The sequence below is a fragment of the Pungitius pungitius genome, chromosome 3 (genome assembly GCF_949316345.1).
Source record: "Pungitius pungitius chromosome 3, fPunPun2.1, whole genome shotgun sequence".
Classification (NCBI taxonomy): Eukaryota; Metazoa; Chordata; class Actinopteri; order Perciformes; family Gasterosteidae; genus Pungitius; species Pungitius pungitius.
In genome coordinates this window covers 7,263,228-7,407,406 of record NC_084902.1, presented here as the reverse complement: position 1 = coordinate 7,407,406, position 144,179 = coordinate 7,263,228, and the positions used below count along the sequence as shown (strand labels likewise).

At 41.3% G+C, this 144,179-nt stretch overlaps 1 protein-coding gene across 1 annotated transcript; it reads left to right on the top strand.

Moving 5' to 3' along the window:
* The first annotated feature begins 38,813 nt into the window (after positions 1-38,813).
* On the top strand, positions 38,814-141,243 carry zgc:172282 (leucine-rich repeat and fibronectin type III domain-containing protein 1-like protein). The gene is made up of 11 exons (XM_037462308.2): positions 38,814-39,710; positions 82,525-82,621; positions 93,213-93,429; positions 94,366-94,517; positions 94,691-94,944; positions 95,088-95,331; positions 95,421-95,578; positions 96,046-96,426; positions 127,738-128,387; positions 134,170-135,177; positions 140,359-141,243. The coding sequence occupies exons 3-10, from the start codon at positions 93,234-93,236 to the stop codon at positions 134,175-134,177; spliced, it is 2,043 nt and encodes a 680-aa protein (XP_037318205.2). The 5' UTR covers positions 38,814-39,710; positions 82,525-82,621; positions 93,213-93,233; the 3' UTR covers positions 134,178-135,177; positions 140,359-141,243.
* Positions 141,244-144,179: the final 2,936 nt, after the last annotated feature.

Sequence of the window (144,179 nt, the reverse complement as noted above, 5' to 3'; positions counted from 1 at the left end):
CTTTGCATTACATCCCCGCCTCCTTACTCATTTTTCTCTTCCCCTTTTCCCCCAAGGCTGGTACTGCAGTCAAAGAAATTGTAATAATTCAGCCCAAAATGACAAATTGTATGTTCCCCCTGGCCCAGAGGGTGTGATTCCTGCATTGTCTATGCATGTGTGAAACACTACATTATCAAATGGGTAGAGATAATGTTTATTGTAAAGACACAAAGAAAGTTGCTTCAAATTTTTACATAAGGCACGATGCAGGCATTACTTATTAAAGGTTTCTTAAGACAATAAAAGATCAGGGAAAATACTGTAAATGTCAAGAGGACAATTGGCAAAAGTAACGTCCGCTAAGCAAAATAGAAATATTTTATTTAATATTTTTTTAGTTTTATTTGTGACATAACATACAATTGCAAATAAATACATACTGTACAGACCAATGTGTAATAAAGATTATAAGAGCAAGTATAATAGCAAAATACAAAAATAATGTCAATAATAATAAATATATATTACAATAGCGATTTTATTGTCCCAGAAATCTGTCAATAACTCTCAAATATATGCAGCACCTAAAATTTAGAAATGGGAACACATTTGATCGATCTGGTTTTGTTGTCATTGTGTTCCAGTGAACCGCGGACAATTGCCCAAGAATCCACAGTCCCTGGAATCATTGAGCAACTCCAGCTCCCTGTCACATGGGTATACTTGTTGGGTTTCCTAATTGCAGATAAGAGCTTCACACAAAAAGAGCTAAACTATATTGAAATATTACCATTGAACTTTGGTCCAGGCTGTAGTTCTATTCATGGTGTCAATTGGGCCTCTCCTCTCTCTCTCCTCCAACCGCTCATTCGTCGAGTTTTTTAAACCTATTGAAAAAAACGTCATTGTCATCAATAGCTCACCTTTAAAGCGGCCATCACATTTCACGCTCCTCCACCTTCCAGCAGGGGAATCAAGCATCCTCACTGGGACAGTTTAGAAGACAGAGCACCTGACTGTGCTTAAACCCTAACTGCTGAGACGGCGCCAAAACTTCTCTCCATGTAATCATTTTGTGTTAAACTGAAGGGTGGCCTTCGGTTAAATGCTTTCTCAAGGAACAAGTTTAGTTCACTTCGAGAGCTAGGGGACCTATTTATCTTTATTTATTTTTCATTAAAGAAACGCATGGGGATTCATCTCGCATGTTAAACAGACAAAAAAGGAAAGGACATAAAATGATTCAGTTTGCAAGCAAAACATTCTGTTTTTCTTCATTTGATCTTTTGTAATGAGTCAACGTGACTCAACTGCGTCATAATCATCAGCTCAATTGGGAAGCACGGGAAGAGAGAGGCATGGAATGTAATTAAAGCCCTAAAATGACACAGACACAGCCGCCATATGACAGGTCTCGATTTATATGGGCACCAAGATAGGATAGGACCGAGATTGGACGCACATTCCGAGTCACTCTTATTTTTACACTAAAAAATGACTTGTTATTGACCAAAACTTCCTCTTTCACTCAAGCCAAGTAAATTCATTTTTGCGTCTTATATTAAATAACTAAATATTTTCATTTGTTTAACCTTGTCTGTGTTGTTGCTGCCGGTGTCATGTATACTGTCGTTCCTAAAGAGCACACAAAGTTTCTCACATGGATGTACTGTCTCTCTCGCTCTACTCTGACCTCTTTTCAGTGTCACACACAAACCACACACAGCAAAACGCCGGTGCCATTGTGTGGCATCACAAGGTTGATGCAGCCTCTGGAACATACATGCATGCATTTATTCATGTTTGGTCAACAGGCAAAGCATGTTCTATGAGTACTGCGTCTGCTCCGAGTCTTGTTCACTTAAGCTGTCATTCCACATTGTGGAATTGTTCTCATCATCACATGAGTTCAACAGCACAACAGCTCCAGCAGGGGACCCCGAACTTTCCTTTCTGTTCTATCTGATTTAAAAGAAAATAACTTACCAAATTAAAAGAAGAAATAGAGGCCAAGGTCTCAAGAGCGCGCTGCGTGGATTTGAAAAGAATCGGGATTGTTGGTTTGTGAGAATAATAATAATTCCTTGAAATACAATAGGTTCCTCTTCGACTAGTTGTAGCGAGGACCCTAATAAATGTATACTGTACATGTGCATTAACCCTAAGAACCAACTGCATAGGTATTAAAAATGAAGGTGACTTCCTTCCTGGCTCAGTGAAAACGACACTACGTCCTAACGGCAAGCGCTATGTTACTTGATGTATACAAACCACGTACTCATTAGCTGTGGTTTGAGATCAGACTGAAGATTTAACCACATGATCACTCAGGGAGTTGTTCTTGCTGCTTCGGACTTTTATATTTATCTGACTTTACAATTTAAACAGTAAACAGAAAACACATGTTTTTTTAATGTTATATTTACTTAAATGGGATACAATTTAACCAAAAGTTAGAAGGAAACTTTCAGAAGATCTTTCTCCTGCCAGTTGCAACTCTGTCCAGGTTTTTGTTGCACAATCCAATGGCATGGACTAATCTTTTCAACTTCACAGATCAGTAGTTTCTGTCACGTAGGCTGAGCTGGTGCAGGTAGGCACAGGGAGGACTCAGACGCAGTTTCCAGTTTCCAAAAAAAGGTGCTCTTTAATGAAACTGAAAATAATGCCAAAAGGACGTGCACCAACGACAGGCAGACTTGACAATGACACGCAGGCCCACAGGGCTTAAATACACGAGGGAGGTGCAGGTGGAGACAATCAGACAATCACAGGACAAGGCAGGAAGTGAAGCTAACCCAGGGACACAAGAGACATGAAACTACAAAATAAGACAGGAAGAGGACCCAAACCGTGACCGTTTCTTCCTCACTGTGGCCGCTTCAGAGTCCCAGGAATACCAGGTAAATAGTAAAAAGGTGTATTCTGCTCAATGCTCCACATTACAATGTCAATGCAGGCCAGTGAGGACACAGTGTCATGCAACTAATGCGATTTTTTCTTTAACTTGATGGACATGTCAAATATTAGGCTGACACCACTTTGGGTACAAGGGCCTGGACTTACATTATAGGTAAGATACAACTGGAAAGGTGGCAGAACCCGATGGTGGCAGTTTTACGGGGGCAAAGCCTGTACTCATCAAATCTGCAGTATCAAATTTACAATTGGAGTTCTTATTTAAAACATTTCCCTGAAGCAAAATGAATGGAAACGGTGAAGTTTCAAGTTTTCCTGATAGCTAAACAATGAGCAGAAACTCCTTATAAAAAATCTGTGTGCTAACGGGTGCCCATTACAGTAATAATATACTCCTAATTTGTTAGAATGAACTGTGCATTTTCTAAGTTGAGGTCACCATTGTTAAGTCCTTCTTGCTCTATGTTGAGTCATTTTGAGCCTCGGGGCTTGGGGCTTGCAGCACACCGTTGATTAACTAGCACAAAATAATAGGGATGTGACATTGTTTACTCCGAATTAGAGCTATCCAAGTAGCTGCCAGAGAGGGAATGTGATCTGGTGTGCCTGCGTGTCTGCAGCAGAGGCTCACAGCTGAATGACAGGGACGGGCTATTTTAGACAACAGCTCAGTCAACACAACTTCAAGATAAATATATCATCCCGGTTATTGTCTATGTAGACATAGATGTTTAGTTCATCTGTAAATGATGCAGCTAGCTGTGGAGCATCATAGCAACGTCATGCTGCAGTTTGAATCACATGGATCACAGTCAGCAAAGTGATGTTTCTGTCTCTGGTGCAAAAGAGCCCCTTTCAAATGTTTCTTTCCCTCTCATGATCTCATCTCATCTCATCTCATCTTCAGCCGCGTATCCGGGGTCGGGTCGCGGGGGCAACAGCTCCAGCAGGGGACTTTCCCGGGCCACATCTACCAGCTCTGACTGGGGGATCCCCAGGCGTTCCCAGGCCAGTGTAGAGAGTCCTGGGTCTTCCCCGGGGGCCTCTTCCCAGCTGGACGTGCCTGGAACACCTCCCAAGGGGAGGCGTGCAGGGGGCATCCTTACCAGATGCCCCAAACACCTCAACTGGCTCCTTTCAACGCAAATGATGCATGTTTTTATCTTTTGGACAACAACAGACTCTGAACCTGAATGGTATCACTTTAGCCTAAAGACAGAGCACCCTTGATACAGTTTTGCACTTTACCATGTTCCCTATTATCATTGGACCTCTCTGCCACCTCTCTGCATGGTCTGTGATAGAGGACAGGCTCTTTAGCTTTGGATGAGATAGGGTTTTTCACCCCTGGACGTGAACATTTCAGATTTGCACTTCAGATTGCCACCAAATTATGGCTCATAATTCATAATGAATCAATAAAAAGTATCTGGAAAATAGGGACCAAAGAACCTTTTGTGTATGTCTATTTCTGTTTGTATAAACAAGTGCAGGGATTATAAATAAATTGTCAAATAGTAGCTGTTTGCCTCTTTTGACTGTTGTCAAGCCATGTGTAGCCATTACAGAGAGAAGACAATTTCCCTGATAATAAAAGTTAGTAGTAAAATATAGTTCCATTTCACATGAACACATATACTTAACATCTAGACACAGTTTCATTGTTATTGAATATTTTCTGGAAATATTGACAAGCTAGATATTATCTTTGGATGGGATCAAAACCAGCTACAAGGCCATCTCGGGCTGGGAGCGTAATGTTTGGGGCCTACTTCCTTATGCTCTACTTCTGGCACCTTTGGCTAAGTCACATCGATCCTGGACTTTGGGCCTTCTTTTAATCTCAATTAAACTCCTCCAATCTTACTGGGGGCGCAAAGACGGGAAGGCCAATGGCCCAGTTACTGGTTGGAGTTGGTCCTCCAGTAGGTTTCTCCGGGACATGGTACATCACACACAGACTCAAAGGGTGATAATACTATTTTTCACTTTCACAGCTGGTTATTACAAAAATGTGCAGTTTTATAGAATTATAGAAAGTGTGACATTTTGCACTCATTAGGTTTTAGCCTATGTACTTAAATGTGCATTGATAATCAGTGATGTAGCAGTTATGACAAAGAGAATTAAGTAAATTGGTGCTTTTTACTATTTCTCAACATGAATAATATATTTCTTTAACGAGGCTCCAAATGATTCTGTCCCTTCAATTGTCATGTTTTAGCTGCATTGCTATAGTTAATTGCATTATTATTTTCCTGTCGTATTGTTTTGTCAGCCCGAACAAAGAATTACAACTTCAATATTAATGCAATTACATTGACAATAAGGATGTAATTAAATTAGAACCTGAATGATGTTGTTTGTAATGGAAGCGAGCATCACATCCCATCACAGAGTCTTAGTCATCCGGCTCTCCTGATTGGCTTGCTAATTATCTGGCTGGCCAACTGATTAATTAGTTGCCTGTAATTATTTTACTGAAGGCTGAAAAGTTCAATAATTTAATGAACATCACAACTACCATTCTGGATAAATCATTCTTTGCAAAAAAAAAAAAATAATCTTAGACTAAGTAACTGAAAGGGCATGATTGATAAAGTGACTTTCTGTCTTACACACAAAGTAACTGACTGACCAAGCGTCTGACGGGAAAAAAAATGATTTATTGCACACAGTTTGATATGTTTTCTTGTTTTGCGCAGTGATCCATCCTCATTCATATTATCTCGTACAATTACCGCTATGTTGCTAGGAGACATTTCATACCGGGTTGTTGTGGTCCTCAGGGTCTACAGCCAGCACACAGGTCTCTCCTGCATGCGTGTCTTTGTGTGATTATTACACCGGCAGTCACGACTGCCGCTGCACACAGACAAAGGCAGGATGAGCTGATTGGAAGTCTGAGCGCTCATCTTTATCTGTCTCTTATTGTATCTCTCCTCCTTCAACAGCCCATTCCTTCCTTGCTACTGTACTGTTTTTTTCCTCTCTGCTGCCATCCTCTCCCTAGAATATTTATCTTCCGATTTCTTTGCTCTTTTCTTTTGTTACATACAACATAGAATGTTGGTATATTTCTCTCAGTGTCCAACTCCTCAAACTTCTTTTCATCATTGGAAACATAATTTATATCACCTATTTACAAAATGACTTCCTGATTCCAAGTTTCTATACGTTTCTCACATATTTTTCCAAAACAGTTTGAATATTATAATTAAACATTAAATTTAAGTGCACTTAAAATCAAGTCAACCTATTAACTGTCGGCTTGTGATAGTCATGCACGTTAAAGAAAGCGAATGTGGGCGAGCACTCACAGCACGCCTTAACAAGTGTTAACAGTAGGCCTGAGTGTTGGAACAGTCGCTGAAATGTTGACGGGCCAGAAGCAAAAAAATAAATCTTAGACCGTATCCCCCCCTCCCCTCTGATATTTTCTCTCTCAATTTGTTTCTTCTTTCTGAGTTGTGTCATAAAAATGGTAATAAAATAACCTAAAAAGTTATTTTAAGTTTTGCTAAAAGTAACATTATTAATATGGTTTTAAGAAATCTGTTATCGTGTTCCATTCTAAAAACTTTACAGGTTTGGATGGGTTGAAACGTGTTGGATGTTGTGAGTGTTAATATGTTTTTGCAAGTATACCTTGATGTGTCATGAAATAGATTTGAAAGATTATATTCTTTTCATATGAACAGAATAGATGACAAAAACACACAGTTGATCCATTTCACCCTCTTGTTTCTGCCATATTGTTTGTACAGGAATTATAATATAACAGTATGTCCCGAGGCATCAGGCAACATTTTTCTATTTAGAACCGAGATCAAAACAGTTAAAGAAACTTTCATTCTTTATGTTGGCGGCAGCGTTGATTACAACATTGTAAACTTTGACATCTACTGCCTGGGGTTAGGAGGGGGCGTTAGGGGAGATGGAGAGATTTAAAATCAAGATAATAGGCTCAGCAGTTGTATGCATTACTCCGCTGCCCGACCCAATGTACCCACAGCAAGATCATTTCCATCCCCTGCCAATACAGCTCAGCGGATTGAGGCGGCAGAGGTCTAAATCAGAATGAGCATTCAACCTCCAGCATTAGCTGCCCCGCCAGGACTTCCTTGAAAAGCAGCAACTAGCAACTCAGAGGGGCATCTTTTTTTTGTGGCTGACTATTGATGTCGTAGTTATGTCTGTTGAAAGGACGTGCTGTAACGCAACAAAGCAAAGAGACGGGGGAACAAAGGCAAAACTGTCATCAGCCTGATGGAGAAAACTATCTCAGACTGTACAGAAGGCCGGTGATAAAAAGCATATTTTCTATAAGTCTGAATGTAATTGGACATTTTTTATATAAACAAAAGTGTGTTTTGGTTCTTTTGAAAAGCAGACGGATCAATAATCTCACTGATATTATCCGGTTTTCAGACGTTTTCCTTTTCAATACATTTTTCCGTCTGATGCTGTTTTTCCTTCTGCATTTCTTAATCGATTGCTGCTCTCTCGTATGTTGTTTGCCTGTCTCTCTTATATTGTCTCTCCTGTCTCACTCTTTCTTTTTCTGTCAGTTCCTCCTGTGGAGACATATCCTCTCTGCTTGATTGCTCTCTTCTGATTTATTCTCCTTGGGTGGTGTTTGTCAGGGGTGGGAGGGCTGCATGGGTGTTTGTTAGTGGGCGTCAAAACAAGTGGAACACTGTCTTTCAAGGCTTTTGACAGCTCACGAGTCGGCTGATTGTGTTTGTGCCTGAACATTCTCACCTGCTGTTTCTACAGTCTACCAGCCACCCGGACGGACCTCTCCAATAGAGGTTATACGATCCAAAATAACCTCAAACTTTCAAAATCAGGCTGATTGGGGTGATCCTGGACTTTAGGAAAGCTATAGTCTGTGAGTTATAATCACTAAACGTCCACTTGAATTCAAAATGGATTAGCTATTTAAATCACTAGTCCGGTATTCAGAAATCTGAAACCAAAAAAGGCAAATCTATGATTCTAAAATGACACAATTTAATCCAGTGTGAGTCGACAAATTGAAATGCTTTATTTCAATTTAGTCAATTAAATATTGCGTAAAGCAGTGGTGTGAGGGTTTTATTACAAGCAGAGGTGACAGTAACCTTTTACATAGAACAACAACCCCAGGTTTTAAACCACAACCATTTCATGATAAATATTTCCAAACGTGAATAATGCTTTTGTTCTGCAGCTTAGCTTGTTTACATCTTTTACAAGACTAAAAGTGCACAGAAAGGATTAAGTGGTATATTTATAATTAAAGATTTAAGATGTTGCTGTTTAGTCGGATCCTGTTGAATGTGAGTCTTGTTGGGTCTCCTTATGAAGTATTTAACTTTTTTTCCTTGATGTCATTCTCCACTATGCTCTTTCTTTTAACGCAACATCTAAAGGTAATCTTAAAAAGGAAAGAATGACGCATGTACAGCAACGAGCGAGTATACGGACTAGGTGGTGGGCAAGAAGAAGGGAGAGATGGAGGGCGGCGTGGTTTCATTATAAAGTAATCACCAAGAAGAAAGGTCAGCCAGCTGTTACAACATCTATAAACCACTGAAGAGACTGAGAATGACAGGAAGGCCGAGAGAGATAAAGAGAGAGAAGGGAGGACCATCAGCTGACGAGAAAGACAGAGAGGTGTAGGTGGGTTGGACTTAATAATATAGCCATAAAATACTGCCAGAAGAAAACCGTCTGCAAGGAGGTATTCTGAGGTAAAGTGGAGGGAAAGGGATGGAGATGGAATGGCCTTGATGCAGGGGCACTATAGCATGGCTCCTTTAAGGCTTTGACATTTAATGCTAATAAAATACCAGAAGAACCGCAAATCCCCACATGTAGCAGGAGAAGACAGATTTCTCACTCACCTGTTTGCAGAGTAAACACAAATGGCAGTCATGAATAAGGCAACAATTAAAGTCAGCACCACACATGTGATTATTAGGCTCACCTATTAAAGTTCTCCTCTCTCCTCAACTGCATTGGCCTCAGTGGGGCTACTTTTGGCTGGATGACACTGTGTTGCGAGACACTCCCACATCAGCATGCACTAGTCTGCAGCCTCTAATGTGAGAAATGTGCTGTGCATCTCAAACGCACCACGTAATTATGCGTGCTTGTGTGGTTGCCTTCATTTAATCTTGCAGCACGCCACGAGGCTCGATCTAAAAAGTACACAGCCCTCTGTCTCTTCTGCTAACCAATCTAGAAAGATGCACTTGGTAGAGTGCAGATCTCTGCCAGGTGTCTCTTTTAATGACCACCGGCGTGCCGCGGGGTTTCATGAAAACAAGCCACAATTGTTTTTTAACTTGCATGTTGCACACAACAGATGCACTTGGTGCAGTGTGTCTACTTGTGGTTCCGTTAGCTGCTGGTTGTTGGCCCATACACACCGGCCCAAAACAGCACAAGTGTGCAAACTTTTTCACCCCACTGTGTCTCTAGTCACAGTTTAAAATATTGTGCAACAGAATGTCCGATTAGCTGTGGACAAACACAGGGGCACACTCACTCACTCACTCACTCACTCACTGAATCACGGATGCACAGACTAACACAGTCACAGTTACTCACTGTCACGGACGCAAAACCGGGGACCAATCACATGAACCTTGTGGCAGAGGTGTTGGTTAGAGAACAGAAAGGGTCCTTAGTGTGTTTCCACAGCTCCCTCGGGTGCTGAAACACACATACATGGCTTCCACATCCATGCACACCGATTACAATGCAATGTCTACGTATTATTTAATCCTTTAGTTTTTAAATGCTGAACTGTGTTTATATGCTACGGAAATAAGCCACAGTATCCAAACATACAGGAGATTATTATAATCCAAACCATATTGTGTACATAGTGTACAGTGTTTGGCATTAGGATTCAATCACACTGAATTGTTGATAATTCCCTTCAGGTCTGTAGGGTTTGTGACAAAAGAGAGAAGAAAAAACAAATCAGTTAAAGTCTTTGTGTAGTAAATTCGAATCATATATCCGACAAAGGCAACAATGAGTAGCTTAACCAACAACATCTGGTCGGAAAGCTGTGCAGAAGTTAGGCGATCAACTCCAATCTTATTTCATTCACAGGAAGTGACGGTAAAAATGCGTTTGTGATTTTGGCCACAACACACTTTATGTGAGACTGTCTGCAGCATGTAAAAGAGACAGACAAAACCACCAGCTGGGACTTTCTTTACCTGTAGAAGCGTCGCTCCTACGCTGATGGATATCCTGATCATCTCCACATTCTTGTTTTCTGTGACAAAAAGACAAGGAGAGAATAAAGAGCACAGTGGAATGGCTGTATCATCATTCATGTAGAAATTATTTGTTGAAAATACGCTTTTCTTCCCAACGTTTCACTTCAGCAAGTGCAAACTTTCAGACAATAAAGAAAACACAAAAGAAGAAAGAAAATATGATTATGTTGTCAGGGAAACTACTTCGACAGCTATAGCTAATAATATATTACTATTTCATAAAGCTGTGGCAGTGAGACAGTGAGACAGAACCAACATAAGATATTTTGATGGGTCATTGTAGCTGAAGTATAGCAAAAATAAAAAATATATTGCCTGAATTCCTGCATTGTACACACTGACTCACTGTCACACTGTGTCACCAGAATAGAACAGAGTCGTCATATTACAATTTTATTACATTTGAAGTCCAAAGTGAAGTCCAAGCTTGAATACGCGCTTAAGAACCAAATCACAATTTTTCATCAATCCTCAAAAAGCTTGTTTTTCTTTTTCTGTATATTTTCTTCTCTTTTTTCTCTCTGTACTTTTGATCTGTCCTCTCTCTCTGTCTCTCTCTCTCTCTCTCTCTCTCTCAATAATGAGATATAAATATTTCAGGACTGTGATCGCCTTCGGCACTAGACCTGTGTGTCTCTTTCAGACAAAAGAAACACACAAAAACAGACACATGCCGCATAAACGTGACACACGGCAGATAGAAGGACATGAGCTCTGAGGTACACGCGGTGTAGTTCAGCACGAGTATCCCCCCCCCCCTGAATCTCGAGGAACTAATTAACCATTAAAGGACATGGGCAGAATAACAGTCTGTAGTTGTGAGGGATTGTGTGGAAGAAAAACAGTTGCGTGATGACAAGTGTGTAGGTGGTTGCAGGGAGAGATGGAGGGTTACAAAGGGGTTGCTTCACCAAATATGAACGTGGTGCTTCTAAGCTTTAGGGTCAGCAGTCACTGCTGTTTTCTACTGCAATATACAAACAACAAATCTGACACACCTAAAATGAGAAAAAGACATGTCTCTAAAGACATATGCGTCACTGATATACGTATACTACTACTATATTAATACTAGTGCTAATATATAAACTGTATATTCGTTAATTTTATATTATATGTTATGTAATGTATTACGATTCATATAAAACAAAAGTTTGATCTTTTACTTTATCACCACAAACAACAAAAAAAAGGTAAACTACATTATGTGGAGAAAAAAATGTACAACAAAGTTCATGACACACTGGTGAAATCAGTCAGAGAGGCGAAAAGGACAAGCAGAGAACGCAAAGTAAAAAAAAAAAAAGTCAGGGGTCAGAACAAGGAGGTCAGATACTAAGACAAGAAAACACTGTAAAGCTTAGCAGGAAACCACAAGAGAATGTGGCAGAGGATGCACGCCAGTCAGTGGACCTAAACAGTGAGGAACTCATGAGGGAATGGGCTGCAGGTGAGACGAGGCGTGAGTGGCAGGTGAGGGATGCGGGTGCTGATTGGAGGGTGAGTGGATGGATCTAGAATGACAAGAGAATTAGCCAACGGGCGAAAAACAAAGAATGAGTGTGTGACAATCGTGACAATCCAGCTCCTTTCATACACCACATTTAGCTCTTGTAATAATGTTTAGCTTTGTATATATAGGACCACATTATCGACGTCTTTGGTGTTGGAACATTCTCGTTAATCTTGTTAACCAAACACATTTGACAGGGCTGCATTCTGGTTGTTCCGATATCCGGACACCACTGTCTGACGCTGTCCAGTGTTCTGTTCTCTGAGAAGTAAGGCTAGATTCTGCAGCTATATCTGGCAAGGCGTGCCAAATTCTGTCAGATATAATGGTGTCATTTATTACAGCTCTAGCTGCATACAGCATAATATCTGACATCCACTTAGCATTTTTGTTTTATGTTGATTCGTGTGCAATGTGCTGTTCAAATGTGTGATGAGGAGGAGCATGAAGAAAGTCGTTCCTTGTTATTGTCATTGCCCGCTAAGACAGGCTGTTAGCGATTTAATGGGCGGTGCCTTCATTGTTTCCTTTATGCCGGGTCCACATTAGGCCCGACCTAGTAGTCCTATAGTAGGCGTTCTTCTGGGGTGATAGACACTGCTGATGCTCGATTATGTAATTGTGTATGTACGCTTCAAAATAGACCTTCCGTGTGTTTTTCATGTGTGACGTATTAGCATTAGTCCAACTTTTCCTTTTGAATTCTCCCTACGAGTCCTATTCATAACGGCTCTCAGCGCTCACCGCATTGTGGCCAATATATCATTCCAAACACCCATTAGCTCTATTCAATTCTGGGATGTTGCATTAGCCCGTAGCTGTACTTTCTATGTATAATCCTCCGTACTGGTAGACCTTTTCTTTCCAATATTTTGCCCGCTGCTCATATCAGGCCCTTTCACGCTGTGTGATGTTTTGTTAGTTCTTGGCGTTATTCTTCATGAGTAATGTGACATTTGTGTTTGGCCTACACTTTTCTAATGAGTGATGTTAGTGTTGGTGTTTGGCAGATTTTGTGTGTAATATTCCCTTGACATTTGGCTCGGGTACTTTTATAATGAGTGACAGTCCATTAGCAGTTGCACAATTTCCTCCTAATGGCCAGTGGTGCGTTGTGAGACATGTAATCAAATGCTCTTTACTATCTGCTGTTTGTGTGGGCTTATGTGTGACATGTCCTGTAGGCTTGCCAATCTGATAATGACAGCTCTAATATTCTGAACTGCAGCCTTTAAAGACTGTCAACGAGGCTAAACACATCTTCATAATCCCTTTAATGGACTCTGTGGGCTGGACAATATCGTTTCACATACACAAACACATCTGAGATGAGACACCCACTCGAACACACACAGAGCATAATAGATGGTCTGCTCACAAACCAAAGTTTCTTTTGCTCTCTCGTCTTGTGTCCTTGCCTTAAGGTGTGAAATAAATAACACTCACCATTCAACTTTGCTTTTGCTGACAGACAGAAAAGAATACAAACAAACATCAAAACGCCGGAGCTCCCGTGCAAAACACATGCAGATGCTGCAGAAAAAATATACTTGTATAGGAGCACACTTCGGCCCCATTTAAACCATGAATCTAAATAAAAATCAGCTATGTTTGGTCAAGTCTTTAAAAATCGTGATGAGCAAAAGAGGAAAATGTAGTTCCCTACCCATCTACTTACTGACAATGCTCTTGCGTGGATCACAATTATATTCATACTTGACATTAATTTGGAGCTAACCATGTGTGAACAATGCAGCGGTTTAGGCTAAACAACAAATGACATCGTGCGGACTACCACAGAGTAGATGCTCCGAGTCAAAATGATCCCGGGAATTGTTCATTTCCCTGCGCTAATCAATCCAAATTTGCATTGCTGTTGGAATTAATTCTTTTGAATTGCATTCCCAGGTCTTCGTTTGCTTTGTTCATATTTATTTGTGCAGAATTTTTAAAATTTATGTAAATATTCATTACCATTTTCAATTTTAGGTTTAATATAATTGCAAAATACTACATTTGACAAAAAACAACGCAGAGTAATATATAATCAAACCACAGGGGACACTGTTTGAAAACACATTTCACTGTAGCTACAATTCAAAATAATGACTTACAGAGAGAGACCATTTCTACAAATGGGTCCATGGCAACAGGATTTGTAGGTACTCTGATGAAGTAGTGGGCTGAGAACACAGTCATAGCACAGTGGTGTATGAACTATTATTGTACTATTTTAGAACTCCACTGATCTCTTCTTTTTCCTTTTTAGTTTTATTCCATTACAGGTTTTTTATTTTACAATTTTGCTCCATCCAGTTCATCCTCTGACCAATCACTCGGTCAGTCCCAAAGATCAAGGACGTTTTATGGTAATGAAGCAAAATCAAAGACAAAAATGATTGATGCCATGATTTCTTCTGTCAATGGAAACGATGGTACGCTGTGTGAAAGAATAACATTCACTCTCAACACCACTTTTCCTATTTAAGTTTTCCCCATCCTCCAGTTCTTGCTTCACCCCCCCCCCCCTCCCTCCCACACACACACAGGCTCTCTATTTTGGAGTACAATAGCCATGTCTTATTTAATGATTTAATGCTTGCTGCGATCTGCTTGGTAAATGAGTGCAGGCAGACTGGTGGGGAAGTTAAAGGTTGGTATTGTTACAGCTCCTGATTATTGGGCTCTCTTTGGAAAAGGATTACAAATTATACGTCCACACATCTAGAGTGTTTCAACTTGACAAGCCCAGGCAGGTAGGCCACAGCCGAGTCCTTTACAAGTCTCTAGTTGTGTGGGGGTAATCATAATGATTACGACAAACCTCAAACTCCAAGGGGACCTCTTCTCGACTTGCAGTTCTATCATGCTTATCATTACCTGCCAGATATTGATGGATAACTGCTGATGTATATTTGATTAAAATGTAATAAAAATATAATCTTTACTTCCATTTCCTTTATTAAGAAATCAAGATACGTGGCCCTGTCATTCACACGATTAAAGGATCATTTCCACTGCAGCCTAAGTGACCTGCTGGGACGTTTTGTGGACTCCATCAAGCACCTTCCCATTGGCTGTTGGGTGAACCACTGACTTGCAGCTAGATGTTAATGCTGAGGCCAGAATCATTACTTTGGGACATTTAGTGTAACTAGTGTGCCAATATAGCAGGATATAAATCAGTGCCAGTGCTTACACAAAGTAAGTTGTTTGGGACCGTTTCAGCAGAAGCCCCATGAGCTTAAACCAGGGGACGCCTGGTGGCCGCTGGCGGATCATCAGAGCTAAGCCCTTCAAACAGTTACCCAGCATGTCCGCATCCACCGCCAAGGTCACAAGAGGCAGACCTTGGTATTTGCGGACTTAAAATAATTTGAGTTTGGCACGACCAAGGTATTGTACGACGCCATCTGATTCACGCAACTGTTTGTGTCTGTGGTCGGCGATTCGTTACACACCAACTCTGAAATATGAGGGGACTGAGAGAGATAGAAAGGTTGATGGAGATGAGTGAAGAAGAGCAGGAACTGCCTACCGGACACAGGATAGGATTAGCATTTTCTCATGTGCTGTTCAACACAAACAATGCCCATATTTAGATTAAAAAATAAATCTTATTTGTGCTCGTTTTTTCTACCCTTGTAGTTGTAAAACGTACATACAGCCATGTGTCCAAATGCTGGGATGCTTCAATGGACTAGTGAGGACTCAGGGAGTGAGCAACTCTGTGATGGAAATGAGTTGTTCCAGACCTGTGTAGAAGAGACGCACACAGATTCATGTGTCCATCCGTGAAATCTGATTGTCCACTCCCCAAAAGACACAAAACAAACACAGAGTGATTCAAACCGGGATATTCTGATCACAGACAAGGCCGTTTTACATTTTCGATTCCATGCATCTTTAAACCTGAACTCTTGCAAAACCATTATGATTATCTATGGTTAATTAACTAGAAGGAAAGATGGAGGTGTGCATCGTCATTTTCCCTTTGTTTCCTTTCTCTCCCCACTTTCCTCCCACTCATGTATTTGAAATTATTGGCCACCAACTCATCAACTCACTATTTAAGTTCTCATGATGAAAACACACACACACTCACATTCTCTCACACACACACAGCACACACAGCACACTAGGCCCATTAGCCATCTTTCCGCCAGACATGATGATCCCAGCATGAAATAGGATACAGGAATAAATAGTTTGATTGGGCGAGGAGCAGCAAATGAGGACCTGATTAGCATTTTGATCAGAGCTTAAGAGCCTCTACTCAAAAACAGAGCTCCTGATAAGCATTTTGGCTTCAACACTGCTTCTTGACTGAAAAAATACGTGGGAAATCTTTTTATCTTGGTTTTCCGAAAACGGTTTTAACACAAAAGAGCTGTATTTCACATTTTTTATGTAGCAGCAAACAGCTATTTTTATGTGTAGATTTCTATTTAAAGGGTAATGTATAATTTAGCTCTATCAGTACTTTTGGAGTATTTTGCACTTTCTCGCTCTGTCAGCACAGTGTGTTGTGATTCGCCAGCCCGCCTTCAACATGTTAAGAGCAGCTGGGAAGCAATCAAAATGCTCACAATCTCTGAACCTTGCAGAGTGAAACACAACTGTGAGCATTGTTGACCTTGTGAAATGCAGTGTGGCTGTGTGGTGCTAAAAAGCATGCATTTTCTCAGTGTGATATTAAGCAAAACTGCTGCTTCAAATATTACCAAACAACAACAGTAATTCAAGGTAAATTAAATCGTCTTGGTTTTAAGGCTGTTGTATTGGCTTGCATTGCATTATATTAGACAGGTGAACATGGCATGGTGTCCAAAATGTTGTGCTCCATGTTTGAATCACAGTAGTTCAACCTCTATAAACTCATTAGGAATGTCATAGAAATATGGGAGTGCCTTATCATTCAATAGAATAAAAAGAGACCAAGAGCCCACCAATTAAGAATCCTAATTCGACTCTTCACTTAAAGCTTACGGTCTTGTGATGAATTGAACCATCAAAGGTAAAGGTGAAAAAAGGTGAAAATATACATTTCACGTGTTGCTGCTATGCTACTTCCTTGGTAAAGATAAACCCCCAAAATTGACTACTAATAAGTTGTGAGATTTCTTTATTGAGAAGCACATTTTTATCAATGAAGAGAAAACAAGATTTCCATTTTAAGGTTGAATGTGGCTTCGGTGAATGAATGAATGAATTTTGACTCCTGATAAGGCATCCAGAAATCATTCTTTTAAAGCAGATGGGACATTTAAAGTGGGGACACTTTACACTACATGAATGCTTCCCCAGTTCATTTCTGCTGCACTTGGATGGTGTGACAAATGCCAAAATATTTTAGAGATGAGACGTATGTTGTCCATCTCGAGACAACCTCATCCACCGGCCAGATTGCTCTGACAGCTCCAGTGTCACTCACTTCTATTTCCTCCGATCCATAAAGGGAGCTATCCGACCCTCCTTGTGGCTTATATGTATTTTGCATGAAGAACCCTGGGTCTCAAGTATATTGAATTATGTGAATAGAAGCTACTAACACCTGTTACTCCTATTTTCTTCCAAAGATTGATCAGCACATTGAACATTAAAGCACAGGTTAATTATTTCCGGGGTACAGCTCTGGTAAAGCATCACCTGAATGAAGGTACCTGGGCGTGGTGCGAAGCAGCAGTTGAAGGAGTAGCTGTGATGAGTTACATATCACACAGTACATGCTGTGAAGCACATGCTGGTTTTCTAAACTTCCCTTTATTATTATATCAATAGCCTGTATTCGGATTTAGTTAAACCCTCAGTCATTTGCGAGTGTTTTCACCACAGATGTACTATATAACTGGAAAAGTTTTCTTCTGTGGCATTTTCATCGAGTAAAATCCCCGCAGATCATAGAGCAGTCACCACTAGTCATTGTATAAGATACCCCGGTAAAACAGTTGAAATAACACCTCTACCTTTAGAAATGATCAATTATTACTCTTCTAACTTGTAGCAAACCCCTGTTGGACCATGGTGAAGTGTGCTGATGTTATCTGGGGCCTTTATTTTACTGTCCATTATATTGAACATATACTTTATACAATTAGCTACGTGTAATAAGAATAAAAATGTCAAACAACATCTCTTTGAATTGCTTTTTCTTTTGGCTTTGCTCTCCTCCCCTCCTTTCGAATGTCCCATCAAACCTTTCTCTGTCATGTCAATTTAAAAAGTATATAAGGTAATGAAGTTGTATATATATATATAAATGCAATGAATACCAGTTTGGAATTGGACTTCTTTCTCAAATTAAATGGGATAATCTAATGTTTTTCTCCACTGTTAAAAGGTTTCTGAATTTTTGAGATACAGGTTGAGGCCCTCAATTATTCTGAACATTTCTCAGGCGTATAATAACTCATAATTTGGAAAAATGTAATCAAATTATAGTTAACTTTGACAATAAGGCATGACACTGATCCTCGGGGTTGAATCCATTATAATTATTGATTAAACAGAGACGAAGAAAAATCCTTATATATATTATAATCAATGCAGCGACAAAGATATAACGGATGAAGCAGGGAAGACGAATCAATGCAAAGCTAATTTTTTTTGCTCACACGATTAAATATTTGCACATGAAACCAATATGAATTCTGAGTTTCCATTATAGGATATCCAGAAATACATTCACATTTATAAGAAAATTTAAATTTAAACTGTTTAAAGAAATCGTATTCCCAATTGCTAAAAGGCTCCCTCTGCTTTGCAAGGAAAATGGCTCATGGCTTTGAGCTCTAATTGTCATCTGCTCCTAATCAGTTCTCACCTCAATATACAGCTTTAATATGACACAGAAAATAAATGCATCGTGTTTTAGGACATCGTAAAATCTAATCTTGGCGAAAAGGACGAATATGAGACACGTTTCACTGCTCTGCTCCATCACCTTGATTTGGACACTTACTTCATTTCAATTTGTAATGGAATGACAGCAATGTGCCATGAGCCATCTGATTGCCTGTGGATATTCAGGTTCATCCCATCATTGTTAATGTGAATTTGTAATTTGAATGTCATCTCCTATTGGTCAGTGATCTCACATTTTTGTACAACAAAAATGTACTTTGCTACTTGAAACAGCACGATTACACTGGCTTTACTGTAACGCTGGCACACTCTGAAAAGCTTCCAAACTTCTAATTTGTTGTGCTAACACATTTAAAAAAAAAAGTTAAGTCAACAAATACCTTTGAAAAAAGTTGAACTAACTCAAAATGTCAACTAACAGTACGGAAACCTTTAAGTAGAGAAAACTTTGTATAGTTAATTGGAAATCTTTTGAAGTAACTGAGGCCAGTGGGCATGCGTATACGTTAGTAAACACATATATACATATGTATATTAAGACTGAAACAAGACATCCATTATACATAGTTGTATTAATAACTGTTGTTAAGAGTGGAACGAGTACTATTTCTTTATTGTGTAGGTTTGCACTCCACTAATCCATTCTTTTATTGATTAAAATCTACCCCAAAGGCTACTTTTACGTGCTATGATTTCTATTTCCTCCTGCCACTCTACTTTTTCCTCCAGTGTATCGTAATGCCTCTGTGGGTCGGTCGGTGTGTCTGTTAGCCTGTGCAATGAGAAAGACATGTTTCTTCAACCCCCCCCCAGGGAGGTGAAGGGGCTGCACTCTCTGCCCTGTCTGTCCGAGGAGCCCACACAGAGCCCCCAGCTTGAGCCGGGCACAGTGATGCTGCTGCTATTGACTTTTTCCATTGTCTTTCTAAGTTTTCATAGGTTTAGAGCAATAACCCAAAACCCTCCCCTCGTGTCGCTCATCCCTCACATGGATGTCTGGGCTCTCATTACTGGTGTGCTCTAGTGGAGGAGGTTAGAACTCCTGTACCTGAAACAGCACGTTCTATCCTGCATAACCGTTTTCCCACTGACGTCTGAAATACCTTGCTTGGTAGCAGGAAATCATTTCCTCCAGAGTAACATTGAAGATGAAGTTTACAGAGTTTCCTTGAGAGGACCATTCTTCATAAGAATGAATTGCACCGTAAAATTCAGGAAGTCATGCAGGATGTTTGCTCACTAACAGTTAAAATAACTGATCGATTCTTCAAAAACACATTCGGGGAAGAGGAGAAATCTGATTGCCAACAAAAGTCACATATCTGTGATGTCCACCCTGTAGTGACGTAAAATGTTATATTATCCTTTTGTCTCGAGGACAATCTTAAAAGAAACAGCTCAAAAGCAAAACAGAAACAAGAGATGAAATGCTTGTTGGTTCAAGCGATATCTGTGAAATTGCAGAGAAGAAATCACTTCATCGATATTGTGTCGAAGGATACATGTACGTGTTGTTTATTTGGACTTCCTTTTCCAGTACTGCTGAGCCTCTGGCATGACGAACGAGCTGTATGAAAAGTCACTGTGTCGATGAAGCGGGTACAGGCCTGTCTGTGTACACCGCAGCTAAACAACACCATGTTAAATTAGCTGTGGGGATATACACATTTGCGTTGGTTGTGGCTTTTTGTGCATGTGTGCGTGTGTGTGTGTGTGTCTACGACAGCATTGTTCAAGTTAAAAACATGTTGTTGAAACAATGTGCAACATGCTTTTAACATCATCTTCTCTTTTTTTTTGTGTGCACAGCATCATTCATCCGACAGCACATAGAATGCATCACACAGCATACACATAAATGATCTGCAACGGCGTAGTGGTAGAGATCCATCAATGTTCTCTGGGAATGGAAATGAGAAAGGGGAAGTCAGCAATCCTCAAGGTAATATAGCACCTTTTCCTCTGGGAGAGAACATTGTAATCGATGGAGGGACCCGGGGAAAGCGTCTGGCTCTTCCTGCTCTCTCTGTTGATTTCTACTGCGCGGCCTCGCTCTCTTTCTGAGACGCAACACAGTTTACAGCTTAAGGCACAAAACTATGTGTCATTCTGCGTCAAATCTATTTATTAAGTGTGAAAGAACACCAATCACATTATATGTATGTGCCTCGTCTTGATGGCTCCGCTTGAGTAACCAAAGTGAACTGCACTAGTCACATCCCTGCTGCTTCATGAGCCCAAGGAGCATGATTGTTGTTTTTTAATGTGATTTCTTGAACATTTGATCTCTTGCCTGTTGAGACTGTGTCTGGGTGAAGTGTGTTATTTGCACAGTGGGGAATCAGGTGTCATCAGGTTCTTGATTTATTAATACATCAATAATTACCAAACCAAACACGGCAGAGTGTGCCTCGGGCAGAAAATAATAGCAGAACACCGCCTGAGCTGTTAAGACAACTATTTCAGAGACACGCACAACCATTATCAATGCAACATTTTAATTAAATGATGCCAAAAGATATGAAAATCAGAGTGAGAGACTAATAGAACAAGTATTTTGTATGTTCAACTAAATAATCCCTACAACCCACATCTCAGACAAATCCTTTTCTCTACTTTGATGTAGTGGTGCTGTAAGAGTTTATCAGGTCCTACGTGTTTTTCTCAAACTGAAAATAATCAAGCACTTGGACAGATGTTACAGTAACGGTCTACAGTATTTTACAGAAATATTGGTCAACTTAACTTTGCATCCAATTGTTAGTAAAACAAAAATGTGGTGAGAAATGTTCAAAAGTTCCAAAGTCATCTTTTCTTGGCAGCCGGCCTTCCTGGTATTGTGAACACATTTGTAACTTCATGTTTAGGAGATTCTTGCATTGCTAATAATCATGCGTTTTCCAATTCCGGTCAGGATTTGCATATAAATAAATAAATTTGAGGTATGTGTCGTGTGTGTGTGTGTGTTTAGCGATTTATGTGTGTGTATATCTTAGTGGAGCGTTGGTGTCAAAAGTCATTCAAAACGTACATACGTGAATACTAGTGTGTGTGTGTGTGTGTGTGCGTGTGTGTGCGCTCCAGACACTGTATGTTTATCTACATACTTTACTGTCTCTCTGTCCATCTAACTCGTCTTGATGATTGAATGAGTCCAATTGGCAATACACCAATTCATCTTCACACAAACTGAATCTTGGTCTACATTGCCATTATACACACTTGAGGTAGATTGTAATAATTATAAGTAAACTCTGCAGTTCCTCTAAGATCTGAAGAGATTTGTTTTAAACTTTTAGCTGATTTCATTGTTTTTCTAAGTCATTATTTTGTAATTACTTTTTTTTGTATTCATTCCAAATGTTTACATCATTCTCATTAGCCTCAGACCAAAAAAAGCTAAATGGAGAGTTACTAATATTTGGCTTTGATTAATTTCAGAAACGATATGGTAAATTCATTGGTTTTACAATAATTGAAAAGCTCCATAACTTGCTTCCCTGTGGCTATGATCTGTAAGATAACATCCATCTAACAACACATTCACATTTGGAGACTTTGCTGTTCCTCAGTGAGAGTATTGAGCTCGGATGGAAGGAAACACTTTTTCCATTTTTCCATTTTCTAACTGGTACTTTGAACTTCCTTTATCTGCGCAGTTTTTGCGGATTATTCTATGGATGAAAAGGAAATTCATTTTTGTTCCCTCTCCCCCCCCCTTATGGCTCTCCCGTCCCTCTTCTCTTTCCATCCCTCTAATCCCATCGTGTCTCCCTCTCCTCTCTCTTCTGAATGTTCCTCTCCTCATTTCTCCTCTTCTCAATTACTGTCCCATCTAGACCTCTATTTTCCCCAATCCTCACCTTCCGTATCCCCATTTCTCCTTGACTCCCCTCCCTTCTCCCAACGCCCTCCCCCCATGATCTCCTCCTCTCCACTTCTCCCATGTTAGCTTTGATCCTCGTGCAATTCCTCTCCAGTCTTCACTCTTCATTCACTCCTCATATCTCCTCTCCTGCTCCATCCACTGCTCTTGCATCATTCTATGACTGTTAATACTTTCTGTATTTCTCTTTTGCTCCTCCTCTCTTTCCACCTCTTCTCCCCTCGCGACTTTTGACTCCTCAACTTTGTCACGAGACTCATTGAACAAAGAAATGAAAGCTTGACAAGGCCTGAAGGGACCTGCCCTGGCCGCCACTTCCATCTGATCATCTTTTTAATTTTGTTGCCACCCCCTATCCCTCCCTTTGACTTTGGTGTATATCTAACCCCTCTAAACCCCCATCTTGGTCACACACACACACATGCATGCATGCACATAGAGGCTCTGATTGCGACCTGACGGAGCGATAAATTACAGCCTCACCAACACTGTGCAATGGGGGAATTGCTGTGTGCTTTGCTTGCTGTCTCTTATCCTCTCACCCTCCCTCCTATTCCTCCCATCTTGTCTTCTATTGTTGCAGATCTTGCTCTCCACCCCCTTTCCCGTCTGTATCTCATGTTGTTTTCAACTTATTACCTATGAGTTATCTTTAAATCTTCTTTAATCGATGCGTTGCTTTCTCCATTTACCTTACATGCGGTGATGACAGGGGCATCCTCTTTAGTTCAGAACAGCTCTTCCTAAATCCTCTCCCCCCCCCCTCAAGGCTACCTCATGTTCCGGAGTAGCTGTTCTTCCTTTCTTTCCTTAAGCGTATCTCCTTATTTCTGCCCTATAATTCCCCTATCACTGTCTATTTCTTGCTTTTTTCCTGTTCTCCTCTCAAACTCCCCTCTCTCATCCCTCCCATCTCCCTCCCTTCTCGCTCCCAGCACTTATTACCATGTGTGTACGTCTGTGTCAGTTTTAATCCTGTCAGTGAAAGGTCAGCAGCGGGGATTTCCCTGGGCATCACAGCTAGCAGTGTTAGCGCTCTGCATCAATAGTCTTATGCTCTATATTAATAAAAATGCCACCAGCCTGCATGTTAGACAGCTAACACCTAGCCGCAAGCTAAAGTATCAAAAGCCTTGTAAAGTGTAGGTTATTTAGCCCTCATTGTCAACAGCTAACAGCTATTGCGTAGCTTAACAGAAACAGCCCTTTGCTGCAAGCAGCTGTGGAAAAGGGGTTAAGCACTGAGCTGTCATCGTTTGGCTTAGACGGCTCAGGGAGGTCACACAGCATTTAGGCTAACAATTTGATCCTTTAGATTTTCATGCTTTAAAGCACCAAAAAATGTTTAACATACAATATTTATTTCATGTCAAATTGATCACATATCATTTGTCCCTTTTCCCAATCATATATGTTTCAACTTATTCTGTACAATATGGAAATGAGTCCATTAGAAATTATAGTACTTTTTATTAGATGGCAATTAATTGCATTTATGCAACATATGGTTGATTCGTTACTGACCAAACTTCAGCAAAAAGGATTATTTTAAGGTGAGAAATAAGCAATGCAGGAACATAGTGTATATCTGTTTTGTACCAACGATGCCTTGTGTGACTTTGATCAGAGCTTTGTGGGCCTGCTGCCTTGCGATGGACGGACATAGAATTGAGGTCAGGTCATGATTATGCAAATTTGTAAAAGGCGAATGGTTAGTCTCCTGTTGAAAGTTTTTCTATTTCTATATCGTTCTCGTCTAGTAATTGAATCTACCTTGCCGAAACAAGATGGATTACCTCTCAAAAGCTATCCAAGACGTTTTTACAGAAACAGGCTGTGCCATTCTTTCTCACTTGCAACGGGCAGAAATGGTTTTTAAAATGTAAACCTCCAGGTGCCCTGGAACACAGAAGACTTCAGATAATTGTTGAATCTTTGCATCCTAAACCGGTGCTTTGCGAGCAAGACGTTACGTATTTCAATCACCCAGCAGTTAGCAGAATTAGTTTAGGCCCAGTGATTGGTTCACAACAGTCAATTTAAATGCTCTGACTTTGGGAGAGAAGTGGTAGAGAGTGATATGAAGCTACGCAAAGGTCCCCGCGCATCTTCTGCAGATGGGTGGACAGGTTGCTACGTGATTGAGTCATGATGGTCTTGCTTTATCTGGAAGTTACTCATCGGCACGGGATGGACATCACTCTGTAACGCTCCGTTGATCTTACAGCTCACCAAGCTTGTGCTCATTTACATCAATACAATTAGAAAATATAAAACAAAAGGAAATAGAGCTGAATAATTATTTCCATTTTCTCTTGCAAAGTTGCCACCAATCCAATTAAAAGACCCGGAGCAAAATGAATTTGGCTTAGGCTAACACTTTTTTTAGTCCAAACATTGTCTTAGCAAAACTAATGACAGTTCTCTCAAGATGAAATTAGTTTCCTGAGAAAGCATTGTTAGGTTAGATGGAAGGAATAGTAATTACTTTGATCTTCTCTTTACTACAATGGTTTGAGATAAGAAGTTAATGTCTTCCTAAATAGTCTTTTTAGTTGATATTTGATTTAGGGCTTGCTGTCCCCAGAGCCTCACGCGGGCGAGGTGCAACAGTAATCGATCACTCAGTGAATCAAAAGAGGATTATACCACCTTATGTGAAATTAATGTCTAACTAGGTACCGTATATGTGTCTAATTACTCAAAACATAACTGAGACACAACCATCAAGCGATCAAGCTAAAATGTTACCATCAAGTAACATTCAGTGCAAAAGAACTGCTTTTATTATTTTCATCTTAAAGTCGAATATTACTACATATATGTTGACAATTTCAAATGTTGGACTAACTTTGACTATTTTTGAAATTTGCACGACTTGTCTAAGATTAGAAGGTAAAGCACTTCATCCCCTCAAGGCAGAATTTGATTAAAACAGTATAATGAGGTCTTATGTGACTTGTATTTAAAAATAATTGAGAGCTGCTGCACATTACAACGAAGTTATCTGTTTATTCTCATATTTTAATATGTAATACATGTCTGAGGTCGGGGAGAGTTCAAAAAGCCAACATTCAAATGAGGTAATATGAGAGGGTGTTGCATATTCCTCTGCTACCTCCGCTTGTCAGCCTCAACTATCTCTGCACTTTTCATCAGGCTATTCATATATTGTCTGGTAGTCTAGGTTCACAACATTTGCATGTTTTACCACACACAACACACTTGATATATTAAATAGATATTATTACACTCTCCAATATTAGCTATATGAAATAACACCAGCAAGCAACAAACAAGCAGTTGACGGAGCCCTCTTCTAACTTTCACAGTTACTTGGGGGATTATGAATATGACCTGAGATGAACCTCATGGCATGTTGGCTTCATTAAGCCTCACCGGGCATCACATTCAAAGACAGATCTATCAATCATGGAGTTAAAAGCTACGTATATGAAGAGGATTAAAAAGTTAACAGGGCTGAGCTAAATTACAGAAAAGCGTGAGCGTATGTGAAGAAGAATATCCGCCCCTTTCTTGGGTTATGTAATGGCTGTGACATCTCCCGAAGAAACTATTTATCCATCATTATTCAGCCCGAACACATCAACCCGCTGGAATAAGGAGCAGCAATGTGTCTAACTTTTATTTGATCTTAAAAATGTCTGTTCAAGGGCCGTGAAAAGTATTTAATTAAATTACAATCTGGTCCATGAATTATAAATATGTTTTTTGGAACAACCGGGTGAGAGCAGGTTATACAATGCAGCGGTACCCACATCCATTTTTAATATAGGTTGCTGCCCATCCACATCCTTGGCTAATTTGTATTGGACTGTCGACCTGATCAAATTTAATAGGATACTTACAGAAATAAGGACTGACAATTTTGTTTTTGTAAGTACGTGTTTACGCACACACACACACACATCCACACACACACACACAGACACCTAAGGGTAAGTGATGTAAAGCAGAGGATTTGTATACATGAAAGGCGTTTCAGCTTGGACTTTTTGCATTTTATATGAGATTACATTTTCCTCTAACTTGTGATATTTTGATTAACCCAAATAATGTTTGTTTTGCCAGCAGATGGTTTGCGCCGTCACTATGGGCGTTACTACAGATTACCACATAGCCTGTTCGTGTTTGTTTGCATCTCTTTCATTTAATTGCTCGAACAAGCCTCCTATTATAAGAGTCCACACTCCTCCACAAACACACACTCAAACGCAGGAGGGTCCAGAGACAATGTGTCTAAGTACAGCAGGAAGCACAGAGACACGCACACACGCGGCACCAAAACCAACACACCTGTCCCCCCCCCTACACACACACACACAACTCTGCAGAACTGTAGAATTTCCCACACAAACGGCTTAGAATTGCTCATTTGTTTATTTCACAAAACATGATGCCATTCACGTGATCAACCCCTCTATTTGTGTCTGCTTGCATGGGGACCTTAGTGTGTGGGCAGTGTAGAGGTGTGGGTGTGAGTGGATGAATGCCTGTGAATGCCTTTGTTGACTTGTACTGCAGGACAGTAGCTGGGGAGTTGCTGTTATTTGTTTTCAAGGCCGACACTGAAAGCAACTATGAAGATTCTCTTCTCCAAGTGCAAAAATCCAAACCTCAAAAAAGAGACCTTTGCTTGAATAAAGATTGAAATTTAACCAAATACAAAGTATATATTTGATTTTAAACTTTCTGCGCGTGTTTTTGCCAGTGTGTGTTTACCTTATTAATATCGATTAAAGGTTAATAAAAGGTTAATATTATGTTATACTTTTGTATATTCATGTTTTGGCAAAATTGTTAGTTTATTTTGCTATCATGCTTAAGAAGCCCCATTGGAATTAATTAAACATAACTACGATGTTACTTTGCCGGTGACCGTGATCATCAGCCGGGAATATCCTGGGAAAGGACTAGCTGGGTTATCTTAGCTCTTCTTCCCTTTATTCCTGCAGCGCTCCCACAGCTCTTGGTGATTTCATTCAAGTGTTCTGACTCGGTGGTTTGCAAGATGTTGTGGGCAGCGATCGTCTCTAAGTCGGCTGCACTGAATCCGATTCCCCTGCTCTCTGTTCCTCGGTTGGTCAGCGTATTGCTGTTACCAGTTGTACATGTTTGTTAATAAAGGAGGGAAGGTAAGACATTGTCAGGGTTTTGGCAGAAGTATAGGACTCAGGTGCAAAACAATGTTTGAACAAAAAAACAATTTAATAAAGAAAAATGGCAGACTAAATGGTGCAATGACAAGAACAGATCTCACGGGGAATGGCGGCGAGACGGAGGATCACACGGAATAGTAGACGAGACAAGAGAAGACAAGACAAGTGGGAACAATTGGGGACAAGGCGGACAATCACAAGGGAAGGAAAAACACACCAGAGGAGGAAGTGAAGCTAACCCAGGGACACCAAATTGGAGCAAACACGTAGCTCACGTAGATCATGATCTGGTTTTATGAATGACATGTCCATCGGCTCGATGCAGCTTTAGATGAGTTATTTTTTCAGAGTGAGAAAAACATTATTGAGATTTTCAGCAGAAGATTCATTTTCACTCCAAAGCAACTTGATTTGAAGACTCTTACGCCTCTTTTTCTCTCTCTTCTATAGAATAGCTGTTACGTACTGGTTGAAGGCAGGGAAAGCCCTCAGGGACAACAGTACGTCTTTGTCACTGAGCTCATGCAAGAGACAGGAGACTCCGGAGCATCAGTGGATCAGTCGACAGCGTGTGAGGGGAGCCGGAGGGGACAAGAGGAACTACAGATGTGCTAATCTTGAAAAATTCACTCGGAAATCAATGTGTTTTCAGATTGAAACAGAGGGCTGACAGTCAGACGACAGAGATGTGATGTGTCTCATTTCTCCAAAACACGTACACTTGCAGTTTCATCAGCCGAGAAAGCAGTTTGGAGTGGAAGCTCTGAGCAGTGAACTGTTTTCTAATTTCCCTCTCCATCTGCTTTTCTAACTACAAATCTAATAAATCTAAGCTTCTCCACTTTCCTTGTCTTTCTTTATTGTTTCCATTTTCAGCTTTCGCACAGTCTCTATCTCTCAGTCAATTATTATATTTTTTCTTATGAATTCGGTGTGTGGGTGGGTGGGATCCCTGTTTCTGTCTCCTTCTCTCTCTCTCTCTCACACACACATATAGGAAGACAGGGTAGCGAAGCAGATGCAGTTGGCGTTCTGCACCAGCGAAGCATAACAGTGTAGTTAGCGTGCTTGGCATCAAGCAGGGCGCCTAAGCACGGAACACAACAGAGCACAGCAGGGCTGAGGGCCCTCTGGAGCAGCGGGGGGCATCTCACATACTTGTCACGTTGAGAGTTCAAGTCCAGAATTTCACCTGCTGTTGCACATTTTTACCACTTTTTGCACACTTTAGTTTAGTCTTTAATAATAATTTTTTTAAAAAGCTATCGCCACAAAGGGGTGCAGCTAACAGGATACAACTTTTGAATGGATTGTCCTAAACCTTTGTTGAGACAACCCTGATCCTCAGAGGACAAATCCCTGAGGACTGTGGTCATCACCTGACTTTTCCGTTAGTGCCACCAGCCCATCATTTTTTCCATTTAATCTTTATTATCTCAACACTTACATGATGTCTTGGCATTTTGTGAATATCACTATATATATATATATATATGTGTATAAATATATATTCAGTACAGTATATATAATTATTTACCTGCTGAACTCAAACTATTAAGCACAGTGAACATGCCCACAGTTACGCTGATTGCAGACTCTAGTTTATTTTTACTACACATCGGACTTGACAATGACCTGGTTTTAATGATTTATACTGGCCACAGACTGATCTTGTTCAGGGCCGGCGGCAAGCTGGAGACTATCCCAGCGTGGGCAGGGCAAGACCCCGGGTGTATTCCTAGTCTAGGGCCAACTCCCATACAACCCACCATCACACTCCCACTCAGTCCTGCGGGCAAAGGGACTTTTAGTTTTGTCGATACTCCCTTTTTTTCATTTGTCTTTGTGAAACCAATGTGATATGTTCAAGTCAATGTCTTTTGATGCCGGGCCAAGGTGTTAAATGATTTTCAAACAAAAGCGGAACGGCCCATTGATCTGTGCATTTGTCCTGCTTAATTATAAAGAGCAGCAAGCCTGTGCACTCTGCTGTTCTTTAATGCGTTACTGTCTTTCATTATTTGCTGTTTGCCATGTAGCGCCGCGCTATGCCTCTGCTGTCCTGTGTTGTTCCACGCCGCTCCCTAACAGAGAACTGATAACGGGGGCATTGCCGCGCTGCTCAGTTTTGGCATGCTTCAGTGATTGCAACTATAGAATTATTTGATGAGCATAATGGATCCACACCATTACCCTTTGAGAGTCCTTGAAACTTTTCAACAGCAACCACGGAATCAGAAATCAATGGCAAAGACCAGAGAAAGTTTATCTGTTTTAAAGTGTCCCCAAACATCTGCCACCGTCCTTCATGCCTTCTCAACAAACATACAAAAATATCGATCTGAAATTGATGAATCCATTGTTCATTCAAGGACCTTTTCTAAATGATTTAGTCCAAATATATATATGCATATATTTTGATAGGATTTCTTTTGCCTTTTATCTTCCTTATTGATTTGAGGAGAACAGCAAAGTACAGATCTGTTTTCATACAATCTTCCCTTTCTAATTTGGGAAGCAACCCATCTGCTTCTAATTAAGCAGACTAATTGAATCAAGGCTTTCTCTAGCACACAAACACTCACCCCGTGAGATTACTTTTACATGTCATTGGATGCTTAATGTGTAAAAACAATAACATTAGCAAAGACAAATTTGCATGTTCAATACTGATTATTAGCAGTATTGTTCATGTGCATCGACTCAAAATCCTCTACAAGATTTGCTTTGCAGTGGCTTATAAGTCTCATAGAACATAGCAGTTGTGGATTCATCATCAATTACAGTTGATTTTACATTTTATACAACCCCCCCCACACTTTTTCCACTTACGTACACTATCCTCCACATTGTAAACATATAGTATACATGATGGCTACAAGCACACACATACTTTACTATGTAAAGTAATGCTGCTGAGTACACCACTCTGCAGGCTGTGTGTCTATCTAACTCCCCGCCTAACAACCGGTGAGCCTGTCACAGGCGACACTTCTAAACGCCATGAAATAGCCTTCAAACCATGTTTTCAAATACAATAACTTACGGTGATGAAAAGTGTTGTCTCTGTCCGATGGTCTTTCTCGACCTTACACTCAGTCACGCTCTCTCTCTCTCTCTCTCTCTCTCTCTCTCTATTGACTTTCCCTCTGCTCCGTATCGTTTTTTCCCCCATCGCTCTTTCCCAGCCGGAGCCCGCAGGAGATAGACGCTCACCAACTCCATCCCTGCTCTCCAACTTCACTGATCTCCTCTGGCCTATCTCTACATCTAAGTCCCGCTCTGCCTCTCTGCCTCCCCACCCCCCTCCCTCCACTCCTCTTTCTAGAATAAAAAATCAGCATTGCTTAAAAACTGTAAAATGTTTGGTACAAGAGGAGAATGTTCCGTTCCCTTTTATTATTACTACTCCTGCACCTATTACTCTGTTGGGTGGAACCGCGCTCCCGCTCTCTCTCTCTGTCTCTCTATGCGTCATCGCTCTTTATACTTTCAGGAGTAATGGATGACCATGTTACGGCGGTGTCAGGGTCTCTAACACCCTCTGCGTCGCTCCACTCTCCCTCCCCCTTATCCACATCAGCGTGGTCATGGAGAGCCATATCTGGCAGTCTTTCTCTGTCTTTCTCCAAACTAATAGATGGCCACGGTGGGGTGAATGTGTTAGGAGAGGCTTTATCGTTGGCTCCATTAAACTGTAACCTTGGTACTCTGAAGGACGATACTTTCCCTCACTCTGATTCTCTGTTGGATACCCCGGGAGCTGGATTTACTGTGTTGCTACATTAAAGATTTAGTCAGAATGTCTCTTGATAATGGAAAAAGACAATAACTTACTCATTTGTGAGAAATTGAATCACTCTACTAATGAACATTGTTGCGGGTAAAGCATCTCTAGGTGATGTGTTAGATAGCTCAGATTTATTTTTTGTTGTAATGAGTAAGCTAACAATTTGCAATTCAAGTAATCGCTCATTTGGATCGGTTTCAAATATGCAGTGAAATGCTAATTATGTCTGGGGGAGCATCTGTCAGCTGCTAGGACGTCAACTTCAAACTTGAAAACACCCACGTGGACGCCGCTGCACAACGCTGGGCGGTGGCAAGGCACAGTGGGAGAACGGAGATGATGCTGCAGCTCCAAACTCAGGAGGGAATTGAAGGAGCTTGTGGCTGGTTATGTGGTTTGAGGAGATGCTGCCTACATTAAAAATGAATAAAGATATACATAGGTGAAATCTATTTTGATGCATACCATTGCAGGAATAGTCACACATTCATAGGTGTTAGACTCTCTACGCCCTCTGGACAGTGTAACAGGCATGTGCAAAGGATTACAAAGACATTTTCAATGTCAGTAACTCACAATCGCGCCAGTAAAGAAGAAACACAGGCGAGCTGATTCCTTTTCCCCACATTAACAGGGGGGCCTCCATCGAATGTCTTCACATTCAGACTAACTGCAGCCTCCATTGACGTCTCACCAGACAATCCTGCGTTGTGGATGGCATGAATTTTGGCAGCACTGTAGTTGGACAAAGCATCATTATCATGAGTCTCTGCTCAGCACTGTCCACATACATTACAGCAACATACATAATTAAGAGCTATTGAAGCAACAACTGCTCTATTACAAATTACAGCACGGAGCTCACTAAGCTCAAACCTTCCCAAAACCATGCAAACGTATCTCATTTACAGACTGCAGGTGTGGGATGCTCAGTTGAGTTGTTTCTCTTTCTTTATTTCTTCATGCATACATGATGTTGTCTCAGGCGTTGGTTCTCTGCCAGTGTTCTCTATTCCACTGATATATAACGGTTAAGACGTCAATGTGGTTAGGAGTTGGATCAAAACAAAAGTTAAACAATCGGACTCTAGCATCCATCCGCATCTTTCCAAAAAAGGGACTTGTAAGTGAAACATTCTTTGTATGAAATAAAAGTGAAGAGGCATTTGTTTTGATTGTGTTTTTTTTCGCGGTATTTGGCAATGAAAGAAGGACTGAACACCTGAGTTATTGTTAAACTCCCTCAGATGAACTTGAGTGTTGCCAAGGTGGAATGATTGATAGCAGTGGTCTATCTAAATCACAAAATAAAATTATTTATATACATTACGGTGAGGTTTCTTTTGTGAGAATCTCTCAAGCCTTCCATTTTAACACTTACTGGTTGATTTGTCTGTATTAACAAGCAGAACTCAATTCTACAATAGCAAATGGGAGTGTGTTGTGACATGACTAAATAACATAATGTGTTCACTTCACCATAAAGTCAAGGAACCGGCTTCTGTTGCAATATAAGAACCTCTTCCTTATCAGTGGAACAGACTTCTAAGCTTATTAATAAAACGCTTCCTGGGGCATTGACTAATCATTGTCAATCAGTCACTTGATCTGGCGATGGATCACCTGTCAGTCTGAGGCACTGATCTCATGATCAGCTGATTGATTGATTGGTTTATTGACTTGGGGGCCAATGTGAGGCGGGGATTGTGGAGGGTGTTGATGTAAAAATTCTCACTTAAAAATAACCGCCTGTTATTGCCTGACAGACATATGCACACAGACACACACACACACACACACGCTTAGATTGAACAAGATATGTATCCTTGTTCTCTAAAATCAAGTGTTCACAGACTTCAATACGTCTTTTTTTACCTCAAAGAGAGAAAAGTCAAAGTAAGTAAGAAAAACCGCCAATTGCTTACGTGGTTTTAGAAGCCACTTAGGAAATGCAAATTATAAAGTAGTGGCCAGGCAACAGGAGCTTTGCTGCATCTTCTTGCAAAATAGTGGCACAGCAACTTGGAATATCTATGAATAGATGTGCACGTCTCCAGGGTGTTCTGCAACCTGTCGTGTGACACAAGTAGACGGAGCAATGAGCACGGCTGTGACATTCTCATATCAATGCTTCACGTAAAGCAACTTGGTCAGTGGCACTAATGACAGCGTGTCAATGCACACCCGTTACATGCACAGCATCTTTTCCAAAATAGATTTGTAGCTTCACGGGAAGCTTTAGGCAACACTACCACTTGGGCAGGTTCATGAAAAATGTTATCTTACCTGTGTTCTTGAGTATAGCACGGAGGTCACATGGCTACCGACACCAATAACACCTGAGGGAACCAAAGGTCAAATTTTACAGTGTTTGTACTTTTGCAATGCTTTGTAGTTTTTCTCGCTCTTTAAACTGTGTCAGTTGCAGTGATCGTAAAAGAAAAGTAAAGAAACTTTAAGGAAACTGATTCTTTTACCTGTAGGAATGCAGAAAAACAGAAACACTTGTGAGAAATACCCCGTGGCAACCTTCTATATGCACAGCAAACGTTGCTCCTCGTATTGAAGGTCCAACAAGAGAGTAACATTAAGTTATGTAACATAACAATGAACCGATTACATAGCATGAACATTGGAATATTTTGGATTACGCTCCAAATGTACATACTCATAAGTTTGTCAAAGACATAAAATGCTGTTACTTTAAATTAACCGTATTAATTAACAGACAAAATGAAGTCATCTGATGATGTTGTTGTACATTTCTTATGAGCTATTTCGACAAGACAAAATCCCCTTCAACTATGGCGTTTTCCTTTGTTCTGTTTTCTTTTCTCCGTTTATCTCCATTTCACAGATTTCTTCTTTTCCTTTCACCTTTCCTCCCCGTCCGTTCCTTGCACTGCCCCCTCCACGGACCACACACAAAAGTCCTGCTCCACAAGTGTCTTCAACTCCCGCTCGACTCCCCCGAAAAGCACAGCTCACCGTGCTCAGTGACACGCGCACACACGCAGGCCAGACTGGTGACCAACTACTTTTTCATGCTGATCCACAAAGAGAGCAGTCACGCAGATAAATGATGGGAAACAACACTGTGGGATGTTCGGGAGGGTGGAAGGCAGGGGAAAGACAGCTAAGAGGCAGACTAAAGTGTGACAGAGAGAGAGAGAGAGAGAGAGATCAGAGCTGGTTGAGAAGAGCTTTTGGCTTTTCTGAGGATAAAGCTTGTTCCGGCCTTGTGCTGCTGAGACTTGCTGCAGCGGCGTCCACGATGCTGAATCGGCTGGAGGGTCTTCCGTGTCTCTTTATCTCCCTCGGTCCGTCCCCCTCTTACATTTTCTTGTCTTTAGCTCTTGTGCCGCCTCATGGTCTCTCCCACTCAACTTCACAGACGCTTTATGGTTATGAAGCACAGCATGTTGCCACGGCAATGACAACACTTTATTTCTTGAAATGACAGTCAAAGACCACAAGGCATAAACAACTATACATTGAATGTGCAATGGAACATATGACACATTTTCAATCAGAAAACATTCAATGTAATAAAAATATTTTGTGATAATGTTTTCTTTTTGTTTTTTTTGTACTGGATTGGATTGGAATTTTTTTCTCCGCAGGGCTAAATCATTTAAAAGGAAAAAGTTCCTCTCTGTATTAAAATGACAACACTGGCCATTTTTTTTCAAATGCCTATCCATAACGTGTTCACAATAATTTTACAAGGAACGCTTAACGGCTCTTGGGAACTCTTCAGTCTCAATGTTTCAAGGAAGCCATGGTATAAGTTGGTATAGCTTCACGCAACCTTTTAAGGAGAAAGGTCGGGTCACAGTGTCCCTATGTCATAACACACCAGTGTTACCAAATACAGTGTTTTTTTATTAACTACCATAGCCGTGTCCGATTAGAATGGTTCACATGAGTTGTTGAGAGTTAGTGACAAAGAAATACTTTTCTTTGGTTTTGGAATAATTAATTAACAGCATTTTCCTGAAGAATAAACATTTTATTTCACAGAATATCCGATATTATAAAAGAAATGCCCCATGGCATCACTCAAAAGCCCCAGGTGACCTTTTCAAATTGACAAACACAGTTAAATAATACAAAAGTATATTTACAATGACACAAAAGAGAAAAAATGTAATTACATCCCAAAACAAGTTAATAATGTAAGAATATATTATAACGTTGATTTTTCATTATAATGATAATTTGCAAGGACCATCTTTGAAGGGAAGCCTAAAAGAATTGCCGACTTTGATCAACAAATTAATTATGGGCCAAAGAGATATTAAGCTGCTGTGGCAAAATGCATTTTTATGGGGTTTTAGAAGAAAAAAAGCGTAGCCTTGATTAGTTGACGGAAACATCTTGCCGAAGGAAGTTCCCTTTCTTTGCTTCTTCTTTTTTTCTGATCACAGCTTCTTCTTTGTCCACATATATGTATTATGTAGTATTATTTTTTTCAACAGTTTCCTCCAGGTGTTATTAGTCACATCGTTCTGGTACTTTTACCATCATGTAGGCCCACTGTCTATTTAGGGAGGAATGTTTTTCTGGCTTGCGTAAGTGTCGTGTTCTTCTCTCGAAATCTTTTCATTCGTACTTTGGTTTGGAAAGATGTTATATGGCATAGTTTGATTATCCAACTGTAATGACACCGCTGCTGACTGATTAAAGCCTCTCTATGGGTTCTGCACCGTGGTGACAGTGAAAAGTGTTGTTTTTGAAACATTTTTTTTCTAAAATTTGATAGGATGTTCGATTGTTATTAGAAGATATTGAACAAAGACAAATATGCTGAACCTGCTGAATTTCGAGGGCAGTAAAGAAGTAATGCTTCATTTTGCAATCAACCCATGGCCTCTCCTCTCATCTTCCCCCTCCTCTTTCCACCCTTTTCTGTTTAGCGGGCTCATGAACTCAATGTGATAACTTAAAAATAGAGCCATTTACGATATTTATTTTATATTGACTAATATTAATACAGCTTGTATAACACCACTCAGCAGGATTCTTGGGCATCTTATTTGTCATTTCAGGATACCAAAATGAGCACATTAAGTTTCTCCTTGGGGGAACCAAATCTATTAAAATATTGCTATGGATAAGAATGCTCAGAAACAAGACTCTGACCCTTGTTTACAAAGAAACGCTCCTGCAGGCTTCTTAAAATCACATCACATTATGTCTTTGAATGCAAGAAGTGACTTTTTTTTGCAAGTTGTTTCCCGATAAAATCTTCCAATGCCTCCAATCGGTCGATCTCTCTCCCACATGCACCAATATTATTTTATTTGTTAATAGACTGACTTTTTGACTATGTAGCCCAGAGGTCCTCCCACTTAGCTCGGAGTTAGAGAAAATGAAGAGAAACGTCAATTTTCGTTGCTTTCATTTTCCTTGCCTCGCTCTGATCTCTGCCCATTCTTTTTATCTGTTTGTCTGGTTATTTCTGCCTTTCCCTGTTATTTTCGCTACCTTTTTATTACCCCCTGCCCTCCCAGGCGAACCCCCAATAACAACTGCAATCCTAAACTACTTTTTGTTCTACCTACAATGCACCATATAATTCATTTCTCCAGAACTGCTCACACAAACAACTCCACTCTTGATACTGCCCTTTCTTTGAGTTCTGCAATACACCTTCCAAGGCAGAGCTGCGTCACAAGACCGCTAACGGTCAGAAACAAAGGCACTATGCTTAATGGAAAAAAAAATAAGACTTTTCTGTTGTCACTTACTTGGTTACCCAAAATAAAAGCACACTTCGCCTAGATTTCTCATCATGTTGTACCCCAAATAATTTGCAAAAGGCTCCGAAGGCGGTTTTGCTGTTCCAACCACGAAACTGAACCCCCTTTTTGTATTAAAATTGTATTAATCTATTTCATTTTATTTATTTGATTATTTATTCATCTATTTTCTGATTGTTTGATTAGATTAAATTAATAATGAAACTTTGTGTGTATATGGAGTTATAGGTATGTGTACACTTGAGAAGAACTCTGTAGTAATATAAAATGATAATATTTTCATGATATTTTTTCATTTATTAATACGCAAATCTGCTCAATATCAGGGTGTGGGTTTGTATCCTGTTTAATTTTGTAGTTTCCTGCCTCTTTGCACCTGGGTTAGCTTCACTTCCTGCCCTGTAGGTTCATCCCCTGTGATTGTCTCCTGTGTCCCTGATTGTTTCCACCTGTGTCCAATCACCTGCACTGCCTCCCACTCTATTTAAACCGTGTGTGTCGCTTGTTTTTCGTCCGTCTATTGCATGTGTTTCCCATGTCGGTGTGTCCATGGGCTGCATTTTGCCTGTAGGCATTTTTGACTTTTGTAATTAAAGTTCAAGTCTGCGTTTGAGTCCTACTTCCGCCACCCCGATTTGACACTAAAAGCAACAACTCTACAAAGCGTGAGTGTTAATTTGCAAAATGTCAAACTGTTGCGTAGTAACCAATTCTGCCTAAATTGGCAACAAGGAATACAAATAAAAGTGGATTTAAAACTCAACATCAATTTGACAAACTACAGTGTTTTATTGTGGGCATATATATATATATATATATATATATATATATATATATATACCAAACGAATTAACTATAAATGTATTAATAATTCTATTTTGTGTCCTGTAAAAACCTTTTGTGTTCGATCCCAGAAAACATCGATTTTAATAATAAATGAACTTTGATGAAAAATAGAAACACGTGTTTGAGGTGGGGGTTGGGGGACAACTACCCTCCCGCTCCCCCTGGTTTCGGGCCACACCCAACCTCAAAATCAACACGTGTTAATCCCCCCCCCCCACCCACACACTTTTTGTGTTCTCGACGCCGCTTGCATCTCCGCGGCCCTTCCCAGGTCCCCTCCCCTCACGTTGGAAGCATCCGGTAGTGTCGGAATACCGGGTGCTTCTCGCAGGCAAATGCCCGCGCGGTAGCATTACGCGGAGCCGTCATAACGTATCCATCCGTTATCACCGGCTAATCCCGGGGCAGCGACTCTTCACCAGACCGAGCAACGCACGGAGTCACAAGGAAGGACACGCACGCGCTCGGGGTGGGACACCAAGACGCACCGTGTGAAAGTAAACTGCGGACTAGAGTGCTTTTTTTTTTTGGACGACAGGGGAGTCGGGGAGGGGGGCGGCGGAAAGGCAGGAATAATTCGAGGCTGGATTAATCATCTTTGTTGTGACCTATAACGCCTCCATCCATAGGCTGCCACCCACCGGGCGGTACGCAGCGCCCAGCCTCGGACACGTCGAGACGAGGAGAGAGGTCAAGACAAAGTCACTTCTGTGCTTCAGTTAGAGGGGGGTGGGTGGACGACCCATTGCCAGGATTCTTTTGATTCTGCAGGGGGGGGGGGTGTGGGGGTGGTGTTGGCGGCTTTCCGATCAACATTTTGTGCACATATTCATTTCACTTCCGACCTAAGGCGGATTAACAACCAGCCCACCAACGAGAATGCGCACTATCCTGTAACAAAGTGCAGATCGGATGCAAACAGCCGCGAGCAAGTGAGAGTGGATGCTGGTGCAGGAATGACAGCCTCCTGAAGGGGAGAGCGAATAGCGTGGACACGGGAGTTTTGCGTGGAGACCGGCCGAGTAGCACCCAGAACCATCCCCCGATTCCACAGAGCCTTCTCCTCGCATCTTCCCCGAGCCCCTTTCTGTCTTCTTCTCCGGACAACGATTCCACGAGTTTTTTTTTACTCCCAAACGGTTGCGGTGTTTCCTTAAAAAATACCCGGTCGCCGGAGTCTTAAACGACCACCCCGGACCTCATGTGGAGACCGAGCGGGCGCACAACGCGGCGGCGCGCCGATTTAACGGCGTTTCTATCCGCGCTCGCAGTTCTGTTCCAGTAGGTCGACGGCGGCGTGCACGGGATTCCTGTCGGATATTCGGCAGCCGACTGGGACGGCACGGGCCTACCCGCGATGGGCTTTTGATGCAAACTCAACTGGAACTAACTGAAACGCGTCGCTTGCCCCGCCGCCACCACTTCCAGGAGCCCCGCGGCGCCACCGGCGTTTCCCGGTGCAGGACCACAGGTTCATGAAAAAAAAGTGGATATGATTTCTTGTTTGGTTGGAACATTGTCTGACCGTGGAGAGGATTATTTAACGTAGATTATTATTATTATTTGTGTGGAGTTGTTCCCCTGGCTTCAACAAGAGGGGTCCCTAACTGGAGGAGAAACAGCTTGTACCTAAACGTGGAGGAGGAGAAGGAGAAGGAGGAGGAGAGGGATACGCGCAGGTATGACAGTCTCTTTAACTACTTTTCTCATTTTTTCCCCCCTCCTCTCGCTATCACCGTTTGCTCTGTGCGTCCTCTTGCTTGTTTGTGCCTCAACATTAGTGCCAGGTTCATTTGCAATTTTGAAGAAAGAGAGAAAAAAAACAAATAGCAAGGGAGAGAAGGAAGGAAAGGGGAGGTGAGGCAGATGGGGAGATAATGGCGCTGCTGTTATCTCTCATATGATTTGGATGGGGGGGGGGGGGGAAGATATCTCTTCCTCTACAAAAGACGGAAGAACTGGGAAGATGCTGAGTGGGAGGAGAGGGAGTGGGGGGGGGGAGAAATAGGTCTCAAACAGAACCGATATGAGCAGAAATGGGGATTAAATGGCTTGGGAGAGAGATGGGACGAAGATGAGTGTGAGAGTTTAGAGGAGACGCGGTGATGAAGGGGCCGGTGGCTATGGAAGAAAAACCCGAGGGGAGGAGATTGTTGCAACCTATTACGTTTGGGAGAAAGCAGACGGGCTAGTGGAGCAGCACTGGGAGAGCACAGATGGGAGAGGAGGCAGACAGCAGGGGGATTATAAGAGGCTGGTGGTGGAAGAGGCCAAAGGAGACGCTGCTGATATGGAATGCACAGAAGGAGGAGAGAGGAGGAGGAGATGGGCCGGGTGATAGGTGAGGTGTTTAGGGGGAGGAGGAGGAGGGGTGTGGTGGGGTTGGCGGACGGGGGGGGGGGCACAAAGGCAGGGGAGATGGGTGACTGCCAGAGTGAGTGAGTAAATAAAATAGGAGGACAAGACGAGGTGACGGAATGAAGTAGATGGGCCGTCGCTCTGGGGAGCGACCGCCAAGACGTCGGCGAGGATTTTGCAAAAGTGCAGGTGTTGCAGCTGGTATTAAAAAACGATCCCCTTAAGACAGGAACAGTAAAGTATGCTGGAGGCCAAGTGTAGAATACCCTGCAAGTGCATGATCTTGTCCAACAGACCGCTGCGTAATGGTCCTTGCTGCACCATGGAGACAGAAGGAGAGACACAGAAAGCTGCACACGACCAACAATGTTGCTTTGCCTGTCAGCTCACCACGTCTGCTTTGACTGGGAGATATTCTCGCATAAATGACATTTTGATGCAATGGCTATAAACGCCCGTAAAAAACACATGTAAATACATCGGAGTTTCAATTAGTTTGTGCACTCGTTCTGCCCTGCAGGTCCCTACGTTTGTTTACCAATGGATCAGCAGAAGCCTTGTTTCAATATTAAATCACTTTTTCCATTTTTCTCATTCTGTCTAAATGTAATGGGTTTTAACATTCGCAGGGACAGATTACGTTTTAAACGCATTTCAGATTACAATGTTAATGTATGTAATCATCATTTTTTTTGTCCTGCAATGGAGAGAGAGTGGTCTAAGTGAATAAGATCATAAAGAACCTGTGCATTCAGATTGTCTTTGATCATGACCTGATCATTTGATCCATTGCCATTTTTAACAAGACATTCACAGTAAAACTCTAACACTGACATAAGATTTTATTTTATTGAGTTAAGAGCCTCAAACTGGCACATCCAAAGGACATTGCAGGCTGACTTTTCTTCAAACCGACACAGAAATACATTTAAATAATGCTTGCGCGTAATTAGTAATAAATGCAGATGGGACTGTAATGGGCTCTGACTTGATTCTCTACATCACGGTGGTTACTGACATTTCTTTCAGTCCGCGTGCCGACATGCGCAGTATTCCGGGTTATAGCTGATGTTCTGCTCAAGGTCTTTTTTTGAGAGGCACTGCTCATGCATCTTTATACAGAATCCCACTCATGAATACCACTGTATATGAAAAAACAGAAAACTTTCACACTGCCATGGAAACAGACTTTACACCGGCAGTAAAAAAAGAATAATAAAATGTTTGAAGTGCCTCTGGGATACATTGTTAAATCCAGCATTCTTTTATTCATTTTCCCATTGTTTAATCCTAAATATTCCCTAAAATAATCCCTGCAAGCAAACACTAATAAACAACAGCCATGTTTTCAAAAGCAGTTCTGAGCAATTTTGGTGATGTTGTGGCCGAGTGAGATTTGAGATCGAACATACAATGTTTAATGATGTAAATGGCCACATGTTTGAAGTTGCTGAATCAATGAAAACAAAATATACATTAAACTAACCTATTTGACTTTAAAAAAAATGTAAATTGTGTGTTTTATCTTTACCCTTGTTTGCATGCTCATAGTCCACAGAGGAATACATCTAAATGAATTGAGATAGAATTCATGGATTAACATTCATGTATTCATCCTGTTTGTCATTACTGTGTGTTACAATTTGATAAGCATGTCAGTTACATATTGGACAAGCAGTTTAAATGTGCTGACTAGTCAAGGTCTGCCAAACTGTTTGGATCGTAAAGAAATATTGTCACTCTCGAAATACACTTATTTGTGTTTTCCGCTGAAAAATGCCAAGATTGAAGACGCTATTTTATTGTCTACATGATAAATATGAAGCGTCTCACAAGCACTGAATAACCTCATTATCTTACTGTTTGTTTTGTTTAAACACCTCATATTCACATAACACAGTAACATTTAAGGTAAAAATAAAATGTCACATGATGCTCAACACCTACAAAAACACAAACTGCAGATACAAGAATTCGAGAATGACAGGTTGCTGCATAATTAATGGCTAATGCACCCCGTCAAATAAACTCAATGACAAGAGCAAACGAACAAGAACCAGCCGCGTTTATTTACAACAAAGCATGACAAAACGATCCATCAAAACTCCGGCGCTAAAAGAGCACCGGCTTTCACATCACAGGCAACAATATCAACCCTATAATAAAAACAACACAATAGACGAATCAACACAAAAGCAGTTCGCTCACCAAATGCTGCTCACTATTTACAAACACAATTCAACCTGAACTCTACACAAAGATCTGCCAGCCAGCCTTCTGTTTACCAAAGTCACGCTGGCCCAATGACAGGTCCAGGTCAACGCGGTCCCTTGATGAATACGTACCTATGAGGCTACCTCGGTACTACTGGCACGTCTAACAATACGCCCAACATGACAAACTCTAGATCTGATTGGTTTGAAGACTACAAGATCGTCTCCGTATACTTTAATCTGCAAAGTCTACCCAGAGGGGGCTAGAGTCGGATTGAATAAAAGCTCTCTTTAAAACAAGCTGCGCTGTAAGCAGCGCTGCAGGCCCCGGGAGCAGAGAGCCGGAGATGCACAGGACATGTGCCATGAGAAAATCAGCTAATGGTAAAAATATTTATAATGCATGTATTGTATTTACAGTAGGCTTAGCTGGCTTAAGTGGCCCTGCCGGCCTCAGTGAGTGCAGCAGAGGTAGCCGATTGATGGCAAATGATTACTCCTGAACGAAGGATCAAAAAACAGAACAAATTGGAGTAAATGGGATCAGCAAAACTATACAACATCAGTTTGTGGACTCTTGCAGTGCAATCAAGGTGTCATTTATTCAGTAATATGCTCATAACCTACTAGTTACCATACTTGCTCGTGCACCTCTGCATCAACACTCACCCTTGTCTGTGAGAGTGCGGTTTTCTTTCTTTTGATACGGTTTTGTTGTTGTTGAACGCTGCCCACGTTTACTTCAATTCATCGAGACATTCCTCCGTTTTCTGAATCATCACTTTGCTGTGGGGGCTGCAAGAAATAACTTCAAGAATACATGGTCACTCAGAATGAGCAATTTGGTGAAAAAAATATATTATTTTGTGGGTTAAGTATTTCACCTCATACCTTTGCTAGGCTAAGCTAGCTGGAAGATTTGCTAGTTCAACCTATTAACAATATACATTAACAATCAAAGAACAATGTCTAAAATACACATGACTTTTTAAGTGATTACTCATTACATGTAAGATTTAATCTTTAGAAGAAAAACAAACATTCATTACAAACAACATTGTAACAACAACATTCATTAATTGCCATTAATTGAAATTCATGAATTAATTAGTTGACAGCCCTAGAAAACAATGCAATCACATGAGTGCATTTTTTTTCTTCCAAAACACTGCCTTTATTAATCAAGTTGTATGAGGAATAATAATGATGATCCCTGAGTGGAATGGGCTGTGATATTCATGTGGTTCTAACTCATCAATGGCCAAGATGATTCCTCCCAGTGTCTGAAACAACATCCCAGCACCTTCTTTTGGCACCGTCTCAAATACCTTTCATTCTGTCATGATCAGATTGAATCATGACGTCTAACGGAGGTGTAACTACGGCAGGGCTTTAGGTCTGACTGATTGATGTTGCTCGGTTTGAGCGAAGAGAGACAGCGCAGAAAATGAATGGAACGCACACGGAGAAACTCACTAAGTTTCAGAGAAGAAAAACATGGTTTCATATTTGTGGGTCAACGATGTACGGATGTCTGCATATAAAAGTGAGGCGCACGCTGGTGTGTTTCTGGCTGTCACTGTTTGTTTGTAGACATTGTTTTGGGTTAGTCGCTGCAGCACAGGACAGATGTTCGCAAGGGGCTAAAAGGTTGTGATGTTGAAGGGATGAAAGACAAGGGAAGACGGGCTGAAGAAATAGACTGATTGAAAGGAGGGAACGATTAATAAGGCAAAGGTTGGCTCTAGTACGAAGAAGGAACAACAGAACATGGGAGGCTTTTTATTGCAGTTATTGACCTCTGTTTAACAGGACGGGTCAATTAACAAACAAATTCTGTGTTTGGAGGAAGCCGAGAAGAGGGAAAAGCATGGAGCGGAGCCGAGACGGAGGACACCGAGAAGGAAAAGAAAAAGACATGACATTTTACGAGGGACTCGTTAAGGGACCGGAGAGGAAAAGAGGAAGCAGTCAGAAATGAGAGAAAAAAGAGAAGAGCATACGTTGTGGATACTTCATAGAGAAGCTCTAGGTGCTGTGATGTGGTAACACGCTGTTTTATAGCTTAAATGGCCAAAATATGTCATCCCGATTTACTCAGCACAGCAACGCGCCGTCCACTGCGGTGGAGCTTCAGATGTCTACACGTTTAGTGTGTCCTCCGTGTGTGCGTCCGTGTGCCTTTGCGTGGCAACAGCTGCTGTTTCAGTGGCGCAATCCCACCTCGCCAGGGAAGAGCGGCTGAGAGATGCTGCTGTAAGACGGAAGGGGGGGGGGGGGGCGAGAGGTGAGGGGGAGGAAGGGAGGAGGGGAGGCTGCAGCCAGGAGAACGAGAGGGGCATGCTGAATGCCAAGCAGCGTGGTATTAGAATGGGGGGGGGGGGGTTGTTGAGCAGGCAGATGGAGGAATATAGCACCAGTCAGCTTAACCGCAGCATCGCGTAAGATTCCAAACTTCATCCCAGAGAAATCAGAGTTTTATTACGTTATTTTTTTCCTTTTTCTTTATGTTAAAGCCTGAAGCAGATTTTAGAGATTTATTTTGACTATGTAATTAAAAAAAAGTACACTGTTTTAAATGTTAACTGACAATCTACATTTTAGTTATGACCAGCCGTTAGTAGCCTCAAATGTATCAAGATTGATACACAAACAAAGAAGAATTGGTTGGTTATATTTGGCCGCAGTTCACAAAATCACATTCAACTTGTGCTACATTTACTCATTTGGCAAACAATTTTGTCCAGTGCGACGATGAGGAACATATACAGTACATATGCCTCATTGATACCTTAATCTCAAATAGCCTTAAAAATGTGCCATGAGGGAGAAGTCAGCTTCAAATAGAGGATGGGAAAAGATGATTTCATAAGCCATGACTTTTAAAAACATGCCCCTTCTACAACTCTCCTGAAAGCATATCAGCACTTCTCTTCTAATTTAGGCATGTGAATAAAAGTATTGCATTTGACATTATGATCACGCAATTAAATGAGAATATTTTATGACCACAGTTGCCCACTAGTACTTTCCATTCATCATTTGTGTTACGGTTTTAAAAGGTTACTCCACTATTACTGCATATTTACTGCATAGGTGTAAATGATAATGTTTGTTATTGCAGTTTGAAGCAATGACTAATAGAAATGTCTAAATGTAGAAATGAGTGACTAACAGCAGTTACCTAGTTACACGTTTACCATTATTCATTTGTTGAGCGTCCCGAGGACTTGTGCAGTGGCTTTATAATGAAAGACTTAATCAATTATTGGCATGCAAATGGCATTGCAGTAGTTGGATTTTAATATTGCATAATATAAACATTTAAACATTCTCATTTGTTAGAAAAAATAATCAGCAACCTGCGATGACAGTATAACAGCCCTGATACAACAACCTTGTAGTGCATTAGTGACAATTTCCATTGTGATGAACATAATATTGAGTTTGTGTTCAAAACAGACTTAAAGAGCCACAAGTCTCTGACAGGCCGTACGCAATTTATTAACGAGCCATGGCAAGAATATTGTGTTTGGTTTGAAAACTAGCCCAACTCTAGTGAACAGGATCACTGTGTAGATGACACAGGCTTTTATTGTGAAAGGTAAGAACAGAAACAGTGAAGCTGTAATGTGTTGCCATTGATAACAGAAGTCAGCCCGCAATATAGCAATTAGTCATTGTTGTCAATTTGATTATTACACAACATTCAAGATAGGCCTGGTGGATGTCATTTTTTTTGGGGGGGGACTTTCCCAATGACTTTCAGCTCCCTGACTGTCTCCCTCCAGACGAAAGAATTACCCTTGATTACTGGTATTTAAAAACAAATTGAAATGGTCAAAAATAAAAATTTGGCAGGTACAAAGAAATAGACCATGCTTTATGCCCACTTTAGAAATGTTACCCACAATAGTTTGAGTACTGAATGTCTATGTTGTATAAACGCTGCAGCACTGTTAAGTAGTGATTGTTTCTCTAAGTATCCCCATACTGGGAGTTAATTAGTAACCAGTCATGAGGATAGGGCTCTTATTTTGTGGAGTGATACATCAGTGTGCAGTTAATGCTTCACTCTTCACTTCAGCAGCCGTTCGGTTTCTGAGTGAATTTTGTGTTTGTATTCATGTGTTTACGTCTAATCGACCCGTCCCCGCTGTAATTGTCTTGGTCCGGGGGTGACAGAGCAGACCTGACAAGCAGAGCCAGATAGTGCGTGGAGATAGATTGAAGAGGAGTGTCTGTTCTCTGCTCTCTCTCTCTCTCTCTCTCTCTCTCCTCATCTATTAATCTTGACAGAAGCAACGCTGTGTGACGGATGGGTGTCTCTCGCCATCCACTCGTCACTCCTTTATCTCAGTTTACCTTTCACACGCAATTTTTACTCCCATTGACTTCTCTTCATCTTCTTTCTGCTTGCTCCCTTCATTTTTTAGTAATTTGTCTTCATATTCTTTTAACAATGATCTGTCATTCTTCTGTTGTCTCTTTGGTTCTGTTACTCTTTTCAGGTTATTCACCATGTGCATGTCGAAGGCAGTGTGTGTTTCTAATATTGCATGTGTTGTAGGAATCTGGAGTTTGAATTACTTTGGCAGAGTAATCTATTATTCTCTGCTGTCGCTCACGCACGAGTGTCTGCTAAAATCCCGACACGTCATACTGCGGCCGTGTTAGCTTGACTTCTCGATTGTGAATGAACACACCAAAAGAAACCTGAATCAAAAATTCGGAGAGAAAATCCAGCGAGCAGAGCAATGTGGCTTTGTATTGTTCTGTCTATTTTGTGTTGTGTCCTACGTTAAAATGTACAGAAAGAGGAGGGCTGACCGTGACGTCTCTCTAAACCACCCACCACCGAAATGACTTGTCAAATCCCAGAGAGAGTGCAGCAGATCCGGTTGGATAAAAACAGCAAGAGCTTTATTGCTGAGTTGTGCATGACTGGGTGCACTGGAATACCTTGTACCAGTGGTTTGTGTGTGTGTGTGTGTGTGTTTGTCTGTGTGTGAAGTATTCCACTTTAAGCTCTCAACAGTCAAAAAAGAAAGACACACTGGAGAGACACAACATACTTTTATAATAAGGTAGGGGGATGAGTCCAATATGTTTAATACACAATGGATATAGAATCAATAGAAATCTATTATAAAAGAGTCCTGAGTTAACCAGTGTCCCTGAACATATATTAATATGAATAATATCCAAGGACGGTGTCGCCCAAGTCTGTGAGTGTTATGGCAGGAGCCGAGAAAGCATGGAAGAGGAATTAAACACACACACTCTCTCCATCACAACTACAGCAACACACTCAAGTTCATCTGCATTTGTAGACTCCAGCAAATAGGAGTCTTATATACCTGCCAAATGTCTCTGATACGTTAATATATACGTTTTCTTGTTCAATCCATTCTGCACGTCGCTTACTTCACTTTAGAGTGAATTTCAGTGTCCGCTGCAACAATTTCTCCCACGTTTCCCTCCATCCTGGAGTGCATTGAACGAATGATTGGTTAAATAAATGACTGTAAAGTAGATCAGCATGTTGTCGATGTTGCTTCACGATTAAATCTCTTCTTTTTGCCGTCAACCCTGCAAATTGCCTCGACACACGACCTTCGTGATGGTTGACGTTTGCCAGAGTGTCGGCGGCAGCCCGCGGCACTACTGGCAATCCTGTGAGGCAAACAAATTGAAAGTCTGCGTTGCAGGGTGACAATAAACAGTGGCCATGGTAGACATTTCCACACATTTCACTGGTGAAATGAATTGAATTTGCTGATAAAAAGAAGATAGGTTTGATGCAGGGCTGTCAGACTTTCAGTGGGAAGGCTTTAACAATTATACACCACATGGAACAATCGCCAAATCCCATGTGCTTGTATGTCGCTCTCTGGTTGTACCTCGTCCTCACTCTACACTGATATTTGTGAACAGTGTTGTCTAAAAGTACCCTGTGGCAACTGTCAATTTAGTCTATTTTAAATCAATTGAAATCAATTTTCATTGTGGCTGAACAAAAAGAGTCATTCACATGAATTTGTCTTTTTACCAAGTTCTATCAATTTATTTCAAATCAGCCGTCAAAGCTTCTCAAGAGCATTAAGCAGCATTTCGCCGTGTTCATCAGCCCCCAATCATGCTGCCGATTCACATTTTTCAAATATATTTTGTAATTTCTAGCATCACCAGAATACATGTCCAATCCAACCTTTTGCTTTTAGACAGAACTTGTTCTTGCAGTGCTGTCTTCTATCACCCAGCTCAGTACACAAACGCTCACAGGGCTGTTGGAGCTCTGAGTCGCTTTCACAAGGTCGACATTCTTCCCCTAATCAGTGTCCACTGCAAACAGCATTACAAGTGAACACACAAATTAATGAATGCACAGAGCCCCGTCTCTTATAGAGGACTTCCTGAGCCCTTAAGAACCTTCCGTCATGGAACGCTTAACATCACACATGACGGGGTGTGCACGCTCCTTCGAATGGATGCTGTCGGATGCACCAATGGTAATACACGAGAGTCTCCCTGAACTCATTCGAAGCTGCACCTTCACAGAATTACAAGTAATAAACTCCAACCTTGTCATGGGTTCGGAAATCAGCCGCTGAAGGGACAGTCGGAACCCACCGGCCCGCGATGGAGCCCTCTCAGCACTTCACCAAATTAGCGTTTATTAACACAGGCTTAAAGGACAGACCCTGCGGGGTGGAAACGGTCCACTCGACGCACCGTGAGCCTGATAGGCTGCGAGATAGTCGGGAGGAAATAATTAGACTTGGGAGGGCAATCTGCGGTTCATGAAGGCACTCATCAGGACCCAGCAGCTCGGTTCTTAAAGATCAGCAATTGTTGCCGTTTGTGTTGACGGTGTGGAACCAAAGGCACAGTGTTCACGGCTTAGCTTGGACTCTTAATTGGACCACTATGCATAGCTTTAGTCTATTGATTTACATGGCTTTTGTTTTCTACTGAACTATGTATAACACTGTAGCATGTCACTGGACACGGTAGTGCTGGCTACAATATTAAATACACTAGCAGAGAAGTTGTCATTGTATCATTGGGCTATCATTGTCAACAGTCAGATATCACCGTTTATAAATGGCAATTTCCGTGATGTGTAAACACAGAAAGTTCAAAACACACACTTCTAAAACACTTTTTTCGCCGACGAAGCCGTATCAGCATAATCCAGCAGTCGTTTAAAGAGAAAAATAGTTTTCCTCTGCGCATAGATTAGTGCCACTGGGATCAAGTGCAATTCAAAAAATGAAAGGTGCACTCAGAGGAGTGCAAATCTTCACCAGGTGTGTCTGCGCCCGCCGCTGTGATGAAGGGTTGAATGAATACAGCGTGGAGAAGCACTAACAGCAGCTAGATGTGGACAACCTGTGGCTCCGTCAGAAACACTGCTCTCGTAGCATCGCTTGCCGCGAAGAGCGAAAAGGCTCTAAACTTACTTTACAAACACCCGCCGAGCACCAAAACCGCAGTCGGGTCAGCTTAGAGACTACCAACTGCACATGGTGTGACATCTAGAGGATAAAGAGCCTGATACGCAGGTAAAAAAAATGTAATATAAAACTGCACTCACATATGTCAGATATGCACACAACCATGACCACAACTGGCGCTGTCGCTTGCTCATATTGTTTAGCAGCAACTGTCCTTGACAGCAACGCATTTAGTGTTACTGTATGCGAGAAATAGATCCTTTGATCATCGACTGGTTCGCCGGACCAGTCGTTAGGTGGGGGTCGGACATCTGGCTGGGACGTCTCATTCAGCCTTCTCTCCCTTTTTTTCAGATCGGAGCTTCACAGATGCCTCCCGGGTAGCTAATGTGTCAAGCACTCCAGTAAGCAGGTTACAATGACGCGCAGATTACTCCAAAACGGCCATAGGGAAGGATTGAGAAAGCGAAGATGGCGCCCATCGAAGGCAGCGTTGTCTAAACGAAGCCTGTTGGATCTTTCCACACTTCAGTGCCACGGTTCGGAGTGGGTTTAAACATATTCGTAGTACTACGGGCGCCCACAGGGACATTTGTAGCTTTGGTTTAATGGTGTCCAGCATTTACTCTTTGCTGTGTGTGTGTTCATACGTGTGTGTTTAAGCTGTGGAAGTCCAGCTGTTGTGCTTTGCTGCCAAATCATTGGGCTGGTACAATAAATTAGTAGCGTGTGGTCTCTCTGCCATCATATAATAATCCCGGGAAGATCTGGAGCCAATTGGATCACTCATGCCGGTTGCTGACATTTAGAATTGCTTTCTGGGTTAAACTTGCCGGTCTGTTTTTTTGGTTGTCGTGGGTAACAACAACAGCGATAACAAGTCTTTGTAATGATAATGTTTTTCTTGCAAGTAATGATTTAATTGGCTGTATCCCCAAGGATAATGTGTAATGAACTGAACCCATTATGTAACAAATAAAAAGGTCACAATGGGACAAAGTGCTGCTGGGAAAAAGTGGTATCAGGCTTTTCAACGAGACTTTAATGTGCAGGGACAAAATCTAGTTTGAGACGTACGAGCTTGTACCTTGAAAACAAAACCTTTAAAACTGGGTTTTAAAACACATAAACTATACGCGGTTTTTCGAAGTATCATTTAGTCAATGCGTTTTGTTTTGTTCTGAAAACTGGGATTTTACTTTGATGCCTTACCAACCCACCAATGAAACTAATTTGAAGATAAGTGAGGAGTTATGTAGAAAATGATATTCTTTGGAAGTTAGAACTCCAAAGACATTCAGTCTCTCCTGTTTATAGCTACAACTTATTTTGACTCTCTCTTACTTTCCCTCCAAAGCGATCAAGGCAGTGTAATCAGGTTAAAAGGAGGATATAAATCGTGACCTATTTGCTTTTGTTTAAGTTAAATGAAAATTAAAAATCATCAATATGAAAACCACGGGATCGGTGGATTCATCAAATTTAAGTTACTTACGTGATGTCTAAGAAGGAACATCAATAACGCCGTCCGAGAAAGTAGAACTCATGAACCAAAGCAGTTCATCTGGTGTTTCCTTCAAATCAGCTACGCAATTTGAACTAATCCTACTCCACGTATGTAATGTGAATGCTAATCTGTTGAATGGCTAATTTTGACGAGGCCAGTCATAAATGTGGTGGAAAAAATCCTAACTATGTGTAATAGTTACATTTATTAAATTTTATTACATTTATCCCTGAGCTAGTCCTTGGACTCTGAAGTGGAAAAGCATGAAAGAGGTTCATCTTTGGAGTTTGTCCTCTGCTGAGTTTCGATCGTCATCGTCATAAAGAGACTATTTAATCAACACACATGTTTCAGTCGACAAAGTCGAGTGGACGCCCTGACCCTGAATTTAAAATCATCTTAATCCAAATGGGGTGTCCTGAAACTTTATTCTTATCTCAGGTAAATTTATAGGATCCACACGCAGGGAAGACATAACAAATAGGAAGATGAGTAATATAAGTAAAATTACTAACAATCTCAAAGATTAGGACCGAAACTGTCTTAACGAAGGAGAAATAATGAATGAATTGCTGAGAAGTTTGATACGGGGCCGACGAGGAGCACAACAGTTTTTTACTTACTCAGATAAATCCCACTGCAGAACCCATTCTGCTTCACATCACACACTTCAACTGTAATGTATCAGTTAAGTTTTAATACTTTCACATAATAGAAAAATCTGTCTGACAGTGCACACTGGCTGCTGTGTGTTGGAGCTTTGGGGAATAATGCTCACTGTCACAACTGCAATACTTAAGATCAGAGACGTTGTGTGTGTGTGAAATCTTCTTCCCGGTGGCTTTTATCTGGAGCTGTTCCCAAAGGCTTTGAATCATCGCGGGGACTTATTGTTACTTTGAACCAAAGATTGTATCCTTTATTACGTTCTTCTTTAATTCATTGTCGAATACACATACATTGGGTAACTTGCATCAGTACACACTGTAAATCCTTCTTTTGTTTACATATGTTTGTCATTTTTTTAAACAATTAATTCAATTGGGAATAAATCTTGAATGTGATTGAGCAACATACAATGTTCTCCCCCTGGAAATGGATTTTTGCATTTCCTAATTATAATCAAATGCAGGATTTTTAGCTTTGACAGGATGAAAAAATGTTTAAAGGAATGAAAGATTAGTAACTTAAACGAATAGAGAGATAAATATAAATATATAGAGAGAAATAGAATGAGAGAGAGAGAGGACACTAGGTGGCCTCGAGTGGTTTCTGCATACTTCTTTTTTTCAAAACATGTAATTGAGCACCAGAAGCGGTGGTTTTCTGATTCAGTGCCAAGTCCAATCCCAGAATGGCCAGGAGCTTACACGTCCAACTCTCCGTCCTTTAAGGATTAGTTCGGTTTTGTTTGTTGTTTCTTTGAGTCCTAGTTAGCTGATGGTCTGCGAGCATGTTTACATCCACACAAACACATTTGGCACATATTTTACTTTCTAGGTGTCTTGATATTTCAGTTTGAGCAACATTTAGTAGTTTTTCATCTCTTCATTTGTTTGTTTTGAAATCAATACAATCTCCAAAGCTTTGCTTCAGGTGAGACACGGGGAGGATAAACAGAAAAGATGGAGGTTGAGTAAAAGCAAAGAAGTTTAATAATAATAATCTTGTTGTGGTTGAAAGATAAATGAAAGTAAGCATGCTACGTCTGCACGGGCGGATGTGTCTACTGCTGTAACTTCTGTAACTGCCAACTGAAAGCAATAGTTTCTAATCCCTAATCTAATCTTCTAGGTATTTTGACAGTTGTTAGTAATGAGGGTTTAATATCTTACTCAGAGCCTTGACTTTTAAGATAACGCTTTGTTTAATTGTCCATTATTGATAAAATGAGTAATAATCTTTCTCGTATAAACTAATCAGTGTGGATACTTCTAAAGTTCCTTATCTTCTACTACTACTACTACTACTACTACCGTCTTTATTTTCTATCCATACGTGAATAAATCTCAACTGCTTGAGCACGAACACATTAAAAACCAAAGCAAAAGTGCATTATACACGCTTTTGGAAAAGCTGAACAAATTAAACTAAAAACAAATACATTGATTCAGTGACATTAAAAATAAATAGCATTCAAATAACTACTGTGTAAAATGGGTACAATATGCCGTAGGAACTACTCAAGGGGAAACAACAGGTATTGCGTTTCAGTGTGAAACGCTCTGGTTGTGATTTTGTGTTGCTGACAGCACAAAACGTAGAGACTCATTTGTCACTGCCCTTATTGTGTGTCAGTGTGTGTGTGTGTTTGTGTTACTGTAAAATATTGGTCAGCGACTCAAACACACAGGTAGGCATCAGATGTCTTGCAAACACCGACCCAGTTGGTGTGGCCTCCTTCTTGTCAGCTGTGTACGAGAGCAGCCACTTTATAGATTGATAATCAGTGAGCCGTGTAATTTAACAATTGATCCCCATCAACTCCCATTATTGTACTTGAACACACCGTCCTCTACTCTCGGAGCCGCTCGTCTTCACTCACCGCCGAGGTCTGTCTCATGAACACCTTTACATTTACACACCCTCTCTTCTTGTTGGACAGAGGTTACATCAATACTGGGGTTTCAAACGTTTTTTTTTTTTACACCTTAAAAGAAAATCAATTATAGCCAGCGAGTGGGGTGTCAGTCTCTGGAGCTGTGAGATGTTCGCAGTCGTCCAGCGCTTTGTGAGGGTGTCTATCTCCTTGTACAGTCGAGTGTCTCAGGTGTTTAATAGATATGCTTTAAAAAAAAATGTTTTTAGCTCCTTTTATGCTCAGGTCAGCGGCTACCTTTAGGGGAGATATCCATGCAATATTTGTGTAGACATGATGGTACTAGAAGAAAAGTAATTAAGATACATCGCTTTTGAATCATCTATTGCATTTACCAAATGTTGTGAAAATCCAACCAAGAGATATTAAGATCTGTCTATGGAGAAGAGTCAACTGTGTTAAGGGAGTCACTACAAGTCAGAAGGGTACTTTTAATGGAACTAGAACATTTTGTCCAATAGCCGTGGTAATGTTTGAGTCTAAACTTCTGACTGAGACAGATCATCCCTAAAAAGACAACAAGCAATCCGGTTGAGCGGTGCAGCAGAGCTGAGATCCCATTGAATCTACTGCTGTACTACTACTGAGGATCAGGCCTAACAATCCAAACAGGACGACAAAGGACACTACATGAGATGGCTACAAACATAACCTAAACATCTTCATGCTGAATATGCTGCAGTTTTTTAGTTCACAGGATGATGCATAATTTGTTGGAAAAATATTCAAGAAGTTCTCTCCTGGTGCTGGTGTATTTCACGCTGAAAAAAGAACTGCTATTGTTGTTAATTATGGCTACAAGGCACTAGAAGAGCTCTTAACTCTCACTGTTGCCAACACCACCCAATGCTCAATTATTGCAATATCAGACCTATGCAATGTCATGCAAACGTTATGAAGCCCCACATTTTATTGATATATGGACTGCTTTATATGAAGCATTTTAAATAAATGATATTGCCCATAATATAAACTGAAAGTTTTAGGAAAATCTATAGAACGTTATTAACATGCAGCCCGGCCTCCATTTAAACACATCTGTGCTCTCAGACTTAATTCATGCCTAAGAATTCAGAGTGAGTGCATGTAATGCAAAAATATGCTGTTACTATTTATTCGGACAGATTGAATAGAAAACAAATCTTTTGTGTTTTCAAGCCCATTTGATCTTCTTGTGTTAAATAATGCTGACAGCAAAATGGGGCGGAAAAGTAAAAGGGATAAAGATGAGTGAAAAGATTTAGTATAATTGTCTTAAGAGACCATAAATGTGTGGAGGTGGAAGAATATGCAGACACCACCACATAGAGTGTTAGAAAAATAGACTTGCCTCATTATGAATCATCCTCTTTTCTTACGGGGACACTGTTTGTAGATTTTATTCTGAGGAGAGGCAAAAAGGAAAAAAATAGCCGAGGCACGGAGGCTGCACTCCTCTGCACACTCCTCTGCACACTCCTCTCCTCTTTCCCCCTGCTCCCTCTCCCTCTTCTCATCCCACCATCTCGTCTTCATCCTGAACTCCTCTCCCTCGGCTTTCCTGCATGGTTCCAGGTCGCCATGGTGACTCAGCTTTCCCAGGCCAGCGACCTGAATCCCAATCAGACCCGCTGCCCTCACACACAGACGCGCATGCGGGCGCATTGGCGGCGCGGCGATGCCAGAGGCCCTGATGAGTGTAATGACAGATTAACGCGTGTGTCTTGGCCACAGCTGACCTCCCCTCAGGCAGCTCATGAACAACTCGTCACTCTCCTTCTTTCTGCTTGTGTTTTTTTTTTTCCTTCTTGTCCTTTGCTTCCGCCTTGTTACTTTTGACCTTGTCTTCCTTTCTTTTGTCTCCCCTTGTCGGTAGTAATTTGGCTCTGTATAACAGGTTTGAAGGCTGCTGCTAGAAGTGATATTTTTTATTATCACACTATTATACACTTATTGCACTGCTATAAGGCACTTAGGAAAAAAAAGTAAAAAAAATGCAGAGCAGTTACTTTATTCTACCTGCTGGTTAGTGACAAATTATGCTGTATTAGAATTCTTTAAGGTCTTAGTACGCCGCTACAGCACTGAAATCTTTCAATATTGTAAAAAAAAAAATGGGTTTAAGCAAATTTACTTTCAAGTGCTCCAACCGACCGAAGTGCTTTCACGATTTTTAACATCTGATTCATGAAGTCCTCTTATCCAAATCAAGTGTGTAACATTCAGTTAGAACACCAGGGGCACAGATTTAACTTCACCTGGTGAGGAACCACCAACAATGCAGCAGAGTGGACAGCAGCGACCCCCAACCGGGGCAGTTGGTGGGGTTGGCTTTTTTTTCAAAAAAATAACTTATTTTGAAAAATGACCGGATTCTTGGCCAATTACATGCGCTTGTTTTTCTTAACACAATTAATTCCCCAACGTGCGACGACCCTCCCTCCCTCGGACCGTTATTTCGTTGTGTTACTGTCTAAAACACATATCTGGGAAGTGTTCACTCTTTTTCCTTCTTGATGATAACGTTTTGGTTGACCCAGGTGAAGACACAAACTCTCTGCAACAATAACTTGCTGAAATATAAGCAGTGAAATCTACACTCTGTGGTTAGCCGCTGTATAACTGCTCTACAGATTGGACAGTTGCTCATCCACCATTTCTACGTACAGCACCAGATGGTTTGTCTTGACTAAGCCAGAGTCTCAGTTGCCCGCCAGCCCACTATTTACCACAATTGGCCTGTTATTGGCAGGATGAGTTACTTATAGACATGGACATTTTCAAAACAATACAAAATGCATATAAAAGGGCCTTTTATAGATCGACCTTCTTTTGTTGCTCGGTTCCAAATCCGGTGGTCTCCGGGGGATCAACTATGTGGTGGATTCAAAGGGCTTTCATGCTTTTTGTGCGGTTAAAGTTCCGTCTTGTTGGACTCAAAGAGCCTCAGGCAACACCCCCAAGTATCTCAAATTAAAAACACAGCATTTTGTCTGGAGGTGCCAATGAAAATCAATAAAAAGCTTGAGCTGCATTAAGGTTTTTCATCTCGGAACAGGAGGTCTATGTCTATTCTAAACCTCGTTCATGACCTAACACTTAACCCACGGATTCTAAATTTTTGCCGTCTACTTTTACACGACATTTACATGGAGTAAAGGGTGAGTGTAGGCAGCCGGTGCTGCTGACACGTGTCTCCTTAGATATACATTACGCCTCGCTGTGTTTCCACTTGACACACCGCTTTTCTCCATCGCCGAGGTCGCTGTGATTCAGTCCTGCCACACGACCGGGCTGATGGCAAAATAAACTGAACATCACTTTTAATTCAGATAAATAGTCAGAATTCATGACCTTGATGTGTAATTACTGGCCTCCACCAATTCACCCATGCTGCAGATCACCGTTTCTCAGAACGTTTTCCGGTTAAAGGGAATGTTTTCCCTGACTAATGTTGTTCTCCAGTGTGGTGATATCTTGCCAAATGGTTTAATGCAGTTATTTCTGGAACGGGCAGAATGTACATGTATATTTTAACTAGCATTTGGAACACAAGCACTTCTTTTATCTAAACTAATGTAATAACTTAAGTACATAGAAATGCAAATAGAAAGGAGTAAAACAGGCATACAAACAAAAAATGATGAGCCTAATTTTGATCTCTCAAAGGATCTCAGATGAGTTTCAATGCTAGAATACATAGTTTTTAATAAAAATAAAATGAATGCTTTTTTTAATATGATCTAAATCTGTCCCAATACCGATGGCATTCTGAAACAGGGAACTATGAAGAATATGCCCCATCTGGTTTAAAGTAATTCTACGCTGCTTAGAATAAAACACAAATATTGGGCTTTTTTAGGGAACATCTTTTTTGGTCAGTCGAGGTGAGTTTGACTGCAGATACATGGTCTGAATGGGACAGACATGGGATCACAGGGTTCAGACTAACTATTTGCGAGTCAACATCGCAGATGGACCTGCATCTTCGACACATCGACGCCACTTGCCATGAGATTCAACTCTTATTATGTACTTCATTCTTTTCTCTACACTTTTTTTTTTCTCTTTGAGTTGCCACAAATAGCTGCTCTTTGTCACCATCTGGCTCGACAAAGGCTGCTCTCCGTTGCTGCATCCATTTATCAGCGTGACTGCTGTGAACTATGTCAGTCTGTTGTCTCATACTCCGCATCACTGCGGCATCTGTATAGTCGCAAATTGTGTTAAACCAATACTAGATTCAGGATAACCTGATTCAACCCGACTGCTGGGCGTTCAAACCCGTACCCCACAGCCCTTCTGTTCAGGCGTCGCGCTGGTTGCCAGCGGCAACCTTGAGATGTTCATTGTCCATTTTTCTAATTAGCTGACAACTCTTGCTGTTAAAAGAAGTTGTCTTTTCTCCATTTGGAGAAAACGTCTGCCTACAGCAAAAAAAACCTTTGACATTGGTAATGAAATAATTATGTTGTAAAAATACAGCTCCTTTTTAAATTTCCAATATCATATCAATAACCCTCTGTATGAAATAAAAAGCACCCCTAACAGTACTTCCGGTCCTCCCTCAGTTAAACACAGATAACATAGAGGGAAGATACATTCCTTACACAATCTGTCATGTTCGTACTGCCGTTGGATGAGAGAGATTAGTACTACGGACTATGGATATGTGATGGACACGAGATTAATGCCACGACAGGTGGACGGGAAGCAGGGATGAACTGGGCGAGGTGGATGGAGAGATTGTGTATCGGGATTAAAGCAGTAACAATCAGGACCTCTATTGATCCATACATTCAACCATTCATTTTCCAAGTAAGCAAACCATGCGGCTTCATCTCCTAATTCTAATCTTTCCCCCACAACAAAATGTCTCATAGTTTTATTTTCATGCTCAATGCTCAACTTTTTTTTTCCTTTTCCTTGCAATGGTTCAGAAGTGATCTGCATCATGAGTATGCGTTTAAAATGGCTATTTGAAGATGAAAAGCACAAGGGGGGCTTATAGATTCATAGAGTATCTCGCTGTCCCTCCTTCACACGCCACCAACTGTGTTTAAAGAAAGCGAAAAGAGAGCCGGAGCGGCCGTGGGCAGCAGGATGTGAGGAGAGGCAGACAGGCAGATAGCCCCAGATAAAGAAAAGGAGGGCGGGGAGACAGAGACTGAGAAAACAAGGTGCTTGGGAGCCAGCTGTTACTCCGTGACGATCTCCTGTCACAGAAACTCAAAATCAACATTTACAGAGACGGGACGACGTTTCTGGCCGCGCGGGGAGTCATTTAGGTCACCAGGAAACGCCAATCGATCCGACGCTGCACGTGCCATCGCCCGTTTGTCGGCTTTGCATTAGTCTCCGTTCCTCCCAGCTCTAAAGGAAGGAGGCTGGAAGAAAGATCTCATTTTGCAAGTTATGCTCTACTTCTCAGAATCTCTGTGGTGCTTTTTGTTGTCCTGAGAGCCCTGCAGGGAACAACAAACAGAAACACACACACTCACACACACCGTTTTTTCCTTTCCTCACTTAGGGTTAATACCCCAAATGGGACATGGACCTGTCTCTTGTGGTTCCCAATTTGACAACACAAGTCATATGCTTTAATGATTTCTTTCAGGACAAGAGACCCAAAGTTCAAAGCTCAAAGATTGATGGTGTCTCCCTGTCAGTCATTGTAATTGAGGATATTTGTGCCTAGTTAGACTGCTCACTGACCTTATTATATCTAAAGTAACATTAACCTTCAATTACTGCATCATTTGTCTTTCGTTCAGCAGGTATGGAATATGAGATATTGATATTTTTAAACATAAACAAATATATATAATTTCGACAAGTTTGGGGTTTGTCTCGAGAATATTAAAGGTAAGAGAAACCTACTGTGCTCTAAAATCCCATTTAGAAGCTACCAGAACAAATATGTCTGTACGATTCTGATGTTGTAGTCGGCCGTGTTGTGCTTTTTGAGACAAGCGTTATGTATTTAACTGTCATTCTTACGCTGCTCGTATAAGGGTTCGGTCCTGAAATGCAGTTAAACTTGCCTTATTTTAAACACGAATATGCCATTTTCCTGAAACTCTACCCACTGAAGTGTGCACATCCGAGAAGGGTTGATTCTTTATCTGGCACCAAAAACCAAAACATACACAATGTACTATTTAGTTCAACAGTAATTGAGCCTCGTTCCTTATTGCGCATGCTTTGTACTTGTGTTTTATTTACGTACATGTGAAGCTACGCATTGGCATAAGTAGGGTTAACCTTGATATGGTACACAGAGCTGAGTAGGTGTGATAGTGTGTGTGTGTGTGTGCGCGCTTGGCACGGTGCAGATGGATAAGCCTTTAGACTGAAACATTTCACCTTACACCTGACCTAAAAAAAATGATGTGAGAATGTATGACTGTAAGGATGAACACCTAAAGGGAGAATTCATCTAAACATGGTTATGTCAACTCTAGGTAGGGGGCAGGAACTTAACTGCTGATGCTAAATTATTCATATTTATTTTGTCAATGTTTAGTGTTACAATATATGACTCAGTTGATGTCCTTAGTTTCATATTTAAACTTAATATTGCAAATGTGTGAATGCATGAACCATCCTGTGTCCACATACGGTAACTTGTGTCCACTCCTTTCAGAAGGAGCCCTACTCTCATGATTCTGAGTGTATGCACACAAACAAGCCTCGGCCTAATCTCAGTGGAAATTAGTTTCACGCATTCAACCACACGTTATTATAATACACACAGACACACACACACACACACACACACACACACGCAGCGGATACAAAGCCATGCCGGGCAGTAGCTATCGTTAACATTTATCTTGGCACGTTCACAGCTGATCAAAAAGCTTGGCCCTGCGCCTGTACAAAGACAAATAGCAACACACACACACACACACACGCGCAGACACAAAATGTTAATCTGTCACGAGGCCACTCACAGGCTCCCGTCGCATTGGTTCGACCACGCATTTGAATGGGGAAGGGGAAGTGTGAAATTCGGCAAAGACACAAATGTCATATTGCCATAGCCCCAGAGGCTACCACGTGGTTGCTAGGCAGCAATGACATTACTGAGCAGTCCGTCTGGGGAGCGGGAGAGAGAGAGAGAGAGAGAGAGTGAAAATGTGACGGCTCGCAGTGCATATTCAAATATAACACCTTGCACGCACAAACCAAAATCCCCTGGTCCGTGATGACCGGCTGTTCTGTTTCTCACTCACTGCCCCCCCCCCCCCCCCACACTCTCTCCTCACCCCGGCCATCTTTCTCTGTCTTGCTCTCTCTCCCTCACCTTCACTCTTCACTCCCTTTGCCCGTCTTTCTACTTTTCCTTTCCACGTCTTCCCGTCCTGCGGGTTTCTTTTGCTCCCGCAGCAGCGAGCGGACGGTTTGTCTCATCCCCCTCCGTCCTGTCCCCTCGTTTCCCTCTGAAAGCTTCTCCCCAGACATTATCAGGCCTTTGAAAGGTTTCTGAGCGACAGCTGTTGCATCGAGACTTATAAATACCTCTTAATGTCTGCAGGGGAAAAGAGACATTTTTACCAGCCATGGCTTTGGCTTTGTTAGCAGCCGTACTCTACAAACCCTTGTAGATGTTTCTTATTTCTATAATCTTAAGTAGGCAGACCATAAGTGAGACTGCAAGCCTGTCTAGACTCCCAGTCATTATGAATGGGCCTGAAGATGCTTGTCAGCATGTTATTTTCAGAGATGTTATGCACCAGAGAAAAATGTGTGGTTTGGCAGCCGCTGTCAAGTTAAACCACACACGGTGCTTGGTGGGGACCCGCCATAGTTATATCCCCCTAATCCCGCCACAATTAAATGACAGACTGTTGAATAAGGCCCCACATTATATTAAATTCATCGAGATGTTTTTCCTTTTCTGACACACAATGCGAGACGAACCAAGTGTTCTTTATGAAGTCCAGGTAACTTGGGTTGAGTGATTGATATTCAAATTCTAGTTGTTTGGGTGAAGTATTCCTTTAACCCTTACATCGTGTTCAGGGCAACAACAAACAAAAAAAGCCATTCGTTTAGCGTGACATTTCCTTACTTTTCCTAAAGTGTATTTTTATATGCCTCCCATTAATATTTAGGTTAAAATTCATTGAGTTTTTATCTTCCTCCTGCTTGATTTTCTTTTTCAAACACATTGTGTACAGTTAGGTTTAAGTTTGCCCTTAACATACTTTACTGACATATGAAGGGTAAAACTCAAATGAGCGGCCCATTAATTCCACTGTGACCTTCTGCAGGGCTAGCTCGGGCGAAGTGGAGCTCGCTGCGCGTGTACATGGTGTCACATTGTGTCTTTGCTCCAGTGCTGACTGGACTGGCATGGTCTGGTCCCCTCTGATAGATAAGCAGCTGTATCCCAGTGTGTTTGTGTATCTGCCCGTACGTGTGTTTGGTGTCTTTCATGCACAAACCTGCATGTTCGAGCAACCCACTATTCCAAGCGTGTACAAATGGGACACAAATGTTGTGTGTGTGTGTGTGTGTGTGTGTGTGTGTGTGTTTGGTTCATTAACAGTTTTGCCACAGATCGGCAACATGCATCTCAGAGATACCCGCAGACATGAAGGGACTGAGGCAGATGTTAAGGGAGGGATGGTGATGCAAGGAGGGGAAGAAGAATAAAAATACCCAGTGGGATTCATTTGTGGTTAAGAAATATGTTCAAAACACAGTTTTTGTTATTTCTGAGTTCAAGGGTCTTGGCTTTTGGCTTGGTTCACATTTAGTTGTGCATGCTGTGTGTTGCAGTATGTGGCCGGTGCGGCTGCCTTTAAATGTAAGTAAAGGTGAATTCAAAAGACAGCATTTTGTTTGTTTTTCTGTATATTCATTAAGTGTTGCACACGGTAATCTATTTAAATAAATGTATGGGGCCTGAAACTGAATAAGACTGCAGTTGGTATTAATTATGTCCATATTTCCAATTACAGTGGCGCAGAGGAAGATGACACTCCTTTCTGCCCAGAGGAATGCTCTGTCAAAACAGCTTTTTTCACGCTAAGCCTGTATTTTACTTCTACACAGTTGGCAGTTGGTCAGCGTTAGATCATTTATGATGAAGATGATCAAACCTCCAAGTTGTGAGATCCAAGGGGCCAGAACGATGCACCTGTCACAATATGTTGGAGAGATGGGATCTTCAATGGAGTTTTGATCTTCTACAGAGCTGCAAGATACAAAGTGAGTGGTACTGCAATGATAAAATAAAAGTATCGGATTGGATTTTTTTTCCTTTTTTTATCTTATTACTGGTATCACTATTCACAAATCTAAGACAAATCTAATAAATCTCTTTAATATACTGTATGACATCAGGGAAAGTAAGCGAGACAGACTTAGGAGGGGATTTTTTTCAGTGACTCATTCCTGGACTTTTTAGTGGCCTTAAAAGTGGAGAAAAAAAGGATCTGCATCAAAATCACCTTGTCTGTTCACCTATTCTTAAAAAGATTGGGTTTCAACACATGCAACAAGAGAAAAATAGGAGACAAAATACAAGATGTTGATGTTGAAAATATACATTTCATGAGGTTCAGTTTGAGCATATTTTGAGTAACAAATGACGGAAGCTTAATACATGACTGCGTCTTTTATGAAAAAGATTTCTCCACTGTGTAGACAGGCGTCATTGTTTTTTTTTCGCAGACTATGTGATTGGCCATTAATGTGATATCATCTCCGTGTGTATCGTTGTGATCTTCGTCATCTCTTTAAGTGACCTAGAAATGCATCTGTTGCTCCAGTGTTTTATTTCTGGGGAAGAGAATGAATAGTTTTTTTGTTCAAGAGACTCAAGTTATTGATTGTATTACACCTCCTTCTTCCTAAAAAAAAAAAAAAGAAAAACCTCACTGGGAGCCCATCTAAATAATCTGCATGACTAATATTGATCCACCACTGATTTATACTGTTATCCACCACTGCAAAATACGTTGTCAATTGGTCTTGGCAATGTAGCCACCATCATTTCTAAAGAAATAAAAGCGTATTTGAACTCCCAGGCCCTCGTAACTACACAAGTTCTCATTTTTTGTCTTACCTTACACAGAGGTGCTGATTTAAATGTTACTCATTTAAAGCATTGCACAATAACAAGACACTAATTCCTCCAGCGAATGCCTGTGGCATCGACTTTTATTTCTTATCTCTCATCTGTTAACTACTGTTAACACACACACACGCACACACGCAGACGCACACGGCTCAACATAGATCTTAAGGTAATAAAATGATTTCTACCATGGCACGGGTAATCTATTACATTAATTAGATCCAGTTCATTTTAGTTCACAAATGGGTGCCACCAATGCCGCTATTATTTTGATACCACTTACCAAATTATAAATGACATCCACATTTTATTATTTATTAGTCATCAGTCTGAGTAAAGAAGAGGACTAAAGATTGTCCAGTTACATTTTCCTCCTGCAGATGACAGCACTTCTTTCTTCACCTCTCTTGTTAAGTGATTTACGACATCAAATGCTTTCATGTGGGAGTTTTACCATATTTCTGTGATGGAAAGGGAGCTGAGGTTGGTCTGAAGCTCTCAACCCTCTTAATCAATCCGTAAGATCCAATCCACTCTGGTGGTGATGAGCTTTGAGTGATGACTGAAAGGATGAAACAACACGTGAGGCCAATGGACGTAACCCTGCTTTGTCCGGTGCCTTGAGACAAAGACACAGAGCGAGGCGCTTGGATATGAGATAACCTCAAGAAGAGCCGCTGTACCATATATTTATTTCTTGACATTACTCACCTGGGAACGACTCCAGGTCGATCCCTTCATCGGTATTCTGTACACATTTGGGCAAAATAGGGCCCCGGTGCTTCTTGTGATGGAAGGACTGAGTGGCATAACTAGCTCGGGGAGATGTGGCTGGAGGATGTCGAGGACGTCGAGCTAGTGTGATTTATATGCACGTACATATTTTCCCTATGGGTTTTTAAAGCTCTGCACTGGTATTGGATAAGTATCTTATTCTAGTTGATCTCTTTCAATATTCAGAGTGCAAACGGATCCCTTTACAGCCGCCTTCAAAGGCTTAGTTCCAGCTTCAGGCTGCAGAGCAGTGCACCCAGGTGCCAGGGTGTTTTGTGTGCTTTAAGGCAGGCAGACTGAATTGTCTTTTGGAAGAGGTTCCTTTTTGGGATTCCCTCAGGACCATGTGAACCGGAGCAGCTGAACTGCCCTGCTGCCTTTCCACAATGTCTCAATTTGCTGGTGGAAGCCGAGGGGGAAGAAAGGTCTGAATTACACAACGATATTAAGGCAGGTGGGATTTAGAGATGAAAGGGGTAGACTCTTGAACTGCAAGGTGTCTGCTTCGACTCCCCAGAGCAGCAGGAAAACTCCTACTGAGGAAGCTGCACCAATCAGCCTGCTTTGTGTGCATTGAGGTAAAATGCCTGTAGACCTCGTCCAGTACCTGGACCTGTACTTGTGTCTTGTGATCCAGTTAAAGACATCACGCACTCGGGGCGTGGTTCCAGTCTCCCTTTGCCTACTCATGTTATCTCGCTGTTGCTCTTTCATTAGTATAAGCAGCTCATCTTGAAAACACTTCCCTCGAGAAAAAAAAATGGTGCCCGTGTATGTAGAGAAATAATTGGCTAAACAAAATATACACATCTTGTGTGTCATGTTACATGTGTTCCAGTTGTGATTTTAAAGGCGCTCGTTCTCTGGAACGTGTGGAAGATGTTGAAGGAGATCAAGGAACTGATTAATGTGTGTGTGTCTTATCCTCTTGATTCAATTGTGTTAGTGCTGTGTTTGTGTGTCTGTGTTTTGATGTGTGTGTGTGTGTGTGTGTGGGTGTGTTCAGATTCAGAGCTGGTGCAATTGGACGATTTTGAGACACTAATGTGACGGCTACTGTCAACACAGACTGTGCGTCTCCCTCCCTCTCTTCCTCTCCCCCTCCCACATTTTCAACATGCGACTTTCCTCAGTGTGACAGTAAACCTGGGTCCTTGCCCAGAGGGCCCTGCCCTCCATCTTCCACTCTGTTTTGTAAATGGATCGGTGTCATGCATTTTTTGTGAGGTCCAGATCTGAAATTTAAAAACACAAAAGCATTGAGTAGGAACAAGCCTGGAGGTTAAAAGTGTGGATGATTCTCCCTCTGACGGACGGGGATCAACTCAGTGGAAAAATGGAAGAAGCAGAACATCAAGGGTATGAATGGGCGTCATACCAACGCAACAGGCAGGGCCCCCACTGAGAGAAAGGAACACAAAACTTAGAACTTAACCAAAGATACAGGTAGAGAAAGGAAACTAATGATACGCCTGCATAGGAAACCACAGAGGGGGGTGCCTGCTTAAAGGCTCTTTCTACGCTCGCGGTTGCTTTAGTGACCTGTCGGTCGTAAGAGAGCTTTACACGAGGCTTCTGGAGCCTGCGTATTCTTAACAATGGCCACCGCAAAATCCCTCAGCAGTCGCACTGCACAAAGCGCTAAACATGAGTGTGCAAACACATTTCTAAACAGAGATTGGCTCCTGGTTTTCCTCCTCGGCACCTTTATGATGATAAAACTGATTAGAAGGTAATAAAATATATATATATATATATAGCTGATGTGCTTTACTGGATGTATGTCCCCAAGGAAGGCACAGGGGAGGGATTAGAAATCAAATCCCGTCTAACACAATCTACGGAGGGATTACACTCCGTGGTTATTTTTTTATGAGATGCATGAAAAGGGGCGACTCAGAAATCCAAACTGAATGAGAGGGGGAAAAAAAAAAAAAAGAAGAAAGCCGAGTGAAGTGAGCAAAGCTGGAAACCGAATGAGATGTGAAGTGTGAAATGTGATTCCAGAGGGCATGTGATGTCCATTGTGCAGTTATGGCCCTAATCGATGTTCACCCGAAACTGATCAGCAAGAACATAAATGAGGAATCGTGAAGAATATAAATGAGGAGGTGGAAGGACACAGAGCTGGAGGAGGGAGTGGCGCTGAGGTGGACGCTTCAGAGGAGATTTCTCTTTTTTTTTGTTGTCATTATAATTCCATTTTATTCAGACCATGTCCAGTTCATCTCATCCCAGTTCTCCCTTTCCATGCCTCCATCTTGGCTTCATCCATTCTTCCTCCAACCTCTCATTCTTTATTTGGTCCATTCACAGATTGGTGTGATGACTCCAGCTCTCAGTTGGCTAACATTAAGAAGCTATATTGCAATGGCGAGTAAATGGTTGCCCTCCAGCACACGGTTGTTCAACAGAGTGGGTGAAAACGGTAGAAACTGAAGCTCTGTGTGTTTTTGTCTTGAGGCGGCACTCTGTTTCTCCTCTAACTACTGCCGCTAAACCTGAGAGGCATATAGATACGGCAGTGTAACACATGTTAACATACCCTTCTGCAACTCTAACCCTATATATATAGATATATATATATAGATATATATATATATCTATATATATTCAAAAGACACCAAAAGGAGGATATTATGTAAAGACGGCATGCTTAGCTTTGAAACACATTTGCACAGTGTTCCGATGTAAAAGTATACTCATGTCCTTAATGGAAGCTTTTAAACAGCTTGTGTCAGAGTGGATGTGCAGTGGTAGCCATTAAGTCCCCAGTCCACCTCATTCGGCTGTCCTCCATTAGTACTGCACCGGCATATGTTCTAGACTAAGCTCAAAAGAGGAAAATTGCAGTAGTGGCTTGTCTTCAAAGGCTATAGCATTAGAATGGAGCATTTACATGATGCAGATGTTTGTACAATAGACCACGGCGGTGAATTCTGCTTTGTACATCTGTTAAAACACGCGCTGTAAATCTCTCATTCGGACACTTTTAACGCTAACCCTGAAACGAGCCCTTTGCACATGATGTGTGAAAAACATTTATAGGATAGTACACGATAAGTCATACTACAGTGTACTACACTACTGTAGTATGACTGTTGCCAGGATGCTGTATCAATACATTTTTGATGTACATGAACCAGAAAAAATAGACAAACTAGAAAGACACACACACAGGATTTATAAATAACTCTGTGTCTTTTCTTCAACTGATGTTGCATACTGAGTAGGTTCATGGAGAAGGTGTGTGAGCATGTCTGAGAGGGGCTGGTTGTGTGCATGTGTGTTTAGCAGCATAAGACGCCCTCTGCCTCTGACATGTCATGTCAAGAGTTATATGTAGATCACCATTAGATTACTTTGGTTCTCACAGTTCCAAGATGAACCGACTGTCAGAATATCAGAGCATGAAGAACGCTTTCAATGTTCATTTTGAAGGCTTTTTTCATTCATGTCATTCCCTCTTTTTTCTTTGGTCCTGTGGGTTGCTGAAAACCAAGATAAAAAAAAACAGTTTATATACATATATAAATTCATTCATAATTCATTTGAGGTTTGACCTACTCGATATATAGCGCAGAAGAAAAAGCAGCTGTGCTGGTTCTTTTCTTGTGAGAATGTTTTTCTCTGTGTTTTAAGTGTTGCAGTCACCCAGCCAAATGGGTCTATAAAGTGGGCGGAGCCTTTTTTATATCCTTAATATTAAAACTCGAGTCAACTTAACATTTTGTAATATCTCAATGGAAACAGATACTTGTTTGTTTTGGGAGATAATTTGCTATAATAGGGCTTCAATTGTCTGAATTATTAAAATGAAGTGGGTATCTTCCATGATAAAAACGACAAAATGCAACTCTTTCTATTGAGCAGAGGGAGTTCTATACTAAAATGCTGGTTAATTCATCCATGATGCATTTCCCTCCCTCTGTATAATACAAATATTGATTTGCCGAAGTATTTTTTCCATGTCAACCACCAGCATTACTCACAGGATGTCCCTCATCATTGTTTCTATCATTGTCACTTTCTTAATATTTACTTGTCATGGCTTATTAGCATCAGTCATCACATCAACACACCCCTTTTGTTTTTTTTTGGCTGTCTCTGCGATGTAACATCTGCTATACTGAAGTGTGTTGAGCTTGGGGGAAGAGACAATATCGCTCGCAGCAAATACTTCCAGCAGCACATTCTTTGATGAAATACGTTGTCAAAAGTGTTTACTTTCAAGCCTTTTCATAGCAGGTTTTTTTCAACAGTCAGATAGCTTTGCCTGCATATTTTTACTTTTTCCACCCGTAAGTTCAGTGCAAGGGAAAAGGAGCTTAGACTCAGAAAGCAGACCAGAAATATGGAAGTAGAACTCATGTAGGAGAATTCACTGCTGCCTGGCTCTCCGTAGCAGTGGTGACTCAACATTGAAATAATCCTATCGTAATAACAGAAGAAGTGTTTGTCCATAATTAATGTTCCTTTTAATTCACCCACCTTATTCTCGTATAGCTTTATGTTGGTCTCATTGAATTGATGGGATAGGAACGGGGCTCAGGATAAAGGAGTCCCACCTAGTGTATAGATTTGGTAATTGATACACTATTGCCTAAAGATGTCAACATACAAATAGATTTTGCAGCTGAATCCACTACCCAGGAAATTTTGGGATTCTACGGTGAAAAACCAAAACAAAGAATTGAACGTTGGAAGTTTCATAGGTCAGAACTCACTAATGTCCATTTGTCCTGGGAAACATACAACAATTCTGAAATTTTGGCATCAACTTGTTTCCGAGGTCTCCCTCTCTGCGACCTTCCTTCCTTTTGTCAGATCCTTTTTGGCAGCAAAGCAATATCTTTAAATATACTATATATATCAAAAGTGCAAATCCAAAGAGCCAAAGCTCAGCCTATGGCCTGTGAGCAGAGGAAGTGTTCGTGCAAAGTGGTTCGATACACACAGGCCACATTGCCTCAGACATACAAGGCTGTATATATGCATATTAGAGCTATTGTATGCATGGCAGGCTGTGTACATCACTGTGTCAGTGTTTGTGTGTGTGTGTGTGGGTGTGTGTGTGGAGGGGGTGGAGGGCGGTGTATTGGGAATATATCATGCAAAGCCCATCTATTATTCAAGTGGTGTAACGTCAGTGTGTGTTTTCTTAACAGAATGAAGGACACACACAGACAAGTAACCGTGGGGGCTCAGCAGGAGGCCTCTCAGCCCGACTGTATGATTAACGATCCGCCTCGCTGTGTCTCGGGCAGGTGTTGCCTGCACCTACAACGTTGCTCGGATGAATCAGCTGTTTGCCACACTTAGGTCAAAGCTGATCCTGTTAAGCTGTTTACATGCGCCTTCAAAACCCGACACCTGAGTATTGCGGCGACTAAACCTGTGAACATCTGTGTGTATCTGAGCACCTGTGGTGAGCAGCCCACGTTCCACTAGATTGAAACCCTTCTGTAGCTGTTTAACCAACTTTACCTCTGGTAACAATTAAATACATTGTAATCCCCACAATGCACAGTGATAGTCTGTGAATAAGCTTTGATTGGCTCCAAACCCCGCCCCCGTGAACCCTGAACAGGGTAATCAATTAATGATAATGTGTAGATTAATTATCCGCAACATTATATTATTAGTATATAATTAGTATTTCAGGAAAATAGGTTCCTTAGACAACAACCAGGGATTTGAAATACAGTCCTATACAAAAAGCAATTTAAAATATATTTAAAAAACAAGACAATTTGTACATTAAACTGTGAATGTTTTTTTAATTGAAAATATCCTGTTGACAAGCATTCATGATGGGCCTGTTGACAGCCAAAGTACCACATACTAAATTCTGTCTTAAAAATATAGTGAAACATATTTAATTTCAAGGAAGGTTCCGAGGCCTCATTAGTCTTTCTTATGACTGCTTTATTGTGATTATAGTGATCTTGAAATGTAAGCTGAACCACAAATAACAGTCTAATTGCCGCTGTGGAATAGAGCTCTTCCAGGCCAAATCGGTCACATGTCCCCGTCTTACCAGCATTTTAGAGACAAGGGACACACCTATGAGCCAGAGGATAGTTGACTCACTCTATGTCCCAACAGCACTCCCGCACAGCTACATCTAGTAAACCTACAATAGGACATGCCGCCTGGGTCACACAGCCTTACTCTACCTGCGCTACGCTGCACTGACACTGAAAGCTTTCCTGCTGCACTACTGACTGTATGTGGGCCATATAGTACTGCGGCACGACTATAGTTCTCATCTAAACCAGCATTTCCTCAGCTGGCGTAGATGAAGCCGGAAATCGGCCTACAAGCCAGCAGAGAAGTTAACAGAGAAGTCAACAGAGAAGTCCAGGATGCCGCTGCAAAAGGAATTCGACGTGTTCATCCCCCTGAGGAGGCTCGTGGGTCTGGCATCAGATTCTCCCGCTGAACGTGCGCTGAAACGCACTGAATCAGAGGAACAAGTGGAAAACAATTGACCACCGCCGGAGAAAAGTCCACCTTCCGCGTTCCCAAACCTGGCCCTTAAGATCGGAAACCAGTGCAGGGGACTCATTTTTCAACCGTTGTGCAATGAACATCTGCGAAACATAAAGTCCCCGGGGATATCCAGCGGCCTGATGATGAAACAGCAAAAGGCTGCTTGCTACTTCCAGCAGCCGGGCTGAGCACACGCTGTCCCAGAGGTTGATGAATGTTGCAGCTGTCATGTTGCCTCTTATCACCATGGTCAAGCTTCTGTGTGAGGAAAGTACTTTGGCACTTTTAGCGCAGTAGCCATGTTTAGACAGTTTCCCTATTTTCTGGAGTCGTTATTTGCTGACATTGGCTTGGGGATGAGCCCAATGGAGAGAGCAAAGCCTTTATTATAGGGAAGGTTTTGAAACCTAAGGCAGTTGGCATGAGGGTAATTTGTTTCCAATAATGCAATTCACTAAACATGTCTTTCTACGTATGGCTATTGATCCTCCGGTTGTTTGTCCTTAGGTCCGTTAATTAGACAAAGGGTCGGATGAACTCTTATCTGATTTGATTTGACTGATGCTGCGGGTATCTTGTGATTGTTGCTCATTCAATTACTCCTGATAATAGTGAAAGATAACCTTGTCTCAAGAAAATAAGTTTAGGCGCGTCGATAAGCGTCATAACTCATTGTGTTGAGACACGTGCTCAACTCGTATATGTAACTTTTAATGGATGAAACTTGAGCTACGATGCAGTAAGAAGAGAGATATACGAGAGAATAGTAGCGCAGATACATTCCAATAGATGGAAATCATCCACAAACAGAAAATTAAATAAGTAATAATAATTGATGAATTACTTTCTTATACTATTTGAATTCATCAGTATAAAAAGTATACTGCTCTTTATTCTTAATGAGGGGTCTGGGAAAATCTTGGCAGTTGATTTTTCTTTTTCAAAGTTTTGAATGGAGTGGATGAAATGTCCTCCAAAAATCACTCTTTGGTCCTTTGTGGTTTTGACTGCAACAATTTGTGATTTGTTTTCAAATGCGTGACAATTTTTCATCGTGTATCAACTTGAATCTCTGTGTGAATGATCCTCTGAAGAAGTCCGTTGAATTAATTTTGACCTTCTGAGGAGACTCATAATCACTGTCGTGTCATAGAGTGCATAGCTGATCTGTGCTCGCCATTTTTAGATCAATTTGGACTAGTTTTGCCGGGCCCATAGTATCACTTCATTAGGACAGCTTGCTGCACCACAGGCCAACTGGCATCCAGTCAACGCACAGACAGACACACACACACAACACAATCTATCTCTCTCTCTCTCTCTCTCACACTTTCTTGAGGCTGCCAAAACTGTGTACCAATGGTTACAGGATTAAACTGTCACAAAGATTGAGTGTAAAGTGGACCAAAAAACGAAAAGAAAACGGTAATAATTGTGTCATGAATATGATGCATTGTGAGGATAGAAGAGACGGGAATTGGAGGCAGTATGAGAAATTAAGGTTAACAAGGAATAAGCTGTCAGGAAAGTGTGACAAAGGGAATATAATTTAATTACAGAACAGTGGTTTTGTGTGTGTGTGTGTGTGTGTGTGTGCCTACCCCTCAGAGAAGCCTGAGGATGACACTAAAGGGCCTCAAGTGGGGCAGGCCTGTCTTCTTTTATTTTGGTCCTTATTTGTACGTCTCCTCCTCTCCCTCCATTCAAACCATACTTTGATACAGACTATCTTCATCGCTCCTTCGCCTTCTTGGTTTTAAATCGGTGCCTTTTGTTCTGCTGAGTTGTCCAAAACGTGTCCGGTGGCTCGTTGCCCTGATCTTCAGTTTACCAGACTAGTTACTTTTCAATCTAATAGCTAATGAATTTGTAATAACTTATACTTGAACTGTTATTGCTAAAAGTGGTCATTACTCTAAATATAGCCAGGTCTCACCTCACCTCTCAATCTTGTCTTTGGTAGGCCATTGAAGTCATTTTAGGATGTGATTTTCTTTCTTGATGTCAAGCAGAAAGAAAGTAGCTTCATAAATGCGGATGAAAAAACTAGATTGGACTAAAATGAGTTTGGAACACCAAGAACTGTAAGGTAACAGCTGTGCCTCACCAAACACATTTGCCAAAACAAATAATTACAGTTGTGTGTTGTGATGCTGAAGAGAGTAGTCTGTGTTCCAGGGCATTTTTTCAAATGTAATAATGTCTCCATCGTCCACATGATCAGCGTTTTATTTGCCACACAGGGGCTTAAAAAATCAGCTGTTAAAAAGGAGAATAAAAAAGAGCAGCAGAGACATAAACCAAGACAGAAAATGAAACATGATTAGTTTAGTGTGCTTCTCTGAATCTAAGGAGGAGAGTTAATACATTATGGATCATGTTACTGTGAGGTATGCTGCCGGATTATTTTCACACCAAAGACATTAAGGTAGAAGTGAATTACATCCACTATAACTTGGCTCAGGTTCAGGAAAAGTGCAACAGCCATCGAGTGGGTGAGATTGAGACAAAACATAAATCAGACAGATTTCTGTCTGCTGAAAATCCCTGAACCACACTAAGTAAAAAATATTAATGAGTCCTTTACCGGCACAAGTCAAAACCCCCTGAAAACCATGTCCAAATAACCCCAAACCTGGGAATTAAATTCAAATGAAAAAAAAACAAGCTGCGATAATTGAAAAAGGAGTCACCTATTCAGCTGCCACAATTAATACAAAGAGCCGGCGAAACCAGAGTTGCACAAAATATAATAAGAGCAAAAATGAGAGCCAATTATTTGTGAAGGGCTCAGTACAACCACTTCTCACCTGCGGTAGAAAATGTAAAATAACACCCTTGCATAGTTGTCAGAGCATCGCTCACTAAACAAAACTAAATATGCAGAAACAAATCTTCCAACGCAGCAGTGGCTATTAGGCATTCCAACAGGAGTTCACTCTGCAAGATGGGACACCGAGGTGCAAACTCATTTCAGCCGGGACACAAGCATATATAGATATGATAATAGCTTTAGACGGCTGCAAATGAAAGAGCCACTTCTCAAACTTTTCCCCCTCCCCCCCCCCCCCCCCACCCCCTTTCGTCATGAATCACTTCTCACTTATGCTCGCTACAGTGGGATTTGTGTCTGCTCAATCTGTGTCTCAAAGGCAGACCGTGCTTGTATTTCAAGCGATTCAAACGTCCTTCCTGGGTTTCTCGACGGAGACTCCGGGGGCCGCGAGGAGACCGCACCGCGCGCTGGTCCGCCATCGACCAGAGAGAGCTCTTATCCTTCACAAGATAAGATAAAGAGCAGAAATCCTGTGAATGATTGATGATATACTTTGGGAAGAATGAGCCGGGATGAACTCAATAAAACTTCAAGCAATTAAGCAGCCCAGCGACTGTTTTATTATTTCATTTACGGCATTTGTTCTTTGATTTTTTTTTTCTTCCACTAGAGCCTCGGACCAAATATGAACTATTTTAAGCAGCTCAAGTTTCTACAGCGCTGCATGGATCCATTGCGCTGTACATTCAGTGCAGACTGTAGGCTGTTATATTGTGCACTTCAAATTATTATAGGATGACACTAGACTGGATTGATGCCAAATAAAAACTAATTACATTAACGTTGTCCATTTTGTCGGCCTCCCTGAAATATTAGTGTTTTAAATAGTTGAAATATTTTTTTTACCTTGTAGGTTATCTGGGCAAAATAAGCCAAAAGACGTAACCTATCACTTTTTCTAACTGACCTCTTCCAATAATGATTTTTGTACATCTCCTTGTATAAATTCCGTACCACACACGAGAGTACTTATAATAATTGGGCTTATCGAAGCATATAATTGTTTGGCTTCAATTCAAAGTTGGTCATTGTAAGTTGAGAGCTCATGGACCTTTGCCAAGATAAAAACTTCACGGGAGAAGGTATTCCCATATATATATATAATATATATGTATATATATATATATAGAATATTTAGATCAGGGCATTTTTTTATCTTACCCACTGTACGTCAAGTTACAAAGCGTCTGATATTAAAAGCGTTTTGTTTTCTGCCTTTTTCTTTTGTTTTCTTAAAGTAAAAATACTACAAAGAGATCCATCAAAATGGCCTAAAACACAGTGCATTTGGTCCATCTATATAATGGCTTCATGATCATCGTGTTAGTCCATTAGCCCTTCAATATAGTGTGTTCCCTTTACTCCATGACATTACCCACTGCTCTAATTTTAAAATGGCTGGAGTTTCAGGATGTTTCCTCTGCTGAATACAATATCAGGTAAATTGAATCAGATTGTTGTCTCAATAGTGAGTGTTGAATAGGAACCTAATAAAAAATGCACATTGGCCAATGTCCCAGGGACATTTCTCTCTCCAAATGATGATGGAAGTAAATACGGGATATTTTCAGGAAAATTGCATCCTATTGAGAATCTCTATCTCGCACCATGTAGCAGCTCCTGAGGTGTCTCAAAAGTGCTTGTGTCTGAATGCTAACGGGAACAATTTGGCAGATAAAACCCCTATTATGTGTGCTTATCTCAACCCTGAATGTGAGCCTTATTCAATGCACTTCATGTTCTGCTTTGGCCAAAATATGAGGATCTGCATTTCCATGAAGTATTCAGTAAAATAATTATAAGTTAATAAGGCCATGGATTAAGAGAGTGACAGAGAAATAGAGATAGCGACATTCTGCTAAGGGTTACATTAGTCTGAGAACAAAACAAGGACAATCAGGTAGCATCTGCCAGATTTTATCCAAGAGCTACAGTTCATCGCTAGAGGTTTACACAAATCGGATTTTATTCAAAGCCATTATAGAAAATAACCTGTCAAACAGACGGCAACATTTTGAAATCCCAAATGCCTTTTAGCAACAATTGCAAGTGACAAACAATGGCGTCTAGTTTGTCGAGACCCCCAACAAGCAGCAGTCAAGTTTCTCACATCATCTTTAAGTCTTAAGAATACAGAGAAAACTGCCCGAAATGACATGGATAAAATGGAAAGGGTGTGAAGAGAGAGGCCAAAAATTCAAACAGAAACAACGAGGAAATCTGCAGTGATGAGGTCACTGGGAAGCCAAGATGTGCGGTGTCACAGTGACTGTGACTCAATGCAGCGTAACAACTTGATATTCATTTACTGAATATTCGACATGTCTGTAAATGGAAAATCAGTTGGTTGGAGAGTATTTTAAAAAACTTTAAAAAAAAGTTTAGATGAGCCAGTCCACTCGTTATAAACAGAGAAATAATTGACCAGTGCACAGTGAAAAAAAGGCAATGAGGAGCTGGTTTGGGGGTGGAAAGTGAGAAAACTGGGTGGGAGGAAGGCTGCGTTATCGCCAGCAGGAAGAAACAATAGAGAAACTCCAACAATAAGAAATAAAGAATATCCGATGATTGAAGATTGAGAAAGGGAGAATGAAGCATATTAATATTAAGTTAAATTTAGACAGTGATTGTTGGATAACTCAAGATAGATAGGAAGAATGCATGTTGAATGAATAAATGAGGTAATGGATAGAGAAGGCAGGGGAGGGATGGACAGCAAAGCAATTTGAAGAGCCAGTGATTATATGACGGAAACAGAGTGAGATGTTGACAAATGTAGAGGAGGGGAAACAGATGGATGAAGATATAACCAAATAGAGAGAGTTTTAGAATATTAAATAGAGGGGATTGGGATGAGGTTGGGTGAGTGATGGTGATGAAAGGCACATTTTTGAGAGAGTGCGGTCTTAAAATCTCATTATCAAACTGCTGCATACACAATAATGTTCAGTCCTAGACAACACTCAACAATCATGAGAACTGATGAAGAGAGTTTTGACACAGAATGTGGACGAGTATTTAAGAGAGGGAGGGAGAGACAGGTGTTGCTGGTGTTGTGTGGGAGGTGGGGGGGGGGGGGGGAATGAGATGGAGAGGTCAGTGTTAACTGCGGCGGTCTGGCTTTCTCCCTGAGACCTATCACAACCTATCAACACACTGTGGTGGAGTGGAACATACACACTGCGTCGCCCCCGTACACACACACACACACACACACACACACACACACACACACACACACACACAGCACACTGCCTCCCCGGTGATGTGGACAGGCTAAATAGAGAGAAATAGTGATGCTGTAAGTGGTTGGCAGATGGAGAGAGGAGAATGGGGCGGGATACATTGTTTCAGATGAGAAAATCATACGTGTGTGTGTGTGTGTGTGTGATTTGGCACACAAGTGCTTTTGTGAAGCTGGTGAGGGGACAGAGTCCTTTTTGAGATAAATGGTATGGTAACAGTTTGTGTTGAGTCAACACCCGGCCTGGACTTGTGCTTGTGTTGTGAAATCTTGTCAAGGTCATGGTTTGGCTCCTAGTTTGTCATTCAAACTGCATCGCTCATGTGTCAAGTGTCAAGAGCTTAAAAAAACCAACAACAAATGATCAACTACCTTTTAAAATGTCAAGTCACGTGTTTGAAATGAAATGCGTTTGAAAGCCAAAGATCTCTGTGTGCGCAGTTAAGCTCAGGTACATCACCATTAGTTACAGGAGACAATTCAGTTTGAATCATCTAATAACTCTTTTAGAAAGTGGAACCTTGGTGTGGCTTCATTTCATTTGTTGAGCCTGGGACAGAGGACAAAGGTCTTTGCTGTCAATGCAGTGTCCAAAGATGTAAATGCAACTCCCTGACGTAGTCGTCCCGGTGTGGGTTTAAGAACAGCAACATTTACAAATGGAGGAGGACTAAATAAAAAATAAAAAAAACAGATATCCTACTGATTTTAAGACTCACATTTGTATTTAGGGTTTCCACCTCAACACGTCCACATGCTTTTGATGTTAAAAAATCTTTTTGCTCTTAGTGAATATCCTTGCATTCACCTTCTGTCTCAAATGTTCCATTTCATCCCCCCTAAGAACAACGTTGAGTGCTTCGGCGTGGTTGGGGGAGGTTGTGGGGGAGGGGGTGTTTTGGGGCGGAGGGCCTCGGGCCATGTAAGAGAGACTCCCCCTTGGTCTGGTAGCGTGGGCAAACCCCAGAACATTCAAACGAGTTGTATTACAGTAATTAGTCTTAATTCATCACAGAAAATAACACAAAACCGTTCCCATGCGTTTGGGGGGGCGTAAACACGCCAGACAGACACATTAACGTGTAGAAGCACTATCCAAGTGGTATTTTCATAGTATGACCCCCCTTTACTGTAAGCAAAAGCACAACTAGGAAAGCAGGCGCCACCAGGACATCTGGATGCAGGTCCTGTATCAGCCAAACAGTTGATTATCACCAGGATAAATGTTTGCAGATAAAGACGTGTGGTAATGTTATGGATCGTTGTGTTTAGATAGATTCATCCTCTTCCTCTCTATAATCTCTAATCCCTAGCGCAGCTCACGCACTTTGTGTATGTGCTCAGCTGCATGTGTGTTTGCATGCGGTTATGTGTCTCTGCCTGTGATCCTCTGCTTGTGTGTGTGTGTGTGTGTGTGTGTGTGTGTGTGTGTGTGTGTGCAACAGAACGGTGAAATACTCATTTAGTCAACTGGGGGTTTCCAAAAGTATTTTTTCACAAATGTGCTTTATTATTTGCTTTAAATTGAACATTATTTCCAACCCTTGGAATAGAAAAATACTAGTTTTTATTTTACTAAGTGACTATTCTACATTCTTTTGCTATCAATCCAATGTGTTCTCCATTGGCCAAATTTTAAAAACGGGGCCCCAATGGCAAAAGCAAATCCATTTCATGAGGTTTTGACACTGTGCACTTCCTTCCTTTGACCTTGGCTGGTGGGTTAGTAACGAAGATAATCAGTCCAAACACAACGTTTTTGGAAGAGAGGATTTTTAAACATACAGTTGTCAATATGTCCTTTGTATCAGACAATCAATGAAGCACAAACAACAAAGGTTCTTTTTGAAGCCATCTACTGTCTATTTGTCAGTTGTTCACATGTTTTTATCAAAAATACATGAATTTCCATTACATGGATTCTTGACCGCTATCCTGCAGCTATATCCGTGATCATCCGACAACGGAGTGCATCTGTACATGCAAAGTGGCAGATACAGCTTCCATATTCACAACATTGTGTGCAGGGTGTGCGCTCCTAGCTACATGCGTTAGTGATCTTAAGTGCACGGGCACATATGTGTGTGAGCATGGCCTATGACACAACATCAGAGTTGGGTATTAAATGTTACACTGTGTGCCCTTGTGCACCCTTTTGCACATGCTTTCATAAACATACTGTAGGCACTCACTGTGTGACCCTGCGTACAGTGCTAAGAGGCTTGCTGGCAGACGGGAGCTTTTAGAGGTCATCATTAACATTTAATCATACAAAATGCTTTTTGATAGACATCTTTGCACTAAACTAATAAACCGGGTAATTTCCACTTTATGAGAATTAGAATAAATGTTTTTGCATTTGGCAGACTCATTGCTTTGACAAATTAACTCCACTTAAATAGTTTTTCCGGATTTCCTGCTTTATTTCCGCTGTTTTTATCTTCGCTTCTGTACATGGCGTCATGCTCTGCCTTTCTAAAGCATGTTTTAGAGTCATGTGGTGCTGTCCGATTCCCTGAGACTTCCTTGCTCCCTAGGCTACCCTATTTTTTAAACTTAAAAAAAATAAAAGTAAAAAAATTCACATGACCTCAGCAAGGAGATTAACATTTCTAATCAAATCTAGTCCAGACAAAGGGACGTGCAGTGTAATGTTTAATGAGGTCATTTAGAAAATTTTGATGTTAATTTCTTGAGCGAAAAGCTGCTTGGATCATTTGTTGATTAAATGGACCCCATGATTCACAAACCAGGGGTAACCATGGTAACAGTTTATCTTTGTCCTTTAAGTGGAGGTCTTACATGAATTATCAGTCACTGTCTCTTCTTTCACTTTTCATGAGAACTGCGGTTGACACTAACACTGACCTGCACTCAGCCAGAACTCTATTTGTCACAACCCTGGGAGATTTGGCTGAAGCACACCCAAACTTTACCTCCTGGATATTGCTCTGTAATAGCAGAGCTGTCATATCAACGGTGTCTTGATAGGAGGAGGTTGGAAAAACTGAAAACACCTTTGTGATTGCAGACTTGGTATAGTTTGATGTTTGTTGTTATCACAGTATACTTATTCTGATTATTTAGTGTCCAATGATTCATTCAAAAAGCATTTGTTCACCAATGCTTACATCAGATAGTTAAAACTGAATGGCAGTGTATACAACCATAGCATAACAGTAAACGCATTACATGTATTTAAAAAAAATAAGTTACTTTTACCTCATAACGAGACAACAGAAAAGGAAAGTGCGCTGCAGTTTTTCACCCCTTGATTGATCTCAGTAGATTAGTCACTTTCAGCATACTAACGACACACCAGTAGCATTGGTGTGTTCAGTGTCCCATGTGGCTCCAGCAATGACACAGTAAAATGCCGCCGACTGAGAAAGATAGACGTGTGTGTGTGTGTGCATCCGTATCCGTGTGATTCTGCGTTAATGTCACGTCGCTTGGAATGCAAAGTAGAGCAGAGGGGTTTATAGGAAACAGAATAATGCTGATAATGATGACCAGATAATTATTCTGCATTTGAAGGACGTGACGAGGACAGCAGTGGCGTCGTGGATTAAAATGAGAGCGCGATGGATGACAGAAAGAGTGCATGCGCACAAAAGGGGGTTAAAAAGAGCAGGATTCAGTGCGTCATGAGAAATTGGAAGAGAAGAGCAGCGGAGGAGATGGGATGAGAGCAAAGTACTTAGAGGCCATTCAAGAAATCTTTGAATATTTGTTACTGAAATATCTACACAGTAGGTTGAGGGCCTGTTTAGCTCATATTAGAAGTTACATGATATTAAAAATATTATTTTTATGATGGCTTATTTTGTTCTAGGTAATGTACTTAATATATATAACACAAATTCACATAATCAACCTAAAATACAAAGACTTTTCGTTAGTTAGAATGAAAAAAAAAATAGAAATACCATGTGATACCAAGTGGTTAATGGGAGTAAAAATAACCACAAGAACCACAAAGACAAATCAGTACTAGCTTACTGCTGTGGGAATGATGGCACTAATAGGTTAACTAGTTAAGGAACAGGCAAATATACCATCCACAACTACCACAAAGGCACGTTCATGGACAGTGGAGCTGAGATTAACTTTCCTTTTCTCTCTCTTTATTTCACATTCATGCACTTCCACATTTACGCACACACCCAGCCTACTCACAAGTCTTTTCACTACAATTTGAAATAGCTGAGTAGAGAGAAGAGGTGCTAAATATAGAAGAAGACTGAGTGGAATACCAAGGACTTTCAAGATAACATAATGCAGATGAGCAGTGTGATGGTTAACACAAAGCAATAACGTTTGAAAAAATCTGTTTATTAAGACAGATTTAGACAGATGACTCCAAAATCCATTTTGCAATTTAATGGCACTTGATTGAATCCACAGTTGAATACATTTATTACACAGTAATGAAGTAAAACTAAATTCTGAGCGTTCAACAATGATCTCGTGACTATCGGAGTTGTTTAGTTTCTGGTCTGTTGTGTCACATTGTTGCTTCATGTCTTTCTGATGGTGAAGGCGTCCGATGTGAGGAATGATTTTCTAATAACCTGCAGCTTCTTGTACTCTCTTACTAAAATACAAAAAGGTACTGGCAGTCCTTTTCAATTTTGACAGGATTTTGATCTTTATTAAAAAAATAAACGGATAGAACTTTTGCAAAAAAAACATATTCTTAGTCCAGGCATCGAATATTTATGTGAGTTTCTGCCTTCCAGGTTTCTGCTAGCGAATAATGTCTTGAAACCAATACAGTTTATTTAAAACCATAATCAACTGATATATAGCACATCTTATCCTGCTAAGAAAATAAACTTAGATGGTTTATTCATGCAGTCAATATAAGCATGGATATTCATATAAAAAACCATGCACTAACCCATGTCTTGTTTCTGTGTTCTCTTTTCTCAGATCTCCCAAGGCCATCATTTCTCTGTTCAGTTATCTACCCGCTGTGACAATGTATCTTCATGTTGACTCTTAAATCATCGAGTAACACCACATAGAGGTAGGCAATGATTCACTTTTGCTTGCAATATATGTAATGATTCACTGACTGATGGATGCAAAATGCATCCTGCTGGTTGGGACATGGGGCTGGCAGTGTTTCTTTCATATAGCATCTTAAAGATTTATTGCCAATTCAGTTTGATGAAACGTTTCCTCACATTAAACAACTCCAAACACGTGCTAAGACGTGCCTCGGTGTTACATAAATGTGCACCTGTGTATGTGTGACAGTGAGTGGGTAAAAACGTACGCATGTACCCCCCCTTACCTAATCTACCGTAATAATAGGCGATTGAGTGTCATCTCGGTGGCTCTGTGTGTACGTCTGATGAGAGCAGCGTGCTCTGCCTCTTGTTTCAGGCCGACAGCCTTAGCATCGCTGTGACAGCAAAGAGGCCGCACAGGTTTGCAGGCATGCGGTGCGATATCGGATAGAGAATAGATGAGTGTGTGTGTGTGTGTATCAAAGAAGGCTAGGTTTTTATTGTACAGTACTCAATAATCATCAATGGTCACACATGTCAGCTGTTGTCTTCAATGTTGTAACAAATTATCTTGGGAGTCCATTCCTACTTGCTGTAGGGCAGGGGGGGGGGGGGGGCAATAGGTTGAGGCAGTGCTGGTAGATCGCCTGCGCGTCATGTCCCGCATGCGCGCGGTCGTCCACGGGAGCTAACGGAAAGCTAATGCTAATGCTAATTAGCGGCTCTTGCTCACTAACTGACGCATTTAATTCCCTTCACAAGCAACCCTGGCTGACTCCGATTAGTGCGACTCATCTAGTAAGGCAACGACCACGAATGTGTGGAACGGTTTGTGACGGTTCCCTTTTTCAGACTTTTTTCATATTAGTTGAATTTGCGCTGACGGTATGCTGCGCTGTTCCATTACCGCTACTACGTCGTTAGCTCGACTAACGAGTAGTTAGTCGTTAGTCGCCACGACTTGGTTGGTTGCAGCTTGTGAGCAGTCATCTGTACGTTAACTTGTGTCAGCTGTTTGGGATTAAAGTACATCAACACGATGTCAGAGGTATTATCAGAACACAGCATCTTAAACCTGTAGACGAGTGCAAACAAAGACAGAAAATAACCAAATGTTGCAGGTTCTTCAAACAACATGAGCTCTCATTGAATAGTGAGTAGCTAAACTATTCACTGTACAATAATTCATCACAATATGAATTATCTCCCCCACAACTGCCCTGTCAGGTTGCACGCACGCTGTATTTTCATTCACAAGTGCTGTGCTGTGATATCTATAATTGCTACTACAGAACCTGAAAAACCCTTAACCCGGTTGCTCTGTTACCTCTTCAGTTTCTACTTTGGTAGATTTATTTCAGGAGTACAGAAACTAATAAAATGTATTTCATGGGCTTTCACTCGGTTAAAAGTGTCATTAATCTGTGACAACTGGCAGCTCCCACAAAAAGCGGTCATGAAGAGTCAGGCAATTGGTTAAAGCCATAACACCTTTTTCTAACATTTTCTACTGTCTGTGCATTACATTTTCCCACTCTTCCCATTTTTTATCCTAAAGATTTGTTTAAGATTGTTGCTATACACATAGCAACAATAGAACAAGTTCAAACGGACTGTCAATAAAATATATATTTAAGAAAAAAGATAGACCTATTCCAAGTTTATTCCTTATCTGACCTTACACTTTTTTACACAGAATTATTCTTAGTTTTACACAGTCAGCTCACTGGGATTTTGTACCATGAATAATATCTGTTTATTCACCGCAGGAGTCCTCAATGTTCTGTGCAGTCAGCACTCTTATGTTGGTTCTTTGGGTCATAACTGTAACATTGTTTAACTGTGGCCACTAAATGCCCACAGTGTACTGAATTAAAAACCGCCCCAACTTCAAGATGCATGTATGCTGAAATACAATATAAAGTCAGAAGATGTCCTATGAAGTATAATTTTGGCGCAGAAGCCTTCTCCAGTCAACCTATTACATCGTTAACTGGCTAACACACCATTTCGGAAGCGGTTTGAAAAAAGATTTAATTTCTGAGGGTGCAGAACAGTCTGTACCAGTAACTTGTTTTCCTCTTGCTTGCAGTCTTCTCTAAAATAACTTTTCTGCCAGCACCCAAGAGAAACATATGCTATGAGCAGTTTATTGAATTGAAATAAACAGCAAAAAATAACCACGGTATTTTACATTCCATTTTTTTTAATGTAGCAGAAAGAAATTGCAACTCATCCAATCCTGATAAGTGAGGCTTTTCTGACATTTAAGTAAATTTTCAGGAATTTCCAAGGAGATATTGCATCAGACAAATATCTTCTTACATGTCTAATAATTTCATTTAGAACAGATTGTTCTAAAACCTTCCTTTGAATATATTATTTGAAACAACGCCGTCTATTTCTATTTCTTTATCCCGTCTGAAAATCTTCATAGATTGCATATCTGAAATAAATCAAGTATGCAACACTGTATCAGTGAAGTTTCAGCTTATCTACGATTAGTTATCTCGGAAATGAAAGAGGATTTAAGTGAGAAATTGAGATATTTGAAGTTTACATCTTTAGAGCTGATGTCCACCAAGAACTGCAGGAAAAGGCCACACCAGTGCCTTTAATAACCCTCGCGGAGCTGAGACCTCAATGGCACATAAATGCGTGTCTTTTTACATTGTCACAGGTTGTAAAAACAACACGCCAGTTCGCATCATAGCAAAGGTAATAACTTAATAGATTTGCCACCCAGAGACCGTAGATAAATAGGGAATCTAAATATTCTATTGAAGCTGATAGCCATGACAGCCATGTAATTCCCTAAGCTGTCTTTGAAAGCATGATATTCATATTCCTTCATAGCAATAAAACCATATTACCATACGAAGGCCATAGGATAATATTATTATCAGTAAGCTTACCGTGTGTGCCTCTCCAGTGGCAGGGATCAGTTCAAAGCACACCCCAAAGCAGCAGCGTATGTGTGGGTGTCGGTGTGAGACAGGGAGAGAGAAAGATGTGGTGTGCATGTGTGTGATGTATCTGTAACTGAGTGTGTGTGATCAATTCCTTGAAGCGAGAGCTGCACGGCGAGTTCCTAGATGGAGAGAGTTTCTCTGTGATCACTACCAAGTGGTGCAAACGTTCCTCCAACCTCCTTTCTCCTGTCATTGCTCCTACTTTCTACTTTCCTTTGCTTTTATTTCCCTATTGTAGCCTGCTTCCTGTTTCCACGGGTTCCCTATGGCCTCTACTCTACAGATGAATTCCTGAACAGCAACAAAAACTTAAAATGAGAGTAGAAAATGGTAGGAAAAGGAAATAAAGATTAAAAAATATGGTAGGAATAAATACATGGAGAAAGCATTAAGGAATAGCATAGAGTGAGGATGTATAACCTGATGAAAAGAAAGGGCTTTGATTTGGCCGTTTTTGCACATTGTAAAGTGTTTGATGTTAGAACCCCTTTAGCTACGGTGGTGAGTATTATGACAAATGTTGCTGTATAGACACAATGTACATGTGTGTGTGTGTGTGTGTGCGTCTGTGTATTTGGGTATAACAGATATATATGAACGGATAGAAGGAGAGAAGCAACAGAGAAGACCTTGCATTGTGTGCTTCATGGTCCCTTGCCTTTTGAGCCTCGAGGCCACAACATCAGGAACCTGATCGTGGCAGGTTCAAACATCAAAAACAGACAGAAGCGTACCGAGGAGCTCTCCCCATTGGGTGACTGGGTTGTATTCGTTGCCTTCCCCCATCTCCCTGCCTTTCTGCTAACATCAGCTTTTCATAGTTCATCATTTTTCAAGCTCGACTTTGCTATGCTCATTCCAGCAGATCAAACAGCTGATGATCAAACAGCTTCTAGGTCTTTACATTCCCCCGACTGCCTTGAATGCTCTCACAGAGCAGTCGGGTTTAGAGACTGTTCGGTGATTGTTACTAGTTCGCGGTTCCTCTAGACGATGCTCACTTCTAATGGTCCTGTGATTCAGAACAAGTGGAATGGAGTAGAAATGATGACTTTATATTTTCTGATTTGATTAGTAAAGGTGGATTCATAGGTTGTATATGTAAATGCTGGGAACAAGTCGCAGGAATAAAAAAATTGAGATTCACGCAAACACGTCTAAAATAAAGGATTTTTAGAGCCTAAATATTGTTAGTGATTTTAAAGACAAAAACCACGGCTGGAACTACACGGCAACAGGCTGAGCTTTATGTTACACGGGTACACAAATAGACTTATTGATGTTCAGAGCTGACAATTATATCATGTAGCGCTGCTGAGGGTGAGGGAAGGCTATTTTGATGAAACAGAGGACGAGTCACTTGCAGTTACTGTATCCCTCTATTGGAGCAGAAAAACAAGGAATGATGTAATAGATATCCCCAATTAGACACACGAGCGATTAGCGAGATGTCGAGTTTCTAATGCAAGCGGGGTGGGATGAAAGACTGACAGAGACCTTGTATTCAATGTCATGTTGGACAAAAAAAAAGACAAGAGGAAGCGGCGGAGATGACCCGTATCAGAGAGCGGAGACCAAACAGCAGGTGTGTGTGTGTGGTTAGGCCTTACAGTGAAACAGAGGTCGCGCTTAGTATTACAACGGAATGGGTGCGAGAAGGATTCATGCACTCGGCCCCATCATCTTCTGTACTGACAGGGTCGTATGAAAGAAGATACAGAGAGGGGGAAAAAAAAGAAAAAAGAACAGGATGACAACAACACAAAGGAGCGAGATTAATAGATTGAAGTTAGGAAAGGAGAGTGAGGGAACAAGGTAACAATAGAGCCGTTTGAAAAGGTCCGTTTCTTTCCCCCCGCTCAGAAACCCGATGGAAAGCCCATGTGTGCGTTTGTGTGGCTTAGTTCCCTGCTGTGTAGCAGTTCCACGTTGGAGAAAAGGGTTCGTCTGGACAGCTGTGTGTATCACAACCCGTGTACATGTGGAAGGGTCTATTTGTAGGGCGGCCGGCTTTGGTCGTCCAACTGAAAGAAGCAGAATTGGGACAATCCAATCAGCAGAAAAAGAAAAAAAAAGCATTGACTTTTATTTGACTGTGTGGCAATATGCCGATGCTCTGTCCCATAGTCACAAGTACAATGAAGCAGTATTTTTTTTTAGTATCATTTTCGTATATAATTGAATTTGTCGATGTGTGTTTCTGGCTGTAACACACCAGAAAGTGTCTTCCATCACATTTAATTGGAGAGGGGTGCATATGGCTGTGAAATCATCAACATTTCTAAGCCAGGTTTGAGTGCTTTTTTGTCACAAAGAACGTATTTGTTCCTCGGGAGTCTTTTTTTCTTAATGTTCTGTTTGAGACTCATAGTGATAAGCTTATTCTGGTATGTGTATCACATACCTGAATATGTTTAATTCAAAGCAGAAGGTGTTGGTTAATGGGCTGAAGCTCACTTTCTATTCATTATCTGCTAAACAAATGATGTAGTAACGAAACACTATATTCCACCTTTCATTGCAAACCTGGGAAGCGGTTCAACTTTATTCAACCCATACTAAAAAAAGGTGGCCTGCAGTCTGAAAAATTCACATTATTCATGGCTCCTAAGTCATTGTGCTTGTGTGTTATGTTGAGCGTTTAAAAGCAGAAGCCCACTAACTCTTCGGTCCTCACTCGTCTGAAAACGTCACATTTGCATAGTCTTGATATACACTAACCGAGCTCAGTTTATGTTGAATTGTCCTAAAGTTACTGAAGTTGTGCAATACATTTAAGATTACTTTTGAAAAATCAAATGTTGTTTTTGAAGAAAAAGAAAGTATGAAAGAGAAGAATAAAGTAGTGAAAATGATTCCTTTACATTTTTACTTTCTGGGAAATAATTATCTTTTTTACAACAAAATAACTCCAAGTAATGGAGATGGTTTAATCAGGTCAAGTTATAATCAATATATTTTTGAATAGTATATAATGCCATGAGCAGAGAGTTGAAATGGTGAAAAACGTAATCAGCCAATTTAGGAATAGAATCAGTGACGCAACCACAGTATCGTGATATAAAATTGACATAATCCTGTTACTTGCTATAACTTTTCGATGACCTTTGTATTAAATATACAATTTAAGACAAAACAACAGTCTCAGGCATACATTTGTGGATTATTTGGTATAGGAAACAACAAGTGGTTGTTGTTTTTCTGACCTCAGTGTTTTGCCTGAATGTTTGGATTTTTGTTTTGTAATTCGGTTCCTCCCGAATCCTGGTTCCGACGCATCATCTTTTGCGAGTTATAACTGAGGCAGCTGCTGCCCTGAAAAACATCTAGCGCATACTTTTCCCAATGGCTTGAAAAAGGTGAACAGCACATCTTACGGCTTTGACCAAACTGATCCCTGCCGAGGAGGTGCCTGCTCTCTCATCCCCTCCACGGGAAGGTCAGGGTCAGCGGTGGAACAGCGCCGCCGGAGCCGAGGGGGGGGGATTTGGTTTCTTGTTTGAGGACACTCCTCGGCACGGTGGTTTGTACCCTTGTCGGCCCAGCTGAAAACTGGCCTCACTCCGTGGAAGTTAGAAGACAATGTCCAACGCCAGCATTTAACGAGTCACGTCAAAGGTGCATTGTGGGTTACACTAGGAGCAGCGAGGAATTTGACTCATCGGAAATATTTTTCATATTGTGAGTTACTAGAATTGTCTTAACTGTCTCCATGAATGTCTCCTCAAAAAATGAGTTGTCAATAACGTGCATCTGTTGACAATCGCATTGAAAGAGCCATCACTTAATTGGAAAACAAAATGACAAGATGCTTCCGTACTAGCAGAGCCGGTGGTGCATAACATACCTGGCAGCAGTACCTCTATGGGCCCCCTTTAAGAGCCCCATTTTCTCAGCCACATCACATGGTCGACCGTGGGTTAAGATTATTCCCATATGCCGTTGGGCTCAATTGCTTCATTGATATCATCCATAGCACTGAAGCAAATGGAGATATTGTTGAATAGATTGAAGACACGTTGAGTAAGTTGAACTTGCTTTCATTTCTCATGTTTTTTTTTTATCAAACTGCTATTTTTCTTGAAACACTTCATCATTAGTAATTATGTTATGTTGAAAGAGTAATTTCTCATTTGGATTTGTATACTTTCTATTCCGTGAGACAGAAAATATACCACTGGGAGATAGAGGCTTGGCTGCTGCCATACCTTCATCAAGGTGTGTGATTCATTTTACTTTAATCACATTTAGAGTTTTGGCAGGTAAAGACAGCAAAAGCTGAATTCACCCATCTGCTGGTGGACTTTGGGGATTCCCCATTTTAGGATAAAAGTTTGTTTTTGTTACATTCGAATTATGTATAATGATCCGATAGAAAATGTTTCTGCTTGACACGCTGTTTCTGCAACACAGGCTCTCTCCCCTCACTGTTAACATCCATGTGTCATTGCCTGTTGCTAAGTAACAAGCCCCCACCAAGTTATTTTGTGGCCAATAGATCCCTCGCCTGTTCACAGATACCCCATCCTACCCGTTCTTTCCCTGCCCCCATTCGAGGAAAAACAACATAACGAGGTATAATTATTGAGGAAGGGAACAACGTAGATGGGGTGGTTTTGCTTCAGTAACAGTTGACAAACTGTTTATATGAAAACACACAAACTATACAGATTTGTTTCGCCAATAATTGTAGAACTTTAGACAAAGCACAGCTTTGTAACCGTGAGTACAGATGAGCACACACAAGAATCCACTCACTTACCCCAAAACGTTCGAAAGATGGAGCCCACACGTCGTATTCTCATGTGCACACAAAGGACACACTCACACGTCGAGCCCCGCATACCATGCAGACATGTATGCAACGTGCACACACACACACACACACACACACACACCCACACACACAGAGTTTCAAGGTGTATCTGCATGAACTCAGCTGCATGAGCCTGGACAAACACAAGAAAGAAATAAACTGTATGGAAGAGCACACATGAACAGGTTAATGCTCTTTTACAGACACAGTGTATTACACACAGAAGTCACTCTGTGGTGGTTTTGTGAGAAAAGCTGACAGGGAGATCCATCTCCTTTGTGAGCTCACGTAGTCCGCACAAATATATATAACACACTAAAACACACACACACACTCAGATGTGGATTATTTACGGGTAGTGAGTGCAAAGACCACATCAGTAGGTTATTACCAATTATACTTTAATGAATAATGGGGCGCAGAATCACGGATGATGATGATGATGATGGTGGTGGTGGTATGGAAGGTAATAGTACAGGTAATAGATGACCAATCACTGCACTACATCTATGTTTGTGGCCACCACATTTGATGTATGCTGCTGACTTCAAAAGCAATAACAGTCCTATAGGGTTGGCACTGTTAGGTCTGAAAATCCTACTAACTCAAAAGTCATTCTTTTTCGTAATGTGAGGGTGCTAAAAATACCAATAATGTCACATGTTGGTGGTGACAGATGATGCCACCAAATTTGAGTCCTTCAGAATATCGACAGTATGGTGTCGTAGAGTAATAAAAAGCAGAGCAACTGGAGAGCTTAAGTGCATGACTCGGGAGACGGATGTAGAAGTCACATGTCGAACCTGGCCCAGCAAAGACTGGCTGACACCTAAGTCAAAACATAACGTAACGTAACCAACTAACTAGACTCAGCAGCACCCCAAACTGTAAGCACCCCCCCAACTACGCTTCCATATCCTGTCCACGAGCCCCCCCCCCCACCCTAAGTCCTTCCAAATAAACATTCTGAGTCTGGCCCCCTTGACTTAACGTGATCTTTAGCTGTGTTTGCAGCACCCTCATCAATGACCAATACATTAAAATCCCAGCATTTTCAAACCCAGCAAACGCAGCAATATGGCATCCCAGTCTGGCAAAATATCAGCCGTAAACACGTTGAAAAATACTCTGCCTGGGAGGAGCTGATTGATTCACAAAGGCAACGCGCAGATCATAGTGTCAAACAAAACAAAGAGACTGCCAGTGTGTTTGTGCCTTACTCTGTAAAAACAGTAATGAAAAAACATTTGTTACGGCTGGAGACATCCCCGATGTTTTGATAGCTTACAGAGCAATTGGTTCAAAGTGACTGTCAAGGGAGGACTCCTTTGTGTAATTATTGCAAAAAGCTGTATGCTGTTTGTCGTTTACCTCAAACTTTCAGACCTGAAATTTGGTGGGCAACATCTGTTTAAAAAATACTTCAGGGATGGTAGAGTTTTTTTTTAAATCTGGATAACAGGTGAGTGAAAGCTGTTGGATGAGGCAAAATCTTCATTTAAGGGACATATCTATCCACTGGCCATCATCAAATGCACATGGCCGCCAGATGAGTGGGTGAAGAAACTGAGGAATGTCTGCATTTAAAATCAGCATTCGTACCTATCTCTGTAATACATTACAATAAAGCCATCACAAAATTCAGTGAGACTGCGATAAAAGGATTATGAGGGAGGGGGGGGGGGCAGTAGAGGGATCCTGAGAAAGATTGAAAAGGAAGCCTGCAGGAAAGAAAGAAAGAGCCCACGAGAAGAGGGAACCTTCTTTTATAGATGCAGGTTGAGGAGAAGGAGGGACACGAGGTTAAGAGGCAGCGACGAGGATGATGGCAAGAAGACGCATGTATGATATAAAAGGGGGAAGGAGCATGAGTTGGGGTGAAAGAAAATGCATCCATCAATTACAGAGAATGAGGGACTGCTCGGGCATATCACAGAGCGTGAAGGAGGGTCAGGGGACATAAATGTCATATGAAGGGGGATTGCAAGCAAATGACTTAATACGTTTTTATAACGCGATGTATTTAGAGAAGTCAATAAGGATGATGGAGTGATACAAGTAAAAAGAGGATGGCATGGATAGAGGAAACAACGGGTGATTCATGCGGTGCATGAAGGAAACTGCTTTATGTTTCACAGTGTGAAAGGATGGACATCATCGGGTATGAATTGATAGCAGATTCATTTTGACCTTATACGCTTTATTGGTGACAAAACTCTGGTTATTTGCTTATTTGTGATGCTGAAGAACACGTCATCTCTCTTTTCTTTTTTTAATTTATTTAGTGCCATGGGAGGATCAGAATGGAGGTGTAGGATTTTACACCAGCTAAGTACAAGTCCAATGCCATTGATTAGCCCGGGAGTCAAACTGAGCTCGCTAATATGCTTCTGTCCACTGGTACACACACACATCGCAGCATGAGTTTTGAGTCCCGTCTGCTGTGTTAAAAGCGAAAGTGGTTTCACATTTTGCCTTCCTTGTTGAACTGACAGCTAGAACTTGATCCATAATAGCAATTCCAACAGCAACATTTGGTCCATTTGCATATTTATATATATGTATCCTAAATGTTTAGAATCTTACATCTTTACAGGGTACATGTGTTGTGGTTAGCAGGTTAGCCATTGTAAAAAAAACCAACAGCAATTGCATTAATGAAACATCAGTCCCTTTTTATATTTAAACACTTATGATTTTAAATAAGAAACTACTGTTTTTAATGGTTCTTTTTTGGTTCATTCTCACCAGTTGCAGTTCCACTGTCTTGAGTACGGCTGTCTCTGTGCTCAAAGTCACTGCTCTTTTTCCTTCCAGTTGCCCTGCTCCCCGTGCAGGATGATGGAACGGTTGTGGTTCTCTCTGCTGCTGCTGGCAGCGGCAGGCAGAGGACAGCCGTGTCCCAAACGCTGCATGTGCCAGAGCCTCTCTCCGTCGCTTGCCATCCTCTGCTCCAAGACCGGCTTGCTGTTTGTCCCCGGGGGCATCGAGCGGCGCACCGTGGAGCTGCGGCTCCAAGAAAACTTCATTACAGGTAAGACGCCTGCCACTCTGTCCTGTCTCACACTCTTAAAACTTGAATCAAGGCCGTGAATCAAGGCGTTTTGTACGATCCGGCCAGTTCTTCCTCATCAACAATCATCTTGAATGATTTCCCTGAAGAGGAGGACATATTGAGCAGTCAAAGCTTTTCAGGGTTGGGAAAAGACTACTAATACTTTGAAACCTCTTTTTTTGTCGTTCAGTCGAGGAAATCTTATTCATGATTCATCTTATAATATGAAAGAGCTATCTCTGATACTTCAAAACGTACTTCTTTTTAAGAACCAAAGGGTCGCTTTATCTTTTTTATTTTAATCTGGTTTCCCCTTTTGCTGGATCCCAAAGCAGCTACCTAATCTTTCCAGATATAAATAAACTATTTCCCATCACTAAAATAAGATCCAGTAAGATAATTTGATGCACCACTAACATCAATACACAAGTATATTGATTTAAGTCACATTCTTCATGAAGCACTGTCCTGTGCTAAATGTAATATATTATATTACATTTTGGGAAAGAGCAGTTTCTCTCTGCAGTCCACTGAGCTTCTTAGGGTACATCGCCAAAAAGTACATTTCAAAGGGTTTAAACATCCTTGGGGTCCAGGCTCTGAGAGGCTAATTGGCCATGGATTGGCTTTTCTAAATATATAACAACATAGTTTGCACGTGGACGAAACACGATCATGGTAGCAAGTTCACCAGAAAAGTATGTAAGTATCTTTTTTAATGCTTTTTCTTATTCTTTTCTTTCACACTATTTTCTTTAACATATTTTATATACAGTTGAAGAACATTTAGAACCATAGTCATCTTTCTGCATCAATCAAATATTAATAAAGACATATCATGTTATTTAAAGCCTTCTTAATGCATACACGTGTCGCTTTAGAACTCGTCTTTTTGTTCATTCTGCTCACTTGCAGCCGTCCGAAGAAAGGACTTTGCCAACATGACCAGCCTGCTGCATCTGACCCTTTCCAGAAACACCATCAGTCAGATTCTTCCTTCAGCCTTCAGTGACCTGCGGCGACTGAGATCACTCCATCTAGATTCTAATAGATTAACTGTGATAAAGGTGAGACTCGTAGATTAGTTTAGTGATTGTACATTCGGGTATATTATTGGCGTGAGATGGGTGGGTAATACATCTACATACACCTAATTAAACCATGGAGCTGCTATGACAGAAATGAAAATAAATGAATAAATTATACAATATCCTTGTTATTCTCTCAACACTTTCCCCAGGATGACCATTTTATTGGCCTGACCAACCTTCGTCACTTGATCCTTGCCAACAACCAGCTCCACTCCATATCTCCCCATGCCTTTGATGACTTCCTGTCCACACTGGAGGATCTGGACCTCAGCTACAACAACCTTGCCCAAGCGCCTTGGGACACGATTGGGCGCCTGACCAACGTCAATACCTTAAATATGGATCATAATCTGATAGAAAATGTTCCCCAAGGGGTGTTCACCAACCTTCACAAGTTGGCCAGGTATATTGAGACATGATGGTATTTTTGTCAGAAAAGATAATGTAAAGCTGGTTTAATAATCAACAGATATTATACTGATACTATATCCGTCTAGTTCTCCCTTAATCCATCCCTCATCTTCTCCTCGCCCCGTCCATTAACAGGCTGGACATGACGTCCAACAAGCTGAAGAAAATTCCGCCGGACCCGTTGTTCCTCAGAATCCCGGTGTACGCCAAGTCCAAAGGCTCCCCCCTCACCTCCCTGGTGTTGAGCTTCGGTGGGAACCCCCTTCACTGTAACTGTGAACTTCTGTGGTTGAGAAGACTGACCAGAGAGGACGACCTCGAGACATGTGCCTCTCCCTCTGAACTCAGTGCCAAGTACTTCTGGACAATCCCGGAGGAGGTCATTTTAAGCTCTTTACTTGAACGTCGCATGACCCTGAAACTGTAACGTTTAAATAACGGATGTCTGTATGCCTTTCTGCCCGTTAGGAGTTTATTTGTGATCCGCCAGTTCTGACCCGTAAGTCACCTCACACAGTGGCCATGGAAGGCCAGCCTGCCAGCCTGAAGTGCAAAGCCAATGGAGACCCCGAGCCCGAAGTCCACTGGATCAGCCCCGAGGGGCGACTTATATCTAATGGCTCAAGGTACCAAGAAGTTTACGATGTTATATTCTTGTATCATTTACGATTAATGGCTTTTCCCCATTTTTGATTGTAAATTTTCTAAATTAAAGGAAAAAAAACATGTGACCATTCTTAATTTAGGTCATGTGACACAAAATGTCAAAAACTAGACAAACCCGAATGATAGGTGCAAGAAAAGCAGTGATTTAAATAATCCTCCTTTTACTGGTCAACCTCAGTGTGGTGTGTATTCAAGTTAAAAAGTCAGTATTGTCTCACATAATGTTTGCATTGGCTTTAGTAGTAGGTCATACTATGAATCGGGTTTAGAAGGTAGCAATAAAAAGACTAATAGTAGTTTGAAAGTTAAATCTTTTAGGCACTTTTTCAAATTGATATTTTGTTTTGTAATAGTGAACTGAAAGTATCTCTGTTTCAACGTGTACGCACTGTTTATTCACTTCATGAAAACTGTTAATCTGTTTCAGAACTTTGGTTTTCCCCAATGGAAGCCTGGAGATCAATGTAACATCCCTGAAGGATTCGGGTAACTTCACCTGCATCGCCTCCAACGCAGCAGGCGAATCAACCGGAAGGGTGGAGCTGGTTGTCACGGCGATGCCCCATTTGGCGAACAGCACAAGCCGCAGCCGAGACCCGTCGTCTGAGCCCGCCCCTTCCGACATCCTGACCTCGTCCAAGGTGTCGCTGCCTAACAACGAGTCCCGAGCGGCCGACCGGAGGGTCTCACTGGTGGAACTGACTGGGAACTCTGCCCTCATTAGATGGAGCAGTCAGACCTCCTTGACTGGAGTCAGGATGTTCCAGGTCCAGTACAACAGCTCAGGGGACGACACGCTGGTTTACAGGTCTGTCTATCCACACTTTCACTTCACTTTCCGCCTGTCAATGATTTTTCATTGGCTGTCCTCGTGACAGTGCTGACGGTGACTGACTCGTTGAGGAGTAACGGCAAAAAGCATCTCTCTGCCTGTTTTTGCGTGAGTCGAGCTCAGAGTGTGTTTGTCTGCAGCTGTGCGCGCTTTAATAGGGAGGCATCAGCCGCTGCTATGAGAACGAGAGCAGATGATAGACGATGCAAGTGGAGCTTGGCCAGTCATCCAGTCATATGCGTCTAATCAGCTGAAATGATAAAGACATCTGTAGTGGAACGGAGCCACTGCTGGGTCTGCTGGGCCGAGGCCAAACGCGATTCTTCTATCGACTCCCTTCAGTGCCGTGTTGATGTGCTGATCCCGTTGCAACTTAATTTCTCTTCTCTGTATAATTGCTCAATGAATATTATATTTTCAGCATACATTGTTACATTCCTTACTTTAGTCAGTTTAAGCGGCCGCTCCATGTCCCACGTGGAAGACACCCAACCCCCTAACAGCTCCCACTGTGTGGAAAAGGTTAAATGCAGAGAACAAGGCCTTTTCAATGGTGGTGTGATTGCAGACACACAATGTGTTATCTTTAAAATGAGACCTCACCTAATGATCATCCTTTGAATAGGTGTAAAGGTCATTGTGTTGCAAATCATATTAATTATGCCCTACAGGAAGGGCATGCAGGACCTGGTAGACCTGTGCATTTGAACCTCGGGGACTTTTATGAATGTTCAAATTTGTGCTTTCTTCTCATAAAGAATAACATTCATTTTAATATCAAAACATTTAATGGGGGACTGTTGCAGTCATCTAGTTGCAAAAAGTGAAACATACATCTGGTTAACTCCCATAGGACACTTGTATGTCTTTCAGAGAGATTTCATAGGAGAATCTTTCATTTTTTCGCCTACATAAAAAAATAAAGAAAACGCTAGACAAATCTCTCAGAAAGCTCTTTTCATTTTGGGTTCACAGGAGTTTTCATATGTTTTTGAGTTGTCATGGCAACTGGTTGGGAACTCTCCCAGATCTGGTTATGAGCGACTGGTTGCTAACAGGCAAATATTTTAGGCTTCTACTCAAAACTTGCATGCCCATTTTTAAAAGTATATCTGTGCAACCACAAGGTCTATTTGAACAATTGTTGTGAGGAAATAGAAGGGAACACATATGCATTTTGTTCAGATGTGTAAATATTAGTGTATGTGTTACTGGTTAAGAGGACTTGGCTTGTATAGATCTGTAATCTTCGCGTTGTCAGTTTTCATCAGAGTTATTGTGAGTCTTTACAGTGTTGTAAAGAAATGGGGCGAGTGGGATGACTAGGTGGCGCTGTAGAAATGTTGACATCTAGTAGTCATTTATTTTTTTAGTTTAGTTGCGTTTAGAGCATGTAAGAATGTCTTACATCAACTGGTAACCCAGGTCCTGGCTGTTTAATAGGATATGTGACATCAAGTATAGTGATTAGGGAATTCATTTAGGCGGTTATTTGACAAGTCTTCTCCCAGACCCCTCCACAGGCTGGTTTTTAACAGGTTAATACTACCACGGACAAGTCATTTTTTCAAATGGTGCAAATAGTATTGCCGAATGAAGAACCATCACTCTGTCTGCTGTTGACAGAAGTAAACAAAAAATGTCTTTACTGCCCCCCAGGATTATCTGACAAACAATTTAGCTCTGCTTGGCCTTTTTACTCTTTATCAACGGCTAGAATGTCTCTTGGGGTGGACTTTTGAGGAGTGATCACGATATTATTTCTAAGCTGGAGGACGCTTGTATATATTCCGACAGCTAAGTTAACTGTGGGAGACAAGCCGCCTCTTACAATTCGAGGCATGTCTGTGCACTTCCTGCATAGCAAACTCCCATCTGCGGCGGCACGTTCAAGGATGGATGCAGTTAGTCGGCACCGCAGCCCCCCGTGGGTACAAATAACCCTCATTGCAGGTCAATGTTGGCGTGTATGTGTCTTTGTGCGGTATCTGTTAATCATATCGGCCTCACATTATTGCGTTGTCCCGATGTTCACAATAATTATTTAACTGTTTAAGTCAGACCGTGAAGGGAACCGCATCTGAGGCCCACAAATCAAAGATCTGATTAAAAACAAAACACAACACAACTCTTAATTGGTGTGCATTATATACAGGAACACAGTAACTATTTACATATACAATCATACACACATACACTTGGAGACAATATACACTCACCGGCCACTTTATTAGGTACCCCATGCTAGTAACGGGTTGGACCCCCTTTTGCCTTCAGAACTGCCTCAATTCTTCGTGGCATAGATTCAACAAGGTGCTGGAAGCATTCCTCAGGGAGTTTGGTCCATATTGACATGATGGCATCACACAGTTGCCGCAGATTTGTCGGCTGCACATCCATGATGCGAATCTCCCGTTCCACCACATCCCAAAGATGCTCTATTGGATTGAGATCTGGTGATTGTGGAGGCCATTTGAGTACAGCGAACTCATTGTCATGTTCAAGAAACCAGTCTGAGATGATTCCAGCTTTATGACATGGCGCCTTATCCTGCTGAAAGTAGCCATCAGAAGTTGGGTACATTGTGGTCATAAAGGGATGGACATGGTCAGCAACAATACTCAGGTAGGCTGTGGCGTTGCAACGATGCTCAATTGGTACCAAGGGGCCCAAAGAGTGCCAAGAAAATATTCCCCACACCATGACACCACCACCACCAGCCTGAACCGTTGATACAAGGCAGGATGGATCCATGCTTTCATGTTGTAGACGCCAAATTCTGACCCTACCATCCGAATGTCGCAGCAGAAATCGAGACTCATCAGACCAGGCAACGTTTTTCCAATCTTCTATTGTCCAATTTCGATGAGCTTGTGCAAATTGTAGCCTCAGTTTCCTGTTCTTAGCTGAAAGGAGTGGCACCCGGTGTGGTCTTCTGCTGCTGTAGCCCATCTGCCTCAAAGTTGGACGTACTGTGCGTTCAGAGATGCTCTTATGCCCACCTTGGTTGTAACGGGTGGTTATTTGAGTCACTGTTGCCCTTCTATCAGCTCGAACCAGTCTGGCCATTCTCCTCTGACCTCTGGCATCAACAAGGCATTTCCGCCCACAGAACTGCCGCTCACTGGATGTTTTTTCTTTTTCGGACCATTCTCTGTAAACCCTAGAGATGGTTGTGCGTGAAAATCCCAGTAGATTAGCAGTTTCTGAAATACTCAGACCAGCCCTTCTGGCACCAACAATCATGCCACGTTCAAAGTCACTCAAATCACCTTTCTTCCCCATACTGATGCTCGGTTTGAACTGCAGGAGATTGTCTTGACAATGTCTACATGCCTAAATGCACTGAGTTGCCGCCATGTGATTGGCTGCTTAGAAATTAAGTGTTAACGAGCAGTTGGACAGGTGTACCTATTAAAGTGGCCGGTGAGTGTATGTGTCTCTAAGTGTTCTTTTAACTTTCACATATTGCCAAGTAACATTATGTTCAACTTTGTTGGAAACAAAATATTAGAGCTTCAACAGAAATCCAACAGACCTTTCTTCCTGCAACAGCCATTCATTGAGTGGCCATTCATTTACACGGGATAATGCTCTCTTTGTGATTTTCCCTGGCAGTGGCGTAGTGCTGTGTTAGGGTTAAGGGGTTGCTCGATTCGCATTGCCTTCTAAAGCAAAATGTGATTTTGCTGGAAAATTTTGAACGTATTGTAAAGTCATTTTTAAGGGTGTCGTCAACCACATCGTTTTAAAAACGGTGCCTTTGAGATGAATCGATGGATCCGTAAACTGAGTTCCTTGGCAAAGAATTGCGTTGTGCCCACGCACGTGTCTGTGCATGTGTTTGTGTGTGTGTGGGGGGGGCGGAGCTTCATGGTGTGCGACAGAAGTAGAAGTAAGATAAATGACATGAGAATATTTCACTTGTTTATTCAAAAGAACACGGTACAGACTTGTTTGTGGGAGCAGTCTCCCCCCTACAACATGCGGTAATGGCAGTGCAAACCCAGCCTGTGGTATTCAAACCGTGCTTGCCGCTAACGTGGTCACCAAAAGTACTGCAAAGTCAATCAGGACTTCTAAGAATTACAACTTAGAGATCAACAAAAAAAAACATAACGAGATCTTATCAGAAGTTATACAGATTCAGTGCAGGGTTAACAAGCCACTGTCAAATGAAAAATGAGATCTCTTTACAGGTAAATATGCAATGAGGTACAGCACACAAATAACACAAGCTTGAGCTACGCTATTCTTAAATGTCTATCAACATCAGTGTCTGAGCCATATTACCCAATCCACATACTTTATTGCAGTGATTCTCAACCCGTTTTTAATGGGTCCCGGGTCTTTGCATGGGAAAATAAAAATTAGAATTAAAAAAAAAATCACAAAAAAATTCATCCTGTGATTTTATTTTGAAGGGACTTTTACAATGCAGCGGAGTGCCGGCTTCCCCGTCGATGTTTTCAGCAGCGTGTGCCAGGTTGGGTCAAACCATTCTGATATGGGGGAGACATTGGGTTTTTAGGATGATTAAACATCCCGAATATAAAATATACAATTCACCTTATGAACTTGATTTTGAATAAATTTGAGAAGTTGAGAATGTTCCTCAATTTGGGTCGCGACTTGTCATTAAGGGGGGATGGTGTGTCCTGTAGCCAGACCAGTTGAGAACCACTGCTTTATTGCATAGCAACATCAATGCATCATGAGTGTGAAACCGTCATGTATGATCATTGCACCAGCCCAGCTCTGAGTAAAAAAAAACAAAAAAACAAACAGCCCTGAGTGTGTCCATGTGTGTTTAGAGTCTCTGTCTCTGCTGTCTTTCTTTGTTCAATATCCATTAAGAGGGGTCAGCCACAGAGACATGAAGAGAAAAGAGGCCGGTGTGGCGGAGGGAAGAGGAAAACAATATATCGGTGCCACAGTGAGAGCCACTGGAGCTTCACTAATGTATTGAGCTTTTCTCCGTTACATAAAAACAGCATATCTTTAAAAGTGTTCAATGTCGCACTTTCGGATTATCTTTGTGACATAGTATCTTGATGAAATCAGAATAGATTTTTTCATTATCCAGCTTTTAAAGCACATTGCGTTAACATTTTTTTATAATATTCTTTATTTTTAACAACATCTTGTTCATTTAACTTTTATCTGAAAAGGCAGTATCATTTATTATCATTTTTGTTGTGATAAAATACCACCAGTGGTCCAGATTTTTTCAGAGGATAAAAATGGCTCCCTGACGCAGTCTCCAAACCCCCCCCCCCCCGACCACTCACGATCAATGCCATTACAGCACAGAGTGTATGCGTGAGTCTGCGTGTTCCGACTTGGTCGGCAGTGTATTGATCGGCAGTGTATAATATAACCCTGTGTCTGAGCCATGCTCTTCAACACCCCCTGACTAATACGGTCAATGCCTTTTTCAAGTGTGCAAATGTGTACTCGTGTGATGTGTGTTTACGTGTCTGAAAAAGGCACTTTTGGTGCCATCAATGGCAGCAGACCTCTGAAGGAGGCCTCTCTAGCTGTCTGTAGTTCTTCTCGCCGCGAGGGTCCTTCTTTGTGTGTTACTTAAAGTCAGACTGGATCTGCTTACAGTGACCTTCATGTCGAATTGGTTCCATCAACGCAACTATGTAAAGATTAAAACATTAACAAGACCACAATGAATGAATTTTAACATTTTATTGTTTTAACGTATTGGATGTGCAGGGGTGGCTCCTAAAATCATTGTGTTGTTTTACTTTATTTTAACAAAACTAATATTTATATTTCCTAAATATTTGCAGTTTTCTGCTTTTATTTGATCAGGATTATTTATAGATGACAGAAAGAGATCCAGAGGGAGACAAAAGTTCTCCGTGAACGTTTAAATAGAGAAATAGGGAAAAGTGACAAGAAGAACATCACATTTTGTTTTACTTTAAAATTTGAGAACCATACTTTCCCTGACCAACATAGAAATATTTTTGTATTTTTTTTTCTCTCGAGAGGCAAAGACTACTTTTCGTTCCCCTGGATGATTCAAATTCAGTACCGTAAAATGTCAATATCTGGATAAATTGAATGAATTAATGATGGGATCTTCTCAAGTCGATGCCTTTAAAGTTCATTTTCTTTGCTGCCTTTATTATTTCCTCTTTCTGTTGTATTTCATCTATATACATATTCCTCTTTATTTGCATTTTATTATCCCTCAAAGTTCAATCCAGTAATGGTGATTGTTTGAACAGAGAGACTTTTTCTCCCCTCTGCTGTTTGAATCGTTGAGAACAACAGGTTGCAGTTCAACCCACTGGCATATAAAAATGTGTGCGTTTGTGTGTGTGTGTGTGTGTGTAGATTCATTCTGCTGGAGAGCTTTTGGGACAAGCGAGAGGTCAAAAAGGATCAATGGCCTAGATTCTACCGCAGGCCTCACCAGGGATTTGCACATTATCTAACCAAATAGTCCTGGCATTCACTCAGCTTGCACTATATGGCCCAGCAATGATCCAGCTTTATCTGCCTAAAATTACACTTTTCATTGCAATGTGATGCAGAGGTTCCTGTCACAAGGATCTGAGGTGTTGACATTTATTCAATAAGTGATCTGCATTGCATCCAGAGTGAGTCTTTATACGTGCTTTACATATTTCACAAGAGAGAATGAGATGAGCACACGGAAATGGAGTCAATCTCCTGTTTGCTGCCTTGCCATTGCTATGAGTGATGCCTGTAACCATGGTGATGCTTATAAGGGACCAAAGAAGGTGCAGCTGAATGTTTCTATTACTTACAGGACCACTCAAATAACCAGGGGATCAGTTCCCTGCATTGTATCTTTCAACCCGATGCTATAATGAAACAATTCCCACCTTCTGTCACTTAATGACAAACCAACAGTCAAAAACAAAAACATTGATGTGGTGTGACTACCATCGTATGATTTAGTTCAGTAATATCACTTGAATGTGTTCATCAAGAACGATCAAAAAGGGAAGTGATGAGAGCGGTTTATTTGTATCAAAAATATTGAAACAATCTTACAATCTTGGTTTGATTGAACAATGTTGATTTTTTATTTTTCTACATTATGTTGTGCCAGCCTTCCACTCCATTGTAGCGTGACCACCAAGGTGCGTAGGTGGTGCGGTAATCTTATGCCATCAATGCAAAGCACCCGTTACACATACCGTACATAAGCTCACAAACATGATGAATAGCTTTAGAGCTTTAGAAGACCACGTAATGAATTCTTCTCAAAAACACTCTCCATCGTCCATCCGTATGACTTACAAGTGAGTACATCCTCGAGTGGGTGTGGGATACAATTTCTGTACGTGTGAATGTTTGTTTTTTCTTCTCCACGCAAGAGCAGAGAGACGTGAACCCTTTTCAGTCAAAGGAAACACAAACACACCCACAAAAGCCCACGCTGATGGCAGAACGCTGCCTGTGACCCCGCTGTCTCCCATCATTTTCTGCATTGTCCGTGGTTTGTAGTTTTTTTGGATGAAGGTCAGACACATCACATCTGCTCAGTCAAGAGTCAAGATCTAGTGAGTGGAAACATGCTTTAGTAACAGCTGCATATTAGATATGTGCTTCTGTCCAAATTAAACGTTTCTTACCCCTCAAAACACTAATGTCTCATTATTTGTTAGACACAATCATCAGACCTGTTAATGCATTAATTGGACAATTTCTTCCCACTCTCAGGGGAAAAAAGGGTTAACAGATGATCATTGTCTATTTTAATTTGATCGAGGAAACCATCAGTTTCCTTCTGAATGAATAGATGAAGTATAGATGGCTGAAATCCATTTTGAGCGCTTATTACGGTATTAATAGTCAATTGTCAAGGATTATTAAACTGAAATATGACTAAACTGATGTCACAGCACAAGTAGTTCAAACTAAAGTGTGTCTGTGTGGGTTGGTGAGTGGTTAAAGGGTGTTTGGAGGTTAATAGCAACTGAAGCTGGTGATGCGAGCCTCCCAGGCAAAGCTGGGTGGACTGAGGTGTCGGCCAGGATGGGGAAATGAGAGAGAGAGAGAGTGTTTGAGAAGGCTGGTGCATGCAGCCTACATATTTATATTTTCACACGTACACTATTTAAATCGCAGACAAGCATGATCTTGTGTGATGTGCATCCATCTGTCCGATAAGAGGTTTGATATAGTAAATACGTTGTGATGGTTGTAGTTTATTGCCCCAAATGAAATATATGGTTGCTAAAAAAAATTACCGTTTCACATATTTAGGGATTATGTGTAAGATATTAGAATGTTTAGTGCTCAAAACTCTTGGGAAGCTTTTAGCTGTTCAACAAAGGCTGCAGTTTAAAGGCCTCACACCTTTTCTGGTCGCACAAGAGGCGGGACGGGCACGTACATCAGGGGTTGTTTTACTGCATCTTGGAAAGCTCATTTCTATTTCAAGGGAAAGAAGCCAGTAACAGGGTTACTATTAGAACTCTTTGTTCAGTAAAGCAGTTTAGTGTGTGAGAATGAAGGCCTGCCTGTGTTGAAAAAAAGACAATGACATGGACGCTTCATTTGAAACAACTGCTCTCCATTGATGCTTTACCCCCTTCACTAATGTTACACATACTGTTTGTGTAGTTATTTTAAATGCAGGTTGAAAAAACAAGAATATCAACTCTCTATGGTAAATTGGGTGACATGAATAAAGAGTTAGCCCGGTTACACACTAAATGACTGCAATGAGTGATCCCTGCATACATGCGTTTGGCCTTGCAGAAAGAAATAATACATCATATGGCTAATAAAACACATGGCTTTCAGCCACATATTTAATCCTAGTTTCCCCTTTGACACAGTAGGTTTAAACTTCTGACGGCTCATTTCTACATATGACCCATCGTGCAGCACGCGCACATTCATGCACGCTCGTGCACAAATCCACAATCCTACTGGTGGCGATAGGGAGTCAGTTTGCTGTCGGCCATATGTACTAATGCATACGTACTAATGAGCTTAAGGGCCTAATGACAAATTATTTTCAGCAAATGCAAACATGCGCACGCACACACACACAAATGCTCCTGCCTTGAGGAGTAGATCAGAGAGGTTAAGTCCATCTATGTATTAAGTCTATTAAGTCATCTTTTCTTGTTGTCTTTCTTCATGTAGGCTATTCCTAAGTTTTTATTCCCTCTATCTTTTCAAATTATTTTCTAATTTGTTACGCCCTTTTCCTTTTCCTTTTTCACCCATCAGTCTATACTCTTCTTTCCTATATCCAAGTCTTTGAGCTCGCTCTATCCCTGTTTTCGTGCTGCCTCACTCAAAATGTATTTCAGTCCTTCCCCAATTCTGCTGCTCTCATTTTATGTCCCTTTGCTTTCCTGCTTTTATCTTTTTCTCATCTCCATACTTCCTCCTCTTTCTATTCTTGGACCTGTAACCATACCCTGCACGTTCCTCACTTATTGCTTCCTAACTCGGCCTCCCTTTCCTTTTTGTGTCTTGGGTACTTGCAGAGCTCAGCAGAACGCTGTCGGCTGCCTGACCTATAATCCCCTTGTTTGGCGGCTTGTTGCCGTTCTCATCATAGTCCCAAATCAATGTTTAATTATCTTCGGTCTGTCCCACCCCCCACCCCCTCCCTCCCTAGGTTGTTTTCTCCTAATCATTGGTCCAATACTCACATTCCTCTCACGCCCTGACACACACACACACACACACACGCACACAGCCTTCAGCCCTTCATGGATGAAGAGGCTTGATTAAAAAAAGACAATGAGGGAAGGAGCGAGAGGAGGAAATTATTGAAGGATACAGCAAAGAGAGAGACAGTGGGTTAAAGGAGGAGACCGGGGCAAGAGGGGGGAGGAGCAAAGCAAAGGGAAACATGAGAGGATGAGGGGAAAGGAGGAAAAAGGGGATTTAGATGTTAAGTAGGGATAAGAGCTGAGAGACGGTGGGTGGATTGCATCTTGAAACACTCATTGAAATATGAGTAAATAAATCATTTATTAATAATCAGCTTGCCCAAGAATACTGTAATATTCAATCACGATTCATCTCTGCTGACCTGTTAGTCCCTTAAACGGCCGTGGTGGATTCGGGAGTGGATCAAACCTAACAGTTCCAAAAATGACCATAAAAAACCCATATTATAATAATGCCACATATGTCTGAAAATGCTTGAGCTACAAGGATATCAAAGCTGTTTGTACATGACGAGGATCGAGGGCGATTTTGGAATAAAAACGTTACACTCGAGCATCATTTCTCGTGCAAATCGGCCGCAGCCTGACTGACTAAACAAATATCGAGATTCCACCACATGACGTGAGGCCTGTACTAAAGCCTCTCTAGATTTGTTCTGCATCACTTTATCAAAGTAAAACTTTCCACAAATACCCACCAGGCTATAACTTATATGTATTTGGTACCTCCATGTTTTAGAGGGATGGATACCTGAAAGTTTTCCTTTTTATCCTGGGTATGCCATTTGTGAGGAGTAGCATACAAAATGGCCTGGTTTTTATATCTTATTTATTATAGACTTGAAACATACAACTGGGATTGCCTCCTTTTCTCCTTTTTCCTCTTTCTTTCTGTTATTCCCTTACTTGATCACTCCATTATTCATACCCTTGTGCTCTTACTCCTTTCTCAGGTGTCTTATATTATTTATTTCTATCTTCTAATCAAAGATTCATTCTAGAAATACAGACAAATGCCTCCCCTCAAACGCTCTGTCTTTTACGCCACAGTATCAGAGCACAGTATTAAACCAATACATTGATCAAAATGGATGCATGAATGGATGAATTCAATTTATTTAAATTGTTTATTAAAACCCTTTAAGCTCTAGCCTCTTTTATAGCCTCTGCTCCGAAAATGGCACACCTATGATAAAAAGTGTAATGAGTCTGGAAATACGTTGTCTATTTGTACAATTTCCTTTTTGTGTGGATGAAGGGGAACCTTTAGCCTGTGAGTGCTGTAATGTGTGACAGTCTGTTACCGTTGAAAGACACAAAACAACTTTTGCGATAACTTCGGCAGCCTTTGTCTGAGAGAAATAAAATGGACACATTTTTATAGTATTTTTATTTTACTAACATTAAGACAGTTAAAGTTGTGTTTGCAGTATTTTTAAGTGGTTGTTCCTTATTGTAGCCAGGACTATAATGCTTCCCTGAATTGGAGGCTGTATACTTAAAAAATTAGACTGAAATGTGGCTATTCTCAGAAGATTCTGCAACATGTCTTTGATGCAAACCTACACATTAAATATTAGTCACTTGTAGACTGTGTAGATGTGGATGATATAAGCTCATATGTCATTGTGTAAAAGTAATTAGGAGCAACAGCACTGAGAATTTTTTTTGTGCTTCATATTTTATTTTTAACTCTCGCTAATCATGAGAGGTTTTGGCTCATCCATGGCCGTAAATATAAATCATAACCTTGTTAATTTGTTAAATGTGCTGTCATGTTATTCATTGCATTTCAAATGTAGATGAATCCTTCCATAAAACACATTTATTATAATAGCTTTGCAACCCACATGGGAGTTTACCAACGTGAAGACCCGAAATATCTCCTTCCACCCAGGGTTGCATTTTCATTTTGCTTAACATTTCCATTGATGCACCGCTGATAACGAACAACATTCATAGTCTGGCTCACGACGTCTTCCTGTCACGTGCACGCCATTCATGGGCTGTTTTATCATTTCATTCGAGCAGACAAATATAGCCTCAAGTGTGGCGTCCTTTGATCCCCGTTTGCATAAACATTTTCACGGCATTCGCCTGATGCTCTTATCAGGTCTCGCCTAGAAGAACTTCAAAGAAGTGAATACTTTGAGTTTCACCTCTCTTTTGTTTATTAACTCTCATATTATTGAGATGCAAGGCAAAGACGTATATATACGAGCACGACGAAAGCATGTTGAGCGCTGCCTTCAGAAAGTTTGGAAGGAATTACAGGTCAGAGTCAAGGATGGATGAAAGAGGAAAGAGGAGAAGGGGAAGAGGTGAGGAGAGAAGAAGAGTGACTTGACAAAAACAGAAAAAAGTAAAAAAAAAACATCGAAGGACTGTGGAAGGGCAAAGAGTGAGATGATAAAAGAGGGAGAGAGCACGGGGACCGGGGGTATGGATGGGACAAAGGGGGTGGAGGAGAAGGCAAGATAAAAGAAAGATGAAATGATGGAGCAAAGGAGATAAGGTCGGAGGATGGAAGAGGGAATGATGCCTCATTAGAAGGACCCGCTGTGTAGATTAGCTCTACAGAGAGGATCAGCTTTGAGATACTGAATCCGAGAGAACTGAATCAGCATCCTCCTCAGCCCCGAGGACACCGGTCTCATTCCTTGAGACTGAGCGGTGCAGGTGGAACAACTTCCACTAACACAGGACACACAACAACACACACATTAAGAGTTATATTGACCTTTAAAACCTGGACAGATTGCTGCCAGGTAGAATTTTCCTAAAGATTGATTTTAATGGAAATGATATCAAATAAAATATTAAATCTTTGAGCACTAGACGCTATGCAAATAAAATGTACTCATCTGTGTAGTTTGCTCCGGGATTATAGTCCGTGATGTAAAAATCAATTTGGGTTTGAGAAGCCTTCTGTATGTTGGTAAACAAACGGGCAAAGATGCACTTGTGGTGACCACTTTCACAGAACTGGCTTGCTGAGTTTGGAGAGATGCCCGGATCCAACGGGCAGTCTGGGGCTCCAACAACTCTTCTGGGCCTGGAACTGTGGTTGTATTGTGTTCCTTTGATTTCTGAGAGAGCGTCAGAGCGAGTCTCCGTTGCGGAAAAAGCCCGAAACTGATTATAAAGATGGGAAAAAAAATTATCTTTTTTTTCCAATTATTCAGTCAGAGATTGACCAAATAGAAGTACATGCAATTAGCTACATGCTGGCAGTTGGCCTCATTAGCGAAGATGTTAAAGCCTGTTGCATTTGTACAAGGTTACAGTATTGCTTTTTTCCCAAGCTGTACTTACAAGATTTACATTACACATTTTGATTAAACAACATACGAGTTTAACATCAGCATTGACATAATGAGCATAGTTAGCATTTAACGCAAACGTGTGAAACCACCTTCTTCTCTCCTTGGTGCGGCAAAGAGGTGAACTTTGAGATCAATTACGGCAATTACTGGTGAATTACTGTTGGAACAAAAAAGAACAAAAGAAAAGCATCAATGCAAATGGGAAGGCAGTAGCACACTGGGAGACGAGGAGACCAATAGTTGAACAGATATTTGCTCTGACGACTTAATCAAGACTAAAAAAAAACGTGGCCCACAGTGTTGTTTCAAGTGGTGAACTCATTCAGGTATTAATATTGAAAGCGTTGTTTGTTATCATATGGTAAAAAATAAATAAAGACATTGCTTTGCACGGGGTTATTCATTATTCTTAATTGGTTTAGACGTTAATTGTACATTCAACCTTATTTTATCCAAATAAGGTACCTCTTTAGGGCTTCACTCACAGCGGTTGATGGGTAGAGGCCTCTCGTCATTTGTGGCCTCGCTGCTATAACGTAGATCTTTGGACATGCTGCTGAGCAAAGTGCCAGTGGGCATGCAGCGCTTAAAGGTCGACAGATCTTAATGTCAGAAGCAAGTACATTTTGATTGTGTTTATTCAAGCCCAAGCATCGTATGGCTCTCTCGTGTCCTGAGCTAATGGCTCCACGCGGGCACTGAGCAATCTCTGCTAATTGTTGAAAACACCGCCCAGTCACTTCCAATAGGCCGAAGTCTCAGTTGCGGTCTCTTTTAATCAGCCCATTCCAGTGCTGCCATGTGTAGATGTCTTTTTGTTCTTCCTCCTTCATTTGCTACACTATCTTTAATTAAATTGTCTTTTTCTTGTTAACACAAAGCTACGGCAGCGACCTGCACTCAAAGATTAATCGCATGCCGGTAGTCGTAAGATCTCAAAATACAGTAAGTCTGCAGAAGACATGAATCATTACCTCCTGACGTCTATCCTTCTGCTTATTATTTGAATTTGTGAATGTGTGTTTGTTGGACGTGGACTGACCGGTTTTCTGCCTAATAATGGCTGATCGACCTCTTGGTTTGAAGACATGAATGCATGAGTGCCTGCTCTTTGTATCCGAGTGCACGTCGAGTGAAGTATGTATTAATTATGTAAAGGCAGGTGAGTGTGTGTTGCTTTTGCCATCTGTGTACACGGAGGTCGACGGTGTATTCTGCGCGCATGCATTTTGGTTCAATAGTGTTATTGCTATATAAGACAACTGGTATGAGGGTGTAACATGTGACCAAGCCAGCTCCCGTCAGCGCAAGGGAGCACATATTTTACCATTCTCTCTTTTTTTAAATTTGAACTCCATGCTCTTTGTTTCTTCTCTTTAACTCCTTGTCTAGTCACTCTATGCACTTTTGATTTGAATCATTGATACCACCTGTTTTTAATATCACATATATCATCATTTACAGGCAAAAAAGGCAAAATTCTGGGTGTACTGTGGGACCTGCCACAGTTAGTGTTGGTTAACGTGATTGAGTCTGTTTTAATGCATGCGTTACAAATACAAGCAGGGGCGGATTACTCAAATAGGAACTTTTCAATTTCTCAGGACGGGTCTCTATACATTTTATCAATTGTATGTACAGATAGTGAAAAGCTCCTAATTTGAGTGACTGTCCCACCATCTGCATGCAAAATATAAATGATAGATTATGTATACCAATATATACCAAAAAAATATAACAACATTAAATGAACAAACTGTACAGTATGAAGGTCTAAATAGACTGCGTAATGTATTCTGAGTGGGCTTCACCCGGCCTCAGTTCAGCATTTTGCATTCAATTAAAGCGAGAAGGCAAAACATGATACAAATGAATTTGTTTAGCACCCGCACCTCATTACACCTGAAGGATTTAGCAGGCTTGGATCTTCTGCTTGGCTGTATTAAACTGAAAACCTGTTTTTCTTGAGCCCCTAAAACCTCCAGTGTCTAACAAGTACAACTTGTCATTGAACTCAAAGTCTATCCCGGGCCTTACAAGACTCTTAAGCCATTAAGAAGTATCGGCCTTGGCCCCTCTCTCTTCCCCTATGGCCCACTTAGATGGATGTAAAATTAGGCTTTAATCCGCCAGCTGAACTAAATACAAGCTCCCTGGTGTCAACATGGTTCATTCCATAATATTTCATTTTCTTTTCCCTCTCTCTGTCTTCTACATGTATCTTACCTCATTTCCCCTTCTAACGTATTCTCTTCTATTTCCCTCATTCCATCTCTACCTTTCTGTATTGAATCTATGATTTATGTGCTACGTTTTGTACGTTTTCCACTGTCAACACTGCACTTAAAATGAATTTAATCCCCTCTCTCTTGCTGCCTTTGTGTCTGTTTCTCTCTTTCGTCGGCTTTTGTTTATTTCTCTCTCTTTCTCTCTCAAACACGAGGAGAAGGGAACTTGGTAGTACCAAGAAGCGGGTTTAACTGTGAACTGGTTGGGGGAGACATGCAGATATATATCCACAGTGAATACCAATAACCCGTTGTCACTGTCCTGAGTAGAGCTTAGTAGATTCTTGTATTTACATTACTGTCATCACTCATATTTATTCACTATATTCAGCATTGATGTGTTGCATTTCTAGCATGCGCTCATTTCATGTGAGCAGCAAAAATACCTAAATCATGAAAGATGAGAGGCTCGGTCCTTGTATTGCTTGACAATTTTTTTTTTTTTTTACCATTTTGTTCTTCAATCCTTTGCATTTCAAGGTCACAAGAATAGAAGCACATTCTACTCCTGCCTGCAAAGGGAATTTGACATGCAGAGAGAGGCAGAGAAAAACATAGAGATTGCCTCAATGTTGGTTCAAATTGTGGCAATACATGTGGTTGCAATATAAATGTTACATCGCCGGTTTTTTATATCCTTTGGTTGGAAATCACTGTTGTTTTCTTTTTCCTGTATTACTGCAGATAAAACACAGGATGATTCACTATGAATATGGACTAGCAGTTTTATCACTTCAAACCACAAGAAATACGAAATATGTCCGGAGCTATGGCTCATTGTGACTAGCCAGGAAGAAAAGTTTACTTTGTTGGGGATTAACCTGCGTAGAAAAAAGGTCAAAAAATATCTTGCCATATGGAGGAAGCACCTGTTTCACATATATTTCAATACATTACTGGACTTAAGTGCTCTGCATTTAACCATTCCTGTCTTTCTTTCTTAAAACAATTCTAATGTTTTATTATTGATATCACTGTCTGTGATTTAGTTCTTAAATATAGCCCTTTATTCAATGTGTTTGACCTATAACATTGCATAGCAATTGCATAGCTCATTTGAGGCCCTCACAGGAACTGGGTATGCACACCTTTGCAGTACAAATATAAGCAGTGGAAAAAGTCATTTTACTAAGTCCAATTTGTAATCTAAAGAACATGACGGTCCATAAGGTTAAACAGTATTTCAATTGTGATCGGTGACTCATTGGAAGATCAAAAGGGAGCGTGGCAGGAAAGCTTTTAATGTATTTCTCTACATCAATCTTATATACTGGCAACAAATAGCTGTAGCTATTTAATAGCACTGATTTTTTAAGAATATGGTTCTCAATTATATCGATTTGTTTATTCCAGTTTCTATATTTTAGTAAGAAGTTACATAAAACAGCATAATAAATAAATTATATTCATCATCCTCTTCAGCACCATGGACAGGGCTATTGAGAACCTCAGACTTACCGCTGACTTCCATTGCTGTGTCCATGTAATGTTTTGAAGTGGAACAGCATCTGTTCCCATCCACTAAGAAAACTTTCATTGCTTTTGTATTTTGGAGCCCAATAAATATATAAATAATTGGAATTTGGAATTCATTGCATCGCAATATATAAACTCTAGAAAGAAAATCAGATATAATTTTCCTTTCACTATTGCATATTGCTGCATGTCTTGTGTTTACAGAAGTCTGTTATTCGCTTTCAAATAGTTTGGGTTTATTCAAGCTGAAATTATTTCAAAAACAACATTTTGTTTTACTGCCGTCAACATAGTATCAGTCACTTATTAATAGATAACATTTGGTCAGATTCATTTCCCCATTCCAACACTTAAATGATTTCCCTCTGTTTATCCAATGACAGAGATGAGGACAGATAACAGTCGAGGCTCTGCTCATTATTCAGTGCAGGTAGAGTGACCGATAAGCCGAGCCGCACTCCATAATCCTCTACAGGTCTGTTCGGACTGCTGATCATTTACTTCAGTGTCTTGTCTCAGTGCTTGCGAAAATTGACGGACAAAAAAACCTGCATAAACAGCAACCACAACACTTTTGCATTACTTTAAAATAAAAAAAGAACATACTTGCCAAGGCGCCCCACACTATTGATGGATAGAACAAAGTATTCTGGGTAAAATAATAACACAAACAATCAAGTGCAACCTCCACATACACCCACCTGGACTAAACTATTATGCTTTCTTTTTATGTACACATTAAGTATGTTGGCAGATGTATTCACTTTATTGATTTGGAGATGTTATAATTTCTTGAGTGCCCCTGGGCTCCCTTACTATGCTTCTGTCAATGCTGCTCTCGAACCTTAACAACATCCCTCCCTGTCACTCTACATGTGGCTTTAAGTAAGACTGAGGAAAAAAGAAAAAACCAAGGTCTCTCAGAGACCGGTGTTGGAAAGCTGTGTGGCCTATGGATCCACCCTATTGATACCAGAGCAGCTCTTTGACAAAGGACTCTGCGAGGCTTGCTGGGGGCGGCTGCAGGAGGGATAAAGTTTTGACAGTGTTTGTGTGGCTCTAAATCCCTAACAGAGCAACCTGACCTCGGGTCAGATGGATAGAAATGAGTTCGTTCTCGGGATAAACCCACACGAAGACACGCTCTCACCAACAGACACCTCATCTCAGTCGCTCTTTCCCTCTTTCTCTCTTTTTCACAGACACAACCTCACAGATTGGTTGAATAATGGCCCAGTGAGTGGTGCGCCTTTGGGGGAAGCTGTCAGTTTAATTGAATCCAGTATTCTCTATTCCCCCTGCCTGCTAATTGATTCTGTCAGGCTCTTCTGCTTGACAAAGAGAGTGACATTTCCCCCTGCTTGGTTATGTCACTGTGTGTGTGTGTGTGTGTGTGTGTGTGTGCTTTTGTCCTTACACTTTACGGGTTTGCATGTGTACGCGTGGCTCAATGCTACAATGCTGTGGTGTGCACTTTACCACGTATTATCAACGCCCATTCACAGATCAACATTTAGCAATTCATGAACAAATGCTGATCCCATGTGCATTGCCTTAAAAAGGACCAATGAAATGTTTTGACTTGCGTGTGTATATTTAAATGTCTTGCTGAAAACATTTAATGGACGCCTGAGGAGTTGCTTTGCAGTTTCAATCCCATGGTCTTTTTTTTCTCTGGAAGTGGGACATTTTCCTGAAACAGTTACTTAAAATTCAGTTCTGCTTCTAAAAATATATAGTATTTTCTCTTTTTTTTAACTCTCTGTGGCTGTCTATCCTTATGGCCAGGGGAGCGTTTTACGGAGGTGTCAACGCCACCTACATTTTTATTTCGCTACACTTCAGCAGTCTATTGCAGTCTATTGCATTCACTTCAGTCCAGACACTCCAGGCCCTCTTCTCTGCACTTTCAGACAATGTGAAATTTGAAGTGTTGAGAAACACACACACAGACCTGCATAACACTCAAAGATACACAAACACATTGTTTGACTTATATGCCGGTTTGAAATGAGAACAAAAGATTTTCTCCCATTCTGGTGTTATAATTTATACCCGTTCAAGAGTTTTCCAAAGAATTTAGGTGAAGGCGATTTCTTTAAAATCTACTTCTTTTCAACCAAGCACCATGATTATTCAAGCCAAACCCTGCTGGCATCTGACAGATAGAGAGAAGGGGAAATTCACTTCAGCTCAGAAGTAGGAACGCAGGGATCCAACTTTTTCTTTCCTCCATACTAAACAACTCACACCGCTTTGCTGAAAGAAACTACATTTAATGTGCATTTGTCCCTGACAAACTTTTTCAGCTTAATGAGGTCTATATTTTTTCGGATAGCATTTAAAGCCCCTGTCAAATTTCAGCTGCTTGACCTTCACTACTTAGAAGGGGCTTTGTATTGGGCTTCTGACATTGGCTCTGCACTCTGCACTGATTCTTGCTACAGCGAAATAGAAATCTTTTGAAAATATGCAACATAGGTTCTGTATGGATTGTGCTTTGCACTGAATATCAAACAAACAGGTAATGGCCCAATAGTTGCTCAATGAGCATCACATATTGCCGCCTGAAGTAAGGGGCTTTCCTTCCGCCCTGTCCGTACATTTCTTTTCTGTCTCTTTCAGGCTGACTACATATTTGTGTTTAACTGAAAACATGCCCCACCTCTCCCTCAGTTATTCTTCAGTCCGTCCCCTGCACCCGTTCTAGCCATAATCCAGCCGTAAAGAGTACACACACACACACACACACACAACATAGAGTAGACACAACTAATCTCACAATAATCTCTGCCCAGATTATCTCTTCCTGTCGGAATGGGAGGCGGCACAGAGGGAGAGAGGAAAAGACAAGAGATTACAGTTATGGGGTCAATAACTTTCCCAGAACATAAAGACACGTCTTATGAAACAACGGCAGCTTCAGAAGTTTTATGGGTATTTAACTTTGATGAAGACGTCCTCAGAATGGCTCATTGTGATGCTTCACTGTGACACTTTTAGAAAAATGCTACAGCCTGTTATTAGAGAAAGCATTATCCTTTGATACGCTGCATTTACTGAGTCCTTGTATCTGAAAGCAGTTTGAGTGTATTAGAAACAGCGTTATCTACAGCCTTTGAATCTACAACTATTTTATTAAAGTCCCTGCCGCCACGCTGAGGTGGCTTTTTAATCATAATCTTTCATAACACATTACATTTACTTGTGATTTGAATCCCGATATGTGGCACAACAGTTGAATATAAAAAATAAATCTAAACAAATGACTAATGAGGAAGATATTCAAATGATTTGGGTCAAATGTACATGGACACAGAGAAACCGACGGTGTCATTTAATCCTTAGGGGATTCAAGTGCTTTCTCCATGTAAGGATTTTCCTTTTGGGATGTGGCCTCATTTGATTTACGTTCAATGTGCAAACTATTGTTCGCATTTAAAACGATTATGGATCTCTCTAAATGTGTCATTGGCTCAGATAGCTGTTGTAGCACTGTTCCATCAATTTTGATTTGCATATTGAGAAAAAGATAATGTAGGTTGCACCAGAGGTGACAGAAAGGTATAAAAGATTCACTGACTTAAACTTTTCTGTTCATTTTGTGTCCATTTTTTAATTATTCATCACTTTTCTTGTTGATAAATGTTATGCATCCATCTATTTTCATAGAATCAAACTTAGCTGTAGAAGATACAATATTGGGTTAAAGTAAAAATAAATAAGTAAATAAAACTGTTCCATCATAAACTTTAATGTCAGGATCCTATTCAAAGACGTACTAACAATGTTTTCAGGGGCCCTGATTTAAACACACACGGTGTCAACAGATAGAGTATAATGTTATAACGCAGTCATTACTTAAATACAGTATTAACTCAAAAGATGATCGAAATATCCCGTGTTTATCCCATAAAGGTCATCCATTGCCCTCAAGTGTCGGGGGTAGGGTCACGGTATTAAGTCATCTTTTCCCGGTATTGTAACAGCTTATCATGTTCTATATTTTAAGTTAAGAAACGTCCCATTCTTTTTCCTTCTTCTTCATCCAAATGTGAATACAGCTTCTATTTAAATGTCTTCTTCTATGGTAGCAGCATGGATAAAGACACCACCACCGTGATAAGGTCCTGCTAAAGGATAGCCATGAGCTCTGATGTCTTTTTCATATGGAGAGGTAATTTCCCTACAGAGATCAATAAAATGTCTCACTATTAACAGCCATGGGGGAGCATATTGGGTAGTTTAAAAGACATAATGTAACAGTAAACTGCACATGAAAGTAGTCTGGATTGAAACCACCAGTGAACAAATGAATTAAATAGATCTCAAAACCCATATAATTGTTTACCAGAAGTAAATGCTATTTTTTTATGGATGAAGCAAAGCAGCATTTAATCACAGTCAATCCTCGTGGGGTTTTACTTATGTGTCTTGGGTCATAATATAATTCCGAAGATCATTCCGGAGTATTGAATCAGTAAACTACTTTTGTTTTCCATTAAAGGACCTAGTTTCTTTTCAATCACTGGGTTAAGCCGTAAGTAAATCCTTTATTTCTGTATTATTGTAACAGATTACTTAATGTCTGCCTTCAAAGGGCTGCGGTTCAGAACATCTACAAAGTGTTTAAGCTGAATGGTAAATCTCTGCTTGTACTTATTGACGATAGTAATACCGGGGATAACCGATGACTTTATCTCATACAGGGTACCCTCTGCAGTCTTACTCAATGAGAGGAAAGTTCATGCTTCCCTTTGTACTAAATCGGTTGCCTAACAGGTATAAATATTGATTTATTTTTATCTTCCACGGGGCGTCTTTGTAGTGAAGATGAGCTTTGTTCCAGTGGAAAGCGCCACGGCAGCACCTTTTGTGCGTCGCAGTTGGGTGTCAGAGCGCGTCGCAGGCGTTTGGAGATTTAATGTAACTTCAGGTGGAGAGCAGCAGGAAATGAACTGACCTACTTATGAGCAGCATTCACAAGTGCCGTTCCCTCTGCCTGTGCTTTTCATCGGGCTTGTGAAATGCACGTCCGCCCGCCACAAGAAAGACAGTTCCAGTCCACGCTTACGCAACCACTTACCTTTCCTCCCTCATTCATCTTGCATTGCGCATGCCACCAGCAACCTGCCCCCTAAGGTCTGTTCCATATTGAGCAGCAAGATGTCACCACAGAGGGATGTCATTTCCATGTTGCAATCATACTTTATTCAAAACTTACTCCAGACCCACCTATGTGCAAAGGGAATTGGGGATTATACAGCTGTCTCTGAACCGTTTTATTATAACGTCATTTATTGTCATTATCGACTACCTATTATTTTGTATATAATTATTTTGGTTTTCTGCCTGCAATTTTCTCAGCAGTAAAATAAGGCCACTCTGATCTTTCCTGTGAAAGAAAAACAGTAGACAGAACTATTCTTATTCCGGAAAGGAACTGTGGTATTGTGCTAAGATCAGTTTTTATGTTAAAGAGTGAGAAAGGAAAGCTTCTTTTGGCAGCAATGTTCACACTGCTATGAAAAAGAAGCCCCGCTTATACACTGCTGACCTGTGTAGCATCCTAGCTCTGCTAAAAGATTTAACTGAACGCATCAACCAAAATCCCTTTCATCATCCAGCAACTACAATGTAAATGAATAACTAATCAGCTTTCCTTGGCATTGCTTTTGTAGAGAAACTATGAATGTATTTTTTTTCAGAGTATAAAGGGAATGCCTGAAGAAAAAATGTACTGCCTGGTGGAAACCCATCTAACAAGCCTAACCACATGTCATCTAAATCAACTGTGGTTGTGTACATTAAAGAAAGGGACACACACGAGGAGTTGGCATCGCCACCTGGTGCCAAACAAGGTCAACTGGCTCCTCTAAGTGAAGGAGGAGCGGGAGCTGGAATTTGAGCCCCCCCCCCATCCCCCCCCCCCCCTCTCCCCCTCCAACCCCCCTGTGGACGGCCGGGCCTCTCACTGTGTCACGCATACTTGAATCCATAGTCCTGTTCCTTTGGTCACTGCCCAACGCTCTCGGGCGAAGTTGAAGGTCACGACTCAAAGTGATCGGTAAATATAGATTTATGCATCGCGGCCCGCGCCCGGGTTTACTGTTGCTCCTGGATTTATGCAGCCACTTTATCTAACTGGCAGTTGACCCTTTTCCGTGAAAGGAAAAAGAGCTGATACTGTCTGAAAAAGCAAAGTGCTCTGCTGCACACAGGGAATCACAGTCTGTTAAGCGAAGGGAGTACATCGTTTGTGAACAGAAATGCCACCATAATGTCACAGAACTGGACACTCTCAGACTTCAAGATTCGGCTTTTTATCCGTGTCCCTTTGTGAAACAAATACCATTATGTCCCTCCGCATAGCCTGCAATGCCACGCCGTCGAAGCCTCCGGCGTGCTGCAGTCCCGTCAACTTGTTCCTCAGCCAGCAAAATCAGAAATCATCCCATTATGGTTTCCGGCTACTCGTGCGCTCATAAATCAAAAGGGGAACAAATAAGGTTGATTAGCAGCTATTTTCAAACATTGTGTAATCAAGAAACTGACCTTTTCTGTTTTCTTCTAATAATCCCACTAATGCAGTCGTTTATTAAGCCTCATGCAGTGAAATAGTGAGCAGTTTGCATGGAGTTTTATCAGAAGTAATAATGGGGATTGTTTTTTTGCATCTCACTTCGATGAGCACAACTACAGTAGCAGTGGCCTGTCTCTGTACCTTGTTGATGGAGCATGCCTGTTGAAAGAACATTCAGCATGTGCCACCTTAACAATTTTAGAACCGTGTAACCATGTATGAAGGTAAAAAAAGGTTGATTTATTACCTCAGAAACGTTCTTCTTGCATAAACCAATGCGAGGGGCTGGTTTCCGTCCAAGCCAACATCAGGCGGGAGACTGGGGGGGGGGGGGGGGGGCAGGGGGGTACACCTTGGATTGGTCCTTGGCCCCATCTCAGGGCTGATACAGAGACACACATCCACACACCTACGTGCAATTTGGAGTCACCAATAAACCTGATTCGCACAGCGTGAGTTTGGACTGTAACCCTAAGCCATGCAAACACAGGGAGAACATAACCACCTCACCACCATGCCGCACCTACAAGGCATGGCATCAAAACTCATTCTATAATACAAAATCCCCACTCGGCACAAAATCGGTTGCGAAGGAGGATGAATAATATTGAACTACTTTCCATTAACCCGGACTTAATCAATAATAACCCTCTCCAATAAACATGACGGAAACACTAAATGGATTTAAAAATGGCGTGTGGAGTGCAAAACAAATCGTCCAGCATATTCTACTGCGTGGATTTGTTATTTTGATTTAGCTTTATCAATCCCTGCCCTTCATCATTGATCCAGCTTTATATTGGCTTGCGATCTACATGTTCCGTCCTCGGTTCTGCTGCAGTTCACCCTCCTTAGTGCAGACACTGGTGGTTTTGTTTGGGGGTTGCAAAATAAAAAAATAAAAAGAGGACAAAATCAAGAAAACATTAATCCTTGAGGTCAGCACTCCGGAACGCACCTGTGTTACTGCCGTTAATTCTGATAAGGGGAAGTGAGGCCAAGCACAGGCTGTAGGTTGTAGTGGTGGGAGAATCGTCAAAAACAGACAGAGCGGCGTTGGTGCCGAGTTTGCAACACCAAATTTGCACCTCATGCGAGGAATTAAACGTCTCGAATGACTGACTGTATTTGCACATTGGAAAGTAGTTTGTAGCGGGTTGAGTGTTAAGAAAAAGAATGCACGTTTTGAAAATAACACTAAACAAATAAGTTATGGTACAAAACATCTGTGAAAGGGACGGCATCTAAACGTCACTGTTGTCATTTAAGGTCTTATTGCCTGTTGTTGTGGCGGATTAAAAAAGAGTTACACATGTCATAAAAAGGAAAATGATTTAAATGCAAATGTTCTTAGTTGTCTCACAGCTCGAGAAAGCGGATCCGTCTGAGAATGTGCTTCATCAGCAAATTCAGGCTTAAAATTGGAAAAACAGTTAGACTGAAGGTGATGATGGAGGAAGGAAAAATGATATGAATGTTGTATGAAAAGAGAGGAAGTGGCTCTGATAAGTATAATAACAATGACAGAAAACGGCGTGAATAGACAAACACAGTTAAAATGTAAATCTAACAGACCTCCGGGGGACCTAAAAAACACTGACTCAGTTCTCCAGGGGAAGATGAAGGGCGACAGCTCACCTCTTAGGAGGGCACAGAGGGACCAGGACCTCAGCTCTCCAGGTCCCAGAGGGGGAGTCAACACAGAATGGTTAATTATGTGCCACTTATTTTTATAATTACAGCTTGTTACGGCACATTTTGTCCCCCCGTGTCTTGAGAATACCGAATGGCTACTGAAAAGGATTTTGTTAAATGTTCAGAATTCCAATGACACCTTATTTTAATAAATAATTTAAAAAAAAACTGCAGCGGCCTGTGCTAGGTTTCAGAAAATCCTGTTTAGTGATCGAAGTTCACCGTAGGTGCACACATCCATCCATCCTTCCCTCCACGTCCAGTTCAGTGACACGCCTCGTGTCATTTCCTGCGGCGTGTCGGGCTGGAGGGACGGGCCCTGTGTGCTGCTGGGACTTTGCTGTCAACCCTTTGCCCTCTCCCGCTCTGTGCTGCCTGCGCTGAAGGAATAATTGGCGTATTAAATTATTTATAACAGCCGGGGCACATTATGAAAAATATTCTCGTGACGCTTTGCTTAGATCAACAGTCGGATCCCGGGGCTCCGGATGTGACTTTGTGACATCTCGTGCGCCCCGTGTGCCCAGTGTGTGTGTGTGTGTGTGTGTGTGTGTGCATTTTGAGTTGCCCCCCGAGGGCTGATTGATGGACAGTATCTAGAAAACAAAGCGCTCTCCCGTCAGTCAACCCCAACCCGGATACAGCCGGCACGGACATATCAGGCTCAAGCGCGCGGGCATGCGTGTCCGCAGAGGGGCACGAGCGAAAAGCGCCAGCTGCACTCAGGCCGCGCACAACTCGCCCGTGAGCGCACATGGAGCGCCGGGAGGTCCCGTCTGTCCCCCCGCCTGAGACGGGACAGCAAACGACAGGCGAACGACGAGGAGCCGCTGGTCAACGGGCCCGTTGGCATCGATTAAAGGCGCTGGGCCGCCGACACCAAGGCCTAAAATAGGCCTAAAATAGTGTGTGAAGATGCCTCCACCAACCTCGGGGTTGGTGGAGGCATCTTCACACACTATTTTATTTCACCCCTATGAAATTGTAGTGTTACATGCCGGGTTGAACTACATATAAAACAAACATGTTCAATACAAGGCATGTTTATATCACCAACATGTTCAGTACGTGCACATTATTTATTTTTTTCAAACGGCCTCGGGCGTGAGGTTAGGACTGCTGAGGTGACACAAATCAGCCCTGCATACGGGTCAATCCTGTAAATATGTACAAGTGATATTAAGTGATTTCCAACAGCAAATGTCTTAGTTGTGCGGTAACTGCAGACAAAGCCGTCATGGTTAAGCACTTAAATACAATGATACTTGGTGTGCAAGTCTATATGTTTGTGGTACTGCAGCAAAAATACAAATTTAGACCTACTTTAAGAATAGCTGCAAACGTACACCTGCTGCAAATTCACCTTTCGTTGCCTTCCATTGCAATCGTCTAATAGTTTAACAGTTGAGGAGAATTGACAGCGATCTAGACAGTAATTCTTTGTTTGCAGTGGTGTTGAAAGCACAGATGTAAAATTAGTAATCGAGAGTATGTAAGTGTGTGCTGTATTCTCTGTTCGGCTGTTAAGATACATGAGAGAATGTGCCGGATCATAAAAGAACAAAATGGTTTTTTTTTTTAAATCACAAACAAATGTGCGGAGATGTGCATCCAGATTTATTCCGTATCCAGGATGATACATGTGCTGTGACAGATTTATCACTGTCACAGCACAGGAGGAAGATGCCCTGTTCCCCATTTCCATCAGGTTACTGTGCAACGGAATTATCGCAATCTCACTTGAGGTTAACATTGTAATAGTGTGATATTTGGCTGCAATTTGCACAAAGAGGCTTCATTAGAAGCATAATTCAAAGGGTAAACTGCTGAGAGGAAAGCGAATTAGATAAATGTCAGTAATAAATCTTTCAGTAATTGTGTCGGAGAATCTGGCTAATTTAGGTATTGATATTGACATTGAGAAGATTGATTTAAACAATATAATAAAGTGTTTGCAGCGCAAATCAGGCGTGGTACACTCGTAGAGAATTAAGTAAGAGTACGTCGGGACAAGAGTACTAGCATTCTTGGATGAGGTTCATTTCATTCAGATCCTACAGTTGTCCTAAGAACTGTTGCTTTTTCCAGCTGCAACCTTCTGGTCACAAAATAGAGGTGTTTGACGCTTGTTTGTGTGCAATGCAGGACACATATTTCCATTATTAAAAGGCATTTTAACGTTACTTGTTTAGTCCAAAGTCCGTGTGAGGACTGTTTCGGATGAGATGTTCTTTTAATCGTATTTGTTATGTCTTCGCATCCATTAATTGCACAGAGCAGATTTAGAGCTGTAACTCTTGGTCAGTGTTGTCTGATTTTGGTTCGCGCGTTGCAATGAGTCTTGCGGTCTTTGCGCTGTGTGCAGGCGCACAATGGTGTGCGAGGATGAGCCGGCGAAACACAGCAGCAGATTCATACAAACCAGTAGTTTAGCTCGGTAGATCTTTGTGTCTTTGAATGTGAATTGTAAAGGAAAGGGGGAAACGGTTTAACTCCCTCTCACTGTGTGTCTTGGTGGTTGAACCCATTAACTGAATAAATCATCCAGCACGATTGCGGCGTCAAATGGGAAAACTGAACCGTTTCCGCTTTGCTCAGCAGTCCTCGTCTCTTTGCTTTTTTTCCCCCTTCGTCTTCTTAAGACGTGACACGCTTGCACTTGCAAGACCCAAAACTCATTTCATTATTGATTGGTTGGAACTGTTGCTTCAATCTTCAAATTTGCATGACTTTGCATCAGAAACAGAGGCTGACCAGTGAGGAAAAATACATGCTATTTGTTGATTTCCCTGGCTGTAATTGATGTTTGCTGCACATATGGTAACGGTATAGGTGGGCGAATAAGAAAAGCATCCTCAATGTTTGTTGTCCTGGTTCAGCAAACCTTGTTGAAGTTTCCTTGCACAATACACTGGATCTTTGATTGCTACAAGGTTGTTCTACGACTCACCTTTTTCCAAGCAATGCTGTTTGTAAGGGGAAAGCAAAATATCTGTTAAAAACGGCACGTACACAAACGTTAGAGTCGGATTTAAAGTATTATGTTCTGTTCGAAACATTTAATCCATCGAGCTGTGCGAGGCAGGTGGTGGTGGTATTACATCGCCCCCCCCCCCCCCCCCCCCCCCCCCCGCCTCATCACACCCACTCACTTCTTGGTTCATCTGCAGTTGCGTCTTAACAAAGCCTCGGGGCAGCAGAGGTTTGCCGGTTTGATTCCTACAAGAACAGAGCACTTACACGATGGGGGACACACTCAGGGATTTTCCAGGGCGATTTCCACCATCGTGACAGTCGGGATGGTGCTTGGAGGAAACACCGATGGTGTGCAAAGATGATCTAGGTGACGTGAAAGGGTTCAATGATTCTGGTTTACCTGATTGGTTCGGATAATATTGATCCAAGATGCTCCAGTGATAACGTGAATGTTGGTTGGGTATTTACAGAATGCAGACCATTGACAAACCCTAAATTGTAAGAAATAGGAATTTCAAGTGTAATATTTTATCTCACACATTTATTTTAACGTCACAGCCTAGCACAGTTATTTCTAGATCAACTTCATCACATCATAAACATTTAAACAAGCATTGTTATTTCTTTAAATTGTGAAAAGTGTACACCAACTCAAATATTAAGGAAGATTTCTTTCAATATTCAGCGCTGCCTGTTCCTGTCAGGGCAGACAAACACCTGTGGTCAGCTAGTGAGCAAAATGCAGCTAATTCAATTATTATTATTGGTCAATAGATTCCAAGCAAATTGCATTGATTAATTCTTAAATAGAGCTCCGAATGAAATAATCTGCAATTAATCAATAAGTTAATTTATTACCAAGTACAATAGTTGCGGTGAACGGAGATTTATTTAATTATTATCAAATATTATTATTTGATAGGGACACAAACACTCTCTATCTTCTTCTACCAGTCACCTCACTGCCCCTTCATTGCCTTCACATATCCATAATGTGAATTATAAAAGTCAGGAAATAAAAGCCACTGACAGCTGGGTAACAATCACCGCACTCCATCTCCTCCTAATTAGCAGGAAGGGCTGACAATAACAAATCTTAAATGAATAAATAAATGATACCTTAGAATGGGTAATATCACTTCGGAAGCAATCAGTCTGATTGCTACAACAATATGAATACTGCTTTGACACTGATACATAATGCTGCACGGTGGATGCACTGGCCCGGAGGGGACTGTGGGAATGGAAGAATTAAGACGTGTGGATGTTTACGCACCAACCTCACCGACAAGCACCTTGATTTCTGTTTAGGAACAAAAACAGATCGGTTTGTGGCTGTGATTAACTTTAAATAATGAACAACAAGCTGACCCATTTATAAACTCTCACTAGGTGCTTTACAGGGCCTGTATATGTTTGGCTCTCGGCACGCAGAGGGCAGAGTCTGATCTGTGTGTGAACATCGAGTGGATTGGGGATTCGTAAAAAGGTTGTAAAAATGATAATAACTTTTTAGGCCAAGTTCCCTTACAGGCTGGATCCTAAGCACTGTTTCATGAATCAGACCCCCAGGTCTGCGACTGACGTTTCTCCGCCTAATAAGCTACGGTTTAGTCTGTTACCCCAGCGGTATTCAATAACCCGGACAGAAGCGCTGTTTTCTATGACAACAGTATTCCGATACACCCTTTTTGAATTGCAGTCCGGCGCTGCTCGCAAACCCTTCACGCCAGACTTCACAAGGGCACACACTCCTGCACAGGAAGACACGCAGCTATCTGCTGAGATGTACTTCCTGGTGGGTGTTCAATGCCACCGATGAGCTTTCGCACTGAGGCTATCCTCCCAGCAGCTCTATTTCACCCAGGCTATATTGCAAACCTGTCTGCCTCCATGCAGCAGTGGAAATACAGCAATATGGGAGGGATGGACAGAGGCAGAAGGGACAAATGATTTAGATGAATTGTAGCCAATGTCAAGTAGGTGTTTGACAAGTAAAGTTGTTAGACTGAAGTAGAGAGAAGGAGAGACTTTAACACTGAGATAAGCACCTGCTCTCGTTTACTGGGGAGACCGTGTTCTCCTTGAATATCCCCCTGCAAAGTAACCCGCCTGGAAGACAAGCCAGGATAGGAGTTGACAACGGTAAGAATCGAGATTGTGTTTAATCAGAGGCTGTGTGGGCCGGATCCGTACGCGTGTTTGTCAGGTGGCGGGCTTATGAATCCTGACTCCGTGGGGAAATAAGAATGATGAGGTGGCTGTTGTTCCACGAAATATATGATGATAGTTCATGTGTCAACGCCGCTGCTTTCATATCAGAGCACACACCAGAATACAAGGTGTGATCATTGAGTTATTTTCGGCGAGGAGGAATTACCCTGCGTTGCTTGTTGGAGTGTGTTGGCGAATGGAGTTGGATTGAGCGGGTTCGTTGTGGCATCTACGCACGCTTCCTGATGCCAGTGTGTCGTCCTTCGGGCTTCTGTGAACGCAGCTTCTCTCTGCAATGTCCTTGTCACAAGATATAATAGAGAAGTCACAAGTGAACATGCGAAACCAAACCCGTAACGCTTCTCATTGATTTTAACACAACTTCCGATGAGGAGTGACGCAACCAGCACTCATATATATATGTAACACATATATATAATATAATAAAAAATATAAATGTATATTCATATGTAGCTATGTGTTCATTCATTTGTGAAGCATGTATCAGGTAACTCGTGTTACAATCCTAATTAGCAGTGTAACGGACCACTGTCAAACAGTGAACTGTACGGACCCCCCCTCACTGATTGGCACTCATGTGACCAGGGGATGAACTACACAGTTTGATGTCATCAGCGTGTGAAATAAAGTTTTACGGGAAATTATTGTCCGAAGGCTATTCAGTAAAATGTGTAATCCAGGTATTGGCATTCATTACTCCTTAGTGGCCGATATCTGACGACGTTACATTGTAAACAATCAATCCCGGTTTAATTTAATGATAGAAGAGCTGGTAGCACAGTTCTGCTCACTTCTGTTGTGATGCAGTCTCAGTTAAGTGAAAATCAGGATCGGTCGAAGGTAAGTTACAATGTTATCATGATGTGTTCACATCATCTCCGAAATTGTAGCGCTGTTATTTCATGTTATTTCCTTATATTGTTTAAAAACCTGTGATTGCTTTGTTTAAAGTTATTCAATTGCCTGACGTATTACATCTGTGTCTTTTTTTCTTTTTTTTTTTCCCCCGTCAGGATGATCCCATCCAGCAGCAATGACTTCCTGGTTCGGGATCTCGCCACTGGACGCAACTACGATCTCTGTGTCCTGGCCGTGTTTGATGATGTCATCACCTCACTGACGGCGACCCGTCCTTTGGGCTGTCTGTCATTCACCACGGACACGGAGTTCAGCCAGTGCCAGGCGTTGCACAGCCACTTCCTGGGAGGCACCATGATTATTATCATTGGAGGGATTATTGTCGCTTCTGTGTTGGTTTTTATCATCATCTTGATGATACGATACAAAGTTTACAGCCAACAAGGGACGGGCCACGGGAAAGGAGCCATGGCGGCGACAGCGCCGAGGCCACAGAGCAACGGGCAAGGAGGAGGCGGACAGGCCCAGGCCTTCCCCCACTCTGCCTCGAAAATGCCCGACAGTCAGGAGGACCAAGCGCTCGCGCCGTCGAGGGCCATGTCGCCTAGCAACACCACCAGAGACACTGTGGCATTGGTGGAGGAGGCGAGCGGTGGACGCAGCGTAATGACAAGGACTGACTCCTTGGCCAATGAGGAGTTGCTCTCTCCCACCAGGGCCCGCTTCTCCTCCAGGGTTGCCATTGAGATGAAGAGCCGACCGCCGTCTGTCGCCAAAGAGCCCACATCGCCCAAGGAACCGGCAGGTAACGGAGCGACAGACAGGGCGATCAACGTGGATGAGGGAAAGCAGCAGAGCAAAGAGGCTTTTCACAGGGGTGGAAAGACTAACAGTAGGAAAGAACGGGGGAAGAAAGAAATACAATCCAACAGAAAGAGATGAGAAATAGGCAATGTGTAATTGGGGGTGTGAAATTGAGTAAGATGCTATCAGTGTGTGGAACAGAGAGAAACTGAGTGAGTGTGAAGGAGATAATGAAGATGCCATGCTGGTACACTGGGAAAAAAGTAATAGGCAGAGAGGGGGGGGGGGGGGGGGCACTGATTTTTCTGTACAGCTGGAGTAGCATTTGAAGTCATAGTAAACTTGGCACGGTTATCAACACATTGCTCATTACTTGATTAGATTTTTTTTTTAAATATACAAAATGTTTCCCTGATACAGTGAAGTAGAATAAACCTAAAACTTCCATTCCTCCAATCTCTTTGAATTTAGTGTTCTGCCTTTGTCATTACCAAGCTCAGTCTCTGAACAACGGAGGGTACAGGATCAGCAGGACGAATACTCTATGGCCACAAATCAATAAACAAAGTGCAATAAACTGCACTTTTTGTCCCTTTTCTCATTGCATAATGGGAGGAGAGGTGAGATTTGGTAATGTGGGATTACCCATCACACCCCAGGTAACAGTGTTGCGTCTCCCCTCTGAAGATGCTGCAAATTGATGCATTGAGCACCTTGTTTGCATCAGACACAACCGAAGCCCTCGAGGGTAAAAAAAGAACTTCAGTACGAAAAAAAAAAGCTATTGAATGTTGCCTGAAGTTCAAACCAGACCCTAATTGTCCTTGATACAAAATGGCATCATGAAGAAGGTAAACATTTGCAAAAAACATTTTAGAGGCTTTGGGCTTATTTGCACTCATAAGTGTGAATATTTTATTTTGAATTATGCGGAACCTGATAAATGGAATACGCAACTTTTATAAGCTTTTCTGGCACTCATTCTGGCACCATTTACTAGAATATGTTTGGAACGCTGCATCCACTCATTGTTCAGATTTTGCCCCCTAGTGTGTTCTCTTCTTTTTTTCAATGTTAAGGAATGCTAAAATAAGCAGTAGGGAGAAAAAAAAAGAAAAAATAGCTTTTTTATATTTTTCTAATTTTCCAGCTTAAAAACTCCTCGTGCTAGTTAAGCTGCAGGCTACCCTTAGCTGGCCTTTGATGTCTTGCCCTCACATCTGCCCGTGGGTCGACTTCTTTTGCCAGAAAGTTTGTTTCCTTAACATGCTTGATACTGATGGTAATTAAATGTTTCCATAAAGCATGTTTATTTGGTAGCAAAAGCTATTTTGTAATCAGGCCTCGAGTCTCTAGGTCCACGCTTTTGAAGTGGCATATGATCACAGAGATTGGTGGAAATGTTCAATAAAGCTACAGCCGTCAAAATAATAATAATAATAATAATATCATTATTATCAATAATATTCCACTAAAGCTTGAGAATATTCTTCTTTGGTGGATTTCATGAGATGAACCCACTTCACTTCTCTTCCCCTTTAACAGTAATCCACTCAGGAAATGGGAGTGTCATTAGATTGAATAAATGGAGATACCATTTCACATGAGTGGCTTAAACAGCTGAGTTGAAATTCCTTATCCGCGGCTGATGTGTCCGTTCAATTGGCCCCTGTGAATGGGTTGAAATGAGGTGTCATCGAGTGCACGCTGAGAGCGGCGGAGAGACGAGACTCAGCGGCTCAGCGGCTCAGCGGCCGAGTTCGGGGGAAAGTTTCCACCTTTGTGAACCTCAGATAGAGCTCTTAGTTAGCTGGACATTGTTGCAGCATTAAAAAAACGAGCACTCCGTGGTCTGTGGTGATAACACGGGGTGCAGTCTCTGATGGTGTCAAGAGCCGTTTTTCACTTACAGTCTACTGTAAAGCGAGTTGTTTTTCTCACAGCCGAAGCGGTTTGGAGACGAGGTTTGTCGCTCGGCAGGTTGATGTCAGAGTTGTTGTGACAAAGCAAAAGCAGTCGCAGATTGCTCATTTGGGCTTTTACAGGATAGAATTTAGCAAACCGACATCGAGGAAATAGCACGGATTCCACCTTGTTGTGGCACCGAGGTGTCGCCGCATATGCAAACTCAAACATTCCCCCCAATGGGCCTAATTAACGGTGTTAACGACAACCTTCACTGACTGGAGTGTGTCACTCAAAAGTTCATCGCGGCCTTTTAACAAGACCGACAAACAAAGCAATTATTAAAGTTTTCTTTTTGGAGGGAAAGTTACCGCTGGCCTTTAGTGTTCCTTTTCCTCCGGTCTTTGATTCCAGGATCACTGGCACTTTGAGGGCAACCCACGAGGAGAGATAATGCTCGTGTGTATGTAAGGAGGCTATTGGGCCTCCTCGAGGTGTAGCTGTGTTTCGCTGGATGCTGCATTGCAGAGAAAGGCAACATTGATCTGATCAGGGAAAGAGCCGCAGTGAGTCAGAGCGCCTGAGGATCAGAGCAGCTGACAGACACACAGCGAGTCCCCATTAAAGGCCCACGGCTGTCAGATATGTTGCCCGACATGAAGGAAAGAGGCACATTGTGGGTGATGGCTCTCGTTGTGATTCTTTGCTTTGAGTGTTTCGTTCATATTCATGAGGGAATTTTTTTTTTTTTTTAATTTGCAAAACCTGCTTTTGGGTGATTTTTTGCTTTTTCTAAACTGGTTTCATGACAAGATGATAACAGTGATAACAAGATACTCATTTTGTAAGAGATAATTTTCTGTATAATTTATTGTACTTGTGGTAGTGATTCTTTTTTCTAAACTAATAACAACAAACTGAAGACAAACGGATATTCCTTACTCTGCAAAGATGCATTTTCCATTTTTAGCTTAATTTAAAATGAATTATTAGTGGTCTTATTGGTAGTCTTATAAGGGCAAAATACTGTATTTGTTTTACTACTTTCACCGTATTCCCCTCTGTCCCAAACGTGTGGGGTACTCACTTCATATGGCCCACATACTGCATTTTCTGCTCGGGCCATTGAATGAATTTTCTCGCACCGACGGACTGAGAATTTTTCGTCCCTCGAACTTTAGAGCACAGTCGTACCAGCCCCTTGGCACCTTGCCTGGCAGAGGCTTGAAAAATCAGAGTCTGTCCCTTTGTTTGAAAAATACACTGATGAACAAATACAGTGCACAGAAAGTAACAATGAACGATTCTCGTCGGAGCGACACGCTGCTGCATGTGGAATTGGCATCATAGAGTATGTCTTTATCCTGAACACTGATTGGGAAATATCCTATGGGTGATATCCTATTGTGCACTTTGAATGTCCTTGTTGTTAAAATGTGTTATACAAATACATTAGCCCTGACTTGCCTTGCCGATGAAAAGGATCCGTAATGGTATACTTGACAGAAACATTTTATGATTATTTCAGGCAAAGTGCTATTAGTTTAAAAAAAACAGCAAGCAAACATTGAATATATAAGTGTAAGTCAGTATAATGTCCTGTGTGTGTGTGTGTGTGTGTGTGTGTGTGTGTGTGTGGGGGTGAGCCTGGCTACTAAACCCCTTCCGGTGTGTGCATGCATTTGTGAGTTAGGTACAAGGTTTAACCGCCTCGAGCCAGTGTAAATGTTCCCACGGGGTAAGGCCAGACAGAGGAAGAGGCGAGGACAACACGGGGACGTGTGTGACTCTGTGCAGAGTGCAAGAATGTGTTCTCCCCCCCCGTGGCCCATCCATGACCCTGTAGCCTGTCCATCCTCCATGTATTCTAATCCATCTCCGGCCCTTTCAGTGTCTTCCTGTGTGCCCGGCCTCATTTTTCACTGCCATCTGTCTGAATTTCTCTTTCCTAATAATGCAGCTCTCTCTCTCTCTCTCTCTCTCTTCCCGTCACACAGTGTTTCTCAAGCTCTCTCCGTCACTTTTTTCTGGTCTTTCTGCTCTACCGGCCATTTCACTATCCTGACATTTTTGCTTCCTTTCTGTGCCTAATTTGGTCTGCTGTTTTGCTGCATCTGAATCACTGTTTTTTTTTCTGATTCTCACTGTTGTTCTTTTTGTGTCTCTCTCTCTCTCTCACTCGTTTGGCCTTTTCTGGCTCTGGTTCTCAACGCCTCTCTCTCCCTCTTTCTGATGCCTCAAGCAGCAGACGACAAGCGACCTCATAGTGTCGAAAGGAGAGACTTTAAGATCTGAGGGTCTCTTGGCCTCACAAAGAGGGCGTGCCAACGCTACAAGCAAAGAGTAATGACTGGCATTCAAGACTTGAGCCTCCCTGGAACCCCCCCCCCCCCCCCCAAAGCCTACAAATAGTTTCTCCCTTTTCCCTCACCCTCTTAAAGTATATATATGTATATTTATTTATTTATTTAGCCATGAAATATATATTGCATGGCTAAATAAATTCAGAGGAGGTTTTTTTGTCCTGTGGGTGAACTTCAAGTGTCCTCAAAATGTTCTCTTCTTCCGTGAGTTCTATCTCTTTTCATTATATCTGGATTTCTGATTTTATCCGGCATTTTCGGATTCATTCTTCCCTTTTTGGTCTTTTTAAGTGAATTATCTCCCCTACAGTTTTTAAACGTATCTTCCATGTAATCATCAATTGTTTTCATTTCTAATACTCTCATGCCTCTCTTTGACTCCATTCTTCTTGCAACTCCCTTTTATCTAATTCTTGTTCATTTTTAATCGTCTCCTTCCCCTTTCTGTTTTCAATAAGCAACACATAAGTCTGTGCAGGTTTTTTTTGTCACTCAGGTCCTTTATTTTGGGATATCGTTACCATCCATCTGCATGGTGCATAGGCTGTTGGAGGAGAGGAGGATGATGGAGGATAACAGTGTTGATGTGTCGTGGTTGTGATGGATGGACACAGAAGACTCTGTCTGTACATAAGCGCAGTTAACAAATATTCCTCCTGACAACTATGGACAAGAAACTCTCTTCTCAGAAACACACAAATTACCAATAACAGCTGTGGCGATATTCTGCCCCGGCAAGTACAGCTCCATTAATCTCCAAGCCATTGCACTTCTCTACTTCCCATGGCAGCAGATGTTATTTATACAGGCAGTTGTTGTATTTCTTGCCTAGACACAACACATAGATTCTAACTTGTTGAAAGAAGAGTGTCTTAAGGGACGGATTTAAACCTTTTTGCCTTGGTAGGAAGTCAATGGATATTATGTCAGTAATCCCATTTAAAAAGAACAAAAACGGCATTAAATATATTCTTTATTCTTCATGTCCTTAATTCAGAGATTAATTCACTCGTCACTTCCTCCAAAATTTGTTTCATTTTGTTCATTTTTCAGTGTCAGTTTTTTTTTTGTGTTCCTCACCACAAAATTAGTTTGAACAAGAGCCTTTCTTCATCTTTTAAAGCAGTGCAGAAGTTTGGAAACAAATGAAACATCACCCTCACATAATGTTGAAGTGTAGTTCAATCAGGACACAGAACAACAGAAGAGTTAATGTCACTTAAGTTCTCAAATGAAATTGTGCCACGCTTACACATCTTGAGTTCACTTGTATCATTCATGGTCTCTGTTGATCAGAACGGGCATATTCTTGACCCCACTTACCTTTTCTATCCTTTTGTCAAGACCTGAAGTCCCACTCTACACCCCTGATGTTTTAGTAATTGTTTTAACCCCCTTGTCCCAAATAGTCCTTTTTGAAACTGCTTATCCTTACAATAAATGCACTTCTACTGGCATAAAGCAGTCATTTTAATGTTATATTTTTCTCTGTTTTCTCACTCTTCTGTTCTCTAGAACCCTGACGATGTTGTTCTGAGTGGCAGATGTCACCACCAGGGATAACCTGGGGAAAACTGAAGAAAAAAAAAAGCCCTACAAATCCTTTCCCATACCTCCTGTTTACCGTGCACATCACTTTGTTTCCATGGATATCATTGGGTAAAAGATCTATACTGTCTAGTGAACTATTACTGCCAATCTTAGTTGTCATGTCTGGCCTGGATGTGTCAAGGCCGGTGTTTTGGTCTCAAATCACCATTTTCATGGATTGCCGAACAAAAAATTCTGGATTTTCCACTCTGAAACGTGTAAGAGCAGAAGAGGATACAATGGTAGGTAACTTAAAAATGAATCAAAAAGAGATATGTGGGTTTGCAAAAAAAATATATAGAAAAAATGAATAATTTTCTCATCATCTGGAGCAGCATCAAAATGATGACAGAGTGGATAGCATTAACAGACAGACAGTACAATTTGAATTCATGTATAATCACACTTAACCCCGGACCTACAACATGACAGACTGCCCAAACAGAAAGCTGATAACATTACACAAAAAATATTCGGCTTATGATGCAAAGATGTGTTACCCGCTTGGATTATAATGGCTCACTCTTTCTCAACTCAACATAATGGACTCTCAACATGGCCGGCTGCAAGTAGCGCCACCCCATTCATCTACATGGACTGAGCCAATCCTGCTAATTTGAACTGAGCTGAGCTGGAGCGGGATCTCAACCTTGACTGGACCCTGTTATCTCTCTATCACAAGTCTGTAAAAAGCACATAAAGTGTAAAACATGAACTGATCTGAACCCAAACTTGGATACAGTGGAGCCTCAACTGGAATCGCAGACTGGTGAAAGATTCAGTCTGTGCAGCGATGCGATGCAGACTAAACTGGACTAAACTGCACTAGACAGGCCTGTTGTCAATTGCTCTGTTTTTCAATGGATGGGACTGGAGAGAGGACCCTGTCGACCTTTAACAGCCTCTAACATCTCTTCAGGCCCACGTATGCAGGTGAGTGATCGGCCGATTAGCCCGTTAACCTCACCAAACAAGCAGCCAAATGGAGAGTTCTCTCACTAATTACTGTGAAAAATGGTGACCCACCGGCAGTCACCTTATATCCAATCATTTGGGGTCCTGCCACATGGTAAGCCAAATTTACACTTTGCACCGTTTCCTCCTGCTGTAAGTGCTTTGTAACCTAATAAGGGCAACGCTTTAACAAGTGCCGCCTAATTGCTGTCAGCGAGAGAATTAGAGATCCACACTGGCTAACGATTGGCTCAGTTACAACTCTCCACAGACAAAAATCACAACCGGGCCACCGGAAATGCATCCGAGTCCCTCGTTATCTGGTGCCCCTCTCTCCCCCCTCTCAATCAGATGTCTCTTGTTCTTTTCGGGCAGTGATCAAATATTGTTGGAGAGTGTAATATGCTGCCTGAGGGGACATGGTTACGAGCGAACGCCGCAGCCTGAGGGATGGACTTTGCCTGAACTAAGGGGCGTGATGCAGGAGAACTGAACTCATATACGGTCCCTTGGCTGGAGAGGTTGTCACTGTCAGAAAGATAGAGATTTATGCTTTATTCTTTTAGTAAAGCATCTCACTGAATGTGTTTTTTTAAACAAAATCAGCACCAAAAGTTGAATAGCGACCGTTATACTAATCATGCTGTTTCACTAATAAATCTCATCATGCATGGTATACGTTTCCCTTAATTGTAAACAGACCATAATTTACTCCAACCGCACTTAGGTGTAAGTTCATTGTTGCTGCTAAATAACTAAGTACATATATTTAACAAATTTTCTTTACACAATATTTTTCAATATCAAGGTAATTCCAGTCTGATTTATTCAGCCTGAGAAGTCGAATGGCAAATTAGATGGATGAGTATATATGATGCTTTATCCGTCATTAAGATAATATACAATATTTGATATTGAAAAGGCACAATAAAGCAGTGAGATAATACAGGAATATTTGCTTTTTATCTTTTCCCCCATAGGTCATGGTTACCCAATGTTGCAGGGACGGTAATGACAACTATCTCCAGTTTTAATAACATAAATATAAGAAAGAGACAGAAACTATTCATCGTTTATTCAGTGTTACTATCACTGAATTCCTTTGCAGACCTGGCACACAGACACAAGTGGTCACCTATGGCCACCTCCTCTTAAGACAGCAAGAGCAGCGCGAGAAAACATGTCGACGATGTTTGCACACAACAAATAAGCGTCTCTCTACCTCGTTGCTGGTCATTGTTTGAGCCATGCTGCCTATTTCTCACACACACACACACACTCACACACACACACACACACACATACACACACACACACACACCAGAGAGAAATGACAAAAAAAAAATCCACAAACGTAAAGGTATAATAAGTCTAGACACACCTCTGTCTTTCCTTAATCCCAGTGAACAGGGACATTTCAATGTCTCTTGTTCTCTTAAAATCACACGGACAGATCTGGCATTTCCTTAACGGACAATGTGACATCTTGTCAGAAACGCAATATGGTGGGGTTTTTTTGGGGTTTTTTTATTCGACGCGACAGCTACCATCTGTGGTCGTTTGCGGCGGCATCTTTGAATGCCCCCCCCCCCCCCCCCCCCTCCCTCCAGCACCCATTCAGATGATTTCATTCCAGGCTTAAATAGCACAGAGAGACAGAGGCGCCGTAGTTGTTATCACAAATGCATTGTAGAGGCGATGTGCTGTGCGCTCCCTCCCTGTAAGCTGCTGGGCCGTTCTATGACTTCCAGTTGAGCAGCATGTCACATCTGGTAGCTGATGTCGTGGCGATGTAGCTAGATGTGGCGATGCATACATTACTGCATTCACGTAGAACTGTCTTGACATCTCTCCCAACACACGCGCACGTGCACTGGAATATATAAAATATGGAATATTCAGCCCATTAGACTCCAGAGGTGGAAGCAGACATCGTGACGTTGCCCATTGGTTTGCTGACTGCAGCTTTGAAGCCTTAGGAGTTTGCCGATTTCACCGTCGCCGTCTTGGAGGTGGGCGCTTCGGTAAAGCAAAACAGAGAAAGTGGAAAAGGAGACTCCCAAGATTCTCCTCTTCCTCGCAACAGCTGTTGACCCTGACCACTTTGGCTCACGGGCGGGAACGGTGGATCCCGCTTCATCCACCAAGGCGGTTGGCACAGCGTGCCTCTCTGAGAAGCCAAAGGTCAATTATATCAAGGCCTCAAGCAGTGGCCACATTTAAGGGTTGAAGGCGGTTTGAAGTGAAAGCTGAGTGCTGCCAAAGGTCTCCTTGGCTGGGTCAAATAGAGCAGCCTCACGAGCTTCACAGTGGAGGGCGTTGACCCAGAGACGGCGTCCGCGTTGTGTGCAGTCTGGGGTTTGGCCGGGGACAGGTTCTGAAGTACTGTGGGGGGGGGGGGGGAAGGGAGGAAATGATAAAAGTGGGAGGAGGGAAAATAAGGATTTTACAAGGAAGAGAAACGTAAGAGGATCTGGGATCTATGAGCAATTCAGACTTTGCATATACATGCTTGTTCAGAGAAGATTAACATGAGCTTCGGGTACGTTCACATGTTCCAGCTGAAACCCAGTCATGCCAATGTTGCTTATTGTGTTGTACTGTTTTCAGATTGCTGATTTCAGAAGAGCATATGACATTTCAATGCAATTGTGCAAGAGTTAAGAAGGAGAGGTAAAAAAAAAAAAAGTGAGTGGGATGTGTGGAAGATTATTCAAGTATATATTGAGCTGCAGCTGTATTTTGCAGACAGGTGTCTTTGGTTCCTCGGAAAGAAAACACGGTGGAATGAATAATAAATAACACATCCACACAATGCATATTTACTTTTGTAAGTGCTTATTCTGCGACTCCTTATCCCCTTTTTTGAATTATTGAAAAACATCAGCAGCGCACACGATTCCCTCCTCTAAAATACATACGTGTGCCCGTGAACATCTACTCAGTGAGTTGAAAGAAATGACCGCGGAAAGTTCCGTTGCCTTTTCAAGGATGCTTGTAGGTTTGTGAGGACAATATTAACTTCCCGAGCGAGTGTGTTGATTCTTTGCCATGAATGAGTGAGTGCCTGAATTATTCAGTGGAAGGATTCATGTGTCAGTCACCCTAAAAATATATATATATATATTTTTGCCAGTTGCCCATCCAGAAAAAGCATCTGAAGAGCTGTGAATACTAAAATACGGGGCAGTGTTCAGCACTAAAATGTGAGCACCACTGGGATTTGTTCTGAAAAAGATCTTGCTCTTAGTGTTTCAGCGTCAGCTTTTGAAGGTCAGCAAGAGTTTAAAAGCACTGCGTTCAATTTATGAATTCAATAAAGGTCTACAGTGAAATACATTTCAGAATTTCAATTTCAAAGCTAAAAATATGGAGTTTACTCCATTTTGGAAGAAGAATACCTCAGTGTAGCAATGATTTAACACATTTAACCCTAACCCTACCAATGGAAACAATAAAATGATGGGTAAATGTGACACAGTGCTGAATGAAACAGTGAGCTTGGTTGTCTTGGGCGGCCACACACTGAAAGTGACTTCAACTTCTGCCTCAAGGCAGCAGAATCATCATTAACAGCCACTCGGAGCCTGTGATGCCATTGGTGGTGCAACATTTATATTTATCACCATTTCAAAATTGGAACACAATAGTAACTGAGACTGGCCGACATTTAGTAAATTGTCTGACACACTGAGAATCTTTTTAAAGGATATTTGGTTTGCGGTTAGAATAAGTTTGGGTCCAGGAGGACGTTGGGTGAGGATTATGCAAGTTGTTGAAATTGTGACGATACTTATTAAGGAAATGAATGTAAGTCAATGTTGTGTGTGTGTGTGTGTGTGTGTTGAGTAGTAGGCAGAAGCTTAAAACTATGTTTGAATATGTATATATGTATATATAAACTTTAGTACAGTTGCAGGCATCACTGCAGTGGATTATGCACATTTACACTATTTATTTTACCATAAAGTAAAAGCCTTTTGATTCAGAATGATACGAATTAATAAAGTTGAAAAAGCATCTACCCTCACATGTCAAAAGTATTATTCATGTTAATGTCACCTAGACAGTGCGTTATTGTATATTTGTCATTTTAATAGTTCAATTATAGTATCAGTGTGCTTTCCATCCATTATAATTCTTTACATTCGACACGAAATGAAAAGTGTTGATAAAATTCACACATCTATGGACTACAGGGACTTTGAGTTAGCACTTTTCCATTTATCTCTCTTGGCGGAAAACAATTTCCTTCTGCAGACAGCAGAGAAAATGGGACTATTGATGAATGGAACTGTTGTTAGATTCAAATATGGTGTAGGTTTTAGGCTTGGACCAACTTGGCTGTTATATAGTGCAGTTTACAACAAAACAGTTGATGTAGTTTATTTGTTATTTGTGAGATTTGACAGTTTAGAATTTTGAGATTGTGGTCTTCCGTGTGTTATAAACATAAGATGACCGGGGGTCTATTAGCTTACTGGCAGATTTCAAGTTTAACACAAATAATGCTCTCAGGAGGGAAGTATTGAAAATAAAGACACCAGGGGGAACAAAGCTTTGGGTTTTGTCCGGCTTTTGTTGCTATTAAATGCTCAGTTTATTACATGCAACATTCTTAATTATTTTGGTTAGTTGGTTTTTAGGGAATTAATCAGTATTGGCCCTAATACCAAGGATTGGTTTTTCCATGTATGGTGCAGTTTATACCAAAGACTAAATAAAGAAATGCTGCAGAGAGCTATACACATAATGCTGAATATTTTTTCCCGAATGCGTCCCAATACATCGGGTCCGCCCTTAACTTGCCTGTCGATCACTGTGTTGATCTTCATTATATTTTTCAAAAAGGGAACAAGGGATGTTGATGTTTCTCATCAGAGCAGCTAACAAAGTATAGCTGCCTGTCACAGCCGTCCATCTGCCACTTGAGGTGGACTTCTTTGTAAATTGAACTGTAGTCGGCTACTCATTAAATCCTGGTCTGATGGCTCAGCTACAAGAGTCATATTTTGAAGAAATATAATCATAAAAATCATTGGAACCTTTTCATGTTTGGTACCACGTAAACACAGTATGTCAAATGTTTCGGACTGTTGACAACAACAACAATATGCATATCTAATTTATTTTGCTGTCTTTTGTTCCTTTCCCTTTCAGAGCCAGGAATCCGATGAAGAAGAAAACAGATGGAGGTGTTAAAAAAAAAAAGTAGCAGGGTGTCAAGAAAGCCAAAATTAAGCCGATCAGCCTTCATCTTCTCATCTCAAAATCATCAACACGGACACAACCGAATACGTTTACAGCTCCAGAGTTCAACTTTGAAAATCAATTTATTTTAAAGAATAAAGAATAATGTTGGAAGACCGTATATGATACACCCTCCCCCCCCCCCATACCTTGCATTGTAAACATCATGGTTGTAGCCTGCACTGCCCTCTGCACATCTTCATTATAACGGTCTCATATCACTATGGAGTGAGATAACGTGCACACAGCACAGCATGATAGATATCAGGACAAATCTCACTTCAGGTTTTCGGTCAAAAGAGTAACGTCTCCAAGTATCTGACAGATATCCCTTCATGTTCATCATCAGAGTGGAACGGGTGCTTCATGCGGGCACCTCTCTCGTCATTGCCATGCTTTGACTCTGACTTCAAGCCGGTTATTGTAAATGGGATTTGTGGCACAAAAGTGTCATCTTAGATATGTGCTTTCCATATGTGTGTGTGTGTGTGTGTGTGTGCACTTAATTGAACTTGCGTCATAACCCGGGGTCATGATGGTTGTCATGAATGTTATGGTTTCTTACTAAGATGTACGTTGGTAGAAGAGCAAATAGACGGAGAACCTCAAACCGCTTGACCCATCTCCGAAGAAATACAAAAAAATCTGTCTTCACTTTCCTCCCTCCATGCTCCCTTCACTTCTTTTGGGCTTTATATTTTGTATGTGTACATACAGCAATTTGAAATCTTATAGTTTTGTACATGTAATTTTTATGGTGTGTGAAATTTTTTTTAATAAAAAAACAAAAATGGAGAGCTTCGTTCTAGACTGGATCTTCTTTTTTTTAAATAAAAAAACTATTTCCAGCTGTAGCTGCTGTGTATAAATGGTATAATCCATTCGTTTTACCTCGTTTAAACAAGGTAAACATTGACACTGTAATTTGAAAGGACAATGAGTAATTGTGTAAATAAATGTTCAACACATTTGTTGAATAAGACTGAATTTCCCTTTTGAAATGTGTTAATTGTTGCTCTTGCAGGGTATGCTGCGGTTGGACATCAATACTTAAACATATGAATAAATTAAGACCGAAAGGTACTCAATTTGAAATGCAGAGCATATCTAGTAGCTACGAATCACAGCTTTGCTTATGGCGAGAGCTGAGCACGCAGTTTGCTGCTGATGGTGCTAACAGTGCAAACAGTATTTTACCTGAGGGGGAACCGAAGGGCTGAGATGGATTTTTAACTGGGACGCAGCACACTTCAATGTACTAAAAAGGCACAAAGAATAACCAGGCTGAGTCAACAAGAGACACAGACAACGTTGTGGATAGAAACACACACTTGATTCTCTGCTCAAACATCCAAACCACTTCATGACAACATGTCGAGTGGACGTAGTCCTTTAACGCTGGACCTGCAGCATCATCCTGTAGGGGGGCCGACCTGTGAGTTCGGATCAGCATTTCATTGAACTGTCTAACATAGTTAAAAGGTAAATTACAAGCAGCGCAACTGCAAACCACTCTCTAGAAAAAAGGGGAATATGTTGAATGTTAAAACTCCTGATGTATTTCGAAATGAAACATGTTGTGTTTTGAAATCCATTGATGTAATTGTAATCATAAAATACTTATATCATTACCGTGTACTGGCAGGTACCCAAAATGTACTCTTGTACAAGTTCTGAAAAAAATGGTTTAGGTTTAAAAAATAACCATGGAAGTGAATCACAATCAATTACTATGTGTTATATTCTATAAAAGAGATATTTTGTTCAACATAAGAACACATTTTAAGATGGTATATGCATTTTACTTTCTTGTTTTAAAATTCAGCAATGGATTTATTAAATTTACCTATCTCAGCTTGAAATAATTAGTGCAGCGAATCACTGTGATGCCTAGTTACAGCTATAGTTATACAGTTATAATCTGTATTTGCTTTTATATTTCCAATTGAGAAAATTACTGTGCAGATCCGCCGAGATTTTTTTTTTGAATACATTTTGGTGTGTAGTTCACATTCAATGTTACATTTAACATTGATATAAAAATGAATAAATACATATAAATACAAAATATAAAACATTACAAGCTACAAAAGAGTAAAAGAATGACGACGTGTCACAAAGATCCTCAAATAAGGCTCAGAGACATAATGACCTGGATCAAATGATCAGTCGTTACTGATTTACTAGCGATGACAGATGTTTTCCTGACTGAGACATCAACATAAAGCCTTCATGCACTTGACTGGATCAATGCATCAGTCACTAAACCTTTAACTATGACGTCTAGGTGGAAAATCAATACAGCCTCCCTGGATATACTATCAAAGCTTTCCTTGGTCCTTCGATCAAATTGCCTCTGGTTTTGTTCGTTTCAGCACACTCTATCATGCGCTGGCCATGGATGCATTAATATTGCACGGGGGGGGGGGGGGGACAACATCATAGATGTGAGCTCAAAGTAAAGCCCTGTTTAAGTTAAGCAGTAGGGGCTCTTTTTTTGCAGCATCCTATTTCTTAATGCTTCCTGTGAAAATGACCTAAATATGGCTGCTTCCTAACCTCCCTGCCCTTCCCTCTCCTCTCATCTACACCTATCCTTTCACTCCTTCCCTCCTCTTTACCCCTCAACCCCGCTGGTTTTCACCCTTGAGCTCCTTCCTCCCAACCAATCGCCTTATTCCTCTAGTGCTGTTTTCCCGCTTTAATACCCAATCTGCTCTACACAACTCCATCCGGCCCCCCCGGATCTCCATCCCACCAGTTCTGTCTCTCCATTACTTTCATCACCACCTGTTAAATCTATTTCCTCTCCCTTTCTATTTCCCTTTAGATGTTTTTTTTACAATAACACATAAAAGAAGTAGAAAAAGGAATGGCTGCTCTAACATCACCATAGCACCATCAAAAGCAGTAAAAGAAACGGAAAAGGATGAAGACGGTCCTACGGTGAGCGATCAGAAGCCGGAGAAAATGTGGCAGCTGGGGTATTATTTTAACAGTGATCCAAATATTAGAAATTGATTCATGTTTCAGTCTTTGAGCTCTGTACCTTGCAGGGAATATTATCTCTGTTGGAAATAAATGCAGAAGAGCAGAAAACAAAGTTGAGTACATCCTGAAGAGTCATTAATACGATGAGGAATTCATTATGAAAGTAAAAGTTTTCTTCCAAGAGTATGAATAAAACAAAAGGCATTAAAGCTGACAACATCATACTAAATCACGGAGACACTATTCAAAGGAATCAGTTATTCAACTGAATGTATTAATAAAGCCAAATAATTATGTCAACGTACTTTGCATTGTTTGGATGTGATCTTTAAGCACTAACAAGTGCAGTACTTTCAGGAAATGTATTTTTGTACATTAAAATGTAAATTCATGCAGAAAGGTGCTGTGTATTTAATCATCCTCTCAACAGGGCATTTATCTTATGCGGGTAGTATTTAAAAAAAGAAGAAATAGTCTACACAAATAGAAAACCACATGCCCGTGTAAGTATTTCAATCTGCGGTTTGTTCGGTCAAAGCCTTGAAAGGCAGAAAAGTACCTTTAATTGGTTAGAAAATGAAACGAGGCCGTAGAACTCGAGCCTGATTGGAATGATTAGAAGGCCAACTTTTCTTATTTCTTTTGGAAGAAACTGGTAGCCTTGAGATGAGAAACCCTGAAAACTCCCACAACCTCCTGACACAGTCAGATGCAGCAAAGAATGCACACATTCACACAGA

Bases quoted from the DNA above. Each gene is read 5' to 3' on its own strand.
- zgc:172282 (XM_037462308.2), top strand. From the start codon at position 93,234: ATGATGGAACGGTTGTGGTTCTCTCTGCTGCTGCTGGCAGCGGCAGGC. The intron at 93,430-94,365 runs GTAAGACGCCTG...GCTCACTTGCAG, and splicing joins CCAAGAAAACTTCATTACAG to CCGTCCGAAGAAAGGACTTT. The intron at 95,332-95,420 runs GTCATTTTAAGC...TCTGCCCGTTAG, and splicing joins TCTGGACAATCCCGGAGGAG to GAGTTTATTTGTGATCCGCC.